This window comes from Camellia sinensis, chromosome 12 (assembly GCF_055761805.1).
Source record: "Camellia sinensis isolate YWXY chromosome 12, ASM5576180v1, whole genome shotgun sequence".
Taxonomy (NCBI): Eukaryota; Viridiplantae; Streptophyta; class Magnoliopsida; order Ericales; family Theaceae; genus Camellia; species Camellia sinensis.
This window is the reverse complement of record NC_138972.1, coordinates 71,603,809-71,747,987: the sequence shown is the minus strand read 5'-3', so window position 1 is coordinate 71,747,987 and position 144,179 is coordinate 71,603,809. Positions and strand designations below refer to the sequence as shown.

Here is a 144,179-nt window from a genome sequence, read left to right as displayed (position 1 = left end):
CCCTAATTTGAGCTTTTTCAAAACCTATAAAAACTATATGTATATCCCTTTTTTTCCCAATACTTTTCTATTAACTGCCTTAATATATGTATTGTTGCCTTGGTTGATTTGCCATGCATAAATTCAAACTGATTCTCTACACCTTAAGCATTGAACACTTACTGTCTCCCATAATCTCATTGTATGATTCATCAACTTAATGGTTCTTTAATTGTTGCAATTTTGGAAGATAAATATATTAAGTACAACTATTGTAAAGCTAAAGCACTGAATGTTATCTCAATTATCTTCTTTAACTTAGTTGAGTGTCGGTTTGATATATAATTTGTTGTTTAAAACTGAAATTATTGTTATCTTGACAATACTGATTGAGATTTTGCTAATGTGTCCCTGTAGAGCAATGCATATAGCCACAGTTTGGGTCCATCCTCTTGTAATTTCAGGCTGGTGAGGCCACATAATTGAACATTGTTTCTTTATCACGATGTATAGATTGCTAACTATTCAAGTCCCTCATTGTAGGTGTGGCTCAACTATGTTAGCTTCCTGTGGGATGTCTTGATGGTGGAAGAGCCATACAGGTATCCTTTTGCTTTTATTGTTTGATAAAGTATTGAGGTTTATGGTAAATCAGGAAGCATGAAGGAGCTTGGACAAGACACATATAATCATTAAAATTTATTTTCATATATTAAGATACGAAAAAATCATTACAAAGACTCAAAAAGATAAAATATGGTCTTCTTGTTTTATAGTTTAGTAATAATCAAGGCATAATCCATTGATATTTGATAATGAAATGATTATTTGATAGCAAGACACAAATTATTGAAAAAAATTAAGGTAAAATTATTCAATTAAATTATGATAAAGAGAGTGCAAACAAAATTAAGGGAAAAAATTAGGGTAAAATTATTCAATTAAAATATGATAAAGAGAGTGGGCAAAAAAATTAAGATAAAATTATTTATTCCATTAAAATCTTGACATGAGACTCTGTTTGGATTCATTATGTAATATATATTTAAATATATTTCAATTTGTTTGGACTAATTATATAAAATTTTAATTGGGCTTAATAATGATTATATATAAATTTTTTCAATTGGGCACTAACAAGATTTTTTAAGGGGAATTTACTGGTAGGTCCCATACACATAGTTTAAAACCCATCTAATATTAAATTAAAATACTTGTACCAATTAGTCGTACATATTTTAATTATTACCAAAAAACTCTTAATTTTTATTTTTTAAATTTAAAGACGCTGCTACATCCACCATTGCTGGACTTCCGTTAGACAGTCACCAGAGACTTGTCAGAATGTTCAATATCATCGGGAAGTTGTCGGAGTATCACTGGAGTGTTCTGAACGTCACCGGAATGTTTAGAACGTTTGCTGAACGTCAAGAATATTACCAGGGACTCACCAAAATATTTGGAATATTACTCAAAAAAAAAGAAGAAGAATAAATTGAGAAATTATAGTGAAAAAACATAACAAAATTTGCTAAATATTAATAAATTGAAAGAAGAAGAAAAAAGAAAAAGAAAAAAAAGAAGAGTAAGAACAACAAATAGCAATAATGAGAAAAAAAAACATGTTATTTTCAATTTTTATAAGGTTTAAGTAAATAATCTCAAATATTGATCAAACTGAAAAACAAGTTTTGAAACTGTAAAATGTTATAGTTTCAAAGCATGATTTTATTAAGTATTTATCTTTTCAGCACCAAAAAAACTAAAATTGTAAAATCTTGTAATTTCATCGTTTGTAACTAAAACTCGAAAATAATTTATTTAGAATTTAAAAATTTTCTCTATTATATCAGGAAAAATAGAAGTATGTAGTATAGAAAAAGTAAAAAAAACTAAAAGATCGAAGGAAAGCGACATATAGTAAGAGAGATTTGTATTCCGTTAACTATTTTTGGTTTAGATCTGGTCAGATCTGACGTAGATCTACTCAGATCTACATCAGATTTGAGTAGATCTACCTATCTTATTTGTCAAAAATTTATTTCCTCCGCCGTCGGTAAGCGCGAAGTAAGGAGTCAGTGGTGGTCGCCGGCCACCGGTGACTGTAGATTAGAAAAAGAAAGAAAACAAGGAAGGTGTGGTCGTGGTCATTGTTGATATCAGAGGAAGAGAGATAAAGAGAAAAAGTGAAGTGTAGGGAAAAAGAAGAAGATAAATGGGTATGGGACTTTTGGGTTTATCTAAAAGATTTTAGGATTAAATAAAACGCACATTTTTCAAAAAGGACTTATGGATAATTTGCCTTTTTTTTTTTTTTGGGACCTGTTACACTAGGCCTCAAATAATTAAAAAAGATTGGACTTTGAACTTATAATATAATATAGATGTAACGCACCAAATTTCTATCCCAAATGATAATGCAACAATTATGACTCTCTTAAAGGAAAACCAAATATAACTTCCCATACTTGCATTACATAATAATAATAGTTCCTCATGCGATATTACATTGATTCAACAAGAAGTGAATAACCAAATAAGCATTCCCAAGGGTTTACAATCTTCTAAGGCTTAAGTTCGGTACACAAAATGGTTATTCAAACCCACACATACATAGCCCTTGGCTTACAAATAGGATCACAGCAAATGAGAACTTTAGTGCTCTCAACACACACATTTTCACGTCCTCAATTAGGCGGATTCATTATGTCTTTTCCTGCACAAAAATCCGGCAGGGTGAGCATAAAGGGTAGTAGGAAATCTTTAACAAAGTATATACATTTTATACAAGTCTCAAGAGATGAATGCCATGCCATGCCTTTTTAAAAATAAAACACATCTTCATCTTTTGAAAACCATCATGCTCAATGATGTTATGCAACTTTAACTGTTCAAAATTTATCAATTTAATTAAAGGGGGCGGTAAATACAACTCTAGTAATTCCTAGATCGGTGTTTGCAAGTAGACTATACGAGTACTACCAATTGTTATTTTTACCGGTATTAACCAGAAGGCTCGACACCTATCCACGCGACTTTCTGGTCTTTCACAAAGGACACTCAGGCCAACTTAAACAATTTCATCTACACCACTTATAAAGACTTACCACAATATTTATTCCAAAACCATTTCATGAAAACCCATTTCTCAATATTCTTTTCTCAATGCAAATTTCCAAAGCTTAACATAGTCCAATGAATTGAAATGCCAATGTATGCTTAATAATGCAATGCAACATTACTTCCGTATTCAATTGTTCCACACAATATACCATTGTGATCAAAATTCTCAATCCTCTTTTCAACACAATTCCACAAGATGAAAATATATATATACTTTTATATCCAATTCATTCAAAAGAATAACGTAATTCCCACATTTCGAGTAATCTCAACAATTTAGTCAATTCAAGACTAAATCAACATTTTGACAACAATCTCCAAAATAAATAACATTTCTTTTTTTTTTTTCCCCACAAAATTTGTCATTTATATATAAATAAATAATTTTCAAAACATCTATTTATTTTGGTACACAAAATAAATATGATAACATCTTCCAAGGATTTTCAACATATTTCACAGAAAAGACCCAATTTCTAGGTTTTCTCACCAAAACCATTCATCTCCAAGATATTTAGAAGAATCTTCCCAAAATCATCCTTCTTCAATTAATATGGTTCAAAACTTTTAATTTCTATTTTAAAAGGAAAAGAAATTAAACCCTCTTTTAAAATCACTCATCTTTTTGAAATCAACAATCAATTTCTCAAAGCTAATCAAAGGATGATTTCGAAAATCATCTAAATTTTGCAAAAACATATATATAATTCTAAAAAAATCTCTACCTCAAGTTTTGAAGAAGAAATGAAATGAAACCTCCAAAATCAACAATGTCGAAACTCGATCTTCACCTCACACAACGAAGCCCTCGAGATGATAACCAACTTTGATGAAGAACTTAGGTCTAAATCCCAATGGATTTGGAGAAATCAAAGAGAGAATATGACTTCTAGAGAGATAAGCTCTCGATCTGGAATTCTGGAGAGTTTTGGAGAGAGAGAGAGGACTGAAAAAGTGATATGAAATATCAGATTCACGAACTGATATAATATGGTCCGCTCGAGCGTGGAATGCCCCGCTCGAGCGTCAAATACACTAACCCAGTATTTTTATAGACAGGTTAAACTTCTGAAACCAAGCATTCTCTGCTCAAGCGCATAAACGGCCGCTCGAGCGGACAAGCAACTTCGAATGCATTTTGCATTTTTGTTTTGGGGGCGTTGCCCTTCAACCTTGCCAGGGCGCTGCCCTAGGACCCGCCAAGGGACGCTGCAACCTGGACTCCCGCGAGCTGACCGGGCAACTCGACCCCCGCTAAGGCGTTGCCCTTGGACTCGCCAAGGGACGCTACCCCCTAGGCTCCGGGAGCTGACCGGGCAGCTCGACCCCCCACTGGCCCAATCGAAGTGGCAAATCATGGAAGAAGGATCGAAACCGGAATCGCTATAATAGAACTAACAAATTTGAGTCTTATTTTGGGCCAAAATTTGGGGGTCTTAGGCACAAGCTTTATTGGCCTTAGCCCAAGGCCAACCCTGCTTAGTTATATACATTGGGTGTTAGTTATGACTCATTATGATGTTAATTATGATATTGTTTTAGTTATATCTAATGTGGTGTGTGAATATGACTATTTTATGGTAATCAACTCCATACATGTCATAATTTGCATATAGTACACACCCTTTAACATGACTATATGTTTTAAATACATATTTTTTTAAAAGTTTAAATCCATAATTAAACCAAACCTTCTCTCTAGACCTAACGTTCCAGCATTATGACAACATCACACCATCATCGTCATCGTCACTGGTATTTCCCAAACAGTATATGACATTGCTTGTATGATGGTTTAAATTAACGTGTAGCAGGAAATCTTACGAAAGAGCTATAGTGACTCACTTTTATTAGGTAAGTAAAAGATAATGGATGATCCATTTAGTGTGAGTTACAATTTCTCATTTGACAGGAACACTACATAGATCACACCATATAGTACTCTGCAACTATATAATAATTTTTCTACTAGCAGCATCAAGTCGCTGTTGTTTTTTATTTGAGAAAGTTACACATGTAATCCTTATAATTTGTCTCTTATATCAATTAAGTTCTTATAGTTTTAATTATATTAATTTTATCTTTAAAATTTTCACATTATATTAATTTAGTCCAATTAATAATATATTTTTTTAGAAATCAGGCAAAATTAAAGTGATTGAGTGGTTCATGCCTAATTTAAAATGGTTCATTCTGTTTTAAATTCACCATTTTACTCTTGATTTTTGTCTTATTTTTTAATTAACGTTATCAATTGGACTGAATTGACATGTTTTAAAAGAATTAAAGAGAAAAACTAATATAATTAAAATTGCAAATACCAAATTTACAAGAGAGAAAAATCACAAAATTTATGGATATAACTAATTAACCCATGGTTGGACTGATGGTTATTCAAGTTTAATTTACATAATTACACACTGTACAGTTTCAATGAGTGTTTAAAGACTGACTGTTTTGTACTTTGAATTTGTAGAAAGCTCCTCAAAAGAAAAAGAAAAAAACAAAGAAAGAAAAGAATGAATAAAATAAAAATTTGTAATGGGGATTGGCAAGGACTTGGTCAATTTTAACATTATTGAAGACTATTAAGTCAATTTTAACATTATTGAAGACTTGAAGTTAAGATTATCAAAGACTTCTAGTCAATTTGTTAGAGTAAATTACTCTTTCTACCCTCAAGTATTATTGGTTCTTAAACTATAGAATTATTTATTTATTTGTATTTTTTAATTATTTAGTTCCTAAATGATTGGATTTTTGTATTTCACTTACTATGGTCCAATTTAGAGAAAATATCATTTCGCCCTCCAAACTTTCACGCATTCTTCAATTTGACCCCCATATTTTGATTAATATCAATTTTACACCCGAACTTTCGAAATTTTGATCAATTTGGCCCATGCCGTTACATTCTGTCAACAATTTGACGGAATGTGCTGACCAAACCAAACCAATCCAAACCAAACCCAACCAAGCCTTAAGTCTCATCAAATGGAGTCGGCTACATGAATCTTTTCTTTTTATGCGGCCCTATCAAAGGCCATTTCGTTAGTCAAATTAAGTAGATCCATATCTCTATTTACAACGTTAACCAATGTTAATCTAGGCCTATCCCATCCCCTAACACTTCCATCTGCCGTTATAGCACCGCATCTCTTCACTATTGCTTCTGTTGGTCTCCGTTGAATATGACCAAACCATCTCAATCGATTCTCTCTCAACTTATCTTCTATCGGTGTTACTCCTACTCATTCTCGAATACACTCATTCCTAATTTTGTCTTGTCAGTCTTGCCACACATCCACCTTAGCATCCTTATCTCAGCCACACTCATCTTATCTATATGTTATTTTTGGGTTGCCCAACACTCCATCCCATACAACATCGCTGGTCTAATAGCGGTTCTATAGAACTTACCTTTTAGTCTAGTGGATATTCGTTTGTCGCACGGTACCCCAGATGCACTTCTCTACTTACACCATTCTGCCTTAATCCTATGGGCTACATCTGCATCAATCTCCCCCGCTGTTGTGATAATCGATCCTAAATAACGAAAATGTTCACTCTTAGACAGTTGTTGATTCTCAATCTTCACTTTTCCTCTGCTTTCATTATTACTGTACTAAATTTACACTCTATGTACTCTGTCTTAGTTCTGCTTATCCAGAATTTTTTAGATTCAAGACTTTTTCTCTAAATCTCCAACTTTGTATTAACTTCTTTTTTAGTCTTATCCACTAGCACGATATCTTCTGCAAAAAGCATACACCATGGCACATCATCCTGAATATTTTTTGTTAACTCATACATAGCTAAAGTAAAAAGATAAGGACTTAAGGTAGATTATTGGTGTAACCTTATAGTGATAGGAAATTCATTTGTCTCTCTAGCAGGCGATCTAATAGTGGTCACCACCTCTTCATATATGTCCCTAATCGCATCAATGTAACCTTTGTCACACATTTCTTTTCTAACACCCACCATATTATATCCTGGGGCACTCTATCATATGCTTTCTCAAGGTCGATAAACATCATATGAATGTCTCTTTTCTTTTCTCTATACTTTTCTATTACTCTCCTCAAAAGATAGGTCGCTTCCATTGTTGACCTGCTAGACATAAACCCAAATTGATTCTCTGACATCTTTGTTGTATCTCGCAACCATCGTTCCATCACTCTCTCACATTTTCATTATATGACACATTAGCGTGATTCCTCTATAGTTGTTGCAATTCTAGACATCTCCTTTATTCTTATAGACTGGCACTAACATACTTTCCCTTCATTCATCTGGCATATTCCTAGTCAACAAAATTTTGCTAAACAACCTAGTCACCCAAGCAATTCCCTTTTTACCCAAACACTTCCAAGCTTCAATAGGGATATCATCGGGTCCTAAAGCCTTATTTGATTTCATCTTCTTAAGTGCAATCTCCACTTCAGAGTTTCTAATCCTACGATAGAACCGATAGTCTTGATTTATCGTATTACTGGCTATTTCTTTCCTTATTGTTGTACCTCCATGTTCCTCATTTAATAGTTTTTTAAAATAGTTCTTCAATCTTTCCTTAATCTCTTCATCCTTCACCAATACCTTAGAATTCTCACTCTTGATGCACTTAACTTGATTAAAATCTCTTGTTTTCCTCTCCCGTATCTTAGCAAGTTTGTGTACTCTCTTCTCTCCCTCCTTACTATTTAGTCTAGTGTATAGGTCATCATATGCTTTCAACTTAGCCTCTCACACTACTTTCTTGACATCCTTATTAGCCAACTCTTAAGGTTTTCTTTAGTTCTATCTTTCCGCCACTTTTTAAAGCACTCTTTTTTTTTGCCTTAACTACCACTTGAATTTCTTCCTTCCACCACCAAGTTTCCCTAGAGTTGGGTCCCGTTCCTTTCAACTCTCCAAGCACTTTCAACTCTCCAAGCACTTCCCTTGAGATTCTTCTCATACAATTGGCCATCGAGTTCCACATAGTGTTAGCATCATATTCCAAGTCTCAAGTGCCTTCCTTATCTGTTTTATTCTTAAATATTTCTAGTTTATCCCCTTTTAGGTCCCACCATCTCGTCTTACGATGCCCACCATCCTTCCTAGCTTGGTATTGCCCTTTAAAATATAAATCTAGTACTAAAATCCTATGCTGAGAGGCCAGACTCTCTCTAGGAATCCCCTTATAATCATTGAATTTTAGGCGGTCCATTTTTCTCATTAAAAAGTAATCTATTTGGCTCTTAACTGACCTACTCTTAAAGGTTATCAAATGCTCATCCCTCTTCTTGTACATAGTATTGGCCACTACTAGGTTAGAAATCAACACAAAATCTAAGATACTCTCTTCAGCCTCATTTCTGTCACCAAAACCGTATCCACCATGTACCCTATGAACTCCATCCCGGATGGTAGTGTAACTTAAAGTCATAGTCCTCTATGAACTCCATCCACCTCTTCTGCCTCAGATTCAAGTCTTTCTGTGTACACAGATATTTTCGACTCTTATGATCAGAAAATACATCAAACTTTTCTCCATACAAATAGTGTCTCCAATTCTTTAAGGCAAAGATCACCGCCGCTAACTCTTAAGTCATGAGTAGGGTAGTTCTTCTCATGTGTTTTCAACTGCAACGAGCCATAAGCTACCACCTTCTCCTCTTGCATCAAGACACAATCCAAATCTTCCCATGAGGCATCACAATACACTGAATAGCCTAAGCCTCTCTCCAGAATAATCAAAACTGGAGCAGTGGTAAGTCTAACGTTAAGTTTTTGAAAAGACTTCTCACAAGTCTCACTCCACACAAATTTGATCCATTTCCTCGTCAATCTAGTTAATGGTGAGGCTAATCTAGAAAAATCCCTCACGAACCGACGGTAGTACCCGGTCAACCCCAAGAAACTACGGATCTTGAAAGCATTTTTAGGTTGTTCCCAATCTTGCACTGTCTCTATCTTGGCTAAATCTACAGTCACCCATTCCCCGAATAATACATGGCTCAAGAACTTAACTTCTCTCATCCAAAATTCACACTTCCCAAACTTATCATACAGGTTGTGGGCTCTAAGTAACTCAACTACCACTCGCAAGTGTTCCTCGTGCTCCTCCTCAGAGGGTACGTAAATCAAGATGTCGTCCAAAGACGACCACAAAACAGTCTAGGAACTCAAGGAAGATTCGGTTCATCAAATCCATAAACATAGCTGGTGCATTCGTTAGCTCAAAGGGCTTCACTAGAAACTCATAATGGCCATATCGCGTACGGAATACCGTCTTCGGGAGATCCTCCTCTCTTATTCTCAACTGGTGATAACCCGATCTCAAGTTTATTTTAGGGAAGCAACAAGACTTCTTCAATTGATCAAATAAGTCATCTATACGAGGCATTGGGTACTTGTTCTTAACAGTTATCCAGTTCAACTTTCAGTAATCTATACAAAGTCGCAACGTACCATCTTTCTTTTTGACAAAAAGAGCCGATGCTCTCTAATGTGAAGTATTAGGGTGAATGAAACCCTTATTTAACAATTCTTGGAGTTGAATTTTCAACTCACTAAACTTAGTGGGTGCAAATCTATACGGTGCGATGGAAATCGGTGCCGTACTAGGCACTAAATCGATAGAGAACTCTATCTCTCGATGAGGTGGTAAACTGGTAAGATTTTCCAGAAAAACATCCAGGTATTCACAAACTACCCTTGGTAACTCAACTCGGATTTCATCACACTCCCTACTCAAGAAACTGGCAAGAAGGCAACTAAGTTTACTCCGCCCACGCGGATCATACACTGGTGATAAGATCCTATCTACCCGGTCTCCCAAGAAACAAAAGTAATCACTACTCAAGGTACATACAGTAACCCTTTGACGGTAGCAGTCTATAATAGCTCGATAGGATGACAACAAGTCCATACCCAATATAACGTCAAAACTAGACATATCAATCAACACAAATGCAAAAGGAAGTTGGTGACCAGCAACCTCTATGTCACAACCCCGACACCTCTGCTTCAAAATAACCTCACCACCAATAGGTGACTTTACAGAGATAGGAGATGCTAAGTGAGCCAATTCTAACCCCAAAATCGATGCAAATGCAGATGAAATAAATGAATGGGATACACCCCATATCAATCAACACATTAGCAAACGAATTACGAAACAAGAAGGTACCTCTCACTACCGAAGGTGTTGGTACAAGATCTAGTGCAGTAACAACATATGCACACCTTGTAGGTCTCTGCTTTAACTTGCTCACCCCTCGAAGCATAATCTAGATACACTGACGGAGCCGAAGAGGCTCCTTGATTGGCCCTCGAGGCCTGTGCTGACTGTGCAGGCTGGTGGCTCTGTGTCTGCTTTGAACCATATGCATCATGTGTGCCACCCAACTGTGGACAAAATCTCTTCACGTGCCCCGCCTACCCACATTGATAACAAATAAGCGGCTGGCCTCTCCCTTGACTCTGGCCTTGAGAACGAGCCGACGACGGTGCAGATTGTTGCCCTCCTCCGGGCAAGTTGGAGACTTGTGACCCAACTAACCACACTTGTAACAAGTAACATCTCCCTAACTACCTCTCCCTGAACCTGAACTCGGTACTAGAAAAATGGACCTCGATTGAGCTCCCTGGGACGGCTGTGGATTGGAACCCCTCTGCCTCTTACTGTACATCCTGACTCCTTCTGGAGCCCCCCATCCTCTCCTCCATCTACATCACGGTCTCAAGATGAGCCGCCACCTCCACAAGGCGTCTGTAGTCTCTAATCATTGACCCGGCTACTTTAAATATGAGTCTGGTCCTCAACCTTTTCTCAAACTCCAAACAATGGCACTCCTCAGTCGCCATTAACTTTGGTGCAAACCTAGAGAGGCTAGTAAAGGCTGCTTCAAACTCGGCCACTGGTGTGTTCAACTGCTTGAGCTGAGAAAACTGATCCATTAACTTCTCCCTAACAGTGGGAGGTAAAAACTTATCTTGGAAATCGTTGACAAAGGCCTCCCAAGTCACTCCAATGCACCTACGCACATACTTCCACCACTGACCCGCATCTCTTTTCAGTTGGAAGGAAGCCAAGGTCAGTCGCAATTGATCGTCCTCGATGCCAAGCATCTCAAACGTTTTCACTATCTGCTCCAACCACTCATCTGCCTTCAGTGGCTCCTTAGGAACACCAACAAACTCATTCGGATTTGACCGGAAAAACTCCCGCTTCAAGAAAGACGGTCTTGCTTCAGCTACTTGGGCTTGGACCTGATTCTCTGCCTTGAGAATGCCCATGGATCTCTGCAATGCTCCAGCCATTTCATGGGCCAAGGCACCCATGGCCTACTGACCGACTGGTTTAGCCACATTGGCCTGACCAATCCCTTCTGCTTACGCCAGAATCTTATCCGGTAAAGGCACTTCATGCCTTCTAAGCCTACCACCACCATGTCCACGTCCTGACATCCTAATGTAGGTAACAAAAGAGATTAGCACATTTACAAATGTATCGAAGCTAACTCACTCGCGTCCTAATGCGATAAACAACAATAATTTATTCCACATAAGCACGTAGTCACTTAAACAAATACGAATTTCATTTCCGGATAATGACCGTTTCGCAGCGTTGCCAGAGTTCTAATTAGAAATAGTAATGATCAAGTGCCTTTCTAATAGGACTCCTACTAAAAACCCGTAGACTCGATCAACATCCTAGAAATTTGATTCCATACCTACATAATCACATAAACATGTTATCACATAGCATTGTAAACATATAAACATCTCTTGTCAAACGAGATAAACCCATTACGGTACTAACCACTTCCCATGTACCCATAGTATTCAAACCTGGTACGCTCTGATACCAAGTTGTCACCCCCCCAAAGTAATACAATAAACAAACCAAGACAATATCTGATATTCCCAAAGTAATACAATAAACTAACCAAGAGAAAATGTGATTGACAGTAAGATGCAGAGTATAAAGTCCTTCTATTACATGAGATCCAATTATACAAGAGAGTGACATATGTAATTATACATTCATAAGTCTGTTCCTGAATCTACAGCATATATCACAGCATGAGATAGAGCTGGAAGCAAAATAAAGAATAAATGCCCTAAAGGCTTATATCTTTTCAAAATAGTTATTGGTTACAACAAAAGTGGACTTTCCATCCAATACATTTAAAGCCCTTTGGCTGTACAAAAGTTAAGTACATAAATAATAAAATTGAGCCTTAAGTTCCACAGTCCTCCTAAGCTAAGTCTTTGGTGGAGGCATATCATCAACACTTGAAAATGGTTTTCCCAAATAGGGTGAGCCCAAGACCAATAGAAACAATTTAACACAATATATGAATCTTAACAAAGATATAAATATGATGCACATACACAATACCGGTGACAAAATCATTTACAACTTGTTTGCAAACCATGCCATGCCAAGTTTTTGTATCACAAGTCATGCTATCATTATCTCCTATTTATCTCAATCATTTTATCTCACTTCATGAGCTATTTCCATTTATCACAAACAACCAAACTAAGGGTACAACTCAAAGGTTCTCAAACGAAATAGTCATCGCATACACAGTTTTATTTGTCATTTTACGGAAATTTCGTCCGCGAGAATCGGCATTCATGTATACACAAGATTTTCAGGACTTTCACCCTGGACACACATGTCAGTTTAATTCAATGGAATTCATCTCTTTTCTCCTCCCAAACAATGGAGTACATCCCATTTCTGTTCCCACACATCATACATAAACAATGTATTAAAACGGGCAGTCATATTTAATGACAACCGATAAGAGATTAGTTTCAATTCCACCTAATCTTCATGTAATTTCTACAACAATCATAGTTATTTTCCACCGATAGCCCAAAGCAAATATTTCTAAATAGATATATAATCCCTTAAACAAATAAAATTATACAAAATTTCATAGGTGGGTGATAATGCAAATCCAGCTCCACTATTAACATAAACCCTCATCCAATTTCATATTCTCAATACTAATTTCATTCGTTTATACACTAACAATTTGAACTATTTTAGGGCAAAACTCCATTTTTGTAACACTCTGTACTTCCTGTTATAATGGAATTATATTTGACTCTTTGATTATCTTGATTGTAAACCTTCTTAGTCGATATTTGAGCCTTGGTTGAGGTGTTACCATAGTGGTTAAGTGAGATTGAATCAAAAACTCCAAATTCAAATAATTGTTATTGAGTAGTCTTCACTCTTTTATCATTTTATCTCTCTACACTTTGAATCTTGATGTGAGGCTAGAACTATTGGAAAGCTTACTTCCGGGGGCTTCAATTTGGACACAAGACTGACCCTAAACGGAGTTCGGGCGAGAGAAATATATCTGTTTGAAATTTGAGAATCTGTGCTGTGAGCATAGTGCACTTGAGCGCAACTTTCAACGCTCGAGCGTACAACGCAAAATCAGATCTTTAAAAGTCACTTTTTAGATCAAATCTCTTCATTTCTCACTTCCCTTTCTCGCTCCTTCCGCCATTTTTGGTTTCTTAAGCTTTGTAGGCTTGATTTCATCTATTTCTATAAATCTTTGACCCCTAGTTCCATATACCAAAACGTAGAGCACGACGAGGGCTTCCATTTGATCTCAACGGATCGTTGTTTTGTCGCGGATGATTTTTTCGACTTGTTTCTTTCTTGCTTCAAGAGGTAGGGTCTATTTCTTAAACTCAATATGAGTTCAGTAATGTATTTGTGGTGTATTTTAGATATATAGATTCCATTGTTCTTGGATTGATTTTTGATGATTTGTTTGTAAGTTAGGGTTTGTTCCAAATGGGATTGTTGAGTAATGGTTTAGCTACAAAAGTTTATTTTCCACTTATAAAGAATGTATATGAGTTTTTAAAAGTGAAAAACCCTAATTTGAAGAAATCCTAAAATGTTGGTCTTGTTGGAAAATTGTTTGATTATCAAATCAAAATGTAAAAGAGAGATTTCTAAATGTTTTCTTGAAAAAGGTTGTGATTATGAAATTGGAGTTGATATTTGTTAAAATGAGTTATTTCTTGCATTGAAATGAATTTTCAAAGAGGAATGGAGTTATGCCCTAAAATATAAATTTTGAGATTGTAAAGAGGAAATGGAATAAATGTTGAGAAATGTGAAATTGAAATAATGATTAAGGATGATGGTAGAGTTAGATAAGAATTGTCACTCCTATTTGAGATTTTGGAAAAGTATATCTTTAATGGAATTTATTTATTTGTTTAGATATATTTGTTTTGGGATATCGGTGAAGGATAGCTATGATTATTGTAGAAATTACATGTTGACTAGGAAAAGTGAACTGTTTATAAATCATGCATGTCATAGAGTATGCAATGAATTTTGAGGATTTAAACTATATGTTTTTTTGAAAGACATTTTGGAAATTCTTGTGTTATGTTTTAAGGGCATTTGTTTCATTTTGAAAATCATATTTTAGATCACATGTATTGTGCTATTTGGAAAGAGTAAATAAAATGATAAATCTAAGAAATGGTTGTTGTAGAACATTGTATGTAGATTAGGTGAATTGAAACTAATCTCTTATCGGTTATCATTGAATATGACTCTGTTTTAATACATTGTATATGCATGATGTTTGGGAGGAGAAATGAGATGTACTCCATGTTTGGGAGGAGAAAATGGATGGACTCCATTGAATTAAGTTAACCTGTGTATCCAAGGTGAAAGTCCCAAAAAACGTGCGTATACATAGGTGCTAATCCTGCGGATGAAATTTTTGTAAAATGGCAATGGTAGTGCTTGTATAGCTTACGTTTACATGGGTTCCGTTTGACGGTTTCCCGCGGACGAAATTTTCGTGAAAGGTTGTATTGGTTTTGGAGATTTACCCATTTTATTTATTATCATCTTGGTTTTGGAAAGAAATGATTTTAAACGGTTTTAGCAATGTATTTGCTGTTGGTTAACGATGTATTCATATTGAAATTGACAATGAAATTGCTAGTTGGTATTGAGATACCTGGATTGACTTGTGGAAATGGATTTTATATCAAAGTAATGTATTGAATTCGGAAAACGTTTTGAATAAACGAAAGGTTTGGAAGATTGGAAGGAAAGGGTTTTTATTCAGAAAGCAAGTGGATTGCAGAATGCTTTGAGCATATTATATATGTACGTATTGCATTCATGATCATTTACACTGGTGGAGCATATTTAGTTTTTGAAATATTTTTTACTGAACTTTATGCTCACACTACGTGGTTGAAATTATTTTTCAGGTATGCTAATGCGGCTGTGGACTGAGATATTAAAGTTGTGTTTGGAACCCGCGTAAGTGGTTCCTTTATTTGTCGGCCAAGGGCCATATATGTATTTGTTGGTCATGTGCCATTCTTGTAAAGGTCACACTTTTTGTATATGATGCAAGCCTTTGGGCATTTTAATTTGATTTATAACATCTTTGTATATTTTGTTACAGAACATCCATTCGACTTAGATGTTGTATCTAAGAATGTATAAAATTGGAATAACACATGTATTGTGTGCTTATATTATATACATCTGCATAAGTGTTGTTAGTGATCGTCTATCGTTGGGTGGTTTACTTACGTGGACTGGACCTCGTAAATTAGGGGTGTGACACTTTTATTCCAAAATTCACCGTAGGTATCAAAATCAACAAATTTACCACAACACAATTTCATAGTTACTCATATAACCATTTTTTTTTTACATATATATTTGAAAACCATTCTTTTGATTTTTAACTAAAACCTTAGGTTTGTTTAAAATCAATTCAAGTTCCAAAGTTCCTTACACATCAACAAATAACTAATGAAAGTGTAGAAAATCCCTACCTGAAAGTGTAAGCAATGTGGAACCTTCAACAACGCAGAAACCAAGTTTCAATTGGATCAAAATGGAGCTCTTGGAATGCTCTAACCTTTTCTCAAAGACACTAGGATAGAAAATCCAATGGATTTAGGTTAAAATGTAAAGAGAGTGAGTTTTAGAGAGAAAGAGTCGATCTAGGGTTTTGAGAGAGAAAGAGGTGAAAAAATGATGAAAAAGAAGGCTACTGCGAACTAATCAGCACAAGAGTTGACGCTTGAGCGTCAGACACAATAGGTTGTTCCGCTCGAGCACAAGAAGTGACGCTTGAGCGCAGAATACACACTCCCAGTAGTGTTGCAGACAACAGATCAATGCTCGAGTGCAAGAAGGGCCGCTTGAGTGCAGAAAGATCCGCTCGAGTGTAGAATACATTCTCCCAGTAGGTTTGCAGACTTACAAAAATACTGAGAGTTCACAAAGCCCGCTCGAGCGGAGGAGCAAAATTTTAGGCAACAAGAGTTTGGAAAGTAGGCAATCAACCTGTCCCAAATGTAACGACAACAATCCAATAGCCAAATTTAAGTAAAAATAAGGGGGAAAAGATATGAACAACATTTAGAAACCATAAAATCCCAAGTTTAGAAAATTAAATGGGTCGAGTCGAAACCGGAATCGCTATAATTTACTTAAACCTTGTAGAAAATATTATGAAATTTATTAATAAAATTAAGCTAGTGACATTGAAGAAAGACCTGCATGCTATATTTTCTAATACTTAAAGATTTATGACAAAAATTCTAATTTGTGAAGCTTCCAATTAAATTCCAATATATTTTTACTAATTTGTGGAGTGAAAGCTAGATCAATAGAAACAATATTGAGAACTAAATCATCCACTAATAGGTGAAGAAATTTCAAAGGACCAAGCATTAGTTGAAAATTACAAGATTAATACAGTGACAAAAGCTTTTAATTTTTCTTTGGATTTCTTTTCAATTATTAATTTACGATCGGTTTGAATTTCTTAGGTTAGTCATCTAACTTGATAGAACAATTTGGGTTTGGGGGATGTATTTTGGGATCGATCTTAATAATTTAAACCATTCACTTTTTAAGATTCATTGAACAAAAAATTCATATAAAATATTAAGGTGATTGCAGATCAATAGTTATATGTTTGAATAGCATTTATATTATAAAACAATAGATGTTATTCTTGAATATATATTTATCATCCATTTTTTTTTAAACAAATGTGATTAAAACATGTAGTTACCAATATCTAACGATTTTAATTTTTTGCATTAATATTTTACTCAACAAGTTATAAAAAAGTGAACAGTTTAGATTACTGAGGTTGACTCCAAAACGAGTTTACTAAGCCCAATTATTCTCTTAAGTTGAATGGCTAACTTGAGAGAATCCAACCCAATTTATTTATTTATTATATTGATTGAGAAGGGAGGGTTTGCACCAATGAAACATCTTATAAGAAACTTCCTTCTTCAATTCTCTCATTACTCATCTGTCCATCCCTTTCTTCAATAATGATGTACAATATTTTGAAAGATTTTCAGAAAGAATAATGCTATATATATATATATATAATTATATAATTTTTGTAGAAAGAATTCATACGAAATGATGATATCATTTTGTAGTCCTTTTGTTTCAAACAAAAACACCTAATGGTAGTTTATAATTGCAAAAGACTTGTAAATAGGTCTAAAGACTCCGATTTGGAAAATAATTTTTTTAGTTTTTCTTTTTTTTCTTTTAAGTCAAAAAAAAATTTTAAAACTTTTTTAGGATAAATTACAAATAAACTTCTTGAAATTTGTTTAAAATATGACTTATTTCCTATAATTTCAAAAATTACAAATATCTTCTTTGTCATAATTCCTCATTGGATAAACTATATTTTGCCTATTTTATATTTGGCCATTTTCTCAATTTGACTCTTAAAGTTTTTCTTTTCTTTTCCTTTTGACCCTTCATATTTCAAGTTTTTTCCAATTTATTCATAAAGCTAACTTCTATTCAAAATTAGACAAAAAATGCCACGATAGCTGTTACATAATATAAAAATATATATTATTATATTAGGATTTAAGTTTGTATTAGGGGTGTGAATTATGTAATAAAATATTTTATACTACGTGACTGTCAATATATTATTTTCTGTCTAATTTTTTACAAAAGTTTGTTTTAGGAATAAACTAGGCAAAATTTGAAACATGAAGGGCCAAAATAGGAAAAAATAAATTTTAAGGGCCAAAGTGAGAAAGTGATCAAACATAAAATGAGCAAAGTGGAATTTATGGTTCGTCATTTAAAAGAGTTAACAAAAAAATAAAATTTTGAACTTTCCTGCTATACAACAATAAAATTATCATAATTGTTAATTAAAATATATTTGTGATATCATTAAAAACTATTAATTTTCTTAATAGTTAATTAATGAGATGTATCGTTTTTTATACAATTAAAAAATTTTAAGAACATGATATAATTTTTATAATCACAAGAGAAAATTTGTATTTCAGCAAATTTTAGAAATGTATTTATAATTTATTCTTTTTTTTTATAAACACCCAAAAAAAAAAACCCTAATAAAAGGCAATTTTTTTTTTTTTTTTTACTTATGAAAACAACTGTTTAGCAAGGGTTTCCCCCCCTAAAAGTCGAACAATAAAAAATAATAATAATAATTACCAAACCTCATCAATTTATCACCATTTAAGACTTGAGTCCGTAATCTCATAGGATTTGAATCCACAATCTCAGGGAATTTATCAACAATAATTTTTTTTTTCATCGACTTAAATTTGCAACCTCATAACATAGTCATGCTACACAACTGTTAGGCCAAAGGGCTTGTTAACTGTTAGTAAAGTTTACCAAAAGTGTAATAAGAGTTCTAGTTAATTTTATCATCATCATATTAGAGAGAGAAAGAGAGGTGAGAGAAATTACCTCTGAAAAAAATGGTGGAGAGAGAGGGGAAGTATAAATCACCAAATAATCCTCTGGAGATGGAGACCTGAGGGGAAGTACACATTTTTTCAATTACCCCTTTCAAATTATGAAAAATATTATTTTAAAAATTATTTTTCCATTTAAATAATATTGATTTTTATCTTCATACTGATATAATTTTGATTGAAGAAAATTAAACTAATAACTTATGAGGTGTACAAGAAATGCCTACTGATTATTCAGTTGAACATCTATACAATAATACATTAATAATTTGTGATATAAAAGCTAGACTAGATCATTATAAACAATATTCGTGGACCAAATCATCCACAAAAGCTCCCACGTGGATCCTTTATTTAAGCTCTATGTGAGGAAATTTTCAAGCACGAAGCATCATTAGTTGAAAATTCTAAGATTAATACATTGACAAGAGCTTCAATTTTTCTTTTGGTTGCTTTTCATTTGGCTAATAGTTATGTAGTGATCTAAGGTTATGGATTTAAATCTTATGGAAAAAAAATTAACATATTTTATTTTTTTCTCATTATAAGGATTGTATTATGTGATTGTTGAGTTAGTGTAGTTACTATGTAGTAATATTGTTGGGTTGAGCTAGTGTTAGTAAACTTTTTTTGTTAGATTTCAATCTGACACAACCTTAATGGAAATTTTACCAACCAAACAATGATCAAGATATGTGTTGACGATTCAATTGCCCCATTAAAATTCTCAAAAAATATTTTTTCATTTACCCATTTGAAATTTTGTTTTTGCTACTAAAAAATTTTCACCATGATTAATATAGTGACAAGTGCTTTCAATTTTCTTTTGGTAACTTTTCATTTGGCTTAATGATTATGTAGCACTATTTTGTAACATGACACTTTTTTTTATTTACGAAAAACCTAGGTTACAGAATAATGTTTATAACTTAAAAAATATATATATAATAATTCCAAATAATTTAAGTAATTATTTGCTAAATAGTAGTTTACTTGAAAAATTATGCTTTTATAAACATTACATTGTGCGTCATTTTTAAAAAATAAATCTTGTAATAAAGATCACAAAAGACTTATCAAATAGTTTTAGTGGAGGGTTAATTATTGATGTTATAGCGACCCTAGTTTTCCTTCCATTGATTAGTGTAATCCAGACTTGATTCCGTTGATGTTGGTTGTTGTTTATATCTTGTTTCCATCCTTCAATACTTTGTATTTGAGTTATAGGATGCTTTGGGCAGGTTTGTTACAGGTTGGGTGTGAATGGGAGCAAATGGTTGCTGCCTAGAATTTTGGTTCTTCGCTCGAGCGAGACCTTTTGTCGCTCGAGCGAGCTCTGTGTTTTAGATCCTTTGCTCGAGCCAGGGTTCCTTCGCTCGAGCGAGAGAGTTGAGTTTTGTTTTTGGTGGCTCGAGCGAGAAGTCCTTCGTTCGAGCTTGCATCTGCGTCTGGTTCTGAACCTGAGAGTTGCAATTCTTCGCTCGAGCAAGCTTTCCTTCGCTCGAGCGAGCGAGGTCTATGTTTTGGGTTTCTTCGCTCGAGCGAGCATTTTTGCGCTCGAGCGTGCTTCTGGGTTGCAGACCTGAAGTTTCGTTTTGTTGGCTCGAACGAGACTTTCTGTGCTCGAGCGAGAGTTCTTTGTGTCTGGTCGAGCGACCACTCCTTCACTCGAGCGAGCTTGTGTTATATCAGTAGGCAGCAGCGGGGAAAACACTTCACTTCCATTTCTTTTGTTTCCAAAACCCTAGATATGAGCTCCTTTTCTCTCTCTATACACCTTCTCTCTAGGAATTGATCTCTTTCTTGTGAGTTTCTAGCCTTGCCTCTTTGTAAGAAAAGTAGAGGGTTGTGCGGGCTTCTTTTTAATCTGAAAATTTGGAGATTTGGAGCACTTTGGTTTTTGGTCATCATCTCCATCTGAGCCATACACTTCGAGGTAGGGATACCCTACTCCATCTTATGAGTTTTGTCTTTAATTTTGGTCATTTTGATTAGTTGGTGATGTTGGGTAATTTTGGGAAAAGTTAGGGCTTGATTTGTAATTTGAGAAAAAAGGGGTTTTTTATATATTAAACTTCATGTGTTTGTAAGATTTGAAATATGGCATTATTAGTGTCAAATTGAAGAAATTGAATCTTAGGGTTAATTTTGATGAAGGGGGGAAATGCCCTAATTATTGTGATAAATTAATTGGTATAATTAATTTGGGATAATATGGAATTGAGTTGAAATCCATGAAATTGAGGAATTACGGAATGGAATGGTGTAGTTGGATTAATTTATCACTCACCTATGAGAATGTTGAGATTATATTTATTTTTATGCATTTATTTTTTGTTTAGAAATAACTGCTTTGGGCTACCCGTGGAGGGTAGTTGTGATTGTTGTAGATACTGCATGTTGATTAGGGAAAACTAAAACTAATCACAGTGAATATGTCATCGAATATGACGGTTAGAATAATACATCAAATCTGTGTATTGATTGAACATGTATATGATAAACGTTTATATACATTGTATTGTGTGGGAGGAGATAGGGGATGTACTCCACGGTTTAGGGGAAGATAGGGGATGGACTCCTAAACCAGTTATTGTTTGGGAGGAGATAGGGGATGAACTCCATTAATACAGCAAATATGTGTATTAAATCGAAGTATTGATACAGCAAATCTGTGTATCATTTGTGAAGTATGGAAGTGTTTTAATATGTTAATGATGCATCAAATATGTGTATCTATTGTGAAATGAGAAAGTGTCGGTATATGAGTGTTAATCTCATTGAATTGTTCGGCCAGGTTCTGAGCCATGTATATGAAATGAATTGGATAAGTAAAGGAAAGTGAAATGTAACATGGACATAATTGTCTTGGAACTGTATTGTGATAAAACTGGTTTATAAGTGTTAACCATCTATCAAATGCTATTGTTTTAGTCATTGCTTATATTTGGTTTAGTATATCTCTACTGGGCTATGGTTCACCCTATATGGGATATCATTTTCAGGTTTAGGTGACATGTCACCTCTAAGGACGTAGCTTGGGAGGCTTAAAGGCTGAAGGATTTTTGGTTGTTATCTTTTGTGTATTACATGTAAATTTGAAGCCAAGGGCTTAACATGTTAGAGTTAGTACTCTTCTTTTTGTAACCAAGTGTTGGCTTGGAAAGTTGTAAGTCCATAGGGCATTTACTTTTGTTGTCAACATGTAATACTGTTGTAAGGAATATTTTGATTAATAGAATCATGCTTCATTCTTTTATGTTTATGCATATCAAGAATATGGGTTTATATGTATTATTTCGAGGGCGTTACAGATGTAGAACAAGTTGTTAGAGAATTTTTGGAACAATTTGACGAGTAAAAAGTAAATAAAAAATTAAATTGAGAGTAAAAATGTAACTTTTGTGATGAGTTTGGAATCCTCTCAAATTTTGTATCTTCTTTATGGATTTAAAGTGTTTTTCGTTACTAAAACGATATCTAGCCTTATGTAATATTTTTCGGTGCGTGCACAATACCTTTGCACTTAGTTCCTTCACTTTAAATTGTAACAAGCAAATTCTTAAACTTTAAGTTAAGTTTCAATGTTACTCTTCCATCCACTGACATTAATAAAATTGACAAAAAATTGACATATGAGCCACACATGATATTTTTCTTGTCAAACGTCTACACTTTCACCAAAAACTTATTTTGAACATTTCACTTTTAATTGTGTCCTAATGTTACATGTAAGTTAATTATAATATGTCTTATTAATATCAATGGATGGAAAAATATATAGAAAATTAATGAGGTTGAATGTCATAAAAAAAAAAAAAAGCATGAAAAACATAATTTGTAATTTTAATTCATCCCCCCTACAATGTAAAAATTGAATTTAAACTACACATTTAAAAAAAAATTATATAAAAATTTAAATGCATAATTTTATTGTCATTGAAAATTTCAAGCCAAAATTAAAGAAGATTTGGTTAAAATTCCTAGTCAATATTTGAAAAGACTTTCTATGCAAACTTTTATGAAAGTTAGAAACAAATCTAAGCATGTGGGGTAGATTGTTTAAATACTGAAAGACACATGTCACAAAAATTCTAATTTTTGATGCTTCCAATTAAATTTCAAAATTTCTATGATTCTAAAAGTCATGCATTTCTTTTTCCACATAATTTAATTTCGTTTACAAAAATCCCTCTAAAGACTTTTCAACAATCCATTTTTTCCACATAAAAAGACTTTTTAGGGTCACAAAATATTCTTATTTGGCCCAATAAAAAAAAAAATAAAAAAAAAAAATAATAATAATAATAATGTCGGTACAACTTATTATAAATTAAAAGTTAATAACTTAAAAATAGAAGTCAAAAGTATCTCCTAGTTTTTAGAAATCTACTTTTTTCAACTTATATAAATTATTTTTATCTAATAAAAAAAAAGCAAAAATTGAACCGAACATAAGTAGAAGCTGTACCAACAATATGTGCCTACAATAGGCTGCACCAAATAGGCAAAAACGAAATTTACCCAAAGCATCTTCAGCGCAAAAAAAAAAAAAAAAAAAGTCAAAAAATTTTTTTTTTTTGAAAAAAACAACAATAATAACAACAAAAATAAAACATTTACCAAACCTCATCAATTTATAACCATTCAAAGCTTATAGTCTAGTTTAATAAAAGTGTAATAAGAGGATTACTAAAGACTTACGTAAGCATTATAGTAAACTTCTAAATTAAGTTTACTGAAAAATCAAACTTATAACAAAAACATAAGGGCAAATTATATTGATAGTCCTTGTATTTTGATCCTTATGTCATTTTAGTCTTCGTAATTTCAATTGATTAGATTTTGATCATAAATTTATGATTTTGTATCAATTTAGTCCAATTGATACAAGTGTTAGCATTTTTTAATAAAAAATAAATATATAAGTGGCATGTGTCATGATTTAAAGGAAAAAATTATAAATTTACTCAACTCAGTGAGTATTATCAATTTGGCCAAATTAATATAAAATCTAAGATTGAGCCAATTAAAATATAAGGACTAAAATGACTCAATTGACAAAATATAAAAACTACCTGTGTAATTTGTCCAAAACATAATTTTATAGTTATCCAATCAGGATTATTAAAGATTTACCTAAAGCTTATAGACAATATTATGAAATTTATTAATAAAATCAAACTAGTGATATTGAGGAAAGACATGCAAGATATATTTTCTATTACTCAAAGATTTATGACAAAAATTCTAATTTGTGAAGCTTCCAATTAAATTTCAATATATTTTCACTAATTTGTGGAGTGAAAGCTAGATCAATGCAAACAATATTCGAGGACCAAATCATCCACTAATATGTGAAGAAATTTCAAAGGACCAAGTGTTAGTTGGAAATTATAAGATTAATACAGTGACAAGAGCTTTCAATTTTTCTTTGGATTTCTTTTCAATTATTAATTTACAGTGAGTTTGAATTTTCTTAGGTTTGTCATCTAACTTGATCGAACAATTTGGGTTTGGGGGGCCCGTTTTTGAATCGATCTTGATAATTCAAACCACTCACTTTTTAGGATTTGTTGAACAGAAAATTCATATAAAATATAAAGGTGATCGTAGATCAATAGTTATATGTTTGAATAACATTTATATTACAAAAAAATAGATGTTATTCTCGAATATATATTTATCCTCCATTTTTTTTAAAACACCGATATCCAATGATCTTGATTTTTTACATTAATATTCTACTCAACTAGTTCTAAAAGAGTGAACAATTTAGATTATTGAGGTTGGCTCCAAAACGAGCTTACTAAGCCCAATTACTTTCTCAAGTTAAATGGCCAACTTGAGAGAATCTAACCCCGTTATTTATTTATTATATTGATTAAGAAGGGAGGGTTTGCACCAATGAAACATCTTATAAGAAACTTCCTTCTTCAATTCTCTCGTTACTCATCTATCCATCCCTTTCTTCAATAATGATGTACAATATTTTAAAAGGTTTTCACAAAGAATGATGTTATATATATATATATATATAATTTTTGTAGAAAGAACTCATACGAAATGATGTCATTTTGTAGTCCTGTTGTTTCAAGCAAAAACACCTAATGGTAGTTTATAATTGCAAAAATATCATATTATATTATTTTTTAGCTTTATTTATAAAATTAAGTTTTTGAATCATTTTTGTTTTTAATAATATAGTTAAAGCTTATATAGTTTATTATTTTTTTGGACGTCCAAAGTACCTGTTTTGGATCACTTATACCCATTTCTTTATCCATCTTCTGTCCCATTTATGATTTGAAGATTGATGACGTGGCAGCCTGAGATGAATAGGACAAAAGATGAGTACAAAAAAATAGGTATAGGAGATTCGAAGCCCATAATACCGGAGAATCAACACCAATTTTTTTATTTAGTCAAGCTTGTTATCCTTTATTCAGGCACTGTTTGGAAAATGGCCAAATCATTTATAATAAGAAAAAATCTTTTTAAATCATATTTGATTATGAATTTAAATAGTGATTTGAAAATGAAAATGAAAATGAAAATATGAGAAAGTGGATAAAAAATTTAGCTTATATTTTATTTATATTTCTCTTATATTTGCCTTTCTTTTTTCAAATTATGTTACCAATTCATGATTCAATCACAATTTTATTCATAATACAATGATGATTACATTTATTAACTAAAAATTATATATCACCTTCAATGTTAGCATTATATTATTAGTAATAAAAATGAGCAAGTGTTGGGACTCATTACTTCAATAATACTGTATTGAATACTAATTACATTTATTTACTAAAAGTAATTTATCATCTTATATATTATCTTTATATTCGAGGACCAAATCATCCACTAAATATGAGATGAAATTTCAAATAACCAAGCGTTAGTTGAAAATTATAAGATTAATATAGTGACAAGAGCTTTCATTTTTTCTTTCGGTTGCTTTTCAATTATTAATTTACGATTTGAATTTCCTCAAGTTAGTTATTTAACTTCATAGAATAATTCAGGTTTGGTGCGTCCATTTTGGTATTGATCTTGATAAAATATTCAAATTGCTCACTTTTTAAGATTCGTTGAATATAAAATTCATTACGGTGATCGCACATCAATAGATATATGTTTGAATAATATTTATATTACAAAAAGATAGATGGTTATTCTTGAAATTATATTTGTTGTCTATTTTTGTAAGACAAATGTGATTCAAATATATAACTATCGATGTTCGATGATTTTAATTTTTTACATTAATAATCTACTTAACAAATCTTAAAAAGTAACAGTTTAGATTAACAAGGTTGACCCCAAAACGAACTTATTAAGCCCAATTATTCTTTTAAGTTGAATGGCTAACTTGAGAGAATCCAACTCCGTTAATTTATTTATAAAATTGATTGAGAGGAGAGGGTTTGCACCAATGAACATCTTGTAAGAAACTTCCTTCTTCAATTCTCCCAGTACACATCTGTCCATTCCTTTCCTCAATAATTATGTACAAAATTTTGAAAGATTTTCACAAAGAATAGCGTTATATATATATATATATATAAAATTTTATTGAAAAAATTCATACGAAATGATATGTCATTTTTAGCCCTTTGTTTCAAGCGAAAAACACCTGATGGTAGTTATAATTGCACAAAATATCATATTATATTATTTATTAGTTTTATTTATAAAAATTATGTTTTTGAATCATTTTTTGTTTTTAATAATATAGTTAAAGCTTATATACTTTATTATTTTTTGTCTGAAGAAGGCCCAATCTGTTAAGAAATCTAATTCAAAATTTCATTTTGTGAATGTGTTGTTGTAGGTAACAATATTAAATCTATTAATTTTAGAAAATCAAAAAACCGTATGAAAATTAAATGGAAAATGAGGAATCACTGATGATGAGTAAGAATGATTTACTAGCACTTGAAATATCTAAAACCCTTAATAGTAGATTAAATTATTAATCATTTATATACATTAGATTATTTCTTCATTTCACAATTTTTCAAAATAAAAATAATTTTATAAGCCTTTTCTTACTACTAATCTAATCCTACCTTTGATCGTTAAAAACAAACAAGACATTATATATGTTAATCAAACAGGGCCTTAGTCATTTCACTCTCTGATGTTAGTAGTGTGTGTATTACTAATATAATTAATAAAAAAAACAAAAGAAACAGAAAAATGTGGGGAGATAAATAGGACAATCTAATAATTCCAAGTCTATAGTACCGGCTTCAGATCTCCTATACCCATTTTCTGTACACATCTTCTGTCCCATTCATGATTTTAAGATTGACGATGTGGCAGCCTGAGATGAACAGGACAGAAGGATGGGTACAAGAGATCCGAAGCCCATAATATTGAAGAATCAACACAATATTTTTTATCTTTTTATTTAGTCAAGCTTGCTATTGACAGAAAGCACCAAATAAGAATACAACAATGATTCATCCACTAAAAATACCACCACTAATAGCACTAATGTATTAAAAAAAAAAAAAAAAAAAAAAAAAATACAACTCCAAGACCAAAACATCACATCACTACTGGCGGGACCCACTGCCACCTAATTAGTGGGAGCACTAATTAGTGCTCCCAAGCATTTTTCATAAGAATATTATTGTGGGTCTTGTATTTAGGCATAGTTTGAAAAATGGCCAAATCATTTATAAAAAATAAAAAAATAAAAAAATCTTTTTAAATCATATTTGATTACGAATTTAAATTGTGATTTAAAAAGAAAATGAAAATGTGGGAAAATGGATAAAAAATTTAGCTTATATTTTACTTATATTTCTCTTATAACCTTTCTTTTTTCAAATTCCTTTACCAATTCATGATTCAAACACAATTTTATTCATAATATAAGGATTATTACATTTATTTACTAAAAATTATATATCACCTCAAATATTAGCATTATATTATTAGTAATAAAAATGAGCCAATGTTGGGACTCATTACTTTTAATAATGCTTTGCCGAATACTAAGTACATTTATTTACTAAAAGTAATTTATCATCTTATGTATTATCTTTATATTAGTAATAAAATTGACTGAGTGATGGAGTCCATTAAATTAATACAATGATAATATGTGAGACTATCGTTCTCAAAATAATAATAATAATAATAATAATAATAATAATATGTGAGACTATACAATGACAATTTTCAGTTTATATTTTTTGATTATTGAATTATTTATTAAGTTATAAATAGGAGAGTGCATATAGAAGAAGCATCATATCCAATTCCCTCTCTACCACCCCACCCAATACTGGTGTAAGAATGGGTTTCTTACTATCCAATTATCAACTCACAATATGTATCCTCCTGTATTCCCTAATTTTCTGCTTCTCTTCTTCTTCTGCACATCTTTGCCATAATGACGAGAGCACTGCTTTGCTCCAATTTAAGCAATCCTTTTCCTTCAATTGCTCTGCTTCCCGTTGCAACAGGGAGCCTTCAGTTCCATATGATATTGATAATTGGAAAGAGGGTACAGATTGTTGTGCATGGGATGGGGTCACATGTGATAACACCACTTCTCATGTCATTGGCCTCGACCTCTTTTGTAAGTGCCTATGTGGTACCATCCATCCAAACAGCAGCCTCTTCAATCTTGTTCACCTTCAACACCTCGACCTTTCTTACAACAACTTCCATCACTCTCAAATTTTACCTTCATTTGGCCGTTTCACAAATTTGACCCATCTTGACCTCTCTTTGTCCTATCTTTCTGGCCCAATACAACCATCGGAAGAAGAAGTCTGGCAAGGGAATAACTTCTCCAATAGCATTTTCCACTTACAGAAATTGCAGGAGCTGTGGTTAGGCGGTAACGGAGAACTCACAGGTAAACTTCCAAGTATTATTAATGCAACTCTCCGGCACCTTAGGCACCTTAGGTCGTTGGATCTCACTGAAATAGATTTCACCGGAGAGCTACCTAATTCCATCGGCCAACTTGAGTACTTGGAGGAGCTAGGCCTCGGTGCCTGCAATTTCTTTGGTACGATTCCGAGATCGCTTACAAACCTCACGCGATTAATTTTGCTTGATCTTTCATACAACAATTTTGAAGGCCCAATTCCTCAACTTTTTTCCAACTTCTCGCAACTTTATTATGTAGATTTCTCAAACAATCAACTAACAGGTCCCATTCCATCATCAATAACTGGCCTTCCAAATCTATGGTATCTATATTTAGGCAGTAACTCAATCAATGGGACAATACCTCCTTCCTTGTTTCATCTTGTGAACCTTACCTCTCTTGATCTTTCGTCAAATAATTTAAGCCACAGTGTTGAGCTGGACACGTTTGCAAAGCTTGAATATTTGGATTCTTTGGATCTTTCAAACAGTGGTCTATCATTGACCACCACCAACTCCACTCCCTCCTCTTTCCGAAACATTAGGACATTACGATTGTCGTCTTGCAACATAAATAAAATTCCTGAATTTCTGAAAACCCGAATGGAATTGTTGGATGCGCTAGACCTTTCGAACAACCACCTAAATGAAGAACTCAATCCACTCTGCAATCTTCATTCTCTTACATATCTCGATCTGTCCAATAACCAATTGGCTGGATTAATTCCTACCTGTTTGGGGAACTTCAATGGAAATTTAACCTTTTTAAATTTGCAAAGAAACAATTTCCATGGTAGCATCCCTCAAACACTTGGATATGCAAGCATGTTACAGGAACTTGACATTAGCCACAATGGATTGCTAGGGGTGCTTCCAAGATCATTGGCGAATTGCACGAACCTAGAAATTTTGAATCTGGGTCATAATTTCATAGAAGATGCTTTTCCATTTTGGTTGGAGAACCTGCCCCAATTGAAGATTATTGTCTTGCGAGATAATAAATTCCATGGTCCCATAGAGCAACCAAGGAAGAGATTAGCCTTCACCAATTTACATATCATTGACATGTCTCACAATGAATTTACAGGCACTTTGCCATCAGAATACTTTGAGAGCATGCCTTCAATGATGATGGATTATGAAGACAAATCCTCCTTAAATTATATGCGCGTTGGTTATGGTTATTATTCGGTAACCATAATGAATAAAGGACTGGAAATGACACTCGTAAGAATCATCACCATCTTCAAAGCTGTTGATTTCTCGCACAACAAGTTCGATGGAAAGATTCCCATATCTATTGGAAGACTCAAAGCCCTCCGTGTCCTAAATTTTTCAAGAAATGATTTCACAGGTCCGATTCCATTGTCCTTGTCGAATCTAACTGAGCTTGAGTCCTTGGATCTATCCCAAAACAAGCTCTCTGGTGAGATACCTCAACAACTAACAAGCTTGACATTCCTTGAAGTTTTTGATGTCTCGCAAAATAATCTAACTGGGATTATACCACGAGGCCAGCAGTTTGAAACATTTTCAAACACTTCATATGAGGGAAATCTAGGCTTGTGCGGGTTTCCATTGTCAAAGAATTGTGGGAATGTCCAGATAGTAGACTCACCAACTTTACCATCCTCATTTAGTCACAATTTTAAGTTCAAATTTGATGGCTTTGGTTGGGAAGCAGTGTTGATGGGATATGGATGTGGAGTAGTATTTGGTTTGGTGATAGGAAGTTGCATCATTCGAAGGAAAGAAGAATGGCTTGCAAGAATTTTTAGAGTGAAAATGCCTCATCAGAAGAACAGATCAAATGAGGTGAGGTACCAACATGGAGCAAGATGACATGTTCAGAACTAAGTGGAGCTTGTTTGAAGTAAAGGTACTACCATGTTTTCCTTTTCATTAAAGCTGTTTGTTTTTAATTTGATGGTGAACCACGATATCCCTTTTCATTTCCTACTTCTATGTTTCAAATTTGACACTCATGATTGACTGCTAGAATATGTAGTTAGTTACATGCATGTATGTAAGTAGAAAGATAATAGATTCCATGAAAAAAAAAAAAAAAAAAAAAAAAACTCTTTTGGAGAAATTGAATTCACAACTTTGTAATTCTAATCGCCTAAAATAACAAATTTAGATCCAAGTCAAGGAGAAGAAAACAAAATGGTAAAATAATTCATGCTGACATTAGAAATTATGAACAACATGTTTTCAATACAAATTTATATACATGTTTTCAAGTCAAGTTAAATTTTCACAAATAGGTGTTCATTTTTTCTTTGTTGATTTTAGTTTTTATTTATTTATTTATATACATGTTTTTTTTTTTCAAAAATTTAAATCTTTCTAGATTGGAAGCACTTGAAAATAAATTTTTTTAAAGATTCACTAAAAATAAAATTTCAAAAAATGTGATTTTTTAGCATTTACCAAATATGGATGGATTTTTTTTTAAATATTTATTGCCAGCTAAATAAGTTGTAACTAAGGTGGGCGTCGTGTAATGTTAGGTCGTAATTGTGTCATGTTATTTCGAGTTTGTGTCAAAATTAACTCAAGACTAACACATTCAACCGGTTTGTTATATCAGTAATTAAAAGTATCGAGTGTATGAAAAAGTTAAAAGTTTTATTTACAACATGAAAATAATCTCTACTTGATGAAAAAATAAATAAAATAAAATATAGATGAAATATTTAATTTTAACTCAATTCTATTTCCCCAATTTACAAAATTAAATCTATGTCATATGTGTTTTACTTGATTACTTCTAAAATAGTTGACAAAAAATACATTATCTGTAATTTTTTTTTTTTTTTTTATAAATATTAGCCTCAAAATTTTAATTTAGGTTGGATGGAGTTGCACAAGGATTCAATAATATCATGATAATCCTTAGGGCCTGTTTGGGAAGGATTATTTGGGCTAAAATAGCCAATAAAAACAAAATAGGATAAAATAACTATTAAGACAAAATGCTAAATTCAACTCATAATCATTTCATTTTTTCTCTCACAGCTATCAAATCAACTACAAAAATAGTCTACTATTTTTTTAAACACAACTTTTTTAGCCACGCTAAAATAGCAAAAAAGTCAAAAAGCCAACTAAAATAGCTAACTTCCTAAATGAGACCTAGTAGAAATAACATTACATAAAAAGAATTTGTACTATACATAAAAATTTTCATTGCAAATGACACGTATTTTTGTATTTTAAAAAAACAAAAAATTGAATAAATTGTCCATGTTATGCATAATATTTTTCATAATAAGAGCTTATTTCTATAAAAATAAAAATAAACATGAGTTATTTTTTAGTATAAAGAATTCAAAAATACCATGATGTGATATATCCATGTGTATACAAACATTACCACATTGATAATAAATTATTAAATATAAATGTGTTTTGAAATTAATAATTATTGAAGCCTGGACAGTTTCTTAAGTGTTTATGAAGACGATACTTAGGTGCTAAGTTGAGTAAGATTTTAGATTCGAATCTATGAAAAGATGCTGACCTATATTATAATCTAACTACTAACATATTAATCGTTATCTTCAAAAAAATAATTAATAACAACTCAAAAGTAAATTTACTTTTCAAATTGTAGAGATATGATAATTATTACATATGAATCAAATAATCAATTATTAATTACATTTGAAATGCAATAAACCAATGATTGAATGACATGTATATTTATGAGTTATAACTCATAATCAATTATTAGTTACAAATTTTGTCGTTCTTAGTTATAGTCATTATGGTGTTGATTATGATTTTGTTATGGCCTATTATTGTTAGTTTAGTTATGTTTGAAGAGGTGTTTAGTTATGTCTGAAATGATATTTGGTGATGACTCATTTTAGTATTGATCATAACTTATTGTGATATCAGTTATGACCTATTATGATTATTATTTTAGTTATGAACAAAAAATTTTCTTATTACACCTTAAGTGATATTTGATTATGATCATTTTTTTAGTTCGGGCATTTGTTACACTGCCATCACAATTATGATAAATTATACTTAATACACACCCCAAATAGTGGTGTGTATGGTAGAGGAACCCATACGAAGCCCATCTTAAGAGTTCTCTTCGAGGCCCAGCATTGCACCCAATCTTATTACCCAAAGCCAATACTTGAGAAAGCCCATATGATCTCTCCTGATAAAAGAAAACTAGAAAAATAACTAACAAATCTAAGTTTTCTTACAGAAAAATCATTAAGACCTATTAAATTTGTATTAAGATAATTCATTCATATTTTAAATAAATTATTTTGAAACAGTAATACTATAATTTTTCTCACTTTTACCTTTTTCCATGGATATTAATTACATTTGTACTTATAATTTAATGGTCAACTTTAGTAAAAATCATAAATAGGGTCTCAAAAATTATAATTAAGATTATTCACTCTATTTGGTTCTGAATTTTTAAAAATAATTTTTTGAGTTTTTAATTCTGTTTTTTTTAGTGAATTTGTTTAATATTTTAGTCAATTTTATTTTTTATTTTTAGATGCACCTAATAGATGTACTTGAAAAGTAAAATATTTGTAAAAAAATCATAAAAATTTCAAAATATACAAAAAAAAAATACAAAAATATACTGAATTTTTGCATTCTTTTTTATTTTTTTAGTATATAGTGAATTTTTCTTGAAAAAAAAAATCAGAAATTTTGTATTTTTTACGTGTATCTAAATTAAATTGATATAAAAAAATTTAAAATGACTAAAATATTACTAAAATTCACAAAAAAATAAAATAAAAAGCGGATGAAAAAATAAAAAAAAAATTTAACAAATAAAATAATGAACATGTCAATTCTAGATCAATACCTAATACATCAAAAATTAATAATTACATGAAAAAAAAAAATCAGCTGAAATTGCATAGAGTTTGGTATTATTCTATAACAATATTTGGCTTTAGCAATCACCTCATTATGGAAAAATTGAAAAGAAAAAAAATCTAACAGGATCAGCAAGAGGAATATTTTTCTAAATATTGACTCTCTTAAATATTGTGAGTATAAGAGGAATATATGATAAATAAGACTTTGTGGAAGTGTTTTATGCAAAATACGACTGAATTCTTCTAATAAAAAATTGATAAAGGTTGAATAATTTTTTTAAAGAAAAGTAAGACTAATTTGTTATTTTTCCAAAAATAAAAATAAAATTGACCGACAAAAATAAAACCATAATCTAGAGTTTGTTTCTTGTTTTGTTTTATTAAAAAAAAAAAAAATTTGTTTGTTGTTATTTTCTTCTTTGATGTTTTCATTTCTAGTTTTTTACTTTTAAAAAATTTCAAAAAAACATTATGAAAATTAAAGGGAAAATAAGAATTAAGTGGTAAATTTTAAAAATAATTTCAGATATTTGATCAAATTTATAAAATTACTTTTTAATGTTGCAAAATTTATCATTCATATGTAAATATCTTTTTAAAATTACACTTAAATGAAATTCTTCCAAAATTAAACTCAATGTTTTCATATTATTTCATGTAAATTACATTATATACCCCTACACTTTACATCAATTTCATTTTGACTTCTCATTTTTCAATTATTTATTCTAAAAAATTTATAGTTTTAAAAGATAGGGATGTTTTTGACATGGTGAATTGTGTATTGAGCAACATATAAAATTTTAAAATCATTTAGTGTAACGCCCCCAAAATAATTGACATAAAGATTGGTCTAATTAATTCATTTAAACATAAAAACTCAACTCAAGTGATCATATCTATAACGATTCTGGTTTCAACCCAACACCTGTATTGCTTTTGGACCCACGAAGCTGTGTATTTAACTATGGTTCAGCTTATTTCCATCTTCTTGTTGTTTTCCTCCTTGTTGTTTGTGGAGTTTGGCTTTTGGGAGTTTTGGTTGTATTTGAAACAAGTTGGAAAGTTAGTTTTTCAAAGTATTGTTGCCCAAATTTTTGCCTATTCGCTCGAGCGATACTTCTTGAGCTCGAGCATTCTTTTACAGTCTGTAAAACTACTGAGAGTTTGATATCTGCACTCGAGAGACGCTTCTTGCACTCGAGCGAACTTTTACATGTTTGAACTACTATGAGAGGGCTATTGTGCGCTCGAACAGTGGTTTTGGTCGCTCAAGTAATGTTTTGGCCGCTCGAGCGATCTGTGCATGTATTAGTTCGAGAGACAGCCTCTTTTAGTCACTTTTCCATCTCTTTCTCTCTCTAAAACATTTCAAACCCTAGATCTACTCTCTCTCTCTCTCTCTCTAGTTCTTGAACTTTTCCACTAAATACTCTCAATCCGTGCATTTCCTCACCCTAGTCCTTTGGAGTAAAAGATAGAACACGTAGAGGGCTTCGTTCTAATCAGAGAAGTTGGTGTTTTTGACTCCATCGAGTTCTACCCGTTGTTATTTGTGTCTTCTTCTTTGAGGTAGAGATTTCTTTGACTCTTTTTATGATTTTTAGCTTGGTTATTTGTCTTTTTAAAAGGGTTATGTGTTTGGAAAATTTTGGTAAAACCTAGGATTTGGTTTGAAATCAAAAAGAGGAGTTTTCCAAATTGATTCTTGAAAATGGTTGTAGGAATATGGTTGTGGATGAGTTGTGATTGAAAAGGTGGAAAGTCTTTCCTCAAATTTGATTTTGGAAAGAAAATGGGGTTTTTGCCATAATTTTTGGATATTTGAAATTGTTAAAATGGAAATGGAAAGTGATGTTGGATATTGTGAAATTTGAATAATGATTATGTTAATGATGATGATGAAGTTGGATATGTATTATCACTCCCATTGAAATTAACGAAAATGTATCTTTTGATTGGAATTTATCAATTGTTTAGAAATATATGTTTTGGGCTATCGGTGGAGGATGGTCTTGATTGCTGTAGACATTGCATGAGGATTAGCTTGAATTGAAACTAATTTCTCATCCATTGTGTATTGAGCATCATTATACATTGAACATTGTAAATGTAATTGTTTTCTGTATAAAAAGGATTATTTTTCATGAATTGATATATAATCTGGCATTGCATAGTTTTGAGATGAAAAATAGGAAACGTTTGGAAAATGACATGCATTGTGCATTCACCTTATAATTTTGCTACGATTCGTATACTGTGTTAGAGTATCTCTATTGAACTTTGGCTCACTCTATATGGGAAACAACTTTCAGATACTGATGATATGCCTCCGCCAAGGACTTAGCTTGGAAGAACTCGGAGCTTAAGGCTTCTCTTTTTGGTTTCGTCTTGATGTAATTATATATTCAAGCCTTAGGCTTTATTTGATTTGAGTTGAAACTTATTTTGTTGTAACCAAGCATTGTCTTGGAATGTTGTAAGCCATTAGGACATTTCTCTATTTGATTTTAATTTCCCTTCTATTCCTGTATCGATGTCATATGCTATAGATTCAAAATCTAGGATTTATGAATGTATATCTCATATGCCACCTTTTGTAATGATCATAGATGATATAAATGTAAGATATTAGTTTATAAATCAATTGATTTACTGTTACGCATTGGGTTTTGTGTCAATTATATCGGGGCGTGACAAAATCTCTATACTTGTATTCTATTCATGTGAGAGATTTACAAAAGGTCCACATGCAATACATATTCAATCCTCTTAAAGTTTGGATCCATAACATGTGAGATAGTTAGAAATGAAGAAAATGACAACAAAAGAAATCCTCATGGGTTACAAGTTCCAAGACTTAGGCTTGGTTACATAGAAGATAGTTATCAAACTCACACAAGTAAAGCCCTTGGCTTGTCAAAAGAACTAAGAAGAGCCTCGTGCTCTCCAAAGACTTCCCACATCCTTAGTTAGGCGAGATCACCACATCTTTTTCTGCACAAATCCACTGGGGGTGAGCATAAAACCAAACAAAGATATCTTCACAAAGCAATCGTATGTACATGAAAGCAATGCCATGTCATGCTTCAAAATCACAAGTCATATTCTTTTGAAATTCATATGCAATGATCTTTTAAAGACACTTCATTATCTCAATAAATTACAAACTTTAAATACGAGGTAGTAAATATGACTCAGGTAATCTCTATGTTGGTGTTTGCAGGTAAGCATAACAAGCACTACCAATCCCCCACTTTACCAGCTCCTAACCAAAAGGCACGTGGTAGCTTCTCCACGTGTGTTTTCAGCCTTTCACCCTAAACACTCAGGACAATTTAGCACTATCATCTACACCCCCTACTGGACTTACCAAACGTATTTACTCCAAAACATTTCAAGATTTTCAATTGTTTTCTCAAAATATTAAATCGATTCCCAAGGCATAGCCGTAATAAATAATATTCAAAGCTATATAAAATGAATGAAATGAGATGCAATTATAAAGGTTCATTATAACATTCTACAATTCTCAACATTTTCTCAAGATAAAATGTAATATTCAATAATTCTTCATTCATTTCCAAATTTCCATACTCACATGACATATGATATTTTTTCATATCCACAATCGTATTTATTTCTTTCTCATAGTCCAAGCATATACATAATCATGCTATCATATAAATTTCTTAACTCAAAATCTCATCCATCCTATGGATATCTCAATCAATACAACAATAAAGAAATTTCATCAATTTTCTATGTTAGGTTTTTGTAATTAACAATCTCGTTTGACAAATTTTGTATTTTTTAAGTGTATCTAAATTAAATTGATATAAATTTTTTTTAAAATGACTAAAATATTACTAAAATTCACAAAAAAATTAAAAAAAAATGCAGATGAAAAAAACAATTTTTTTTTAAATAAATAAAATGATTAACATGTTGACTTCTAGACACTACTAGAAAATTGACTTTTTGTGACTATTTTTTTGCGACTGCTTGTTTGGCCGTCGCAAAAGAAAAAAAAAAAACTCCAATTTATATTTAACATTTATTTCTCTTATTTTCTTTTATTTATTTGCTTTTGCCCTAGCTTGGCTCGCTCAACCTCTCTCTCTTGCTGTCGCTCTCGCTCTCGCTTACTAGTATGACTCTCACTATCCCTCTTGATCTCAATCGATTGATCTCTCAATCTCTCAATCTCTATACCTCTCTCGATCTCTCAATTTCTCTTTGTATCTGCGTACACATTATCTACTCTCTGCAATTTGAGCGATTCGTCGTAGAGAAACCCTAACTCTACCATGGAAAAGTTCTCTTGAAGCACTCAAATGTAGCAGAGTAAGCTCACCTCTCATGCGTTTCATCTATCTCAAAATTCACCTACATTACGTGCACGCGCACACACACAAAGGCTATCTTTGAGCTTCATTGTGTACATAGTGTCCTATCAATGCATAACTACATGAATGCTTATATACGTATGTATATGTATTCAGCATCGCAATGCAGATCTGTCCTCAGTTCTGTTTTTGCTTCTTTTTCTTTTTTTTTTAAACCTCAGTTTTAGTTCTTTGATCCATAAATTGCTCGATTTGTTCTAATTTTTGTTCTTTTTTCGATGTTTTTCGTGTTTTTTGGTTGATTAGTTGGTTTGAGAAAATCATCGTAAAACTTTGTGGCTATTTCTAGTGGTGATGCCTCTGAGGCCTTTGTACTAGCATTACAAGAGAAGGTTTTTTGTTGACATTCTCATCTCATTAGAAGCAATATTCAAGATGTAGCTCTTTAATTTTTATGAGTAATGGGTCTTACAGCTAATCTTTGTCACAGTTTGTTGTTTAAAACCGTCCATGGACCAGAAAATACACAATTGGAATAGGTTGTCTGCCATGGTTGCTGAACAGATTGTAATGACAGAGTGATCCATTCTACAGGTTAGAATTTTTTTTGCTAGACTTTGTTATTATGTTTAGTAATTTTCATGTTTTTTTTTTTTTGGTTCTCTAATGACAGTTATACTTGTTAATGAGCTAAGAAATTTCAAAAATTATGAGGCAGCTCACATTTGTATCTATAAACATAGAAATATTAATTTTTATTGAAACTTTCATATAAACTTACATCTGTTGTCATTCTTTTGAAGGTGTCAGATGAGTGGGGCCAAAACTCATGGTGGAAGCCTTCCATGAACCAAAGAATAGAAAAAAGAGTTCAAGGTTTGTACATTTAGTCCCACATTTCATCTTACCCTTCTGTATACTAAGGTGGCTTGGTTGGATTTTGAACATCTGAGGAACTAATAAGAGCCAGGATGAGAGTAATGGATATGGTGCTTAATACTTAGATGGTATGGAACCAAATAAGTCTCTATCAATCTCAGTCTTATAAATTTTCATGATTATAAATTTTGTCTCCATTTCGAAGATTAACATTAACATGTGTTTCTCGCTTTATATATATACCTCTGTGTGTTTCCCTATGACTTATGCTCATTGATTAACATTATGTTCATTGATTTAGGCTCTAATGTTTTGTTTGTTTGATCACTTAGCAGACACTTGGAATGCATAAAAAAGATTTTTTTTCTTTTTTTTTTTAATACTTTTTTTTGGGTCCATATATGAATTTGGGATTGAGGTTGAGATATACTCATTTATTAATATTATACGAATAGTTTGCGACCGTTGCTTTGCCGTCGCAAAAAGTATTTGCCACCCCCACATTCACGACCCCTATTTGCCGTCGCAAAAGGTTTTTTGCAACTGTTTTTTTATTATTTGCGACGATTTATAGAGGTCGCAAAAAGTGTTTTTTTTTAGTAGTGAGATCAACACCTAATACATCAAAAAATTAATAGTTACTTGAAAAAAAGAATTCAACTGAAATTGCGTAGAGTTTGGTAATATTCCACAGCAATATTGGGCTTTAGCAATCACCTCATTAAGGAAAATTTGAAATAAAAAATTAAGAAAAAAAAACTAACAGTATCAGCAAAAGAAATATTTTTCTAAATATTGACTCTCTTAAATGTCGTGAGTATAAGAGGAATATATGATAAATAAGATTTTGTGAAAGTGTTTTATGCAAAATACGACTGAATTGTTCTAATAGAAAATTGAAAAAGGTTGAATAATTTTTTTTAGGTAAAGTAAGACCAATTTGTTATTTTTCCCAAAAAAAAATAAAAATTGACCGACTAAAATAAAACCATAATCTAGAGTTTTATTATTATTATTATTAAAAAAAAAGGTTTTGTTTGGTATTATTTTCTTCTTTGATTTTTTCATTTCTAGTTTTTTACTTCCAAAATATTTCAAAAAAAATTATGAAAATTAAAGGGAAAATAAAAATTAAGTGGTAAATTTAAAAAATAATTTCAGATATATGATAAAGTTTATAAAATTGCTTTTTAATGTTGGAAAGTTTATCATTAATATGTAAATATCTTTTTAAAATTACATTGAAATGAAATTTTTCCAAAATTAAACTCATTGTTTTCATATTATTTCAAGTAAATTACATTATATACTCCTACACTTTACATCAATTTCATTTTGACTTCCCATTTTTCAATTGTAACAATTTATTCAAAAAAGTTTATAGTTTTAGAAAGATAGGGATGTTTTTGACATGGTGCATTGTGTATTGACCAACGTATCAAATTTTAAATTCATTTAATGTGTTTAATAAGAGTGTGTGTTGAAAGATTTTGATGTGTGCAAATAGAGAAACTCCCAAAATGAGGTCATTCATAATAAGTAAAACTAATATAAAAATGAGATAATTTTCTCAAAAAATTGAAAATTTTTCTTGGCCTCATTTAGAGTAACTTACACCGTTGGTCCCTTTAGTTTGAATGATATTTTACTTTGGTTCTAATAGTTTTAATTTAAATAATTTGATCTCTATAACTTCAATTTTATTATTATTTACCATTAAAATTTTGAATGGAAAAAAATCATGCAAAATTAGAGAAATCAAAGTATTGTCTTTGTAATTTTACATTGCTCTTTCTAGTTTTGCACGTGATCGTTTTTGTTTAAATTGTTAGTGGTGCATAACAAATAGACCACATTACAATAAATAGAAAGTGTAAGATTTAAATTATGCAAATTAAAAATATGGGAACTAAAATGACATTACACTCAAATTATAAATACTAATAATATAATTTATTCCTTTATTTATTATTGAAATTGATTCAACATACCACACAACATAATCAACATATCACATGATCTCATGATGCTTATCACACAATGTGACCTTCCTCTCTGCACTAGAACAATGATTTTACTTATTGTTAGGAGTAAGCAAAGAATCGTAAATTCATCGGTCTGGTTTTTTAATACAAGGTTCGATATTGAATCTTAAAATAAGTGAACTGCATTCTATGATTTTATTTAGGGGTGTTCAAATTATCTAATCAACAAAATAACTAAATAATCAAACCAAATTGACCACTTTGGGCCGAGTTGGATTGATTTTTTAGGGCGTTGGTTTGGTTCTGTTTTTTCAAATCGTCAAACCTATAAGATTGGATTCGTTTTTTGTTTAGGCTTTGCCTAAACCAAACTGGCCCAACAATCTATATATGTATTTTAAAATTTTCTTTATATTGATATGTCTTCATTTAATTGGTCTATTACAATAGATTTGATTGCACATAATAATTTTCTACATACAATTTTATTTTATTTTATTTTTATTTTTATTTTTTTTAGGTGAAAGAAGGTAGTAGTAGATGTAGAAGTTTGAATTGGATTTCGCAGTTCATTTTAGGGTAAATTACCAATAGGTCATAATAGTTTGACTTAATTCCCATCAAGTCCTATTGAAAATAAGTTAATAAAATTGTCACTAAAAATAATTTTTTTGTGACAATTTTTTTTATGTCGCTAAAAATCGACAATTAATGACTTTTTTTGTCATGATTTTTATAAATTATCGCTAAAACTTACAATTAGTAACTTTTTTTATGACAAATTTTTCTCATAGGACTTATTAGACAATAAGTCCACTTATTAGGACCTACACATAAGTACCCCTTGATTTAATTCATATTGATTGTATTAATTGATATGGATTTAATTTGTATAGTTATGTTTAAGTTTGAGTTGAATTTAATTTATATTGGCTTGCATTAAACAAGATTTTGCTCTTCATGTGTGTTATGTTTAAATTTTAAAGATATGTTTATTTAATTATTCATTATTGATTGATTCTCACTTACTTTCAATATGGTAAAACAATGGTTTCAACCGAAGCTACATTAGTGCATATTATTCAATGTTCCTGGAGCACTATTCATTCCATTTACAAGTTGACACCTAATCAGTTGTCTTCTAAAATTCTAACACAAGTAATAGGTCCTATAAGTTAGACCACTAACTACTACTTTGGATCACCAATAAGATTTTCTCTTAAAGCATTGAATAATTTCCTGGGTGCATAGGGGCGATCGCATCCAAAAAAATTTAAAACTCTATATACTATATAAGTAGTTACTAATATAATTTTAAATTAATAAATTTCGTATCTCCAAAATTTTAGTAATTCACACTCTCAAAATTATAAAAATTCACACCCCAAAATTATTTGCGTAACTAAATTTTGAAAATAAATTTTAAGTCAAATTTTATCAAATATTGATCATTTCTATTTGTTATATTTTTGTTTCGTTTAGAATTATTTATATTTTTCTATTTATTCTTATTTGTTACTGATTCTTGAGTTGTTTTTTCATCCCCCCCCCCAAAAAAAAGGCGCATGACAAGCGGACAATATTGCAACAAAAAATGAAAATATGGGATTCAAATGTTCAAATTAAGACTACGGGGATTAAAGTGAAAATTAATTCGCTTAAACTATAGGGATTAATGGTGTAATTTACCTTCTTTCTTTGTCCTTCTAGTTGAATTTTTTGAAATTTTATCAACTGGTACTCTATATATTTAACTCATTCAATTGGATTCTACCCTCATAACACACACTTTAACACATCCATGAGAGCACCAATTTACCCTCTAAATTAATAAGACTTAACACACAAATTTAACATCTATAAGAGAACTCCTGTGGAACACAATAGTAGTAGACATGTTAGTTGTGTCTATTTCGTAGAGTCTATAGACCACAAATTTGACTTAGGCATTCCATAATAGGTACCCAAGAGTTAAACAAGTTAACTTATCCATTTTCCGACACACACAAATATGGCACGATCCAATAATATGAGTATTAAATAGGTTAAGTTGGTATATACTTGTGTAAAACGAAATTGATATAGATAACTTGTTTAATAAATAATTATTTACATATTTTAATATTATTTCTACTAAAAGGTAGCATGACATTTTTGAATTAGTTATGTAACTCCATCTAATTGATTGAAAAGTATGTGAAATAGAAATTTCTAGGCTAATATTTTTTTTCTTAATTGAAGATAATTTTTTTTTCCTACTATTTTAATCTAGTAAAAAATATATAATAATAGATGTAATTTTGTAAATTAAGCAACAACAAAAAAAAAATTTTAAATTGAAAGCAAATATATTATGTGTGATGCTACAAAACATCTACTGCTTCAAAACATCTAGGGGCAAGTTTTAATTATGTGTGATGCAAGTGACAAGTGAACCGCACACAAATTTACCCTGTACATCTTAGCATAAGTAACACTCACCGAACATGTTTCCCAACAATAAGGGGTAGAGGTGTGACGTTGTGATGGAGAAAGGCTAAGAGGTTCAAGTAGTTGCGATGGTTAGGGTTTATAGGAAAGGGTAGTTGTGATGGTGAGGGCTTAGGTGAAAAGGGAAGGAGTTAAGACTGATAGAAGCAACAATGGGGCAATGAGGTGTAACATTGGTAGGGATGATGGGAAATGATGGAAAGGACTAGGGTAGCGAGGATGGGTAGGAGAAGGCTTGGGGGTTACGAGGGAGGGCATGGCAATGGTGGCTAGCAGGAAGTGCCAACCAAAGTTGAAATGGGAGAGCACAGAGAGGAAAGAGCAGAAAAGAAGGATAGGTTGGTCGATTCAAGGGATAAATTCCATCATTTTTTCTTTCTTTCTTCCCACCCCTATTGCAATCGAGATAAATTCCCCACTAAAATATAAAGATAAATTACCCACAAGTCCTAGTAATTAATCGTAATTCCAACTAAATCCTATCAATTCGTCATTGAAAGTTAATCCTATCAACATTGTCACTAAAAACTCATGATTAGTGACTTTCTTGTGAAGATTTTTTAAATCTATTGCTAAAAACTTACAATTAATGACATTTTATGTGACGATTTTCTAAATCTATCGCTAAAAACTAACAATTAGAGATTTTTTGTGATAATTTTTTCAAATTGTTGCTAAAAACTAACAATTAATGATGCTTTTTTTCTTCTTTTTTTTTTCTTTTTTATTTTTTTATAACAAAAACGCCGTAATTATCACATGACCTATAATGGGCAATAAATCTACCTATTAAGACATGCACGTAAATCTCCCAAAATGTAATTACCCCTTAAAATTTTTCTCACACAGAATGGAAACCATTTCCAAAACTAGCTTCATAGATGAGATACCTTTCTAGGCCTACTAGCTATAGCATTATAGATCTGTGATAGAAACAAACATAACATATGCACCCACTTGAACTAAAACAGATAAACAAATGCTAACGGAGGTTGAAACTGCACAAGTGTGTTGCTCTTTTTATGGGTGACTGAATAAGTGGATTAAAACTGAACGAGAGAGTTAAAACACTTGACAATGCTCTTTTTATGCAACCATCAAAAGTTTTTGGTAGGAAGAAGCATAGAAAGAGCAGGCACTATAACATGATTATAAGATTTCAAAAGATTTGCCACAATTGCTTGATGACATAATATGATGTATTAAAAATAAACCTAAAACAAAGAAGAAAAATTAAATGAGCACCATTCCTAGCCTCTACCTCATTGTATTGCTACAAGTAACTAATTTCCTACTCTAAGGTCGCTGCTACCATTTGAACAAACTAAATCGATCACCACTTTCTACAAGACTCATCTGTGGAATCTGAGCCACTTCCAATTGTGTTATCTGAACTATCATCTGGAAGGAGTTGTATCCTGTCAGCAAGCTTAATAATCCAATCAGTGAACTTTGGCGAGGATGCCAACTTAGCCACTACATGTCGGGTTGATTCCTGGGTGAAATTCTCCCACTCTTTTTTTGAAAACTTCTTTCTGTTGGGTGTCCTATGGAATGTTGAATAGTAATCCCGTTGATTTCTTGTCACCCTCCTAGTGGTCGGCGATATCATACCTGCACCAGCCAAAAACAAACTAATGAAGCATGAATTAAAGGTCAATACCAATGCTATATATAGTAAAATTTACACAGAGTACCATTGTACTTTATAGACATTTTTGGAAAGAAAGTCAGCATGAAACATCCTCAACAAGATTAATCCTCCCAACCAAAAACCTACTTTGTTCATTTCATTTTTATTATGATTACAATATCATGGTTAAAACCAAACCATGAAGAATGAACAGTAGATCATAGGAGCTCTGAAACTGACACCACATCAGGCAACACAAGCCAATAAATGTCAAGAACACAAGATATTTTAAAAGAAACTGAACATTTACCTTGCCAAGTCAAGCATGAACCCCACTTCTAATATACCAAAAAGAATACAGTTGTAAAGATAAAGATATAAAGAAAGTAGGAACAATTTTAAAGAAACGCTTACTGTTCGTTAGTTTTTAATTCCCAATTTCTGCAACTACTAATGCACAAATTTAGATAAATTTATTAAAAATGTATACTTCTCCCGCATCAAAATATTTTTTGTTAGATATTGTCATGTCCTAGTGTGTCTACATCCAATTTTGCTAAAAATTTCACATCATACATCTCATTTAACGCTCCATGCTCCATAAAAACCATCATACAAACTTCATTGGGATAGAGAAACATAATTTTGTGGTTATTCATGCAACATACATTGAAAGGGACTGTCGAATTGCATGTTGCATGCCTACATTTAACCATCATGTTGCAGTCCAGACATGTGATGATGTATACTCAACTCAATTATTTAAATCACTTATAATCTCAATTGAAAGTCAAGATAGAACAAAGAATAAACATTTCAAGATTAAAGCTCATAATCTTAAAATCAACACAACAATTACTTAATTAGAGCTAGCACTGACTGAAACTACTAGCCTAACAAACACATCAGCAATAAATGGCATCAGGTTGAACAAAGTTTATAAGCAAGTCAACACCAGGTTACCCACTTTGAAACTAAATGAAATCGGGAATGGTGTGCACTCACCACCAGACCACATCATTATCACCACTACTTATACCTCATCATCTTAGGCATAGATAACCTTATGATCCCTATACAGTTTACTCGAATACATCTTTCTAAGGTAAGGAACACCAAAAATTATCACAAGCAAATCTGAATACAGAATCCCAAACAAAGTTTCATAAGCAGGTCAGCACTAGGTTACTGGCTTTGAACCTAAATGATGTTGGGATGGGTTTGGCCCCACCACCAGACCATTTCAATATCAATATCATTTATACCTCATCATTTTAGGCATAGATAATCATATGATCCCTGTGGAGTTTACTCGAATAGTCTCTCTTAATAGACCAATTTAACCACAATCTCGGAAACCCAACTAAACACTCTCTCTCACCACTCTCTCACTCAACCAGACACTACTGCCACCACCATACATTCTGTAATAAACACAGCTACCACAATCTTTTGCTTTCTCTTGTCCAAAAAACCTCCACAACTTCTTACTTTTTTTGTACACATATTTCTAGTGATAGCAATAATCACATAGAAGGGGAAGGAAAGAAATTAAAGAGGGATAAAGGGAGACTAGGAAATCTCTTGAGAGAGGAAACTTGTTTCCCTGTAAACTCATTTCGGGAAGGGGCACAAAACTCTCATGAAATTTTATGGAAAACCTCTAGAAAACATCTCCAAAACAATCCAAGATTTCAAGTACAATTTACTTATGAAAGGAAAAACTCCATCTCAATTTGAGTAAGCTTGCGAGAAACTCTTTCAAAAAAGTGTTCTAAAAACTCCCTAGAAATGCACTTCTCATAATTTTTACCATCTTTGCATACTCACAAATACTATTTTTCAACAATAATATATGATTGATCTAATAAGTTTCCATAGATATTGGGTGGTGGTAGCAGTAGTATTTTTATTTTTCAACAATAATATATGATTGATCTAATAAGTTTCCATAGATATTGGGTGGTGGTAGTAGTAATATTTTAATTGATCATGAAAATATAAAAATAATTTACATTGCTATTTTTAAGTTTCTTAATAATTTTTTCTTACAAATATCCTATTCAAACTTTACTCTTTTTTATTCAACCTATTCAATCTTTACATCACCTAATGTTTCACATTTTCCATAATATTTTTGGATGAAATTTCAGTTTATGAAAAAACGCTTCCAAACCAATTCAATCTAAGCATTGTTTCCCAATCTACGTCAATCTTTTTTGCCATTTTGCTCTATTGATTACATTCATATCTTTTTTTACAACTATATCCCATGTTAGTTGAAGTCCTCCCCTTCCCCCAACATTTTATTTATAGAAATCATATCACTCTTCCTTGTCGTTGCATCCACATTTCTTCATTGTAAATGACCAAACCATCTTAACCTATTCTCTCTCAACTTCTCTTTCAATCGGTGTTACTACTACGGTACCAATTCAAGAATACATTTATTTTTGATTCTATCTTTCTTAGTCTTACCACACATCCATCTAAGCATCTTCAACTCAACTACACTCATTTTATGGACATGTAATTTAGTTGCCCAATATTTTGTCCCATAAAGCATCATTAGCCTTATAGTTGTTCTACAAAATTCTTCTTTCAATTTTGTTAGAATTCGTCAATCACATAATATGTCAAATGCCGACCTACTTTAATCCTACGAATCACGTCATTTTCAACCTCACCATCCTTATTAATAATCAAACCTAGGTAATGAAAAAGTTCACTTTGTTATTTCTGATTTTCAATCTTCACTTCTCTATCACTTCTACTTCTATTGTTGCCAAGTCACACTTTGTATATTTAGTTTTATTTTTACTAATTTAAAACCTTTTAACTTGAGTGCTTCTCTCCATATTTGTAGTTCAGTGTTAATTTGCGAATTATCATCCTAAATGTGTTTAGTTAATTCATCCATGATCATGACAAATAGGTAAGGACTTAGAGTTGGCCCATGATGCAATACAACAATGATTGAGAATTTACTAGTTCTCCTACAAGTGATCTAATTGTGGTTGATACCCCATTATACATGCATTTTATTGCATGCATATACCTTTTGGTCACACCTTTTTTCACCAACGCTCACCATATTATATCCTATGAAGCACATATACTTCAAAAGTAAAGACGTATCCATTTTATATACGTATTGGATACCGATACTCTTTGTTTGACATTTTGTTCCAGGTGCCCGCTAGAGCCAAGGAAGTTGCTCTCGAGCGGAGAATTGCAGCTCTCAGAATCTCTCGAGTTTGCAGGCAGGTCGCTCGAGCATAGGAAGTTGCGCTCGAGCAGAGAATGTTGGCTCCCAGTTGTTTCACTGTAACTCTGTAAAATTCTGGGACTTGTCATTTTACGCTCGAACGAGCCTTCCGAGTTTGTGTCTTACGCTCGAGCGTCGGAATTTACGCTCGAGTGGACTGCGTGATATCAACAAATTAAAAAGTACGATTCTAGATCATTCTCTCTACTTTTCTTTCCTCTCCTCCTCCTCCTTCTCCTCCTCATTGTCTCAAGCCCGAAAAATCCTAAGTTGCCACTTCAAAATACTCCTCGATCTCTTAAGATCCGATCTAAAGCTCTTGCAAAGGGTGAAGAACACTTGGAGATCATCATCCTTACCAATTGAAATTTGGTTTGGGGAAGATTTCAACTAGGAGCTTGATTCTTGGACTCATAACTCGAGGTAGGGTTACTTTTAACCTTGTATTTCTTTGTTTTGAAGAAGATATTGGCCCTGTTTGGTAGGACTTATTTCTAACTTATTTCAGCTTTTAGCTTAATTGAAGCTATTTTGATGTGTTTGGTTCAGCTTAATAATACAACTTATAGCTTTTTGTAAGTCAAAAATCAACTTATTCTTTGAGTGGGGGAGGAGAAGCTTAATTTATTAGTCAAAAATCAGCTTATGTTCACAGCTATAAGCTATAAGCTGCTAGGCTATAAGTTATAATCACTTTCCCACAACTCTACCAAATGGGGCCATTGTGGTATTGTTGTGGCTTAAGAGGAAATATTGTTGTTTGGGGTGAAATAAACTCTTGATTTACATAAAATAGACTTTTCCCTCACTTTGATTGAAATTTCCCAAACTCTTTTTATCAAATATGTATAATGATGGTAATGGAAATCCGTATAAGTAAAGAAATGGAGAAAGCCCCAACTATAGTAAAACCCTAATTTCAAATTAGAGTAGAGAATGCAATTTTGATTGAGGATTTCCTTAAAGTGTTGGGATATTATGAATAATAAGGAAATGAGCTATGTAGGTATTATTGTGGAGATGGAATTGTGATTTGGGTAATGATTCCCTTTTTTGCATGCTATGTGATGTTGTGTGCTCGATAATGTAGAATGTTTGATGATTGAATGGGAATAATTGATGAATTGTTTGTTGAGCATGAGTCCGAGTAAGAGTCGGTTTTGGAAATTGTGTGAGTTGTGTTGGTACCTGCACAGGGAAAGTTAAAAGTGCCCAATTGCCCTGTCTAGGCTTATTGCTGGACGAATGTGGGAAAATGTTTTTGGGTGTCCACTGGTCTTGCCGTATTATAGTCTGCAAAAGTGAAAAAACGGATAATTTTGGGTGCCCACTCCTTGTCGTATCATAGTCAGCAAATGTGGAGGCGGTTTTTAAACAAAAGAAACTTGTGTTTGGACTTGGACTCTTACATGGGACTTATAGCGATCTCGGGTTTACCCTTGTTGTATAGTGATCCGGACATGTGTCCGTGGATGTTGGTAGTTGTTTATTATCTTGTTTGCATCCTTTCTTACTTTGTATTTGAGTTATAGGATGTGTTGAGCGGGTTTGTTACAGGTTGGTTGAGTTTAGAAATCAAAACTAGTTGCCCAGATTTTTGGCCTGTACGCTCGAGCGTAGGTGTTGGCGCTCGAGCGTAGATTACATCCATCCAGTATCTTGTTGTGCAGTGTTGTGAGCTCGAGCATAGGGTTGGGAGCTCGAGCGTAGGTCTGGTTCTGCAAAAGTGCTGAGCGAGTGCATTCTGCGCTCGAGCGGGAGGTTGGCCGCTCGAGCGTACGCCTGTGAGTGGCCGCTCGAGCGGGGTGTTTTACGCTCGAGCGGAGACCTGGGTTAAAGTTCCGAAATTGTGACTTTTCAAATCACTTTTCACTTTCTCTTCTCTCTCTTACTTTTCCAAAAAGCCATTTTCAGAGCTTCTCACTCTAAATCGGCCCTTCTCTCTTAGTTTTGATCTAGTAAGGATCGTTTACTCACCTTTTGCCTTCACAAAAGTTGTGTTGATCGTCGAGAGCTTCCTTTTGATCTGAAAATTTTGAGGTTTGGAGCATTTTGGTTTTGGTCTTCATCTCCTTTGGGACTCCGAATTTGAGGTAGGGATAACCTACTCCTCTCTATGGGTTTTGTCTTTAAATTTTGGTATTTTGAGATGTTGGGCTTGGTTTGGTAATCTTGTAAAGGTTTGGGGCTTTTGTGTAATTTTTACAAAGGTTGGGGTTTTATTCATAATAAACCTAGATGCATGTTTGGCATAGAAAAATGGAATGATTGTTGAATCATTGATGAAAATGGGACCTAAGGGTTGAAATGTTAATTATGGGAATTGACCTAATTACATTGTTTAATTAATTGGGATAATTAATTGGTGAGAAAAGAGGAAATGAAATGTTGATTGAATATCCATTTGTGCATTTATTTTCTGTTTTAGAAATAACTGCTTTGGGCTATCGGTGGAGGATAGTCGAGATTGTTGTAGACAATGCATGATGATTAGGTAAACGGAAACTAATCAATGGAATGTGTCATGGAACTTGACGGTTGATAGAATACATTAATTGTATGTATTGTGTGATTGTATATAGAACCAATGTGTTTATATACGTTATGTGTAGAGGAGGAGATAGGGGATGTACTCCGCGGTTTAGGGGAAGATAGGGGATGTACCTCTAAACCGGATAGGTATTGGGAGGAGATAGGGGATGAACTCCGTAGACAGAGCTCATATGCTTGTCTAGAGAAGTGAAGATAGAGCTCATATGCTTATCTTTGTGAAGTGTGGATACAGCTTGTATGCTTATCTGTGGATATTGTTGATATACATATCTGTTGTGAAGTGTGGATACAGCTTGTATGCTTATCTGTGGATACTGTTGATATACATATCTGTTGAGAATGTGGATATAGCTTTTATGCTTATCTGAATGTGAGATATTGTTTTTATACATATCTGTGGAAATGATAATAGAGCTAGCATGCTTATTTGTTGAAAAAGGGAAAATGAAAAGTAATTGGGACTTGTAAGTCGTGACATAAATATGTAATTTATGTGATTGTATCAGTGTTGACCAACTATCAATTGCTAACGTTTTAGTCATTGTCCATGGTTGGTTTAGTGTATTTCTACTGGGCTGTGGCTCACCCTATATGGGAATATCATTTTCAGGTACAGGAAGCATGCCACCTCCAAGGACATAGCTGGGAGGCTTGTGGCGGGCATAGTTTTGTCGTTTTACTTTGATGTATTACATGTAATTTCAAGCCAAGGGCTTAATGTGTAAACGAGTTAGAACTCTTTGTTGTAACCAAGTGTTAACTTGGAAAGCTGTAAGCCCGTAGGGCATTTTGTTATGAGATTAAACATGTAATACTTATGTCTTGGAATTCTAATGAATGAAAGGAATGCGGATAGTTTAAATGTAAATTCATGTCTTATCTGATGGGTTTATTGATATTATTTTGAGGGCGTTACAACTTGGTATCAGAGCGTACCGGGTTCGAATACTTTGGGTACGTGGGAAGTGATTAGGATCACAATGGGTTTGTCTCGCTTGATAGAGGCGTAGATGTAATACCATATGCTATGTGTTTATTTGATAACATGCTTATGTGACTATGTGGGTATGGGATTTAATTTCTAGGATATTGATTGGATCCTTGAGTTTCTGGGAGTCTTGTTGGAAAAGCACTTGATCAACGCTGTTTCTAACCGGAACTCTAGTAACGCCTCGGGACTATCATTATCCGGAAATGAAGTTCGTAAGTGCTTATGTGTTTATGTGCTTATGTGGAGTGAATTACAGTTGTCCATGCATTAGGACGTGAGTGTTTAGTTTCGGCACATTTATGAATGTGCTAACGTTCTGTGTTGCCTTTATTAGGATGTCAGGACGAGGAAGAGGTGCTAGGCGTGGTAGACCTGCGAGGCAGGAAGTACCATTACCGGGTGAGATTCCGGCAGTGCAGGAGGGAGTTGGGCAGGCCAATGTGGCCGAGCCAGTAGGTCAACAGGCTATGGGTGCCTTGGCCAGAGAGATAGCAGGAGCTTTAGGTTTTTTTAGAGCTGGGAATCAGGCAGCTGAGGCAGGGCCTTCCTTCTTGAAGAGGGAGTTCTTTCGGTGTAATCCGGACGAGTTTATCGGGGATCCTAAAGAGCCGCTTAAAGCAGATGAATGGCTCGAACAGACAACGAAGACGTTTGAGATGCTTGGCATCGAGGACGGAGCACTGAAGTGACCTTGGCATCCTTCCAACTGAAGGGAGATGCGGGTCAATGGTGGAAGTACGAGAAAGCTCGTGTTGGTGGTACTTGGGAGGCGTTTGTGAATGCTTTTCAGGAGAGGTTTTTATCAGCAGCAGCTAGGGAGAAGCTGAGGGATCAGTTTAGCCGGCTTAATCAGCAGGGCTTGTCAGTGGCCGAGTTTGAGGCTACTTTTACCAGTCTGTCTAGGTTTGCACCTGAACTGGTGGCGTCTGAGGAACGCCGTTGCTATGAGTTTGAGCGGAAGTTGAGGCGGGGCCTCAAGTTGAGAATTGGTGGGTCTTATATTCGAGAGTATAGACACCTAGTGGATGCTGCAGCTCATATGGAGCTTATGATGCAGGAGGAGGATGAGAGTCAGAGAGGCTCCAAGAGGAGCCAGGATAGTCAGAGTGATGGCAGGAGGCAGAGGGGTTCTAACCCTCAGCAGTCGCAGGGTGGTGTTGCTAGATCGACCTTCCCTGTGCCAAGTGCAGGCTCCGGGAGAGGTGGTCAGGGGGATTTCACCTGTTACAAGTGTGGCCAGCTGGGTCACAAGGTATCTGTTTGCCCGCAGAAGGGTGGGGGTCAGAAAGCTGCTTCTTCTTCAGCTAGACCGCAGAGTCAGAGTTTGGGCAGGGGGCAGCTCTTGACTTGTTATCAGTGTGGACAACCTGGGCACATGAAGAGGTTTTGCCCACAGTTGAGTGCCACTTCGGGAGCGTCTGGTTCTAGGCAGACGCAGGGTTTTCAGCCAGCTCAGTCTGTGCAGGCCTCGAGGGCCAATCCGGGAGTTTCGTCATCCCAGTCTGTGCAGCAATCTTTTGCTCCGAGAGGTGAGCAGGTAGACCAGGGGCCTACGGGGCGCGTGTATGCTGTTACCGCGCAGGACTTAGTACCGGCTCCATCAGTAGTGAGAGGTACTTTTCTGTTTTGCAACTCAGTTGCTAATGTGTTGATAGACACGGGTGCATCTCATTCTTTTGTATCTGCTGCATTTGTATCTGTTTTGGAATTGGAGTTAGCACAGTTAGCATCTCCTATTTGTGTGGTATCGCCTTTGGGTGGTGAGTTAATTCTGAAACAGGGTGTTAGAGGATGTGATATAAAGGTCGCCGACTATAGGCTTCCTTTTCCGTTTGTTGTCATGCCCATGAAGGGTTTTGATGTTATTTTGGGTATGGACTGGTTATCGTCATACCGGGCTGTTATTGATTGCTACCGCCAGAGGGTTACATTATGTACCTTGAGCGGGGAGTGGTTCCATTTCTTGGGAGACCGGGTTGGTAGTGTTTTGCCACCGGGGTATGATTCGCGAGGGCGAAGTGAGCTTAGTAGTCTACTTGCCAGCTTTGGGAGTGGTGAGAGTGGTGAGACCCAGGTTGTATTGCCAAGGGTGGTTTGTGAGTATTCGGATGTCTTTCCCGAAGATCTTGTTAGTTTGCCACCTCACCGAGAGATAGAGTTCTCTATTGATTTAGTGCCTGGTACGGCGCCGATTTCTATGGCACCTTACCGTTTTGCTCCAGCAGAGTTGGTTGAGTTGAAAGTTCAGCTCCAGGAATTGCTAGATAAGGGCTTTGTTCGCCCTAGTGTTTCACCGTGGGGAGCACCGGCACTCTTTGTTAAAAAGAAAGATGGTGCCTTGAGATTGTGTATAGACTACCGGAAGTTGAATCGGGCTACGGTTAAGAATAAGTACCCTATGCCCCGTATAGATGATTTGTTTGACCAGTTGAAGGGTTCCCGTTGTTTCTCTAAGATAGACTTGAGATCGGGTTACCATCAGTTGAGGGTCAGGGAGGAAGATGTTCCTAAGACGGCATTCCGTACGCGGTATGGCCATTACGAGTTTCTGGTGATGCCATTCGGGCTTACCAATGCACCGGCAGTCTTTATGGACTTGATGAACCGGATTTTCCGGGAGTTCTTAGACCGATTTGTGGTTGTTTTCGTAGACGATATTCTTATCTATTCGTCTTCTGAGGAGGAGCACGAGGCACACTTGAGAGTGGTGCTTGAGTTATTTAGAGCCCATAGACTGTATGCCAAGTTTGGGAAGTGTGAGTTCTGGCTGAGGGAAGTCAAATTCTTAGGCCACGTGGTATCCGGGGAGGGGGTGTCTGTTGATACATCCAAGGTTGAGGCAGTGCAAGATTGGGCACAGCCTAAGAGTGTGTTTGAGATCCGCAGTTTTCTGGGATTGGCTGGGTATTACCGTCGGTTTGTGAAAGATTTCTCCAGGTTAGCGTCACCGTTGACTAGGCTGACTCAGAAAGGAGTCAAGTTTGTGTGGAGTGAGACTTGTGAAAAGTCGTTCCAAGAGTTGAAAGTTAGATTGACCACCGCTCCGGTGTTGATTATTCCGGAGAGAGGGTTGGGTTATGCGGTTTATTGTGATGCTTCACGAGAGGGTTTGGGTTGTGTGTTGATGCAAGAGGGAAAAGTGGTAGCTTATGGCTCACGTCAGTTGAAAATACACGAGAAGAATTACCCCACACACGACCTAGAGTTAGCAGCTGTGATCTTTGCCTTGAAAATCTGGAGGCACTACCTTTATGGTGAGAGGTTCGAGGTATTCTCGGATCATAAGAGTTTGAAGTATCTGTTTACACAGAGAGACTTGAATCTGAGGCAAAGGAGATGGATGGAGTTCATCGAGGATTATGATTTTGAGTTGCATTATCATCCGGGAAAGGCCAATGTTGTGGCCGATGCCCTTAGTAGGAAAACCATTAGTGATGTAGCTTGTATAGCCATCCGGGAATGGGAGATGTTGGGAGCACTTGGCGAGTTTGATTTGCTACTGGGCGAATCTGTTGAGGCTGCGGCCTTGTTTTCTGTCGTTGTGCAGCCTACACTTGTGATTAAAGTGTTAGAGGCACAGAGAGGTGACCTTGAGGTAGAATCCCTCCGAGAGAAGATCTTCAGTGGGAAAGTTGAGAAGGGTTTGACGGTGTATCCCGACCTGAGTTTGAGATACCGAGACCGTTTGTTTGTACCGGAGTCTTGCCGAGAGGAAGTACTCCGAGAGTTTCACCATTCGCGCCTTGCGGTGCATCCGGGAGGTACTAAGATGTATCAGGATTTGGGTCGCCAGTTTTGGTGGCGGGGTATGAAAAGAGATGTGGCTGTTTTCGTATCGAAGTGCCTTACTTGCCAGCAGGTGAAGGCCGAGCATCAGAGGCCAGCGGGTTTGTTGCAACCCTTGCCTATTGCCGAGTGGAAGTGGGAACATGTCACTATGGACTTCGTTGTAGGTCTTCCGAGGACTCAGCGGGGTAGTGATGCTATTTGGGTGGTTGTAGACCGGTTGACTAAGTCGGCGCACTTTATTCCTATGCGCGTGAGAGATTCGGTAGATCATCTTGCCGATGCGTATGTTCGGGACGTAGTGCGATTGCATGGGGTCCCAGTGACGATCGTCTCAGATAGAGATCCTCGTTTTACTGCTAGGTTGTGGCAGAGTTTGCAGAGTGCGTTGGGCACTAAGTTGACCTTTAGTACGGCTTATCATCCTCAGACTGACGGGCAGTCCGAGCGTACTATTCAGATCCTCGAGGATATGCTTCGGGGTTGTGTCCTGGATTTCAGTGGGACGTGGGAGAGGCACTTGCCATTGGTAGAGTTTGCCTACAACAACAGTTTTCAGTCTAGCATCGGTATGGCACCGTTTGAGGCCTTGTATGGCCGACCGTGTAGGTCTCCAGTTTGTTGGGCCGAGGTGGGTGATGCACCTTTGTTGGGTCCAGAGTTAGTTAGGGAGACGACGGAGAAAGTTGAGCTTATCCGTAAGAGGCTTGTTACAGCCCAGAGTCGACAAAAGAGTTATGCCGACCGTAGGAGGAGACCTTTGGCGTTTGAGGTAGGTGATCATGTCTTTCTGAAGATATCACCTAGACGAGGCCTGATGAGGTTTGGGAAGAGTGGGAAGTTATCCCCTCGGTTTATTGGTCCTTTTGAGATCCTTGAAAGGATAGGTGAGGTTGCTTATCGGTTAGCCTTACCGCCGCAGTTGTCCGGAGTGCATGACGTGTTTCATGTGAGTATGCTTCGGAAGTATGAGCCAGATCCATCACATGTGCTGGATTGGAGCGATTTAGAGGTAGATGAGGATGCCTCGTATGAGGAGAGACCGGTTCGGGTCTTGGATAGGCGGGATCAAGTCCTGCGTGGCAAGACCATTCCTTTGGTGAAAGTCTTGTGGAAACATCACGGAGTGGAAGAAGCCACTTGGGAACGTGAGTTAGGAGTCCGTGAGAAATATCCGGACTTGTTTATTGATATGTAATTTTGTATTTGAATTTTACATTTTGTTGAACTTAAGAGCTTTTATATATGTCTTAAGTTGTGAAACATTGAGAATGTTTTGATTATTGGTAGTATGTTTTGGAACTTGCCTCATATGGAAGTTGAATGTAACATTATATCTGTTGAATATATTGTTGAAATTGGAAGGATAGTGCATAATATTGATGCATGTTGAAAGTACATATGTTGTTTACATATTGTGATATGTCTCTTGTTTAAGGGATGGGATGACCGGTAATGGGTCGAATTGTTGAATGTTAAAATGTAACATTGTTTAAAATGGAGGAGAACTTGTTTTTGAAAACTTGTGTTTAATTTCGGGGACGAAATTCTTTAAGGGGGGGAGGTTATAGCGATCTCGGGTTTACCCTTGTTGTATAGTGATCCGGACATGTGTCCGTGGATGTTGGTAGTTGTTTATTATCTTGTTTGCATCCTTCTTACTTTGTATTTGAGTTATAGGATGTGTTGAGCGGGTTTGTTACAGGTTGGTTGAGTTTAGAAATCAAAACTAGTTGCCCAGATTTTTGGCCTGTACGCTCGAGCGTAGGTGTTGGCGCTCGAGCGTAGATTACATCCATCCAGTATCTTGTTGTGCAGTGTTGTGAGCTCGAGCATAGGGTTGGGAGCTCGAGCGTAGGTCTGGTTCTGCAAAAGTGCTGAGCGAGTGCATTCTGCGCTCGAGCGGGAGGTTGGCCGCTCGAGCGTACGCCTGTGAGTGGCCGCTCGAGCGGGGTGTTTTACGCTCGAGCGGAGACCTGGGTTAAAGTTCCGAAATTGTGACTTTTCAAATCACTTTTCACTTTCTCTTCTCTCTCTTACTTTTCCAAAAAGCCATTTTCAGAGCTTCTCACTCTAAATCGGCCCTTCTCTCTTAGTTTTGATCTAGTAAGGATCGTTTACTCACCTTTTGCCTTCACAAAAGTTGTGTTGATCGTCGAGAGCTTCCTTTTGATCTGAAAATTTTGAGGTTTGGAGCATTTTGGTTTTGGTCTTCATCTCCTTTGGGACTCCGAATTTGAGGTAGGGATAACCTACTCCTCTCTATGGGTTTTGTCTTTAAATTTTGGTATTTTGAGATGTTGGGCTTGGTTTGGTAATCTTGTAAAGGTTTGGGGCTTTTGTGTAATTTTTACAAAGGTTGGGGTTTTATTCATAATAAACCTAGATGCATGTTTGGCATAGAAAAATGGAATGATTGTTGAATCATTGATGAAAATGGGACCTAAGGGTTGAAATGTTAATTATGGGAATTGACCTAATTACATTGTTTAATTAATTGGGATAATTAATTGGTGAGAAAAGAGGAAATGAAATGTTGATTGAATATCCATTTGTGCATTTATTTTCTGTTTTAGAAATAACTGCTTTGGGCTATCGGTGGAGGATAGTCGAGATTGTTGTAGATAATGCATGATGATTAGGTAAACGGAAACTAATCAATGGAATGTGTCATGGAACTTGACGGTTGATAGAATACATTAATTGTATGTATTGTGTGATTGTATATAGAACCAATGTGTTTATATACGTTATGTGTAGAGGAGGAGATAGGGGATGTACTCCGCGGTTTAGGGGAAGATAGGGGATGTACCTCTAAACCGGATAGGTATTGGGAGGAGATAGGGGATGAACTCCGTAGACAGAGCTCATATGCTTGTCTAGAGAAGTGAAGATAGAGCTCATATGCTTATCTTTGTGAAGTGTGGATACAGCTTGTATGCTTATCTGTGGATATTGTTGATATACATATCTGTTGTGAAGTGTGGATACAGCTTGTATGCTTATCTGTGGATACTGTTGATATACATATCTGTTGAGAATGTGGATATAGCTTTTATGCTTATCTGAATGTGAGATATTGTTTTTATACATATCTGTGGAAATGATAATAGAGCTAGCATGCTTATTTGTTGAAAAAGGGAAAATGAAAAGTAATTGGGACTTGTAAGTCGTGACATAAATATGTAATTTATGTGATTGTATCAGTGTTGACCAACTATCAATTGCTAACGTTTTAGTCATTGTCCATGGTTGGTTTAGTGTATTTCTACTGGGCTGTGGCTCACCCTATATGGGAATATCATTTTCAGGTACAGGAAGCATGCCACCTCCAAGGACATAGCTGGGAGGCTTGTGGCGGGCATAGTTTTGTCGTTTTACTTTGATGTATTACATGTAATTTCAAGCCAAGGGCTTAATGTGTAAACGAGTTAGAACTCTTTGTTGTAACCAAGTGTTAACTTGGAAAGCTGTAAGCCCGTAGGGCATTTTGTTATGAGATTAAACATGTAATACTTATGTCTTGGAATTCTAATGAATGAAAGGAATGCGGATAGTTTAAATGTAAATTCATGTCTTATCTGATGGGTTTATTGATATTATTTTGAGGGCGTTACAGGACTCATGGGTTATTCTCTTTGATGTGATGATGAGTGTTGTGGAATGTAAATGGGGTTGTTCAATTGTTAGTGTTTACATGATTGGCAATAATTACCTGTGCACTTAAACCCCTTAATGTGTTTTGTCTCAATGATGTCACATGTTTATTTGAATAATTAAATACTTAGCTAAATGTATTCCTACTGGGCATATGGCTCAACCCTATTTTATTTTTCAGGAATTGGTGATACACCACATCGTTGATGGGTTGGAGAAGACAAGCAGTAGTTTATTTTGGGAAAGTTTAGTTCAAGAATATTATGTTGTTGATGTAGAAGACATTGTACCTAGACTTTTGAATTGTTTCGTCATTTTTTATGCCGTTGAGGCTTATTATTTTTGTAAGGCCATCTAGATTATTGAACTAGAAAGTGAAACCAAGATGTTTTGTAAATGTTGAATTGTAATATCTTAAATCCTAGTTCAATGAGAAAGATGACCTTTGGTTTATATTATGGTGTTCATCTTGGTATGTTCATGTATGTTTTTAGCAGGGCGTTACACTTTGGATACTCGCGGATACGTATTGGATACTTATTAAAAGTATTGGATATTTCTTAATTATTTTTTCATTAATTTTGGAGCATCGGATACTTAATTTTGAAGTATTGAATACTCCAAGTCACATATTACTCCTAATACTTTATTTAGTTATTTAAAAAGAACATAGTGAGAGTTACAATAATAAAATTTGTCAAATTGAAATATCCTTTATAGCGATCCCGGATTTACCCTTGTTGTATAGTGATCCGGACATGTGTCCGTGGATGTTGGTAGTTGTTTATTATCTTGTTTACATCCTTTCTTTACTTTGTATTTTGAGTTATGGGATGTGTTGAGCGGGTTTGTTACAGGTTGGTTGAGTTTAGAAACCAAAACTAGTTGCCCAGATTTTTGGCCTGTACGCTCGAGCGGAGGTGTTGGCGCTCGAGCGTAGATTACATCCTTCCAGTATCTTGTTGTGCAGTGTTGTGAGCTCGAGCGTAGGGTTGGGAGCTCGAGCGGAGGCCTGGTTCTGCAAAAGTGCTGGGCGAGTGCATTCTGCGCTCGAGCGGGAGGTTGGCCGCTCGAGCGGAAGTCTGTGAGTGGCCGCTCGAGCGGGGTGTTTTAAGCTCGAGCGGAAGACTGGGTTTAAGTCCCGAAATTGTGACTTTTCAAATCACTTTTTCACTTTCTCTTCTCTCTCTTACTTTTCCAAAATCACCATTGTTGAGCCTCTCACTCTAGACTCTACCTTCTCTCTAGGTTTTGATCTAGTAGGAGTGATTTACTCACATTTGGCCTTTACAAAAAAGTTGTTGATCGTCGAGGGCTTCATTTTAATCTGAAAATCTCGGGTTTTGGAGCACGTTGGGTTTTGTCGTCTTCTCCTTTGGAACTCCGAATTTGAGGTAGGGATATCCTACTCCTCTCTATGGGTTTTGTCTTTAAATTTTGGTATTTTGAGATGTTGGGCTTGGTTTGGTAATTTTGTGAAAGTTTGGGGCTTTTGTGTAATTTTACAAAAGTTGGGGTTTTATTCATAATAAACCTAGATGCATGTTTGGCATAGAAAAATGGAATGATTGTTGAATCATTGATGAAAATGGGACCTAAGGGTTGAAATGGTAATTATGGAAAATGACCTAATTACATTGTTTAATTAATTGGGATAATTAATTGGTGAGAAATGAGGAAATGAAATGTTGATTGAATATCCATTTGTGCATTTATTTTCTGTTTTAGAAATAACTGCTTTGAGCTATCGGTGGAGGATAGTCGTGATTGTTGTAGACAATGTATGTTGATTAGGCAAACTGAAACTAATCAATGGAATGTGTTATGGAACTTGACAGTTGCTAGAATACATTAATTGTTTGTATTGTGTGATTGTATATAGAACCAATGTGTTTATATACGTTATGTGTAGAGGAGGAGATAGGGGATGTACTCCGCGGTTTAGGGGAAGATAGGGGATGGACCTCTAAACCGGATAGGTATTTGGAGGAGATAGGGGATGTACTCCGTGGACAGAGCTCATATGCTTGTCTGAGAAGTGAAGATAGAGCTCATATGCTTATCTTTGTGAAGTGAAGTGTGGATACAGCTTGTATGCTTATCTGTGGATATTGTTGATATACATATCTGTTGTGAAGTGTGGATACAGCTTGTATGCTTATCTGTGGATATTGTTGATATACATATCTGTTGTAGAGTGTGGATACAGCTTGTATGCTTATCTGTGGATATTGTTGATATACATATCTGTTGAGAATGTGGATATAGCTTTTATGCTTATCTGAATGTGAGATATAGTTTTTATACATATCTGTGGAAATGATGATAGAGCTAGCATGCTTATCTGTTGAAAAAGGGAAAATGAAAATTAATTGGGACTTGTAAGTCGTTGACATAAATATGTAATTTATGTGATTGAATCAGTGGTGACCAACTATCAATTGCTAATGTTTTAGTCATTGTCCATGGTTGGTTTAGTGTATTTCTACTGGGCTGTGGCTCACCCTATATGGGAATATCATTTTCAGGTACAGGAAGCATGCCACCTCCAAGGACATAGCTGGGAGGCTTGTGGCGGGCATAGTTTTGTCGCTTTACTTTGATGTATTACATGTGATTTCAAGCCAAGGGCTTAATGTGTAAACGAGTTAGAACCCTTTGTTGTAACCAAGTGTTAACTTGGAAAGCTGTAAGCCCGTAGGGCATTTTGTTATGAGGTTAAACATGTAATACTTATGTCTTGGAATTCTAATGAATGAAAGGAATGCATGTCTTATCTGATGGGTTTGTTGTTATTATTTTGAGGGCGTTACAACTTGGTATCAGAGCGTACCGGGTTCGAATACTTTGGGTACGTGGGAAGTGATTAGTATCACAATGGGTTTGTCTCGCTTGGTAGAGACTTAGATGTAGTATCATATGCTATGTGCTTAATTGATAACATGTTTATGTGACTATGTGGGTATGGGATTTAATTTCTAGGATATTGATTGGATCCTTGAGTTTCTGGGAGTCTTGTTGGAAAAGCACTTGATCAACGCTGTTTCTAACCGGAACTCTAGTAACGTCTTGGGACTATCATTATCCGGAAATGAAGTTCGTAAGTGCTTATGTGTTTATGTGCTTATGTGGAGTGAATTACACTTGTCCATGCATTAGGACGTGAGTGTTTAGTTTCGGCACACCTATGAATGTGCTAACGTTCTGTGTTGCCTTTATTAGGATGTCAGGACGAGGAAGAGGTGCTAGGCGTGGTAGACCTGCGAGGCAGGAAGAACCGTTACAGGGTGAGATCCCGGTAGTGCAGGAGGGAGTTGGGCAGGCCAATGTGGCCGAGCCAGTGGGTCAGCAGGCTATGGGTGCCTTGGCCAGAGAGATAGCAGGAGCTTTAGGTATTCTTAGAGCTGGGAATCAGGCAGCTGAGACAGGGCCTTCCTTCTTGAAGAGGGAGTTCTTTCGGTGTAATCCGGATGAGTTTATCGGGGATCCTAAAGAGCCGCTTAAGGCAGATGAATGGCTCGAACAGACAACGAAGACGTTTGAGATGCTTGGCATCGAGGACGGAGCACTGAAAGTGACCTTGGCATCCTTTCAACTGAAGGGAGATGCTGGTCAATGGTGGAAGTACGAGAAAGCTCGTGTTGGTGGTACTTGGGAGGCGTTCATAAATGCTTTTCAGGAGAGGTTTTTGTCTGCAGTAGCTAGGGAGAAGCTGAGGGATCAGTTTAGCCGGCTTAATCAGCAGGGCTTGTCAGTGGCCGAGTTTGAGGCTACTTTTACCAGTCTGTCTAGGTTTGCACCTGAACTGGTGGCGTCTGAGGAACGCCGTTGCTATGAGTTTGAGCGGAAGTTGAGGCGGGGCCTCAAGTTGAGAGTTGGTGGGTCTTATATTCGAGACTATAGACACCTAGTGGATGCTGCAGCTCATATGGAGCTTATGATGCAGGAGGAGGATGAGGGTCAGAGAGGCTCCAAGAGGAGCCAGGATAGTCAGAGTGATGGCAGGAGGCAGAGGGGTTCTAACCCTCAGCAGTCTCAGGGTGCAGTCTCTAGATCGACCTTTCCAGTGCCTAGTGTAGGCTCGGGGAGAGGCAGTCAGGGAGAATTCACTTGTTACAAGTGTGGCCAGCTGGGTCACAAGGTTTCTGTTTGCCCGCAGAAGGGTGGGGGTCAGAAAGCTGCTTCTTCTTCAGCTAGACCGCAGAGTCAGAGTTTGGGCAGGGGGCAGCTCTTGATTTGTTATCAGTGTGGACAACCTGGGCACATGAAGAGGTTTTGCCCACAGTTGAGTGCCACTTCGGGAGCGTCTGGTTCTAGGCAGACGCAGGGTTTTCAGCCAGCTCAGTCTGTGCAGGCCTCGAGGGCCAATCCGGGAGCTTCGTCATCCCAGTCTGTGCAGCAGTCTTTTGCTCCGAGAGGTGAGCAGGTAGACCAGGGGCCTACGGGGCGCGTGTATGCTGTTACCGCGCAGGATTTAGTACCAGCTCCATCAGTAGTGAGAGGTACTTTTCTGTTTTGCAACTCGGTTGCTAATGTGTTGATAGACACGGGTGCATCTCATTCTTTTGTATCTGCTGCATTTGCATCTGTTTTGGAATTGGAGTTAGCACAGTTAGCATCTCCTATTTGTGTGGTATCGCCTTTGGGCGGTGAGTTGATTCTGAAACAGGGTGTTAGAGGATGTGATATAGAGGTCGCCGACTATAGGCTTCCTTTTCCGTTTGTTGTCATGCCCATGAAGGGTTTTGATGTTATTTTGGGTATGGACTGGTTATCGTCATACCGGGCTGTTATTGATTGCTACCGCCAGAGGGTTACATTATGTACCTTGAGCGGGGAGTGGTTCCATTTCTTGGGGGACCGGGTTGGTAGTGTTTTGCCACCGGGGTATGACTCGCGAGGGCGAAGTGAGCTTAATAGTCTACTTGCCAGCTTTGAGAGTGGTGAGAGTGGTGAGACCCAGGTTGTATTACCGAGGGTGGTTTGTGAGTATTCGGATGTCTTTCCCGAAGATCTTGTTAGTTTGCCACCTCACCGAGAGATAGAGTTCTCTATTGATTTAGTGCCTGGTACGGCGCCGATTTCTATGGCACCTTACCGTTTTGCTCCAGCAGAGTTGGTTGAGTTGAAAGTTCAGCTCCAGGAATTGCTAGATAAGGGCTTTGTTCGCCCTAGTGTTTCACCGTGGGGAGCACCGGCACTCTTTGTTAAAAAGAAAGATGGTGCCTTGAGATTGTGTATAGACTACCGGAAGTTGAATCGGGCTACGGTTAAGAATAAGTACCCTATGCCCCGTATAGATGATTTGTTTGACCAGTTGAAGGGTTCCCGTTGTTTCTCTAAGATAGACTTGAGATCGGGTTACCATCAGTTGAGGGTCAGGGAGGAAGATATTCCGAAGACGGCATTCCGTACGCGGTATGGCCATTATGAGTTTCTGGTGATGCCATTTGGGCTTACCAATGCACCGGCAGTCTTTATGGACTTGATGAACCGGATTTTCCGGGAGTTCTTAGACCGCTTTGTGGTTGTTTTTGTGGACGATATCCTTATATATTCGTCTTCTGAGGAGGAGCATGAGGCACACTTGAGAGTGGTGCTTGAGTTGCTTAGAGCTCATAGGCTGTATGCCAAGTTCGGGAAGTGTGAGTTCTGGCTGGGGGAAGTCAAATTCTTAGGCCACGTGGTATCCGGGGAAGGGGTGTCTGTTGATACATCCAAGGTTGAGGCAGTGCAAGATTGGGCACAGCCTAAGAGTGTGTTTGAGATCCGCAGTTTTCTGGGATTAGCTGGGTATTACCGTCGGTTTGTGAAAGATTTCTCCAGGTTAGCGTCACCGTTGACTAGACTGACTCGGAAAGGAGTCAAGTTTGTGTGGAGTGAGACTTGTGAAAAGTCGTTTCAAGAACTGAAAGTTAGATTGACCACCGCTCCGGTGTTGATTATTCCGGAGAGAGGGTTGGGTTATGCGGTTTATTGTGATGCCTCACGAGAGGGTTTGGGTTGTGTGTTGATGCAAGAGGGGAAAGTGGTAGCTTATGGCTCACGTCAGTTGAAAATACACGAGAAGAATTACCCCACACATGACCTAGAGTTAGCAGCTGTAATCTTTGCCTTGAAAATCTGGAGGCACTACCTTTATGGTGAGAGGTTCGAGGTATTCTCGGATCATAAGAGTTTGAAGTATCTGTTTACACAGAGAGACTTGAATCTGAGGCAGAGGAGATGGATGGAGTTCATCGAGGATTATGATTTTGAGTTACATTATCATCCGGGAAAGGCCAATGTTGTGGCCGATGCCCTTAGTAGGAAGACCATTAGTGATGTTGCTAGTATAGCCATCCGGGAATGGGTGATGTTGGGAGCACTTGGCGAGTTTGATTTGCTACTGGGCGAATCTGTCGAGGCTGCGGCCTTGTTATCTGTTGTTGCGCAGCCTACGCTTGTGATTAGAGTGTTAGAGGCACAGAGAGGTGACCTTGAGGTAGAATCCCTCCGAGAGAAGATCTCAAGTGGGAAAGTTGAGAAGGGTTTGACGGTGTATCCCGACCTGAGTGTGAGATACCGAGACCGTTTGTTTGTACCGGAGTCTTGCCGAGAGGAAGTACTTCGAGAGTTTCATCATTCGCGCCTTGCGGTGCATCCGGGAGGTACTAAGATGTATCAGGATTTGGGTCGCCAGTTTTGGTGGCGGGGAATGAAAAGAGATGTGGCTGTTTTCGTATCGAAGTGCCTTACTTGCCAGCAAGTGAAGGCCGAGCATCAGAGGCCAGCGGGTTTGTTGCAACCCTTGCCTATTGCCGAGTGGAAGTGGGAGCATGTCACTATGGACTTCGTTGTAGGTCTTCCGAGGACTCAGCGGGGTAGTGATGCTATTTGGGTGGTTGTAGACCGGTTGACTAAGTCGGCGCACTTTATTCCTATGCGCGTGAGAGATTCGGTAGATCATCTTGCCGACTTGTATATTCGGGACGTAGTGAGATTGCACGGGGTCCCAGTGACGATCGTCTCAGATAGAGATCCTCGTTTTACTGCCAGGTTGTGGCAGAGTTTGCAGAGTGCCTTGGGCACTAAGTTGACCTTTAGTACGGCTTATCATCCTCAAACTGACGGGCAGTCCGAGCGTACTATTCAGATCCTCGAGGATATGCTTCGGGGTTGTGTCCTGGATTTCAGTGGGACGTGGGAGAGGCACTTGCCATTGGTAGAGTTTGCCTACAACAACAGTTTTCAGTCTAGCATCGGTATGGCACCGTTTGAGGCCTTGTATGGCCGACCGTGTAGGTCTCCAGTTTGTTGGGCCGAGGTGGGTGATGCACCTTTGTTGGGTCCGGAGTTGGTTAGGGAGACGACGGAGAAAGTTGAGCTTATCCGTAAGAGGCTTGTTACAGCCCAGAGTCGACAAAAGAGTTATGCCGACCGTAGGAGGAGGCCTTTGGCGTTTGAGGTAGGTGATCATGTCTTTCTGAAGATATCACCTAGGCGAGGCCTGATGAGGTTTGGGAAGAGTGGGAAGTTATCCCCTCGGTTTATTGGTCCTTTTGAGATCCTTGAGAGGATTGGTGAGGTTGCTTATCGATTGGCCTTACCACCGCAGTTGTCCGGAGTGCATGACGTGTTTCATGTGAGTATGCTTCGGAAGTATGAGCCAGATCCATCACATGTGTTGGATTGGACTGATTTAGAGGTAGATGAGGATGCCTCGTATGAGGAGAGACCGGTTCGGGTCTTGGATAGGCGGGATCAGGTCCTGCGTGGCAAGACCATTCCTTTGGTGAAAGTCTTGTGGAAACATCACGGAGTGGAAGAAGCCACTTGGGAACGTGAGTTAGGAGTCCGTGAGAAATATCCGGACTTGTTTATTGATATGTAATTTTGTATTTGAATTTTACATTTTGTTGAACTTAAGAGCTTTTATATATGTCTTAAGTTGTGAAACATTGAGAATGTTTTGGTTAGTGGAAGTATGTTTTGGAACTTGCCTCATATGGAAGTTGAAAGTGACATTATATGTGTTAAATATATTGTTGAAATTGGAAGGATAGTGCATAATGTTGATGCATGTTGAAAGTACATATGTTGTTTACATATTGTGATATGTCTCTTGTTAAAGGGATGGGATGACCGGTAATGGGTCGAATTGTTGAATGTTAAAATGTAACATTGTTTAAAATGGAGGAAAACTTATTTTGAAAACTTGTGCTTAATTTCGGGGACGAAATTCTTTAAGGGGGGGAAGGTTATAGCGATCCCGGATTTACCCTTGTTGTATAGTGATCCGGACATGTGTCCGTGGATGTTGGTAGTTGTTTATTATCTTGTTTACATCCTTTCTTTACTTTGTATTTTGAGTTATGGGATGTGTTGAGCGGGTTTGTTACAGGTTGGTTGAGTTTAGAAACCAAAACTAGTTGCCCAGATTTTTGGCCTGTACGCTCGAGCGGAGGTGTTGGCGCTCGAGCGTAGATTACATCCTTCCAGTATCTTGTTGTGCAGTGTTGTGAGCTCGAGCGTAGGGTTGGGAGCTCGAGCGGAGGCCTGGTTCTGCAAAAGTGCTGGGCGAGTGCATTCTGCGCTCGAGCGGGAGGTTGGCCGCTCGAGCGGAAGTCTGTGAGTGGCCGCTCGAGCGGGGTGTTTTAAGCTCGAGCGGAAGACTGGGTTTAAGTCCCGAAATTGTGACTTTTCAAATCACTTTTTCACTTTCTCTTCTCTCTCTTACTTTTCCAAAATCACCATTGTTGAGCCTCTCACTCTAGACTCTACCTTCTCTCTAGGTTTTGATCTAGTAGGAGTGATTTACTCACATTTGGCCTTTACAAAAAAGTTGTTGATCGTCGAGGGCTTCATTTTAATCTGAAAATCTCGGGTTTTGGAGCACGTTGGGTTTTGTCGTCTTCTCCTTTGGAACTCCGAATTTGAGGTAGGGATATCCTACTCCTCTCTATGGGTTTTGTCTTTAAATTTTGGTATTTTGAGATGTTGGGCTTGGTTTGGTAATTTTGTGAAAGTTTGGGGCTTTTGTGTAATTTTACAAAAGTTGGGGTTTTATTCATAATAAACCTAGATGCATGTTTGGCATAGAAAAATGGAATGATTGTTGAATCATTGATGAAAATGGGACCTAAGGGTTGAAATGGTAATTATGGAAAATGACCTAATTACATTGTTTAATTAATTGGGATAATTAATTGGTGAGAAATGAGGAAATGAAATGTTGATTGAATATCCATTTGTGCATTTATTTTCTGTTTTAGAAATAACTGCTTTGAGCTATCGGTGGAGGATAGTCGTGATTGTTGTAGACAATGTATGTTGATTAGGCAAACTGAAACTAATCAATGGAATGTGTTATGGAACTTGACAGTTGCTAGAATACATTAATTGTTTGTATTGTGTGATTGTATATAGAACCAATGTGTTTATATACGTTATGTGTAGAGGAGGAGATAGGGGATGTACTCCGCGGTTTAGGGGAAGATAGGGGATGGACCTCTAAACCGGATAGGTATTTGGAGGAGATAGGGGATGTACTCCGTGGACAGAGCTCATATGCTTGTCTGAGAAGTGAAGATAGAGCTCATATGCTTATCTTTGTGAAGTGAAGTGTGGATACAGCTTGTATGCTTATCTGTGGATATTGTTGATATACATATCTGTTGTGAAGTGTGGATACAGCTTGTATGCTTATCTGTGGATATTGTTGATATACATATCTGTTGTAGAGTGTGGATACAGCTTGTATGCTTATCTGTGGATATTGTTGATATACATATCTGTTGAGAATGTGGATATAGCTTTTATGCTTATCTGAATGTGAGATATAGTTTTTATACATATCTGTGGAAATGATGATAGAGCTAGCATGCTTATCTGTTGAAAAAGGGAAAATGAAAATTAATTGGGACTTGTAAGTCGTTGACATAAATATGTAATTTATGTGATTGAATCAGTGGTGACCAACTATCAATTGCTAATGTTTTAGTCATTGTCCATGGTTGGTTTAGTGTATTTCTACTGGGCTGTGGCTCACCCTATATGGGAATATCATTTTCAGGTACAGGAAGCATGCCACCTCCAAGGACATAGCTGGGAGGCTTGTGGCGGGCATAGTTTTGTCGCTTTACTTTGATGTATTACATGTGATTTCAAGCCAAGGGCTTAATGTGTAAACGAGTTAGAACCCTTTGTTGTAACCAAGTGTTAACTTGGAAAGCTGTAAGCCCGTAGGGCATTTTGTTATGAGGTTAAACATGTAATACTTATGTCTTGGAATTCTAATGAATGAAAGGAATGCATGTCTTATCTGATGGGTTTGTTGTTATTATTTTGAGGGCGTTACATCCTTATTGTTTCATGCATGTCCTCTACAACTACATAGAAAGTAAAGATTAACAAGAGAATATAACAATAGTAAGATTAATAAATTAACAAATAAATAAGAAAGTAAGCTTGAATACAATGTTTTTACTAGTGCCAAGGGGAAAGCACAGAAACAAGCTGTGAATTGCTCTATTATTGTAATATAAATATATTAAACTTGATATTAAAATGAAATATTTGCAAGACTTATTGAAAATTTATAAAGTAAACAAGCTACTGTCTTAAATTAATACCTAATTTTTAAAGATTAGTATTTTGCATTATAAAATTACAATGTCATCTCTCAACATTCTTGAGATTATGTATAACTCCTACTAATAGTTTTTTTTTTTAAATATATTTTTTACAATGTATTCTAGCCGTACCAATATCCTGCTTTTTAGGTTTGTCGTATCGCTATATCCGTATGTCGTATGCATATACGTGCTTCCTAGATTATATCTCTAGGCACCCTATCGCAAGTTTTTTTTTGTTTTTTTTTTTTTTTTTTTGCAAATCTATAAAAATCATATTTAGGTCCTTCATCTTCTCTTTGTACTTCTCTGTTAATCTTCTTAATAAAAATAGTGTTTCCATATTTGATCTACCAAGCATAAATCCAAACAAATTCTCTAACACTATTGTTATAACTCTCAAGTGATGCTCAATCATTCTCACCAACAATTTTCATTGTAATGACTTATCAACTTAATGTCTTCATAATTGTTGCAATTTTGGATATCTCGTTTATTTCTATATATAGGTATTAAAATACTCTCTCTACTCATCAGCCATTTTCCTATGCATTAGAATCTTATTAAAGAATTTTGTTAACCAGACAACTACTTACCTAAGTATTTCCAAGCCTCAATAGGGATACAATCTAATCCTCATGCCTTGTCTTTTTCTTTTTCTTTTTTAATTTTTTAATTTTTTTATAATGCAAATTCCACCTTAAACTCTCTTAGTTCAATAATAAAACTTGTATTCTCTAGTTCCATCAAGGCTATCATATTCCACTCCTTCCAAGTTTTTAAAATGATTTTCACTTAACAATTTCTCAAAATATCATTCACTTTTTCTTAATCTCCTCACCCAACCTCCTTATTGGTCAACTTATGTCTTCAAATTATTCCCATTTTTATCCTCTTTTACTATGGCTTATATCTCACTATTCGACCACCAAAAATATTTAGATATAGGAGCTTTTCCCTCTGACTCTCCATGCCACTGCTTCCGATATTCTTTCAAAGCATTATGCTATTGTATTCCACATGTTATTAGTAACACCTTTCAAACCACGCGTTACTTCTTTAAACACTTTATCCTCTATTTCTCACCTTTTGGATTTCACATCTAGTTCATGAGTTTTTAATATATTTCCCACTTTGATTTTGCTCTTTATTATTGTATATAATACTATATATTGAATATTGTTAGCCTACTTTGTGCCATTAACTTCCTTTGGAAATAACCTTGAAACCTTCACATATTCAGCAGTCTATTTTTCTTACAAGAAAATGATGTATCCAACTCTTATTTGACCCATTTTTAAAAGTTATGTGTTTAACCCTCCTTTTTTAAAAAGTCGTTGGTTACTACATGATCAAATGCTACTGCAAAATCTAAGATGTTCTCTCCGCCCTCATTTCGATCACCAAAACCATATCCACCATGTATCCTCTTGTGCATTTGCTTATAATTTCAGACATGACCATTGAAATCTCCACCTATAATTATTCTCTCCTCTACAAATATTTGTTGTATTAACCCATCGTTGATTCCAAAATTTCCTTTTAATATATTTCTCCAATCCTATTTGGGGTGCATAGGCGCTAATTATACTCTCCAATTACAATTTTAATTAATATTATTATGTAACTTATTCTCATAACTATTACTACCTTATTTTTCAGATGCTTAGCTACACCATTTCCACATCTTCTTTTTTTTTTTTTTTTTAATAAATAAATTTTATTGAAGAAGAGCATCAAGGTCCCCATAAAAAGGAGCACTAGCCAATTACATCATCAAGGAAATCAAAAAAGGTAAACAAATCAGGATCCACACACCTTGACACCCAACCACACAAGACTCGCAAAAATCTATCTACTAATCACTATGTCTAACATACAAAATATTGTACTGAGTTTTTCTGTTTCGTTTACTTTCTCTGCTACTCACTTTCTTTTAAGCATGTTATACTTTCCTTCTAATCATAGAATCTACTAATTCCATAGTTTTATCTGTTAGTGTTCCCTTTTCCAAGTTGCTAATGTAAACCAACAATCCTGGGCTAATTTCTTTACAGGTGCTCATCCAAGAAAACATAAGGACCTTTTCCTCTTTTTCACTGCACTAAGGCGCCGATGTAGTGATTTTTTGCCTATTTTTCAAAACATGTTTACAGAAAACATCCTAGCCCTTGCATGTTCATGTTCATAAGAGATCTGATGGGGAGTTTTATGTGGTAACCATGATGTCAAACGAAAATAAGAGGGAAATAAAATGCTCTGCAGAAGCTAGAAATCTTTTTAGAAAAAATGTTTCAACAGATAAAACAAATATTAGGGAGAGAAAATGCAGAGTTTAACAAAAGTGAGTAACTTTAACAGGAGTCAAACCGACCAGAAGATCTCCTTGGGCTGTTCCAGTGTTCCCCGTGAAGCCACCATCCCTGACCTGCTGAGAAATTGAGCACGATTTTGTCTTACATTTGCTCGTCCTCTACTCTGCTGAGGATTCCCATTTGCAGAATAAATTGAATTCCCAAAAGTAATGGTAGAACTACATACAAATAATTAGTTAAGTTCTTGTTAAACCAAGCAAACAAAAGATTTTTTAAATCTGTTCTATCAACTGAGCAGACCTCTCTTCAATCAATATTCATGACCATTCATATATTAAATCAAGCATACCACCCATTTTTTTGACTAATCCAAAATGGATTTCAACATCCCAACAGATAAACTCAAAAAGCTAATAAGATCTATATGTTTTGGATTTAATAAGTTGAATAAATTGAGTTAAGCATCAATTATATGAACATTTATTTGGTACAATAATTACCAGTCCGCCAGCATGATGCAAGGAGAAAGTAGGGAAAAAATGGTACTAGTAACTTACTCTGGACCATTCCACTTGAAGGAAGTGATAAGAAAGCAGATTGACAAACAAGAAGCCAATGCCCCCATTGCCAGAGGAGTATCAAGAGTACTCTTGACAGAAAATAAGAATAAAAAATTCAGAAACAATACAATTCTGGGAGTAGGAAGAAATTGCAGAAATGCAAAGCAAATTGCACACTGATTTCCGTTTGGTCCAGAGATACACTAGTGGAGCATTATCACACTATTTATTAACATGAACACAATAGCCACCTAGAAGATAAATGTGGCTGCAATGATGCGCATGGCCCATTTCACAAATTGAGCTATGCCAACATCCACACTTCCATCTTCTAAAATAACAAATTCCCGCACCAATTAATACCCTAGGGCAACTCTTGCAACAACAATCCCAAGTAGTACAAAAATAGAAACCTGTAACCAAACAAGGTGAATAGTTTAAACAAATAAAGGAGGACATAGTTGAAAACTGAATCTGTAATAAAAAAAATTAAAAAAATAAAACGCTAATTCTATGGTCTTCCAGTTATGAAGCCATTTGGTCTTGATTATGAATCATGTAATTACCTGTGAGGCTTTGTGGTGGTCAAACTTGGGGTGATTGGTTATGAACTTGGTTATGAGGCTTTGTGGCTATGAATAGAAGTGGCCTAGGTTAAGAGGCTTTGTGGTGTTTTTGGTTATGACCCAAATTGGTTATGAATCCTTGTGACTAACATTTTCAGCGCATGCATATGCACCACTTTTCCTTTTCAAAAAACAATAAAAATGAGATTCGAGTCATAGTAGAAGAAAATAAATAAATGCTTTAAAAAGTGACCAAAAAAAATTACGAAATTTTTAATAGATGCAAGTAGGCTAACACAGAGATAATAAGGACAGTTAAAGGTACTAGATGATGCTCTTTATACAAGATTAGACATAATCAATTTCTCTATTATTGATTTTTATTAGATAAAAGAAATGCACTAAATTGAAAGAAGCGATGAAGGTTTCAGCAAGGAGAGTCACTCCTTAGTTAGGTTACATGGACTTGGGTACAAGTGTTGGGTGTGGATATGCATCTAGGGGTCGGACTAGGCAAACCTCTAAATGAGGGATATGCGGATACGTCTAAAAAGTACCCAAAAATTAGACACGGATACGTGGATACGGCCACACATGGATGTGTTAAAAAAACATCAAGTATTTCTCTAATAAAGTTACAGTCTAAAAAGCACGGACACTTCTAAGAAGGTGACGTATCCGTGTCATGTCCGTGTCGGACACCGACACTCTTTGGACACTCTTAGGACACGTGTCCGATACTCTTCAAAACGTGTCCTATTTTTTAAATATTTTTAAAGACCCGGACACTCTTTGGACACTTGGAGGACACACGTGTCAATTGTTTAAACACATGTGTCTATTGATTATACATATGTGAAACTAATTATAAGTTTGAACAAAACAACTTAAGATACAATAATAAAACAAAAACCATATAAATTGATAGGAATTAGTGCTATATTGCATTTTTTATTATCTTTGAATGATATATTCATATATATAACATATAATAAATATATAAAATTATATATTTCATGCGTGTCCTCTACATGTCGTGTCCTGCATTTTTTTAAAATTAACGTGTCGGCGTGTCCGTGTCGTATTCATGTCGTGTCACGTGTCCGTGTCCATGCTTCTTAGGTTACAGTAATTTATGGTTCAGAATGATTACATATTTTTATGATGATGCTACACATTTGTAGTTAAAAAATATTGCATAAAAATATATATAACATTATTTAAAAAATGAATAATTGATTTTCCAAGGATATAAGTTAAATTCCAACTTAATTAGTATTAGGCCCAAACATGAGAAGCTCGTGTAAAAGCCAGCCAGCCAGCCTAATAACCTTATAATTTTTATTATAAGGCCCATTTTATTAACAAACCAAAGTGTATCCTAAATAAGCCCAAATGCACCAAACCCTTTAATGTAACCCTAGCAACCATCAACGAAGATGAATACAGAAGACGAAGATGACGAACGATGACGACGATGAGGTCGCGAGCCATGTTTCTCTCCTTTGTTGCTGCCGTGAAAAATAGAATAGAAATCGACCATATTCATTTGTATTTAGCCATATCACCACCTGTACTCGTGTCATGTCGTGTCGACATGGGTGCCTCTCAAAATACAAAGAGTCCGTGTAACGTAGCTCTTTAGTTGGGATGGTCTAAGATTGTCCTTGAAGAGGAAGATGATAGAGATGGAGACGGTCACTTCCCGATGCTCAAAGAGAGAAGGCGAAACTTGAATCACTAAGTCAGAATAAAGCATGAGAAGTTAGATTGGTTGTGTGAAGTCCTTAACCAACAGATGGGTAGTGAAGGTGAGAAGGATTTTTACAAAAGGATTTTGTGACAAGGTAGTCATATGGATGTTAGTTCCTTCATGCTGAAGGAGGAGGTTCCTTTGCAATTTGGTTGGTAAAGGTAGGAAATAGTGGTCTTCTTGCCAAAGAATAAAGGGCGTCCTCTTTGAGGGATATGCCTAAGAAGTTGTCAAAACTCAAGGTGCAAAAGGAACTAGCCAAGGTGAAAGAGGTTGATCCTTTATGCAGGTGCCCGAAATGGTGTATAGGCCACCAAATCAAAGCCCTTCTAGACTAAGGTTACAAGAGGAAAAGAGAGTAGTGAATTCTATTGATGCCAAGAAAATTGTACATTTCTTGGAAAGAGGTTTGATGGGGAGGGTAGTGGACTAGTATAGGGGCATCCCCTCTACAACGAATATGATAATCACCCTTGGAAGGTCTCGACCAAAGTTGGGTTTGATGTTAAAGATTTTTTTCTCTTTTGTTGCCATCAAAAGAGGAGGCAAAAAGGGGTTTTGAATGAAAAAAGTTGAGTTCTTCTGACTGGTGGTCTTTGGTGGGAGAGTGTTATTGTCATGGAAATGGTGGTCCAAAGGCCATTTGGTTTCGCTTCCTAGGCTGTCACTACACCTATAGAATGAGGAGGTTGTTAAGGTGTTTGTGGTAGTGTTCTAAAGGTTGACAAAGACGCAAGCAAAGATGTCAATAATATCGTTGGGCTAGGCTTCTTGTCGAAGATTACACGAGACAGTTTCTGACGATTCTAATAGTGGAGGTAAATCTTTGGCTTTTGAGATCCCTCTTTGGATGGAAGTGGGGTCTTCAAGTGCATGCTAGTCAAAGGTCTGCGTACCATACAATGATTGGAGGATGTTGCATTGACTGAAACAGGAGGATAATGGAGGGTCACACGCATGGGTTTGCTTGGCAAAAAGGCGTGCATTGTTAGTGCCTAACAATTGTCATCTAGTTCAAATATGAATAGACAAAAGGACAAGAAAGTGCTATAGGTAAGGGTGTTCACGGGTTGAGTCGGCCTGGGTTTGTCCATAACCCGTCACCTGAACCAATTGTAAGCCCAAAAAAGTTTAGCCAATTAAAAATTCCCACGTACTACAAAGGCCTACAAAATATGGTACAATTATTGGCAAATTAAATCTTGCCACATGGCTAATTGGTTTCAAATCAAGATTACATTGTGGTCAAATTAAATATTGCCATGTGTTAAAATGATGTAGCTAGTCCTTGACTAATCAAATTATGTCATAGTGATGCAACAAATAAGTTTTTGACTAATCGAATTAAGTCATTTGTCACATTGAGGTGGTCAAGACAATAAAATTATGGCACACCATTAAAGTGATATTTTGGTATTTATCTCTAAATAAATCAAAGATAATTATCAAAGAAGTTGAAATCTATTAAGACTCTCCTCCATCCATTCCTACAAATAGGGGTGACCTCCACCAGAATTTTTCATACAAATTCTACGTACATTAATCAAGTTGTAGAGACAAAAATTTACATCAAGCAAGAGAAAGATCCATTGGATTCAAGCCTAAAGGCCTGAGGTTTCTTCACCAAAGCCAATCATTCTCCATAAAACATAAAGTTAGGAGATTCAAATCAAAGTTCATCATTAAACTCTACAAATCTATAGTCGTCTTCTACTAAATTGGAGGGGATTCTACAAATCTGATTTGGGAAAAAGCTATCAAGCCCTCAAATCAAAGTTCTACAAATTAGCTACCTTCTTTGCGTTACTTGGAGGAGATTTTGCCGCTCAATTCGGGAATAAGCTATCAAACCCTCAAATCAACTTATTGAAGAGATAAAAATTTCATCAGAGATTGTACTCGTTTTATTTTAAATCAATAAATTTATATTTGTTGCGCTATTTTTCTGTCTTTATTTTTGCAGACAAGAAATTTGTGTATACACCGACCATTTCGAATTCCAAAACTGTGACACCCCAAAGAAAGCCACATACTATAATTACATCATTATCCATCCTTGAATACCTTGGGTCAAGATAATTATCCCATTGACTATTTCATAGCAAAGGATACCTTGATTTAATTACCTCATAATGTTCTGGAAATAAATATATGAATTGTTAGGATAACAAATTGGGAAATGAATACATTATCTAGAAAAATTATGTATATCGGTACTTGATAGAGACCCTAAGTAGCTAGGAAGAATTTGAACAAGGAACCTTAAAGTAGGAAATTTAGTAAGTGGAAGAGTTAGGGAATTCCTTTGGACTTGAGAATTGAATGCCTAGATGGTTTAGAAAACCTTAAATGAGCAGCTTAATGATCTTAGTTTAATAAGTAGAGTTTAATGAGTACTTAGATAAAAATTAAATGGGATTAGTAAGAGTTAAGAGAGATTAATTAAGCCTAAGAAAAATTAATTAAGTTATCAAGATTAGGATTTAAACATGATTAATTAGAACAAAGCTTAATTAACTAGGCTAATGAGGTAATTAGTAAACTAATCTAATTAAATCCTACAAAAAGGAGAAAGATGGAGAAGGTTGGAGGATGTTGTGTTCTTGAGAGCTAAGGGAGGAGAACAAGGAGAAAAAGAGAGAAACCAAGGAGAAAATTCAAAGAAAGCTTGAATTCAAGCCTAGAAATCTGAGAAAAATCATAAAAAAGATAAGAAACTCAATCCTCTACCTAGTATTGCTACTCTAATCTAGCTAGAAATTCATTTTAACTAAGATTTGGGAGGATTAAAATGAAGGAAAAATGAGAGAGTTTGGAAGTTAGAAAGGGTTTGAAGGATTTGCAAAGAAAACTATGTTTTGATTTGTTAAAGCCTTGAATTCATTGCATATGAATATTTTTCTATCAAGCCCCTATCATTTATTCATGTTTTAAAACATCAAACATCATGTTTTGAAGAATGGAAATGAAGAAAATGAGAAAAGGTTTGAAAAGAAATCAAGTTATGAAGTTCTTGAATTAAAACATGTTTAAGAATGGTTTAACCTTAGATTCATGAATTCCAATAAGTTTTCATGAACCTTGCATCATATTTTCATGCCTTAGTAAATCAAATATCAAGTTTTGAGGTTTTAGGATGAAGAAAATGGAATTAGAACACCAAGAACATGCACCTAACTTGAATTCTGCTTGTTGGGCGCTCGAGCGGCCATCATCGAGCTCACGAGCGCACTGAATGCAATCTGCCCCACCTTGACCAACCGCTCGAGTGGCCTAGGCCACTGCTCGAGCGGCCAAGCCACCACACAAGCGGCTAGGATGGACGCAGCCCTGTTTCAGCTCATACCTTGCAACTTCAAATAACATATCTCTTTCATCCGAACTCGGTTTTAGGTGATTCTTGAATCTAAATTCAAGGTCCGGAAATCTAGTTTCCAATGGTGGTGGTCTCACATCCAAATTCTAAGTATACATAAAGATATGTTTAAATTAGTGAAGGCTGCTCACTTTCTTCGTAACAATTTCATGCTAATTCCTCTCCTAACTTAGTTTCCTTTCATTTCTTGCTTCTTCCTTAAACCTTAAATATGTAAAAATGATATTTTTCTAATGCTTAGTATATGAAATTGATGTAGAATACTTAGGACCCCTTAGCGTACATCTTTGACACTCTTGAACATTCTTCAGGCCTTAATCACCTAGGATGCTTCTAGGCATGCATTTGACACTTGTTTGACACTTGATATAGACTTGGAATAAGCCTAGAAATACTTTGAACAATCTAAGAAAATAAATAAGAAATATTAAAGTTAAGTTTAGGCACTTGAATTGAAGTAGGAGCTTGTAAGTTGAATTGTGTTCAATGTCTTGTTTGTGTTCTATGTAGGTCAAGCACTCGGAGGAGGAAACCCTTCGTTCAATGAGCCATTTGCGAGTAGTAGTGTAGTAAAGTTACGTTTCTTAAAATTATGATTTGAAATGCAAACGTATGGTGTGTTTAAGAAAGGTATGATATTGTTTTGCTATGAATGAATATCATATATTTTTGTATCATGTATTATGATGACATCTTCAAACAAGTTTGTTATTGGGAATCATGCCAAAAACTTTTAGGTAACTGAGCTCCTCTAGCCACCTGTGGTGGATTCTTGACTAGAAATACCTTGGAATGTTCATCGATATGTATATGTTTGCAAGATAAGCATGTTTTGCCTTGACAAGTTATATGAGCTTGTGATTGGTTTTAATAGAGTTTATCAGTGTTCATTCATCTACCACTTTACTGTATTACTATCCACTGGGCAATGGCTCACCCCTCTCCCTTATATATATATGTAGGTGACAGAGTTCAAGTATAAAGAGAAGTTGGTTAGAAGCCAATCTTATATGCTTGTGCTGGATTTGTAAAGTTATGTTATAAGTGTTGTTTTTTATTTTATCGGTTAACTCAGGTAACAATGTAGATAATATTTCAAGGAAAATGTATGCTTTCATTTCATTTAGTTATGCACTGCTTTGAATGGATGTTTCAAATGGACTCAATATAAACAAATAATGGCTTCCGCGCTCTGAAATAGAACTTTTGCCCCAGTTATTTTAAGAGCCTAACTTGCTTTGGTCTAGTTAGGCCCTTCAAGGACTATTGGACGATCACTACACCATCCTCTTTGGGGCGGGTTGAACTAATATTCTTTCTCCAATTTAAATGTCGGTTTCGATCAGCTTCAAGGCCCGCATACTCTCTCTGCACATACGTAGATCTAAGAAAAACAAAAGAATTGAGCAGTAGCACTGTTTGATCTGACCCAAATTAACGTCAACCATTTGATGAATATATAAAAATCACAAATTAGAGAGGGAGAGCAGTGATGGAGATCTGAGTGTAGGGAATTTCAAAGGGAGGATTTAAAAATAATTCAAAGAACACCAAGTCAATATGCTTCAATACCTTAGTTTCTACAAGTACAACATTTAGGTTCTTCCTTATGATTGCATCGTTGATAGAGAGAGAGAGAGAGAGAGAGATGAGATGCAGGTTATAGAGAGATTGTGTATGTGTTAGATATAGAAAGAGAATGAAAAAGAAAGAGAAAAGATAGCATAATCTCAATTTCCAAGGACACAATGGCACGTGTAATGAATATCCTATATACATAAACATAAATCGAACGGTTCAGGTGCAACAGTTATTTTTCCACATTCCGAGAGCCAACCAAAAATATAAAAAATCTACACTTCCAACCCACTACCGACCGTGCAACTTCACGAAACCGTCCATAGCATGTCGGGTCAAGTCGGGTTGGATCAGTTTGGTCGGGTACATTGGGTGAGTCCCTTAGCTATAGGACAGGTGCATGCAGAGAAATGTGCCACATTGCCTAGGCAGAAGGCAGTGGGTGTGGGAAATCCCAACCATTTTGACTCTTGAGTAACTATTGGGTTAAAGCATGAGTAGGTGTGTTTAGGAGTTGGATTGGTTCAGGTTTGCCATAGGCTCGTCACACGAACTGGTCCTTTCAGGTGGGAAGCATAAGCATCCGCCTTCATCAAACACTAGGAAACAAACTGGACCAAATGTGTCATTTGGATTGCAATCAGTTTCGGGCGGGTCTATTAGGTGGTTCATTTTGTCTATTTTTTTCTTGCAATCAACCACAACCCTAAGAAAAAAAACAATTGTATAGGCAAGGAAGATCGAAGAGGGAAACGGGGTGAGAGATGAGACTGCAAAGATTGGCTAGTGGAGACTAGAGCTCCATCGAAGAGTGATAGACGGGATGACGGTAAGGCAGATCAGCGAAAAAGAGTGAATACCGTCTCCGCCTCCATCTTATCACAGCTTGCCGCTACCTCCATCTTGCACCAACTTGGCCTACAGTTGTTTGGTATTCATGATGCAACAAGACGGAGAGAAGAGAAACCGTTAGAAATTGCATATTGTTAGAAGATTTTGAGAGACTAAAAGCGATGATCTTCATTCATCAGATCATGGCTTCCGAAGGAGAGAATGAAAGACACAGACACAGAAAAAAGTGACTCTGAGTGATATGATGGGAGAGAGAGAGAGAGAGAAGACTCAGATATGATAGGTCTAGTCTTTAGAGATAAGATATTATGATAAGGAAAATGACTCAAGAGCCAATACCAACGTAACACATGTAGATGCAATATGCTAAGTAAATGCATGAGTCGGTTCGGGTGGCGGATTTCTGGACAGTTGACCCGACATCTGACCGGTTGATTGAAAAAATTAAGAACTTCACCCACCACAAACCGTAACTGATTTCAAAACCATCCGATGATGCTCTAGTCGGGTCATTCGGGTTGAACGATTTGGATAATTTTTTGAACATTCTACACAAGAGGATAGACTTTGTACTAGGCTAGTTCCTAATGGGATGAGAAAAAGTGGTTTGTTTTATTGAAGCTAGGAATAGAAAGGCCGCAACCGTTATGTAAACGTAATGGTTGTGGTGGTTACCGCCACCCGTTACGGCCGCTATAGCTGTGTGACAAAAATTCACATGTGTACCGGCCGTTTTAGTGTTATGTAACGGCCGTAACGGTCTGTTAGACACCGTTACACCCTTTTACAATATTCTGAACAGCTTCCTTTTTCCAAAAAAAAAGTTTACAAAAAAGAACAAATACTCAACTGATCCCAGCCCCCAAAAAAAATCTTATATGAATTTTTTTTCTTTATATATATTTTTTTAAATTTATGGCACAAATTTTATTTTATAATCCTTTCATTTAATAATTGTGAATATTTTTTATTTAGTTAGTTCAAGTATTGGTAAAAAATAATTTGTAGACATTTAAAATCAATTATTCTTAAAATCATTAGCTATTGAAATAAAATGTAAAAAGCTTATTTTATAATAATTTGAAAATATGAAATATATTGGATCATACTTAAAAATTAACAAAAATTGGTCAAAATTTATTTTAAACCCCAATAAATATGATTCTGAAAAGAAAAAAAAAATATGCGTATTGGTAAGTTTTCTTCAAATTGTGCGAAAAATAAAAATAAAAAATCACGGTTTAGGTTTCCGCAACCGTTACGCTACGGCCTAAACACCCTGCAACCGCTACCGCATCACCGTAACTGTTACGGCGATCGCAACCGCTTTTTAAAACCTTGGTTACACACTATCCCAACAATCAAGCCCTACTCATGGTTGAAGACATAGAGTTGCATTTTGTCAAAATGGTCCTCAGTGCCATCAAGCTCCGATGTGTTTGCTTTCAGGGGCTTATTCTTTTGAACCCAATAGACCTAGTATATATCGAAGCCATACTGAAGTCATTGGAGTTTTTCATGTGTTGATTTTAAAATTAAGCTTTGGTTTGTCAGTTATTTAATATAACTGACATTTAATTTTGCTTTACACCTTACTTTTGGTATTGAATGTAAATTGTAGGTTGTATCTTAACTAACTAACCCATTTAACTAATTTTTGCATGACTCTAGTTAAAAATAAATCTTTTTTTACTAACGGACCTAGCTATACATGTGCTTTACTTTTTTAAAATTTTATTGTATCAACGTACCCGTACACATGCTTCATAGGGTGGAAGACACAAGGTAAGATACCTCAAGGTATAGTATCAAGGCTACAGTCTCAAGTCTCTAATCCTTCTGTCTTTTGTCCAGTGTAATGTGAGAGAACAAGGATGTTGTGGTAATTTTTTATTGGACTTTAGTGGCTATTAGGGGGGATTATTTTTGTCCAAGAAGCACGGGTGGAGTGTGTTCAAGGGGCTAAATTAGTTCTTGCAAACAAATGTAATACAACGCATGCAAATGTATTTTTCTTTAATTAGGAATGTTTTCCTATTGTTTCTTTTCATACAACACATGTACTTCCATTTCTTTTTTTTCTAATATCAAGGAAACTGTATTCTTCTTCGATTATTTTCCACTCTTTTACTGACGATGAGTATAATGGCAGGCAAAAAAGTTGCTATGACAACATAAAACTTTAAGGATCATGCTTAAGGACAGGAAGAGTTGCTTGTCAACAATTTATCATGGTACTAAAGCAGGTAATAGATCATGTCTTTGAACCTCAACACCTACCCAATAATTATAATACTTGCACCTCTTTGGCCTGGTTTCGGAGGAGAGTTTGGCCACATGTGAGGGGCTTGTTGAGGATACAATTTATAAATAGTGAAGTCATCACTTTCTCCAACAGTTTAAGCTTTTAGATGAGTTAACATTTATCAAATCATTTTGTTGGGTTTAAGTTAAAGGGTTGCACAATAGAAATTTGTCATACTTCAAAAGAGAGGTATGGTTTAGAATATATATAATCTATATGATGTAGTATAATAAATAGGCTTAAGTGTGTTAAATAGCTTGTTAGTTTTAGTATATAAATAGGTGATATAATACCCATTGTACTTGGGATAAAGAATATACATTGTGATTGGAGTAGAGCTTAGTTTCTCTCTCTAGCCCTTGGGAGTTTTACCCCTAATTGGGCATTTATCAAATTGAGAGAGAAGACAAATGCCCCAATTAGGGGTAAAACCCCTAAGGGCTAGAGAGAGAAACTATACTCTACTCCAATCACAATGTATATTCTTTATTCCAAAACTAAATACAATGGGTATTACATCACCTATTTATATACTACAACTAATAAGCTATTTAACAAACACTTAGTCTATTTATTATACTACATTATACTCTCCCTCTTTACGAAACTTGTCCTCAAGTTTAAGTAGCAACTAAGTAAATTCAATGTAATACTACTCATGTAACGATATGTAAGGAATAGGTGCTGCATTTCCTTGCTCAAGAACAAACGTGATTCTCTCAACTTAGCTGTCTGCAAATACATTGAACTTCATCCTTGCATCCTTGGCTCAACAACTATAGGTGTGTGATAATTGCCAAAATGTATACATTTAGGCCCCTAAGGTATACTTGTTGGGTCCTTTAATCATTGTTACTTGATGATTTTAATATGCATGTATATGTGCAGGTCATTCAAGTTTATGAGTAGAAATTGGACTTAATTTCATATTTCAAATCCAAGACCAAGCTCCAACTCAGCTATGAAGGCCTAGAAGAATCTAAATAATTTTAATCAAGCAATAAAAGCCCAACCCATGAAATTTGAAGAAAGAAAAGTTAAAATTGTTACAATCCCACTGCAGAAGTCACTCTACACAGCCTTCAGTACTTTGGGTGTATCTCTCTCGTCCGATAGCAGATTTAAGTGATTCAAGTGGCTTTGGAAAGATAAGGGCTACGATTTTGTGTGAAATACAGATTTTCAAATTCTGACTTTTAATAGGTCCAAACAGTCCAACAAGATGAGCCTAAAAAGCTGGGAATAATTACATCCGAATTTTCCTTTTATTTAGGGAAATTCTAACCTCTTGGGTTAGAAGGCTCCTAATGTCCATAAATATAAAACCCTATTCATTATTAGGGTTGTTCTTGATTTTAGAGAGAGAAGGCAGAGGCTACGAAGACATGTGCGGCTAAGGAGCTCTCCTCTTAGGGTTTGGATGAAACTCTAGTCAAGTAACAATGTTTTGTATTTAGTCTGGGGTTATTATTATTATTATTATTATTATTATTATTATTATTATTATTATTATTATTATTATTTTGATAAATAAGTAAGCTTTATTAAAAGAGCATCAAGAAGATGCAAATAATACAAAACTGTCAAATAGGACCTACCCCCTCCTAACCAATAATATTATCTAAAAAATCTAACAAGATAAACAAATCCGGATCAAACTTCCTTTCCAGCCAACTATACAAAACTATAAGAAGGCGACTCTTGAACCACGAAACACTGTGACGAACATCGTAAAAAGTGCGGCTATTACGCTCGAACCAAACTAGCCACATCAAACAAAGAGACACCATAGACCACACATGGCGCCGCCGTTGACCAACCTTAGCTCCACGCCAAGTCTACAACATATCAACCACTTGCCACGGCTGAACCTAGACAATCCCAAAAAGAGAGCACATAAGACCCCACAAATGGCTAGCCACAGAACAGTGCAAAAACAAATGATCAACAAACTCTGCATCTGCACAACACATGCAACACCGATTCACTAGAAAATGATTGCGCCGCACCAAATTATCAATCGTAAGATTCCATCCTAAAGCCGCTGTCCACATAAAGAAAGCCACCTTAAGAGGGAACTCCCGGCACCCAAATACTCTTCCAAGGGAAAACTGCATTGACGTCCCCCGCCAAACACCGGTAGAAGAAGGAAACAGAGAAATGCCCCTTTGCCCCCACCACATTCCACCTCAAAACATCTGCCCCCACCCAATTGACACCCAACCCATACAAATAATCCCAAAGCTACAACAATTGGTCGTACACCCAGTTGTGGACCAGCCGCCGCAACTGAATGTCCCAAACCACCACACCCTCCCCCCCCAAATAAGATGCAACCACAGCGTCTTGGTCTCCTGCAACTCCATAAATTAATGGAAAACGAACCACTAGAACGTCGCCACACCACCTATCCTTCCAAAAGCGCACCCTCCTCCCATCACCCACCTGAAACTCCACCCTCGCCCAAAACTGCCCTCTCCCCAACTCAATACCTTTCCATAAGCCACACCCATAAGAACCAACCACAGCCCTTGCCCCCCAGTCCCCCCTCGCCAATCCGAACTTACTAACCACCACCTGCCTCCATACCCTCTCCGGTTCCAACGCAAAGCGCCACAACCACTTACCCAACAAAGCTTGTTGAAAGTCACCAATCGCTGAACCCCTAACCCCCCTTCCTCTTTTGGTTGACAAATCTGCCCCCAGTCCACCAAATGATAACGAAAATCATCCCTCCCACCACCCCACAAAAAATCTCACTAAAGCCTCTCCAACCGTCGAGCTACCGAAACCAGAATGACATGCAAAGACATAAAATACGTCGGAATGCTACTCAACACACTCTTGATCAAAGTCAACTTTCCCCCTTTTGAAAGATATTGCCTCTTCCAACACGCCAACTGGCGCTGAATACGCTCCACCACTCCTTCCCACACCCGTTGAGCTTTAAACGTTGCCCCCAACGGCAAGCCCAAAAAAGTAGTCGGCAAAGCCGACTCCTTACAACCCAACACCGCCGCTAATATTGGCAAATTTTCCACCTTCCCCACCGAAATCATTTCCGACTTCCTGAGATTCACCCGAAGGCCCGAAACTGCCTCAAAACACAAGACACATCGTAAATAACCCACCTGCTCTGCCACAACCTCACAAAAAATCAAAGCATTATCAACATACAACAAATGAGAGACACAAATAGGCGCCCTTGTGAGAGGACCTACTAAAAAGCCCTCCAATAAACCCCCAAGAACAGCCCTATCCACCAATTTACTCAATGCCTCCATCACTAAGATGAACAATAATGGAGACAGAGGATCCCCTTGACGAAGGCGTCTGTAGGTCAGGAAAAAACCCGCCAGCGTCCCATTCACCAGAACAAACATCCGCATAGTAGAAATGCAAAACTGAATCCACTTCCTCCAAGTGTCTCCAAAACTCATATGCTTCAAAACATACAGAAGAAACTCCCATCGACCATTATCATACACCTTCTCAATGTCCAATTTACAAATCAAACCTAGTTGTCCTTGTCTAATCCGGGAATCCACACACTCATTTGCCACCAACACTGCATCTAGAATCTGACGACCCCCCACAAAAGCATTTTGGGACTCTGAAACCACTGCCTGCAAAACCCCTCGAAGTCTATTTGCCAAGACTTTAGCTAAAAGCTTATATACACTTCCAAGCAAACTAATAGGCCTAAAATCCCGAATATCCTCTGCCCCCCCTTTCTTAGGAATCAAAGCCAAGAAAGTCGCATTAAGACTTTTTTCAAACTGGCCCGACACAAAGAAAGCCTCCAAAGTGGCCATCACATCTGTCTTAACCACACTCCAACAATGCTGAAAAAATGCCATAGTAAAGCCATCCGAACCCGGCACCTTATCCCCACACATTGCCCGTAAAGCCCCAAACACCTCTTCCTCTGTAACAGGGCGCTCCAAAGCCACCTTATCCTCCTCCGAAATCATATCAAAATGAACCCCGTCCAACCCTGGCTGCAACTCCCCTATTTGCTGCCGAAACAAATGCTGATAAAAATCCATAATCCCATCCCCAATCTCCTCGGCCGTATCTGAATCACGACCCTCCACCGCAACCTGCGAATCTGATTCACCCAACGATGGGCATTCGCCATCCGATGGAAGAACTTAGTATTTTGATCTCTATCCTTGAGCCACAAACACCGGGATTTCTACCTGAAACACACCTCCTCCATATGAGAGATGCGTACATACTCCTGTCTGGCTATCCCTTTCTAGAAACGTCATCAGCTGACAAACCCCCATTAACCTCTAACTCATCCAAGGATTGGAGTAAAGACACCACCACCGCTTTCTGGAATTCTAAACGACCAAACACCTCCTTATTCCATCCTTCTAGGCCCCTTTTAAGTAATTTTAAATTCTGAGCCAACATACAACTAGGTGAGCCGATAACCACAAAACTATTCCACCATTCTCGGACCCTCTCCAAGAAACCATCCGGATGCAGCCACATATTCTCTAAAACGGAAAGGAGTGGGGCCCCTACGAAGCCCACCACTATCAAGTAAAATGGGCCAATGATCCGACACTGGACGAGGTAGGCGAATCTGAGCAACATCTGAAAAATGCTCCTCCCAACCCCCAGAAATGAGAAATTGATCAATTCGCGACAGATTCTGCCCATTCGACCAAGTGAAACTCTCCCCTTGAAGAGGCATCTATCTCACAGTGGTGCCGAGTTGGGGAGAAATGGGGTACCATCGGCTGAGGCTGTTTCGAAGTGGGTGTTGGAACGAATCAGTAAGGTTAGTCAGTTACTAGGCTTGTCTTTTGAAGGGCATGAGGAGGAAGCGTTGCGTTTATTCTCAGCGGCGGAGGAATCATGGCAAAAAGGGACTCCTAGTACGAAGGGGGTCAAATCAGCGGACACCAGTCGGAAAGGGAACCGGGAGCTTAAGAATCTTGCATGTTCCATTAATTATGACCATGGAGGGTTAAAGGTGGGTAGTGCTTCTCGGAGACCTTGTGGGGGACCACTTATGTTGAAATGAGATTAAAAATTCTTTCTTGGAATGTGCAGGGTTTGAATGATAGGGACAAAAGGTTGGCAGTAAAAACAGCTTTGCGTAGTGCGCAAGCTGATGTGGTGTGCTTACAGGAGACAAAGATGGATGTGTTAGGGGAGGCAGTGGTACACGATATTTGGGAAGGACGGTTTGTGGAATGGTTCCATCTGCTAGCTATCGGTACTGTAGGAGGGATACTTTTCTGTTGGGATTCTAGGGCCATTATGAAGGAGGAGGAGGAGGAGGTGAGCAATTTTTCTTTGTCTTGTTTGTTTCGGTGTGTGGAGGATCAGTTTCGATGGGTGTTTACTGGGGTGTATGGTCTAGTGCGGAATGCAGACGAAGGCGAGTTCTTGGTTAAGTTAGAAAATGTGGTTTTCCGTTGGTCAGAGCCTTGGTGCATAGGGGGTGATTTTAATATGGCGCAGTGGCCAGGTGAAAGGGTGGGGAGCAATAAGGGGTTGCAATGGATGCGGTCTTTCCGTTCCTTTGTTGATGAGATGCACTTGATTGATTTTCCTCTTCAAAGGGAGAGTTTCACTTGGTCGAATGGGCAATGTCTATCGCGGATTGATCGATTTCTCATTTCTGGGGGTTGGGAGGAGCATTTTTCAGATGTTGCTTAGATTTGCCTACCTCGTCCACTGTCGGATCATTGGTCCATTTTACTTGATAGTGGTGGGCTTCATAGGGGCCCCACTCCTTTTCGTTTTGAGAATATGTGGCTGCATTCGGATGGTTTCTTGGAGAGAGTCCAAGAATGGTGGAATAGTTATGTGGTTATCGGCTCACCTAGTTGTATGTTGGCTCAGAAATTGAAACTGCTTAAAAGGGACATGAAAGGATGGAATAAGGAAGTGTTTGGTCGTTTAGAGGGCGAGAAGGCGGCGGCGGTGTCTTTACTCCAGTCCTTGGATGAGCTAGAGGTTAATGGGGGTTTGTCAGCTAATGACGTTTCTAGAAAGGAGATAGCACACTTGTAACCACCACATCATCATGCTCATTGGATAGACAGTCGACCAGCCGCTCACGGGGCACTTCCTTTGGTACCACCGCACGCTTCAACACCTTTTTAGCCTTAGCCCACCCATCCCCAAAGGCAAAGCCCTCAATAACCAGGGCAAGCCCCTCCCAACCATCCCCAAAACTGGAATCTGGAATGAAAATCTGCTCTCGCTTGCTCCCTGTCGTGGCCACAATTTGCACCGATGAACCACCATTCTCCTTCCCTTGTGTAGACACAAATTTTAAAACATGAAGTGTTTCAACACATTTCAAAATTTATGTTACAAATGTCCACAGTTTAGTTTTTGGACTAAACAGTGTTGATTATTTGAATAGCAGGTTCTTATTTCCGATCTGTATTTCAGATCGTTAATTACACATTTTATACAAATGAAACCTCCAATTAATGAAGAACAAAATAAACAACAAAAGACAATTTTAAAAAAAGAAATATTTTATTGAGATTGTTATGGGTTTTGAACCCTCGAATACAAAATACAGTTTGGGTTTGGAACCCTTTACCTATTCATCGCCATTAGCGTAGGCTCTTGAGTTCTCTAGGCTTCTCTTCTTCTTTCTTGTAACGATTTGTTTAGCTCTCAATTTCTTTCTCTCTCTCTCTTCTTTTCCACTTATGATTTTTCTGCTCCCCTCGTCTTCTGTGATGGTCCTCATATTTATGGAGGGCCATCAGGTGATAGGAACGCTTCATCTTCATTTTGAATTTCAAATTGAATGATAGCGCCTATTTGAATTTTGAATAATAGCGCTATCTGATTAATCATATATCTGATTAACCGGATTGATCTTTGGGATTTCATCCTGTGTGGTGTCCTTGCTGTAGGCTCTACAGGTGTCATCTTTCGTAGGCTCCACGTGTCATTTGAGCATCTTGAATAACGTCGTTAAGAGACGACGTTGTTTTATTTATACACTTCAACCGAGCAAGTTAATCATTTTGGGAAGTGATTGCCTACAACAATCTTATTGTAGGCTCTATGTGTGTCATTGACTGTATTTGAAATTTAAACATAAATTTGGTTTAAAATTTATGTGCCAACAAATGCCCCTCGTGACTTGCACAAGTGAATTTTCTTAACTGTGCGAGTCACGACAATTTGGCACTTTTATCTGGATGATCTTTAGGTCTTGGATGAGATTATTTCTTTGCTTTGGTCTCTAGCCTTTTTTTTTTTTTTTGGGGGGGGGGGGTTGACGGCTTTTTCATGAGCCCTTTTACTTTTGTTGCATGGGTCCTTTTTATGGACTTGATTTTTCTTTTTTCTTTTTTTTTTTTTAAATAAAGGGTTAATTGCCCTTTATAGTCCATGGACCATTTACTTCTGTTGCATGGGTCCTTTTTGTGAACTTGATTTATTTATTTTTTATTTTTTTAAATTTTTTAAGGGTCATGAGTAAGGTCCAAGATTTAATTGGACGTTTCCTTTTGTAAACCTCCAACTTGTCACCATTTCTTTTTTTTTTTTTTTAAGGCTATAATGGACCTTTCCTTTTCTAGGCCACCATTTTAATTGGGCCTTTTCTTTTGTGGGCCTCCAACTTGCCACTATTTTTTTTTTTTGCAGTAAATTGTTTTCTAGGCCATCATGGATTTTTCTAAACCATCATGGACCTTTTCTTTTCTAGGCCACCATTTTTTTTAAATTGGGCCTTTTCTTTTGTGGACCTCCAACTTGCCACCATTTTTTTTACAGCAGATTTTTTTTTCTAGGCCATCATGGATTTTATTAGACCATTATGGACTTTTCCTTTTCTAGGCCACCATTTTTTAATGGGCCCTTTTCTTTTGTGGGCCTCCAACTTGCCACTTATTATTTTTAGGATTTTTTACAGCAGATATATATATATATCTATATATATTTTAGGAGTTTGTCTAAATGAAATAGGATGGATTGGTATTGGTAGGATTTCTAATCCAACACAAACTCTTACTTAGTATTTCAAATCCTATATAAACTCTTGCTTCTTTGATGTATTTTAGGAGACCACTACCTCTTTCCTTAAGCAAGACTTTTCCTTTATATTACACCTATTCATATATTTTTTTCCCTGCAGATTTTTTCCAGCAGATTTTTTTTTTTAGTTTTCCAGAAAATTTGCAGCAACTTTCCAGCCATTATTTTTTTCTTTCCAACAAAAGCTGTACTTTAAAGAAGACACAAAAGAATTCCTTCAAATTCCTTTTAATCAGGTACGCTTCTCTTCTTGTTCATCTTTCTTATACGTTGCTTCTAGAATGAACAATTTTTTTGTACAGCAGAAAAAACCTATTTGTTGCTGTGTTGTTTAGCAGCATATATATATGTGTGTGTATACTATATTTTCTTGCTGCCAGCTTTTAAAATCATGAGACCAAACAAAGGCTCTTTATATATATATATATATATATATGATGGCTAAGCAAAAAGAAAAATTCTCTTTCTTTTAAGACCAAATAACTTCTTTTCCTTGTGCTTTAACTTCCACAAGATGTTCTTCTTCTTCTTTTTTATTTTATAGCATCAATCTGTTTGTTGCTATGCTATTTGGCAAACTCTATTATGTATATATTTTAAAATGGTCTAAAGAACCTGAGACCAACATGACCATACTGGTTTTGGTGGAGCTAAAACCTGTAGGTTTACGAATATATATATATATATATATGTTTTATATATAATTGTTGGCTCAAATAGAACTGCTCTTTCTTTGTCTTGTGCACTTGGGTTGTTTGGCAGACATCAAAATATGTTTTCCAGGTAGATTTCCAACCATGGGTCCAGCAAAGATTTTGTGATGGTATAGGCTTCTGTGATAGTTTGGCTGGTAGTTAGTGCTAACATAGCAGTCCACCATATCCATATGGGGGAGAAGGAAGAGTAAGAGCTGTCACTTCTGCCTTCCAAATCCTTCTGGCCAAAAGTCAACCGGAAATATCCAGTCCTATGAGAAAAGAGAACAAGTGAATCCCATAGTTGTTGATTGGGGAGAGGAAAATTATCCTAATAAAGAGGAATATATATATATATATATATATCTGTTTTAGCTGCATAATTTATATATATATAATTTTTTTACAGCAGCTTACAGCAGCAACCTCTTTATTTTTTTATTTTATTTTATTTTATTTTTTTACATGGGCCCTTTTTTATGGGTTCCTTATAATCTATGGACTTTTTTTGATGGGTAAGACCCAAGAGTTTAACTGGGCTTTTCTTTTGTGGGCTTCTTCCCTCTTGGATTTATTTCATATAAAGCCAAACCTGCCACCACTTCTTTTGCAAGAGTCTTTTATTTATGAGACTCCTCATCTTTCTGCTTACATGGGCCCTTTTTTATGGGTTCCTTATAATCCATGGACTTTTTTTTGATGGGTAAGACCCAAGAGTTTAACTGGGCTTTTCTTTTGTGGGCTTCTTCCCTCTTGGATTTATTTCATATAAAGCCAAACCTGCCACCACTTCTTTTGCAAGAGTCTTTTATTTATGAGACTCCTCATCTTTCTGCTTCTTTTTTTTTTTTTTAATGAAGCTAAGACCTTTTTTTTTACTTAGTCCCACAGCAAAATTTCTTTCTACATGAGCCTTTTTATAACTCATATGAACCTTTTTTAAGTCAAACAAAGACCCTTTTTTTTGAAGTCAAGACAAGCATATAAAGACTGAAACTGCACCTCTTTTTTTGCAGCAGCAAACTGTTTGTTGCTGTGTTATTTAGAAGATTTTTTTAACAGCCTGTATACAAAGTCCTTTCCTTTGGATATGACCAAAGAATCTGCTGCTTGTATCCTTTGACAAATGACAGCAAAATCCTAAGCTACAAAAATCTGCCTTGCCCTTTGGCTTCTTTGGCTAAGACAGCAAAATCCCAAGCTACAAAAATCTGCTTTGCCCTTTGGCTTCTTTGGCTAAGATTAAAAATTTTTTCTAATCTAATCAAGGCATGCCCCCTCGTGATTCGTGCAAGTGAATTGTAACTGTACGAATTACGATTCTTTTTTTTATTTTTTTATTTTATTTTATTTTATTTTTTAGCAATTATTTCATGGCTTTTTCCCTCTTTTACAGGCAACCCGCAAGGCGTCAGAGTTTGTTTGAAGGTATCATTGCCCCTTCTAGCCTAATGGCAATGAATGGCTTGAATCCTTGGCAGTGACTGTGTCCTTTCACCCCAATGGCTTGAATCCTTGGCAGTGATTGTGTCCTTCACCCCAATGGCTTGAATCCTTGGCAGTGATTGTGTCCTTCACCCCACCGGCTTGAATCCTTGGCAGTGATTGTGTCCTTCACCCCACCGGCTTCAAACCTTGGCAGTGAATGCGTCCGTCACCCCAACGGCTTGAAACCTTGGCAGTGAATGCGTCCGTCACCCCAACAGCTTGAATCCTTGGCAGTGAATGTGTCCGTCACCCCAACGGCTTGAGTCCTTGGCAGTGATTGTGTCCGTCACCCCAACGGCTTGAAACCTTGGCAGTGAATGTGTCCGTCACCCCAACGGCTTGAAACCTTGGCAGTGATTGTGTCCGTCACCCCAACGGCTTGAGTCCTTGGCAGTGATTGTCTCGGTCACCCCAACGGCTTGAAACCTTGGCAGTGATTGTGTCCGTCACCTCAACGGCTTGAAACCTTGGCAGTGGACTGTGTCCGTCACCCCAACGGCTTGAGTCCTTGGCAGTGATTGTGTCCGTCACCCCAACGGCTTGAAACCTTGGCAGTGATTGTGTCCGTCACCCCAACGGCTTGAGTCCTTGGCAGTGATTGTGTCCGTCACCCCAATAGCTTGAAACCTTGGCAGTGATTGTGTCCGTCACCCCAACGGCTTAAGTCCTTGGCAGTGATTGTGTCCGTCACCCCAACGGCTTGAAACCTTGGCAGTGATTGTGTCCGTCACCCCAACGGCTTGAGTCCTTGGCAGTGATTGTGTTCGTCACCCCAACGGCTTGAAACCTTGGCAGTGATTGTGTCCGTCACCCCCAACGGCTTGAGTCCTTGGCAGTGATTGTGTCCGTCACCCCAATGGCTTGAAACCTTGGCAGTGATTGTGTCCGTCACCCCAACGGCTTGAAACCTTGGCAGTGATTGTGTCCGTCACCCCCAACGGCTTGAGTCCTTGGCAGTGATTGTGTCCGTCACCCCAACGGCTTGAAACCTTGGCAGTGATTATGTCCGTCACCCCAACGGCTTGAAACCTTGGTAGTGATTGTGTCCGTCACCCCAACGGCTTGAGTCCTTGGCAAGGGGCTTTCGTCACTTTCTTTATATTAGGACATTTTGCCTCAACTAACCTCTTTGAGGCCCAATACCATGAGAAGAAGCTTCATTTCGACAAGGTTTCTAGCGAACATGAACAGTTGTTTGCTTCAATTATCAAATCGGATATGCACATTGCAGGTCTTAATCAAAGGTTTATTCAAACCAAAGAGTTACTCAAACAACTTGAAGAGGAATTGTCATCCACCCAAGCGGAACATGCATCCTTTATGTGTGATTTTGCACAAGCTTCCGAGAGTGTTTCTAGAAGAAGACGTGCAAACTGCTCTGAATGTTTTGAGCCAACACAAGAAGAAGAATGGACAACATAGTGAACGTGCCTTTAAAAGGGCTAAGGCTTCTCTTAATGAATGAATGCACTTTTTATTTTGTTATTCATCCGAACATAATGTATTTATGAAACTTCGCTCAGTGATGGATTTATTTGGTATTCGAAATTTCTAAATACAATACATTGATTTGTCTTATTTTAGCCGTACACAATAGATTTATTTGTTTATATGAAATTTCTCAATACAATACATTGATTTATCTTATTTGGCCGTACACAGTTTATACTCTTGCGGGCTAGGAGTATCCAATGTTTTATCACCTTAGATTTCGGCGAGGTATTTTAGCAGTTTAATCACATACAATACCGTTGGTGGTTTTTTTTTACTTTTGTTTGGCCGTACACGGTTTATACTCTTGCAGGCCAGGAGTATCTAATGTTTTACCACCTTAGATTTCGGTGGGATATTTTAGCAGTTTAACCACATACAATACCGTTGGTGGTTTTTTTTACTTTTGTTTGGCCGTACACAGTTTATACTCTTGCGGGCCAGGAGTATCTAATGTTTTATCACCTTAGATTTCGGTGAGGTATTTTAGCAGTTTAACCACATACAATACCGTTGGTGGTGTTTGACTTTTGTTTGGCCGTACACAGTTTATACTCTTGCGGGCCAGGAGTATCTAATGTTTTATCACCTTAGATTTCGGTGAGGTATTTTAGCAGTTTAACCACATACAATACCGTTGGTGAGGTTTGACTTTTGTTTGGCCGTACACAGTTTATACTCTTGCGGGCCAGGAGTATCTAATGTTTTATCACCTTAGATTTCGGTGAGGTATTTTAGCAGTTTAACCACATACAATACCGTTGGTGGGTTTTTTTTTTTTTTTTTGCCCTAACTTTTGCATAGGCTGCCCTTTCGGGTTCTCAACCTAGCAGGCTTTCTTAAGGGTAATATCTCTTCAAGAACCTTGCATTGGTTGGGGGAATGATTCTGTCACCATCAATCGTTATCAACAAATAGGCCCCATTAGAATAAACCTTCTCAATCACATAAGGTCCTTCCCATTTGGGCTCAAGCTTTCCTTTGGTTCTTCGTGAGACTACTATGGGTGTTCTAACCATTAGTACCAAGTCTCCATTTTTAAAGGAACGGAGCCTCACTCTTTTATTGAATGCATTTGCCATCCTTTGTTGGTAGATTTCCAAGTTCTGTTGAGCATACAACCTTCTTTCATCCAGGGTCTCCAACTCAGCCAACCTCACTCTTGCACTTTCATCTTCTGTTAAGGACTCTTGTATTGCCACTCGTAATGATGGTATTTGAACCTCAAGTGGTAACACTGCTTCTCCTCCAAAAACCAACGAATAAGGGGTTGCTTGAGTAGGAGTTCTGTGCGAAGTTCGATAAGCCCACAAAGCTTCTTGTAACTTTTCGTGCCAAGCTTTTTTGTTCTTATCCACCATCTTCTTAAGAATTTTGCACAATGTCTTGTTGAAAGCTTCTGCCAAACCATTGGCAGGTGCATGATATCTTGATGAATGGTTGTTTTTGATTTTGTACTCGGCAAATAACTTGTTCAAAGCATCACTCCTGAATGGCTGTCCATTATCCATGATGATACTTTCTGAAATCCCAAACCTGTAAATGATATGGGTTCGGATGAACTCGGAGACAACTGTGCTTTTTATATCCTTTAAAGCCACAGCCTCTGCCCATTTTGAAAAATAGTCAGTTGCAGCTAGGATGTATCGATATCCTGCTGAAGATGGAGGTACAAAAGGACCAATAATGTCCATGCCCCATGCTGCAAATGGCCAAGAACAAGTTGTTAAATGTAAAGGCTCTGGGGGTTGGTGGAGAAAGTTCCCATGGAATTGGCAGACTTGGCATCTTCGAGCATAATTTATGCAATCTGCAATCATAGTCGGCCAATAGTATCCCAACCGTTTTAGCTGCATGTGTAATTTAGGACCACTTTGGTGTGCCCCACATACACCTGCATGTATTTCTGCCATTACCTCTTGAATACGCTCCTTGGCTATACACCGCATGAACATTCCATCCAAAGACCTTTTGTATAACGTTCCATCTTTCCACAGGACGAATTTGGTAGCCCTGCGCCTCACTTCAATTCTTTTTACTTTATCTTCAGGTAGCCTACCATGTTGGAGGTAAGCTATGAATGGTTCCCGCCAATCCTCCTCGTTTTCTCCTTTCGTGGTGACAACCAAGATTGGAACCAAGTCGGAAACCTCTTTTAAAGGTTGTAACACCCTTCTTTCACCTACCGTGATAGTAATTGTTTTGCTATCTGGTAGGGTGAGTGATGCAGCCAAACTTGCAAGTGAATCAGCTCGAGCATTTGTTTTTCTCTTCACATGAAAAATATGTGTTTTTCTAAATTGCGAAAGCAATTGATCAACCCTTTCATGATACGGGATGAGACTTGTTTTCTTAACAATGTATTCTCCACGGAGTTGCTTTACCACCAGTTCCGAATCTCCATAAATTGAGAGTTCTTCAATAGGAATTTGTAATGCGAATTCTAATCCAGCAATTACAGCTTCATATTCTGCCTCATTATTGGAGCATCCTTCACTTAAGGCGAAAGAATTGGTGATTATAGCATTGTCTGGAGTCACAAACACAATTCCAATTCCAGCTTTATTGTTTTTAGAATTTTCTTGCTTTTTGCCATCTGGACTCCTTGAAGCTCCATCAAAATACATCTCCCATCCTTTCTGAATTTCTACTTGCATAACCTCTTCATCTGGTAAATCAGTTACTAGAGGTGAGTCATCAGGTATAGGATGTACTGCCAAAAAATCTGCTAGAGCCTGCCCCTTTACAGCTCTTTGGGGAACATATTCAATTGCGAATTGTTGGAGAATTACAGCCCACTTTGCAATTTTCCCTGAAAGTATGGGCCGTGAAAGTATATATTTCAAGGGATCTGCTCTTGATATCAACTTGACTTCGTGTTCCAAGACATAGTGCTTTAGTTTTTGCAAGGCGAACACCAAGGCAAGACATGTCTTTTCGATAGGGGAGTAATTGACCTCTGCCCCAACCAAAGTACGACTCAAGTAATACAAGGCATTTTCTTTCCCATGCTCATTATGTTGTACCAACAATGCCCCTAATGAACCATCTAAGGCTGTTATGTACAACAAAAGTGGTTTTCCTTTTATTGGGCTCATAAGTACTGGAGGCTTCAAAAGATACTCCTTAATACTGTTAAAAGCATTTTGGCACTGCTGATCCCATTCAAATGGAACACCCTTTTTCATCAATCTTGAGAATGGCAAACATCGACCAACCAAGTTAGAAATAAATCTTCTGATATAGGCCAATCTCCCTTGTAGCCCCTTCAATTCCCTTAAATTTCGTGGAGGAGGCATTTCGGCAATGGCTTTAATCTTGGTAGGGTCAATTTCAATCCCTTTGTTTCGAACCACAAACCCAAGAAATTTTCCTGATGAAACTCCAAATGCACATTTTAGTGGGTTCATCTTGAGTTTGTACCTCCTCAAACGTTCGAAGATTTTTCTCAAATCTTCCACATGGTTTTCCTTTTCCTTTGTCTTGACGACAAGATCATCAACATAGCATTCGATGGTGTCATGGAGCATATCACCAAAAATTACAGTCATCGCCCTTTGATACGTGGCCCCAGCATTTTTCAGGCCAAAAGGCATTACCTTATAGCAAAAGACTACTCTCGGAGTCCTGAATGCAGTCATTTCTTCATCTTTAGGTGCCATTCGGATTTGATTGTATCCTGAGTATCCATCCATAAAAGACAAGGTTTCATATCCAGTAGTTGCATCTACAAGAAGTTCAGTGATGGGCAAAGGAAAGTCATCTTTAGGACAAGCCTCATTGAGATCACGGAAATCAATGCAAACCCTGATTTGACCGTTCTTTTTCTTGACTGGCACTATGTTTGCTAGCCAGGTTGGATATTTGACTTCTCTGATGAATCTTGCATTGATAAGCTTGTCGACTTCGGCTTCAATTTGGGCTGTAAGCTTTGGTCGAGTTCGCCTTTGAGGCTGTTTAACTGGCCGTTTCTCAGGGTGAATTGCAAGCTTATGGACCGTAATCTCTGGATTAAGACCAGGCATCTCACTGTAGTTTCATGCAAATATGTCACGATACTCCCTTAAAAAGGAAATATATTGCCGAGCTTCTTCTTCCTTTAAATTTGCACTAATGAAGGTTGGTTTGTTTTCTCCTTCATCACCCAGATTTATTTCACGAAGGTCATCCACGGTGGCTTGGCCTCCTGCTTCAAATTCTGTTGGTGCAGGTTGAGCTTCATCTTGGTCAACATCTTCCAACACATCTTGAGTGATAGTCATGTTTACTGGAAATTTTTCCTCATTCCCCTGATAGCCTAACCCCTCTGTCCTGGCGGTGATAATACCGCCTTGCTGGATAGCCTGCCTCTGTGAAGGTGTTAATGCAAAGTCAAAGGGTGTCATTGTTCCTGGTATTTTTTCAGGATCTAAACCAACTTTTACCAACATCTGTGTGATTTCTGCACTGAAGGTAGGCTTCTCAAAACTCGAGATGTTTTCTTCTGGCATTTGTTCAACTTTCACTTTCTGTTCAACATCTCCAAGCGAGTGGAATATGATGGGTTTCGACCCTTTTCCTTTAGAAGGGACCACAATCTTATTATATTTTTCCACATAGGTGCATTCTGTCCTCCTTAATGGCAACGTGAACTCACCCTTGAGATCCAAAATTGGATTTATTGGGGCTAAAGCCTTTGCCCCCAGTTTCCTTTCAGACTTTGGCACATATCGAAAAGTTCTTTTTGTTGAAACTGGAGTAGACTCTAGAGCGTCTTTAACATTCGGAGTATCTTCAGACTTTTTCACATCTTTTCCCTTTCTTTGTGAAGTCTTTGTATAGAAGCGAGCATCAGCATAGTAGGCCTCTATTTCTCCAAATGGATCATTGTCAGCCACAATTGTCCCCTCTTTTTTGGGTGAAGGCAACGGGTACTTAATACATTGGTGATAAGTTGATGGCACTGCATGATGATTATGCATCCATGGTCTCCCAAGCAAAGCATTGTAAGAGGTGTCTACATCAATAACCAAGAACTCAGTGCTTTCTTCAATATCCCCAAACTTGGTTTGTAATTCAATTTTCCCCATTGGGCGTTGCTCATTCTGATTAAATCCTTGAATGACCAAACGACTTGGGTGAAGTTGTGAAATTCGAACCCCTAATAAATTTAAGGCCCTCCGAGGCAGAAGGTTCACCGCAGATCCTCCATCAACAAGAATTCGAGAAATTTTCACATCATGGATAAGCCCAGTGATAAACAAAGGCCGATTATGGTCTGTCATTTCAGCACACGTCTTTGTCACCAAAAGTTACCATAGCCATGCATGTAGTTGCCTTCTCTTGATTTCTACCCTCAATTTCTTTGTGGAAATCCTCTGGCTTGGACAGGGCATATATTAAAGACTTTCGAAGCTCTATAGACATTTTTAGTGCATCATATACGCTCAACAATGCTGGAATTTTCTTTAGATGAGCTAGTACATCATATTTCACTTGCTCTTCCTCCAGCAAAACTTGTGGAACTTCCAACGTTTGAGGGTCCTGAGGATTTCGTAATTTCCTCCGGTAGGTCAAATAAGTCTGGCATACTTCAGCAACCGCCTTTTCGTTGACCTCAACTTCTTTTATTCCCTCACTTATTTGGACCATGTTAACTGGTCCAGCTGCAGGGTGATCATCATCATCAGTCACTTCTCCATCTTCTTGGAGCTGCACTCTTCTCCCATTTCTTAGGTACCGGGAGTCACACCTATAAAAGCATTGAGATTCTTCAAAACCATTCTTCATGGCCTCCCAACTAGGCACCATGACTCCATCGAGGGAGCAATACCAGTCAAAGGCGATCCCCTCTAAGGAAAGGGGGAATTGTTTTAGGCAAAGTGCTTCATTTTGAGCTGTTTCCCCACACTGTTTCAAAAAACGCCTAATATGTTTTTGAGGATCTCCATACCCCTCATATAGGACAAAATTTGGAAGTTCATATCCTTCAGGAAATGGTGTTTGCTCTACCCATACAGGGAACAAATCCCTTAGGCGATAAGTGCCCATCTCTCGAAGGTCAAGGGCAGTTTCAATCTTCTCAATTGTGCCTTCTATGAAATCATATGTTTGAGAAGATGTACCTTCGTCATCCAAATGTTCTGACATCTCAATTTCTATTGGGCATGGTTTATAAAATGTCCTATAGAATCGATCAGCCATGGTGTCCCAATCTGGGATTGAATTAGGTGGCAGGCTGAAGTACCAATCCGCTGCCCATCCTTCCAAAGAAAGAACGAACTGCCGTAGAAGTAATGCCTGGCTTTTTACTGTGTTTCCACATTGTGCAAGGCAACGAACCAAATGGCGCCTTGGACAACCTGTCCCATTATATAAAGGAAAACGAGGTACTGCATATCCTCGTGGAAACTGAACCCATTCGACCCAATTAGGGAAAGGGTGTCCAGAAATTTGATTTCTTTCAATACTCAAATTTTGATGGGCTTCAAAACCCTCATCTTTCAAAGAGACAGTTACTTTCGCCTGATGTTCCGTTTCCCTTCTAGCTTCAATTTTTGCTTTCTCATTATCACCTGGATTGCGAATGATATGTATTTCTCGCTCTTCAAAATTTACGTCCACAGTGATGACATTACAAGGAAAGTCAAAGTGGTCACTTGATACACTTTCTCCATCGTATGTCTTAGCTGGGGATGTGTATGGTGAATCATCAGGGGAAAAGTAAAGTTCTCAATCTTCATTAGGATCCTCAACTTGAGATGACTTTGCTTGTTTATTTGAATGCTTCCATACTTCATCATCCGACTTACACCTGCCATTCACCTCATCATCCTTGAAGTGTAGTCGTTTTTTCGCCTTTTTTACAAGCTCAGAGTCGGACCTACACCCAGTGTCTCTTTGTTCTGTTCCCCTTACATATTCTAGAGTGCTTTGATAGTACATTGGTGGTACTGGCGAATACTCTGGAGAAAAGGCTTCTGGTGTATACTCTGGAGAAGTTGGTGTATATTCTGGAGAGGCTGGTGTGTATTCTGGAGAAGTTGGTGTATACTCTGGTGAGTCAGGTATACAGATAGGAGATGTAATGCAATCTCCTTCCCTAACTTTTGAACCAACTTCACCCTCATCTTCCTCGTCATCACTCAAAACAATGATGGTTAGGCAAGGGGCCAAAATAAACTTTTCTTCCCTTCTTTTATCAAAGTATGTCTGCAACTCCACTGATTGAAATTTTGAAGGTAGAAATTCCTCCAATGTGACTGGGACAAGGGGACCTTGCTCTAACTGCTCATCAGGGACCAATTTCTCCCCTTTTTCCTTCTTTGGGTTCTTCTTTCCTTGTCTCTTACTTACTTTGGCTTTTTTCTGTTTCCTAGAAACTTTTGGTTTTTGCTTTTTGGAAACTTTTGGCCCTTGTATTGTTGAATCAACCACACTTCTAGCTTTCACTGTGGCATTTTGTTTTTTCTTCATGCTTTTTGACTGATAAACAACCCATTCACCTTCATTATCATTGTTAATAGTGATTGGGTTAGCAGATGCTTTCTCTTGAGGAGGGAGTTCGATAATTTTAGAGTCCAAAAGTTCTTGAATTTTATCTTTCAAAACAAAGCACTCTTTTATCGGATGGCTAATCAAACGATGGTAGGGGCAATACTTTGGATCATTGGTCTTTCCTACCTCATGTAGTCTTTTCACCTCAGGGAGAGCAATCAACTTTTGCTCCAACAGATCTTCAAATAGGTCTTCGACCAGATCATCCATGAAAGAATACTTCTTCTCCAACCTCTCTTTCATAGTTACCTTTTTAAATTCCTTAGGCTTTTTAGCCCCTACTACAACGGGACCCTTCTTTCTGGTTTCGATTGTAGCTGCAGTCAAGGACTCAACCCTTTCAACGGCCCTAGGCCTCCTTCGTTTAGCTAGATGCAGCTCCATATCATGAGCTTTAGTGCATAGATCATTGAATCCTTCAAAAGTTTGAGCCATAAGAGCCATAGAGAGCTCATGTCGGAAGTTGTTAAGGCACATCCGAATTAACTCTAATTGTGTAAACTTTTGAGGACAAGCAAATGTCAAAGCGCGCCATCTTGCAATGAAATCTGTAACAGACTCATTGTCATGTTGCTTGGTCTCAATCAATTCTGGTACTCCAACTCACCTTTGTGTGTTGCAGAACTGTTTAAGGAACTCCTTCACCATGGAATCCCAATTTAGGATTGATCCCTCAGGAAGGTTAGCATACCAAGTAAACGCAGAACTTTCAAGTGATTGAACAAATAGCTGCAGACACAGGGCCTCATTCTGGGCTATTGGCCCGGACCTTGAAAGAAAATGAGCCACATGTTGTCTTGGATCTCCTGTTCCATCAAACATTTTGAAATCTGGTTGGGAAAAACCAGAAGGGAATGGAACAGCATCTACCCATGCTGGGTAAGGTTTTGTAATTATTCGAAAGTTCTCATCATCTTTTTCTTTGACTTTCTTTACTTGTCTCCTCACCATATCATCAATCATGGCCATGAGCAATGGATTCATACCACCACTGGTTAGATCAGAGTAACAAGGACCATTGCCCCCTGGGGCTAGTGTACTTTGTATGCCTACAGATGTCCCCACAACAGGTTGTGCCATTTGTTTGGATGCACTTCCTGGTCCTATCATTTGGGCCTGCAGCTGTTGCATTTGCTCCAACATAGCAGCCATTTCCCGTTCTTTTCTCTCGAGTTGTTCTTGTAGGGCCACCACTTTTTCCTTGAGACCTTGGTCTTGTTGGGCCTGCGAATTTTCATCTTCTTTCTCAACCTCAGTCATCATAACTGCTACTTTGTTGATATTTTTCAATTCATTGTTTCCAATATTCGTTGAAACAAACGAGATAGAATCATCTTGTTCGTATAAAGGATTATCAATCCCCACAACATTATTCATATTTGAAGCATCTGACTGCGATGCTTTGTTTTGAGCCTGACGGGTTATGGACCTTGTCACAGGCCCTTTTCTTATTCCCTCCATAGATAGTTCAACCAAAGTAGAAATATTTCCCAAGGGTTGCTTACCCTCCTCCACCTTAGATTTTCCAACAAAGACAGGACTTTCAATTTGTTTTTGGGGTTCATCTTTCGAGAGAGCCCTTTCAACAGCTCCTATAACATTTGTTGCCACTATTCTTAGTTCCAGTTTCTTTAAGGCCTTATTTCTTCTTCGCCTTTGTCTTTTCGAAACTGGACTGGCTAACATATCAAGTCGAGCCCCTAGGGGCATAGAAGGAACCGTTTGCGTTTTTGCAAATTCCTCATGAATTTTCAAAACAGTCCCTACATTTTTAGAGCGGACTAATTGATGTTGATTCAAATCCCGTTGGGCCAACAGATGTTCCTTGTTCTGTCGGGCCAACGGGTGTTCTTTATTCTGTCGGGCCAACGGGTGTTTCTTATTCGAACCCTGTCGAGCCAACGAGTGTTCCTTATTCTGTTGGGCCAACGGGTGTTCCTTATTTGAACCCTGTCGAGCCAACGGGTGTTCCTTATTCAAACCTTGTCGAGCCAACGAGTGTTCCTTTGGCTCCTGAGAGTTGACTGAGATTTGGTTTGACAGATTTTGTGCTCTGAACAGAACTATCGGTTCGTAGGCAACAACTGTTTTTTCAACAACAGGGGCCTTTTTTCCATCAACAGGAGTTTGGGTCATTACCCTCCTCCCAATGGCCCTAATGATGGCCATGTTTTCAACAGAAGCTTTCTTCTGGGCAGACTCCACCATTTTAATGAAGTCTTCTACCCTTTTGAGTAGTTGGGCCACAACATTTTTTGTTGCCCCCGTTGAAGCTGCAACAAAAGTCGTAGTTGCAAACTGATTAGCCTCCTTTGCCTGAATTAGAAAGTTCTTCGTTCGGGCTGTGGCCCTCACAATTGCGTACTGCTTTGACGCTTTCACATAATCTTCAGTAATCTTTCTCAAACTTTCAGCTTTCTGGAGAAGTGTGACTTTCTTCTTCACACCAGTTACCTTCGGGACAGCCAAGAGCTTTCACTCCGGAGCCCCTTGGGTGGCAGGGGAAAGAAGTGCATCTTTCTAGGATTTCGTTGGCTCTACCTTTGGGACAGCCAAGAGCATTCGCTCCGGAGCCCCTTGGGTGATGGGTGTTATCTCCAACCTTGGTGATTTCAGAACCACTGGAGTGTAGGTTTGTCTCCTAACAGTTGCTTCAGCATTCCTACAACAAAAGAATACGTCAGTAAGTTTCAACTATATATATATATTATTTTTTTTTTTTTTTGTTCTTCAAAAGATGGGAGGAGAAATAAGTCCCACTGGGCGTGCCAGAATTTGTAGACACAAATTTTAAAACATTAAGTGTTTCAACACATTTCAAAATTTATGTTACAAATGTCCACAGTTTAGTTTTTGGACTAAACAGTGTTGATTATTTGAATAGCTGGTTCTTATTTCCGATCTGTATTTCAGATCGTTAATTACACATTTTATACAAATGAAACCTCCGATTAATGAAGAACAAAATAAACAACAAAAGACAATTTTAAAAAAAGAAATATTTTATTGAGATTGTTATGGGTTTTGAACCCTCGAATACAAAATACAGTTTGGGTTTGGAACCATTTACCTATTCATCGCCATTAGCGTAGGCTCTTGAGTTCTCTAGGCTGCTCTTCTTCTTTCTTGTAACGATTTGTTTAGCTCTCAATTTCTTTCTCTCTCTCTCTTTTTTTCCACTAGTGATTTTTCTGCTCCCCCCCGTCTTGTGTGATGGTCCTCATATTTATGGAGAGCCATCAGGTGATAGGAACGTTTCATCTTCATTTTGAATTTCAAATTGAATGATAGCGCCTATTTGAATTTTGAATAATAGCGCTATCTGATTAATCATATATCTGATTAACCGGATTGATCTTTGGGATTTCATCCTGTGTGGTGTCCTTGCTGTAGGCTCTACAGGTGTCATCTTTCGTAGGCTCCACGTGTTATTTGAGCATCTTGAATAACGTCGTTAAGAGACGACGTTGTTTTATTTATACACTTCAACGGAGCAAGTTAATCATTTTGGGAAGTGATTGCCTACAACAATCTTATTGTAGGCTCTATGTGTGTCATTGACTGTATTTGAAATTTCAACATAAATTTGGTTTAAAATTTATGTGCCAACACCTTGAACCCAAACTGCCACTGTCCTATATCCCCCAATAAGTCTTCCTAGATAGGCCAAACGGCCAACATCGGGGACGCCTTACAGAGCTTCGTGTCGTGACAAACCAAACCACTTCAAAACCCACCAGGATGAGTAGCCTCCGAAGACCTTGCCCGCGCTCCACAATGAACAACCGGCGCCGTCCAATCCGATCCTCCTCAATCTCTTCGAGTTCAAAAGAATGACCCCCTAAGAATAGAATTCTCCGGCGAGGGCCACCACCCTGCTCTCCGGCGAGGGCCACCATCTATAAAACTAATCCTAACATTTCAATGTCAAACATGTCTAGGGTTTTTATTATTGATTCAATAGTCGTATAAGATTAAGGCTTTTCTAAATTATTACTTTGTTTTTGAATCTTATTATCTAGCACATGTGCTTAATCTCTGTGACTCTAATTGCATACTTATACAACTGTTTTCATTGATTTGCTTTTATTCAGTTAAGATAGTCTATGCTAGGAGAGACGATTCATGCTAGTACTAGATTGTCTATGCTAATTGTTAAACTGCCAATTATCCTCTAGACAATACTGTTGGGACTTCTTGTCATTAACGAATCATAGTTGAGTTGAATAATAAATCTGTAAACTGTTACGGTTCATTGATTACAGGGTTCTGGTGGATTCGAAACCCTGAGTCTCTTCTATTTGATTGATACTAGTTTAATTATATTTATTTGTTTAATTTAATTAAGCTCATACAAAATTCTTCTTTTTTACTTTTGAATTGATTTAAGAATTAATTTGAAATTTAAACAACTTAGCCTTTTAGTCTCTGTGGATCGATACCCGAACTAACCACTATTCTATTGAATTAAGGTCTTAGTAAGGATTTATTTTTGGTGTGCAAAACGACCTACCAGTGTGTTCATATCCTCTCGCTAAAAAACTCGGATAGACCCCCATTTCCAAACCCCTTCACCTCTAACCTGCATACTCGTGCAGAAGAGTACTCATTTTGTCAGAATGAGACCAATGGTTGGCAAATGACATCTTCCAAAGCAAAATTGAGAAGATTGACACAATGATAGGATGGACGATATATCCACTAGGCAAAACCATGAGAGTAGTTGATCACGAGCTGGAATTCGGCATCACACGACTTCTTTCTTTCCTCCCTTGGCACAAATGTGAACTGAGCACACAAGAAGCAGCCTACTCAACTTAAAACAACTAGGTAAAGAGGTATGAAAGAGTCCTAATGATAAACTTCAAATAATTTCTTTTAAGCTGTCAAAAATTTCAATGGAAGCTTGCGTTGTGACAAGTCGTCCACTCATTGCTTCAACTCATCTTTTTGATAATGAATTTTGATTTGGATTAGCATCAGTGTCCCTTCCCATTGAGAACTTCATCTCGGTTTCTTTACCCAAAGTCAGAACATAAGCTCTAACACGGCCATTTCGATGACCTCGATCCCGATTAGCCATAACCAAACAACCCAATATGACCCACAAACAGTCTAGATATGCCGATTACAGAGATCACAGTTTCAAACCCAATTTCACAATTGAGGACAACTCAATACAATATCCATTCACAGCAATATGTAGCATCAAATAATCAAGATCCAATCCAAGAACAGGAATCAAGAATAAGATAGCCACATCGCGAATTGATTTAGGACAGTTCCAATTAAGAAGAAAACTAAGTCAAACATACCAAAATTGAATTGAGTCATGTCGATCAACTCGAAAAACAGAACTAGGTCAGATTTTGAATCACTTCTGAACTATGAGATCAAATCTTTAAGTTGATTTTTTTGGTTATCTGCCGTCGCAACTTCAAAAGAAGACAAGTTCACTACTCCTAACATCAACTCGTTGTAGAGGGTTGAATAGCAACTTGCAATTGATTGTCGAAATCGACTCACAACTTCGAACCCAAGACGTATAATCGAAGTGGTATAGGGAGTCTAAGGGAGTTGGTTCACGAAGACTTGTGATACCTTATTCAACGACGAACTAGAGTCGAAGGACCAAACCCAGATCAAATCTCGTCTTGAAATCAGGTAGCAAGGCCAAACTGAAATCGCAAGACCATGTCGAATTCGAAGTTTGAAAACTTGACTCAATAAGAGGTTTCAAGAACTCCAATGAACACAAACTCGAATCAAAGAGCTAGGTTGCAATCGCGATGAACAATAGCAACTTCGAGTTTGCAATGGGTCTTCAAATCGCGATGGGTCTTCAACTTCGACTTTAGAGAGATTCTAGGTTTGAACTTCGAACCAGATGCGACCCAGAACAGCTGAACAAAAAAAAAATCCCTCTTTCATCCAATGGAGTCGACAAAGCAATCTGGTCAGATGGCAATTTCCACTTCGACTTCAGTTATTCCCTGGTTTCCTAACATATTCAAACAAATGAAGGGCTTCAAACTGAGATCTGAACTTGAACGAAGGCTTCGAAATCTTGCTGCAACGTTGAATCACCAGCGCGAATGGTCCAAACGCAAGTCACAACTACCAAATCTCGGGTCAACTCTTGATTGTGATGTCAATTCTATGGCTTCGGATCAAATCGATCACACTTGTGATAGCAACTTCTAGTGAGATAATCTGGGGTTCACACCCAAGAATTAGGCTTTAGATCCAGAGTCAAGTATGTTGCTCCTTTCTAATTGATGAGCTCCTTTCCAATTGACGAGTTGTATGTACAATTAGAAACAATGAAGTACAAGAACTTATGCTCTAATACAAAATAATGAAATCCAAATGCCAAATCAAGATCAAATTGAGAAAGAGAAGACAAATGCCCCAATTAGGGGTAAAACCCCAAGGGCTAGTGATAGAAAATAAGCTCTGCGCCAATCACAATATATATTTTTTATTTCAAAACTAAGTACAATGGGTATTATATCACCTATTTATATACTAAAACTACTAAGTTATTTAACAAACAGTTAATCTATTTATTATACTACTAACTAACAAGAATTGAATTGACCAACATTGAAAAGTGATGTAACAAGAAGGAACCAGTTCCGAGCTAACATCAACGCAAGTCAATTCCATAAGATATTAAACAACCAAAAAAAAAAAAAAAAAAAAAAAAAAAAAACAAAGATCCTTAAAGCAAAAAAGCACTTACCACCAATCCATATAAAGTGAGGTAGAAGACATTTTTCCTCCCAGTTGGTAATAATTTCATCCCCTAAACCAATTTCAGCAGCAGACCAATGAGATATTTCATCCATAAATTCAGAAGCAGCATACGAAACTAGGAAGTAAAATGTTTTATAAAATTATAGCACTTGCATACAAAATGATAGTAAACCCATGCTCCAACAGATGTAGCACTAGAAGAACGACAAAGGAGGAGAAAGAGGAAGAGAAGAGAAGTAAGAAGAGTATGAAGAGAGGAGAGAAAATGGAAACAGTTCCAAAGCAAAATCAAATTTATTCAATAATCAATATCCAAATCAAATCCGGAAATTCATTACACCAAATCAAACTAATAAGAAGAATCAAATATATTCCCCATCACCAACAATTCAGCCAGCAATAAAAACTCAATTGAAGAATAATGAATCTAACACAAGTCATAATGCTAAGTTTTCCTCTCATAAGAAGGGTAACTAGGCCTTTATGTAGGAGGATTATTCAGCGTTGAATGATAATTGAAAATTGAGAGTTGTATTTGAGTATTTTAAGGTTTGTTTTGTTTTCTGTGTGGTTTATTCTCTGTCTTCGCTATTACTATTCTTCTTTTCCGGTTGTTCTACATCACTTAGCCCCAAATAACTGGCTTCAGGTACATGAATTTGTTTTCTCCCATCCACTCTATTCCAATCCATATTCTTAATTAAGTCTGAAGCAATCATGTAATTTGTTTTTGATAATTCCCATCCTATGCCACTATTGACCTTCCTCTCTTCTTTTTGGCACCACGGACCCAGATGAGATCCCTCCTTACAGGAATATTAATTGGTCAAAGTTAAACAACTATTACTCATTGTATCTTCAAGAAGTGCCGCTCTAAATTATGCAATAAAAAGACAAGAAGACTTTTCCATCCTCTTCATCATTTAATTCTAAAGCTGGAGAAGGACAAAAATCTAAGCCCTATTTTTATTTCTTATCAGTTCTTCTCCTTTGGAGAGACCATGAAAATATAAAATCCACAGAGGTTATAACGTTTTTTGGTTGTTATGGATGATATCGCCAATATTACCAGTGAATGCCTGTATTTTCTACAACCAGATTTTTGTCAAAGGTTGCAAAGGTTTCATGTTGAAAACATTTCAAGATTTCTGTACAACTAAACAGGCCAACAACATTGATTTTTGTTATGTGATAGAAGTTGAAACCTTACAAAGAATAGTAGGCACCACATGAGAATACAGAGCAACATAAAAGGCAACAGATTTTTTTTTTCTTTAAAAAAAAAAAGAGACGACTATATAATGCACATCAAATCCAAATACCTGAAAAAGAAGGATAATAATGACAAGAAAAACTCCAATAGCCATTGAACTGCTGCTGGCCACTGGTGCCAACAGCAATAAAACAAAACCAAAAGCAAGACAAAAGAGACGCCATCTTTGAAACTCTGAACAAACCACAAAAATAGATAAATTAAACCCAATCACCAGGAGACCTCATCATCGTCGCCGTTCGTCATCTCCGTCTTCTGTAATCATCTTCGTTTGATGGCTGATTAAAGCGTTTGCTGCATTTGGGCTTATTTAGGATCCACTTTGCTCTGTTAATAAAATGGGCCTTGTAATAAATAATGCTATTGGGCTGGCTGGCTTTTACATGAGCTTCACATGTTTTGGCCTAATACTAATTAAGGAGATGGAATTTAACTAATATCCATGAAAAATAAATTACTCATTTTTTTAAGAGAGTTTTTTTTTTTTTGATAAATCTTCTTTCTAAGAGTTTTATTCCATTTAACTCATATTGTTTTTGACTATTCTATTAGGTCCTATTTAAGGTAAGAAGACCAAAACACCCTCAATCTCTCCTACCACTATTTAATGTTGATTGTCATTATGTTTTGGTAGTTCTCATGCATTAAGATGTTGACTATCATTATATACATATTAATTTGAAATGAATTTTTGTCATTGTGTTGTCAAGTACATGATGTGAATATTCACATCATGTAATTGAAATGAATATTCACATCGTTATATTCACATTAATTTGAAATGAATTTTTGTCATTGTGCTGTTAATTATATGATGTGAATATTCATATTAAAACATACGAATGTGAACGTTCACATCACTATGTTAGATGAAAGAGAATGTTCACATGTTGTGAATATTTATATCACTACATGTTGTGATTAAGAATGTGTTGTTAATTAAAAATATAATGAACGTTATTTTAATGTGTTGTCAATTAAAAATAAGAAGGTTCACATGTTGTGAATGTTCACATCACTACATTAGATAAGAGAATTTTTCGGAAAGGTGTTGTGAACGTTCACATTAGATGAGAGAGAATGTTCACATCATTTTTAATGTGTTGTTAATTAAAAATATATTCACATTAGATGAGAGAGAATGTTCACATTATTTTTAATGTATTTTTGATGTGTTGTCAATTAAAAATATATTCACATTATATAATAATATAAAATAATAACATCAATATTATTAATTTGTATATGAAATTTTTTATACCTTGATCAATTTCCTTCTCTCTCCTCCCCCAACATTAAATATCAACATTAAATATCAATATTAAATATAAGGGTATAAGAGTCTAAGAAAATAATATAAATCAAGAAAAAGGACTTTATGGAATAAAAGTATAAATACATGGGATTAAGTGGGTTAAAAAATTTCTTCATGAACTTCTTGGGTTAGAACACTTCTAAATAAGATTTATCAATAAAATGACCTTTTTTTTAATAATGTTAAATATTTTTTTTATTCAATATTTTTTAACTACAAATGTGTAGCATTATCATAAAAATATGTAATCATTTTAAGCCATAAATTATTGTAACTTTATTAGAAAAATATATAATATTTTTTTTGACATATCTATATTCAGCCGTATACACATGGTCGTTTCCTCATTTAGAGATTTGCCGAATTTAACCTTTAGATACATACCGGCAACTGACACTCGTACCTAAGTCCATGTAATGTAAAGTATCAGAAAGAGTAGGGCTAAGTAAGGAATTTGTAATAGCCGTAATCCGATCTGATTCGGTCCAATCTGATAGGTTTAGATTGGCTTTTTGAATTCGTGGTTCAATTCTAGATTGAAAAATCAAAATTTCGTAGTCCACGGATTGGTTCAGGATTGAACCTCACAGTTTCAAATTGGAACCGATCCGAACTATATACAAATAGCCTATATTTATATTATACACTCTCCCACATAGTATCTTTTCTTATTCCATATAAAACCTAAACCCAAACCTAAACCCGCATAATATCTTTTTTTTATTGCTTTTGTTTGTTAGTTTTTAGTTTTAATTTGTAATGACCTAAATACTTATAATGGAACCAGTTTTCTTATGGTTGTTTAAATTCTAAAATAATATGTCACTATTGACGAAAGATATGTTGTATTATGGAACCAATATGATGCTATGTTTATGTTTTTATGAAATTAAAATGTTTCTTTCTTTTTTTTTTGTTATTTAATTATGTGAATCTGTAGTCCTAAACCGATCCAATCCGTATTTAAATGGATTAGTTCGGATTGATTCCACAATTTAAACGGATTAGATTAGTTCTAATTTTTCAAAAAACGTGACTAACGAATTGGACTTGGTTTTACCCTAATCTGGCCCAATTCAGACCATGCTCATCCCTAAAAGAGAGAAAGAGGGAGGGAACTAAAGAGTCAAAATTCAACGACATTTCACTTACTGGTGAAAACAAATCTAAATTTTGTTATGCAGTCTATCAAGAATTACTGCAGATGGGACCAATTTAACCTAGCATTCCAATCTTAAGTAACCAGTAACTAGAACGCATTCACACAATAAAACATCTTTGGAACCATGAGAAGATGATGTATAACCAATGAGGGGAAATGGGAGTGATGACATCAATAACTGGATTTTCTAAATTAATGCTTGTATTATTAACATTTAGAGATAATTAATTATCAAAAAGAAATATATTACCAACAAGAAAAAAGGAAACATTCGAAGTAAGTAGCAAAAATTGAGACAGAAAATAAATGACGTATTCTAAGATTTCCACAATAGACATCATGTAACACATTCCTTAAATTAGTATTTCCCGCACCACATTACTCGAATGAACCACAAATTCAGCCTTTGAAGTGACATATTCTGAAAATGTCATTCTAGTTGGACAAGTCCAACGATCGAGATTTGTTCATGATCATTTTCATGAAGCATTTTTCATGATGCCTAGCATTTTCTGTTAACAAGTGTGAAATTTTCAAGAGTTGATGTTGGATAAACAATTTATAATAAATAAAACATTGTTGAATTTATAAAAGACGAACACCATAGTATAATAATTAAAAGAAAACATTAGAAAAGAAAATATATCACAAACAGAATACAGAAAGAGACAAGAAGTACTGCTTTTACATATGAGGCCGAATTATATTTTAGAAATAAAGTCATTTTGATATCTATAATCAAGAATAACAACGAATATATTCTAAACCATCATAAGCAAACTTCATCAATTCTCCTAAACATACAAATTAATGATTTTCCTAAAGAACAACTACAAACAGTGCATATCATGGATTGTTTGGATTTAACCACCAAGGACTAACTTAGTTGGGCCACCATGACTTTTTTAAGGGCTTAGTCTTAAGAGAGAAGTCATGGATTCAATTCTCCCTAAGGGGAAGTTGAATAAGGAGGAAATCACTTGGTTGCAAGGGTAGGAAGGTTAACTTTTATAGATGTTAATCTAATAACTAACAACTGACTTTTGTCGATAAAAAAAAAATATCCACAGTTTGTGCTTATTTATTGTGATTTCATTTTTTGTTTTCATTTTTCTAAAGACAAATAAATTTATTTTCCGATTTTTTTTTTTTAAATTTTGATTTAGAGAAAATTTTCTAAAAATAACCAACTTATTAGAAAACATCAAAATGTAATTTTTAAATTTGTAAAAATTATTTTCATGGAAATCACAAACTACATGAATGTCGTTTTGCAATGTTTACAACTTATTATTTTTTATTTCCAAAAAATATTAAATATATTTATATTTATTTTTAGTATTAAAAAATTCGAAAGTATATTTGGTACACATTTATTAAAGATTTTCCTAAAGAACAATTAAAAGAAGTGAATGGTCTGGATTGTTTGAATCTAACTAAATCTACTGTTTGTGCCTATTTAGTTGTGATTTCATTTTTTATTTTTAGTTTTAGTTTTAGTTTTTATTTGAATACAAAAATGTATTTGCTGAATCAAATATATAATAGATTTTTTCTAAAAATAACCAACTTATTAGAACACATCAAAATGTGATTTTTGAATTTGTAAAAATTATTTTCACGGAAAACGCAAACTACATGAATGCAATTTGCAATGTTTACAATTTATTATTTTTGATTGATAGAGAATATTATATATATTTATATTTATTTTTAGCATGAAAAAATTCAAAAATATATTTGGTATGCGTATTTATTAAAGATTTTCCTAAAAAACAATTAAAAGAAGTGAATGGTCTGGATTATTTGGATCTAACTAACTCTCCTGTTTGTGCCTATTTAGTTGTGATTTCATTTTTTATTTAAACACAAAAATGTATTTGGTGAATCGAATATATACTAGATTTTTTAATTTTTTAAACTTTTTCCCTTTTTTTTTTTTTTTGGCTTTCCAACTTTGAGAGTTTATTTGTATTTATTATATGTTGTATTTGATTTTCATTACCGTTGTAATTACTTCGGCATCATTGTAATAACATATAAATAAATAAATAAAATTTAAAATTTGTTTATGTTTCTAACCCATTAAAATCAATTAAGTCTATTTAATAATTATAACTCTTATCATTTAATATTTTAATTGAATCATAAAATCTTGGTTAAAAAAATTTAAACTAGCAACATTCTTATTTAATATTCACTAAATTTATAGTTACTTATGTACTACTGCCAAAGTGTACCATTATGACATAACCACACCCGCCACAACCACCACCACTATTATTAAGCCAACCATTATCTCCACCACCAATGCCATTGTCACCAAAGATACGGGTGATTATTCAGTACTCCCGGAGTATGGACACGTGGTGCTCCATAAGGTTTTGATTGGTGGAGAGACACAAGGGCCCACGATTTATGTTGGAAATAGGGGGACAACATGGGGCTAACTAATTGGTGATTGGTTTGGAGTATGGACACGTGGTGCTCCGGGAGTATTGAATAATTTCCCCCAAAGGTACTATCACTATTTCATTACCACCACCATGTTTGCTTTGGCACTGCCACCACATTTCCACCACTGCCAAATAACCACCAATAATTATTTTTTCTTAAAAATTCAAAATATATAAATATAAAATACAATATAATGTGATGCTAAACTTTTATTCATGTTCATTTAAACATGGTTTTTTTTTTTAATTTCTATATAAAAATATAAATTACAAATATAATCATTTACAATTTATAAAAAAAATAAAAATAAAACTTTAAATTTGCTGTTGAAGTTTCAAATCAAACGTTATTTGATTAACAGACACTATTTTAAATTGAATATGTGTCTATTTAAATTTAAATTTAAAAAGTTTTGAATTCAAACCGAACCAATGGATCAATTACAAAAGCATAAAGAGTCTTATCCTATAAAAACAAACTCTCTCTACAATTTGAAGACACAGAAGCGATAGTTCTTTTTCTTCTTAATTTTCTCTCTTTCCACAGTGTTGTATACATATTATATTACTATTTTCTTTAAATTATGGGCATCCAATAAAACTTGACATTCGGTCTGCTGTAATTATTCATTGTGAATTCAACCATTATGAATATTCTGAGTTGAATCTTAGAGTTGTATGAATTCATTCAAACTTGTATGAAATGAGGCATGAAATTTTAAGATAGTCATGGTGCCTCTCCAAATTTCATAGGCTACTTTCATGCTCTCTATCTCTTTGTTTTGATTTTTTGTATGTCAATATTGTATTATTTTGATTTTTTTTGTTTCATATCCAAAAGAAAAATCTATTATATATAGAAATTTTACACTTAAAAGTCAATATGAAATTATAAAATTCATCGAGATGAAAAAATGGTGCAATGCATGTGCACCACAACTAGTACCCTATGAAGCACCAACACTCCAAAATATGTGTCATAGCGATGTTAGAGATGGGGACACAGAGGGGACTCGTGTCCCTTTATTTAGTTACTTTTTTTCAAGGAACATCCCAACTAGTTTTTTTATCTCCTTTTCTTAGTTATTTTTATACATGTTGGATGTTGAATGATTATTACGGGGTGTGCAGAGTAAGGGAGGAAGTCTTGGTGTGTGTGGGGAGTGGGGAGGTGTCAGGAGCAAAGGTGTTTTCTCTATTTCGTTGTTCTACTGGACTTTGTCTAGTGGTGTGAATGGGGAGTTTCCTTGGCATCGTGTTTGGGTTATAGATGTTTCATCTAAGGTGGCGTTTTTCGTATGGACGGCAGCTTTTGATCAAATTATAACTATTGATAATTTTGTTCGCCATCGTCATATTCTAGTAAGCTGGTGTTATATATGTTATGGTAATGCGAAGTCTGTGAATCACTTACTTATCCATTGCCATGTGGCTTATTATTTGTGGGTGCTTATCTTCTCTACTTCTAGAGTCACTTGTGCTTACCAAAGGGGGGTGAAAGCGGTCCTCTGTAGTTGGGGAGAGGGTCAGATTGGGAGGCAGCGAAAGGCTTGAGCCATGGCCCCATTGTGTTTAATGCGGTTGGTTTGGTTAGAATATAATCACCGTATTTTTCAGGGGGTGGCTCAATCTGTCTTGTGGTCAGAGAATAGGTTTTTTGTAGTTTTGTATAGCTGGGTTATAGAGAGGGTGGATTTGGATTTTATTTATTTATTTATTTTTTGGATTTCCTGGATGATTTGATTGGTTAGGTAGTCTTTCTCATTTTCGGGGCTCTTTTAGTTTTTTTTTTTTTTTTGCATCATCTTGATGCTATAAGCAATAACCTTTATTGTAACGATGAGGAAAAATATGAACTTTAATTTAATATAATTGAGTTCTAATTAAGTTTAATTAATTGTAATTAAGTCCATGAGCTTCCCTAATCATTTTAGTTTAGAACTTGTTTATTAATTTTCTGCGCATTTATGTGCCTCATTTTGCGTGCACTCAAGCACGAGATTCGAGACATGGACCCACTAAATCTGGTGTTAGATGTCCTCATGCTTGTGCAATATTACTAATTAATTTAGAGATATCTTAGTGAATGGGGAATCCCAATGCATCAATGGCCTCGTTTTGCGCGCACGTGAGCCTAATCCAATTTGAAATTTGATAAATGGCTCTCCAGTCGTAGAAAATTTTATTTATGTGTTAAATATGTGTGTCTTATTATTATTAGCTGACCCCATGAATTTCATGAAAAATCTGATTTTGAATCTAGGGTGAGGATTTGAGGGGTTTTCAAGATTCAATCTTAGCCATTAGTTATAACTTTGGTTAGGGGTTAACCTATGGTTAGTTTAGGGTTGTTGGGGGTTGAGTTAGAGAGGGAGACGCCCTCATTTCAGCCACTTCATCCCCAAAAACGTGGCTTTCTCTCACTCTCTCTTGTCTCTCTAAATTTCACTCCCTTTTCTCTCTAGAATTCTCATACAAAACCCTTGGCTTGATCCTTGTTTGTCAATGTGAGTGTGTTTGTGCTTTTAGCCTTAGAACCTTACTTTAAGGAGTGATTAGAAGACTTGGAAGTGGTTTTTAGTGTGTTTTGAAGGTCAAAGTTAAAACACAAAGCTTGTTCTTGGAACATCTCTCCCTTTCCTACTTCATTTCCTCAACAACAACAACAACACACACAAAAAAAAAAAAAAAAAAAAAATTGTTTGAAAGCTTCAAGTAAAGGTAGATGTTTTCTCATCTCTTACTTAGAAAGCATGCTTATAGCGATTCTGGTTTAGACCGGACTCATTTGATAATCTGAATTCGGGTTTCATTGTCTTATATAGTTGTTCATGTCTTATTTCTCTTTATTTCTCATTGAGTTTAGTTATTGGAGTGTCTTAGTTGCATTTGGAACAGGTTGGTAGCTTGTTTGCAGAACTATCATTGCCAGATTTTGGCTTCTTTGGAAACTCTCAATACTTTTGCAGGCTTGCAGAGATATTGGGAGGTAGCATTCTTCGCTCAAACGATCTTTTTTGCGCTCGAGCCGTGTAGGCACCTCATGCCTCCTAGGTCTACCACCACTATGTCCTGACATCCTAATAAAGGTAACAAAGAGATTAACACATTTACAAATGTGCCGAAGCTAACTCACTCACGTCCTAATATGGTGGACAACAGTAATTCACTCCACGTAAGCACGTATTCACATAAATACATACGAATTTCTTTCCTAGATAATGACCGTCCTGCGGCATAGCCAGCGTTCCAATTAGAAACAGCAGTGATCAAAGCTAACTCACTCACGTCCTAATACAGTGAACAATCGTAATTCACTCCACGTAAGCACGTATTCACATAAATACATACGAATTTCTTTCTTAGATAATGACTGTCCTGCTGCATAGCCAGAGTTCCAATTAGAAATAACAGTGATCTAGTGCTCTTCTAATAGGATTTCTAGAAACCCATAGACCCAATCAATATCTTAGAAACTAAATCTCATACCCATATAATCATATAATCATATAAGCATGTTATCACATAGCATACCATACATTCTAATGTCTCTATCAAGCGAGGGAAACCCATTGTGGTAATAACCACTTCCCACTTCCCACATACCCAAAGTATTCAAACCCGGTACACTCTGATACCAATTTGTCACGCCCCCCCTCCAAAAAAAAAAAAAAGCAATAAACTAATCAAGACAATATGTAATTAACAACATAAATCAGAGCCCAATGTCCTTTCATTACATGAAAGTTGGTAGTACAAATGGTAGACACATGCGTTATACATTCATAAATAGTACATCCTGAATCTACAGTATGTGTCACCAAGCAGTAAGAAGAAAAGGAAATTAAACAGATAATTATATGCCCTGAAGGCTTACATCTTTCCAAGTCAAGGCTTGGGTACCACAAAAGTGAGTCAAAGCTCAATACAAGTAAAGCCCTCAGCTTGTGCAAAACGAATACAAAAAATAAATAAAACTGAGCCTTCAGCTCCACAGTTATCCCAAGCTACGTCCTTGGCAGAAGCATATCACCAGCACCTGAAAATGGTTTTCCCAAATAGGGTGAGCCAAAGCCTAGTAGGAATAATCTAACACAATGTATGAATCTTAATAAAGATATGAGTATAACATGCATATCCAATACCCATAATAACCAGTTGTAACTCTTTTACCAAACCATACTATGCCAAGCTTTATATCTCAATCAATTTTATCTCAATTCGTGAGTCACTTCCATCTCATTCAGATAACCAAACTGAGGATATAACTCAGTGGGTCTCTAATAAACACAGCCATTATACAAACACTTATATTTGCCATTTTACAAAAAATTTGTCCGCGGGAATCGGCACCCATATATACGCACGGTTTTCGGGATTTTTACCCTGGATACATAGGCCAACTTAATTTAATGGAGTCTATCCCCTTCCTTCTCCCAAACATAGAGTGCATCCCCTTTCTTCTCCCAAACATCATACATTTACAATGTATGAAAGACATAGCCATATTCAATGACAACAGATAAGAGATTAGTTTCAATGCACTTAATCCTCATGCAATTTCTTCAACAATAATAGCTATCCTCCACCGATAGCCTAAAACAGATATTTCTAAACAGATATACAATCTCTTTGATTGATAAATTATCAAAATTCCCATAGGTAAGAGGTAATACACATCCAACTTCACCATTTATGTAAACACCCATCCAATTTCACATTTCCAATACCAATTTCATTTATTTATACAAAATAACTATTTGAGACATTTTAGGGCAAAACTCTCATTTTCTTCCAAAATTTACCCCAAGTATCAAAATCAACAAATTTACCACAATATACAACCTCACACTTACTTCTATAACCTTTTTTACCGCATACATTTGAAAACCCCTGTTTTCATTTTAAATCAAAACCCTAGGTTTGTTCAAAATCATCCCAAATTCCAACATTTCTTACACATCAATAAATAACTAAGTTAAGAACCATAAAAGAGTATAGAAAGTCCCTACCTCAAGCTTAGGAGACCAAGGAAGAAATGAAGGAACTTCAAAGATACCGAAACCAAGCTTTATTCGGATCAAAAGAGAGCCCCCAGAGTGCTCTATCTTTTTATCAAAGACAGTAGGGTAGAGAAATCCTTAGATCTAGGTGTATTTGTAGAGAGAAATTGGGTTTTAGAGAGAGAGAAGGTCGATCTAGGGTTTTGAGAGAAAAAGATATGAAAAAATGATGTAAAAAGGTGCTACTGCGAACTAATATACGTACAGCTCGCTCGAGCGCAAGAGTTCTCACTCGAGCAACCAGACATAATAAGTTGTTTCCCTCAAGTGCAAGAAGCTTCACTTGAGCGCTGAATGCACACTCCCAGAAGTTTTACAGACAGAAGACTGTAGCTTGAGTGCAAGAAGTCTCGCTCGACCGAAGAACACTACCTCCCCAATATCTTTACAGGCCTGCAAAAATACTGGGAGCTCACAAAGCTCGCTTGAGCGAAGAGGTCAAATTCTGGACAACAACAGTTTGAACCAACTAGCAACCAACCTGTTCCAAACACATCCAAGACACCCCAAAACTCAAACTCGATGGGAAAATGAGGAAAAAAGACATGAACAACAATACAAAACCACGAAACCCGAGTCCAAAATATAAAAAGGGTCGGGTCAAAATCGGAATCACTATATGTTATGACTATGTTTCGTTCTTCCCATCGAACCTGGTCACATAATCTTTGTTTTCTAGATTGAGTATCCTCATACATGGTTCTTCTATTTGTACGGGCTTAGTCTTCTTCCCCTCGATGAAATATATCCAGACAATCTTTTAAAATAGATTTGGAAGATGGTCACACACTTGAATATCATCCAAAACAATACCTAAGAGCTCAATTATATAAATATGGATTTACTATTATAAAAATAATCACCTCTACCAAAAATTTAGGTCCTCTCACAATTATTCACAAATGTGAAATGATTTCTCAAAAATTAAATTTCGTCAAATTTTTTAACCATTCACCTTCTCGATTCCTACAACTAGCAATAGTTAAATTTAACACCATCTCATACATATGCAATTAGCAGTAGATAAAAATCACATTGACAAAATACACCAATACGGTATTACAATTTTAAAGTATAGCAAAATAATTTCATAAAAAACAAATGGTCATTCTTTATAATTCAATCCAAATAAAAATTTCATGCCACTTCAAGATATTTCAAAAATCATAATTCAGCTTAATCCTGCAAAATACTTAATACTTTATAACAAATGTTAGATTAAAAAAATATATTTGTAGAGCAAAAGCTATAACAAAAACTTGAACACCCTCACTAATCCAAAAATCATATAGCATTTTAAAATTTTGATAGCCCATAAGTCATTGAATTCCATATAATATTCACAAACTGAATAATCGAATACTTTAACCGAATAACCCACAAATATGTGTGACGACCGGGCCTTTCTTTTCTTCTCTTTCCTTTCTTTCTTCTCTTCGTCCTTCTTTTATTTTCGATTGGGCTTGAAACGTTCAGAAATTGTTCTCAAAATTTAAGTCCTTGTTCTTGTTTTGCTCGGTGATGAATCTCACTTGTTCCGAAGGGTGTGCGGTTGAGTCCGGAGTGCCCGGGGACCAAAGCAAAAAATTCTGGGTTGCTGGGCCAGGGCTACACGTGCGAGGTGAGGAGCCCCACGTGCGGGGAGTGAGGCCGCACGTGTGGGAGGGTTCAACTTGAGAGTTTTGCACACTACCTAAAAGACATGTGCATGCTGAGGTGCGGCATAGCTCACTGCACGTGCGGGGGTGAGGGCCGCACGTGCGGGGATGGGCGCCGCACATGCCGCACTCTGGCAGTCCGAACCTCTGTTTTTTTTATGTCTTTGGCCGAATTTGTAACACATTTGGGGCCTCTCCTTCTCACTCTAAACCTCATATTTCCTCCTCCTTCTCTCTAAAAACCCTCATCTAGCATTCCAAACCCTTGATTTCTTGTGATTTCTTGGGCTTAAGATTATAATCATCCTCTACTCTTGGTGATCAAAGCTAGGGCTTTCCTTGGTGTAGGAGAGGTGGAGGATCTTCCATCTTGAATCTAGGGTTTTCTCTCTTCTCTTCATCAAAGCTTGAGGTAGGGATTTCTTGAGTCATATATACATGTTTTGCTATATGAATGTTGATTTTAAAGTTTCCATGAGGTTGTTGTGTTGATTTTAATTTTTCACTAAATGAAGAGAGAGAGGGAGTTTTGAAAGATGGGTTTAAATCTCAACTTTTTATTTCCATGAGGATTTCCTACTATAAAACTCAAGAAAGATGATTTTGGTAGGATTACTTCAAGAGAATGGGGAATGGGTTGCCTTTGATGAAAAACCCTAAAATTTTGGGGATTTTGGAAAATAAGAAAAAATGTCTATAAAATCCTTTATTTGTCATGTGTCAAGAGAAGGAATGAGAGTAATTTCATTACATGTTTAACAAAATGACAATCTAATTGATGTATGAAAAAATGGGATGTTATTTTTACATATTTGTTAAACACTTGGACATGTATTGATGGGAAGTAGAGAATGGTTGTGTACCATAGAATGTGAGAATTGTAAAATAAGTCTTTGGGTTTAATGTTGAAAACATTACATGTAGTCTTGACAAGGCTACCTTGTTATTAATTGTGCTTGATGAGAAATTGATGTTGCCATGGGTTTATGGCAAGTAGTTATTTTGTGAAATAACATTAAAGAGAGGAAATGAGAAATGTGTTGATTTCATATCGTATCAAGTTACTTGAATTGGAGAATGTTGTGGGGCATGGAGATTCACTGCATTTGCATGCTCATTAAAGGTATTAATTTGCATTGTGAATTTATTTTTGAAAAACATTCACTTCATAAAAGAAAAGGATATTGTAATAAGAACAACGGAAATATGTGCGGGGTAAATACGTTTGGTAAGTCCGGTTATGAGGTGTAAGATGAATTGATAAGTTGGCCTGAGTGTCCAGGGTGAAAGACCGAAAACACGCGCGAATGAGGTACCACTTCCCTTCCGGTTAGCAACCGGTAAAGTGGGGTATTGGTAGTGCTTGTTGAGCCTACTTGCAAACACCAACCTAGGGATTGCCTGAGTCGTATTTACCGCCCCTATTGATTAAAATTGGAAGTTTTGAAATGTGTTGAGATTGCAAGCTTTTATTGAAAAATGGAAATCTTCAAGAAGAGCATGAAATGACATTTCTTTAAAGGAGCATGGCATGGCATGGCATTGACATTTACATTTTTATTGAGTTTGCAAAACTGTATATACTTTGTAAGAATTCTCTACTGGGCTTTGTGCTCACCCCTATGGGATTTGGTGCAGGTAAAGATGTGGTGATTCTGCCAAACTGAGGGCGTGAATGTGTTTTTGGTGAAGAGTAGATTGCCCTTTTATTTGTGTTAATTTTTGTAAAGCCAAGGGCTAAATTGTATGGGTCCGAGAGACCATTTTGTGTAACCGGACTATTGCCTTGGAACTTGTAAGCCCTTGAGGGCCTTATTCGTTTTGATTAAAAGATTTTACATGCTATAAATTCATGTACTAGTTTGTCAATGAATGTATAATCACATGTGAGATTACTCTTGTATAACTTTTGGAACTATATAAAGGAAACATAGTGAATGTATCTTTCCGGCATCCCTTGAGCCATGGTTAATTATTTGATTTGGAAATGAGTTGATGTATTTTCTATGTTGGATTATTTCGGGGTGTTACATATGAATTTCAAAAGTAACAGTTTCGTTATTCGAAAAACTCATAAGAAATTCATGACTTCAAATTGATTTCCACGTGGCTAGATAATTATGAATCAGTGTTGAAAATATTTTTTGTTCGGGAGAAAAATAGTTTTAAATTTAAAAATAATAATTTAATTTCCCCTACTATTTTTAAATTTAAAAATGATTTTTTCAAAACATCATCTAATTTAAAAATTAAAAAAAAAATTTGTCACATTATGTAGCACTCTGTGCTCCCTGTTATAATGAAACTATAATTTGACTCTTTGATTATCTTGATTGAGAACCTTCATAGTTGATATTTGAGCCTTGGTTGAGGTGTTACCATAGCGGTTGGGTGAGATTGAATCAGAAACTTCAAATTTGAATAATTGTTATTGAGTAGTTTTCACTCTTTCATCATTTTCTCTCTCCATACTTTGAATCTTGATGTGAGGCTAAAACCATTGGAAAGCTTACTTCCAGAGCTTCAATTTGGACACAAGAATGACCCTAAACGGAGTCCAAACAAGAGAGTTATACCTGTTTGAATTTTGTGTTTCTATGCTGGAAGCATGCTCGCTCGAACGAGCTTTTATTCGCTCGAGCGAACTGTGCAAGTTTCAGAAATTTTGAGAGCTTATTTTGTACTCTTGAGCCAAGCTTCCTTCGCTCGAGCGACCACGTCGCTAACAGGCATTATAAAGTGAATTTTTGGCTCTAAAACTCTACTTTTTCTCCCTCTCTTCTCCCCTCATCTTCCAAACCCGAAACCCCAACCTTCCAAACTCTTGATTTCTCTTCTTTTTAACCAAGATTCACCCTAAATCTTTCAAGAAGGTTGAACAGCAAGCATAGATCAAGACTTCTATTGATTGTTTTGCAATTTCATTAGAGTTTCAAGTTGGGTCTTCATCTTTAGCTTCAAATCTTGAGGTAGGGATTTCTTTTCTCCTTTACAATACCTCATCTATAGATAGATATGTAGTAGATTTTATTACATAAAAATCATATCCATTATGGATTTCTTTGAAAATCATCAAAGGGGATCTAGGGTTTGTCATTTGGGAATGAGATTGTTAAATTGATTGTTGTTTGGGTTAATTGGGGAGTAATCTGGCATGTTTATGTTGAGAGAAGAAAAAGCCCTAATTTAATATTTTGACTTGGCGAATTAAAAGGAATAAAGTTGAATAATATTTGTAAATTGTTATTATGGTTTGTGTGAATGGGATAATAGTTAAAAGGGAGAATTAACTATAACTTTGGAATTATTTTGGATTGATTATATTAAGTTGAGTTAGGTTGTGGCTTTGATATCCATGGATTTAATTTTGAGAAATAAAAAGAATGGATTGGGATAAAGGGTGGAGTATGTTAACTTGGAAAATAAAAAAATTGATTTTTGAAAAGAAAGAATGAAATCATATGCGAATTTCATAAATTAGCTTGAGGTTGGATTATGAATATTTTATTTTACTATTGTTGTTGTTGGATTTAAAATCTCATAAGAGTTGAATTATTATAATATGTGTGTTGAATACATACATTTAGAGGTTTTGTCCTTGGTCATCGGTGGGGGATGACATTGTTGTGTTAAATCGTTGTATGTATACATTACACTTGTGTTGGTTGTTCTTTGTTGAATAGTTTGTGTGTATGCATTATAATTGTATTGGTTGTACTTTGTCATGTTGTGATGACTAGTAATGTATACTGCGCTGAGAATGAGAGGTACCATTACCTTCTAGCTAGCGCTTGGGGAATTGGCTGCGCTTAGAATGAGAGGTACCAAAACTTTCCAGCTAGCGCCTGGAGAACTTGACAGAGATACCATTACCTTCTAGCCGGTGTCTGGTAAATTGGCATTTCATTGTGAAAAGGTGTATCCTTGGCTTACCATGCTTAAGGCAAGTGGAACATAATTAATTTATCATTATTGTCTCAGTGTATCTGGGTATATCATGGGTTATGATGGTTATTGTTCTGGAAGGTCGTGTTGTCTCAATTGTTGAAGCAGATAGTTATTGATTGTTTGTTGTTTTCCTTTTGTATTAAAGGCGTACTTGTATAGTTGTAAATGTGTTGGAAACAGACGTAAGTATTGTATTGAGATTGTGAAAAATGTGAAAGACTTTAAATACATTGTGAACATGTTTTGAAAAGGCAAATCAGGTATAAGTCTGGAAAGTGAGAGAAAACGTAATGGGCTTGGTGAAATTGTTTTTCTTCAGAAATTTGTTATAGTTATATGAATTTTGAAAAAAGGTAACAAGAGGAAAGAAAATGAATTGCTTATGTTATGAATGAAATGAATGACTTTGAAAAAAGTTCTTATATACGTATATTTCTATATAAATCGTCACATTATTTATACAGTATGAGACTAAGCATTCGTGATCATAGCTATCAGTAAGTTGCTATTGTTTATGATCATGTTGAGATCTTACTGGACTTTATGTTCATCTCACGTTGCTAATCCTTTTTCAAGTGAACATCGAGAAGTGTATTAAGGTCATGGATCTTCTTTACTTGTTGGCCATGGGGCCTATTATTTGTGGGCGGAATGCCATTGATGAAAAAGGGCTCAACCCTTTCTTTTACTTTTAAAGATGTAAGCCTACGGGCAAGTTATTTAGTTATACTCATGTTGCATTTAATTTGCATTCGGATGAGAGAATCTTTATTTATTCTTACTCATTGATGTAAAGAGTTTTCCGCATGTTATCTCTGAAATTGAATTAAATTAATGAATCTGGTAATAGTTCCGAGTAATAAAAAGTGGGGCGTTACACATTCCATCACGTAAACATCTCATACCCACAATTCTATTTGAAGCTAATTTTTGTTGAGTAAAAAGTCTAACTCAAATAAATTCTCCTAGATAGAGCTTGAAGATTTTTGAAAAAAACATCCATCAAGAACTTCATATCAATTTAACCTCACAACACTCAATGAATCTTGATAACATCAAAAGTCATCAAGTATAAAAATGTTTTCAAATTTTATGATGGAAGGGTAGTACGTATGAATTGATGTTTCTAAACACATTTGCTATTAAAATTGGTTTTAGTATTATACTCCACCAAGATGAAAAAGTTAAAATATTAAATCTTAATGACCTTATCTCTTTGAAAATATATTCAAGAGTTGGTAGTGCCGGTAGTAGAAAAGGACATAAGAGAGGTTCGTAGAGGTAGAAACAACTTCAACGACGGATTGAGAATGGATTAAGAGAAATTCTATTATACACATTCTCTAAGAAAGTATATCATATGTATCTTTAGTTATTTTATTTTATTTTTAGTTATAATTAATTTTCTTTTCTAATTATAACATTATTCTAGTTATAATTTATGATATATTTGATTTATACCTCCTATGATGTTTGGTTATAAATTTTTTTTTTTTTTTAAATTACAACAATGACTTAGACCACTAAAAAATACACCACTAATAGCACTAATGCATTGGGAATGGCAAAAAAAAAAAAAAACGAGGCATAGAAAGTGGGCGGGGTCCACTGCCACATCATTAGTGCTTCCTCTAGTGCTCCCAAGCATTTTTCTTTAAATTATAACATTAAAAGTATGAAATTATGTTATGTTTTTTGAGTTATAAGGTATATATGGATTAATTGTGGCAATGTAGGCATTTGTTGTGAGGGCCGGTGAGATGTGATTGGGAGTGGAAGAATTTGTATGGGAAAAAAGAAAAGAGAGAGAGACAATCAGATGAAAATGATAAAATGATATGGGTTTGGCTTTGGTCCAGTTTGAGATCGAATTGGACGGTGTTGTTGGGCCTGTGGGGGCTCATCATGGGTCCCGTTTTGATAATCTAAACCGTCAATGCGTAGAACTCGTCGAGTACTATATTCCTGTAAAAAATCACATTGATCAGATATCGATAGCTATGTGATCAAATCAGTTTTTTGGCAATTGTTAATTTGTTCACCGTCCATTTTTTTATATATAAAAAAACTGATTTGATCACATAGCTATCGATATCCAATCAATATAATTTTTTATGGTCATATAATACTCAATGAGTTCTACACATTGAACGGTTTGGATTATTAAAATGGGATCTGTGGTGAGCCTCCAAGGGCCCAATAATACCGTCAAATCCGATCTCGGACTGGACCAAACCCAAATCCAAATGATATCCCTGAAGTAGATTCAAGGCCTTCAAATTTTCCCACCCAAAGAGGTGGAAAGAAGAGAGAAAGATGATCGTGTAGAGGTCAGAAAGAGAAAGAAAGCGAGATTGGAATTAAGGTTTTGGATTTGAGTCTAAATTTGTATAACAATGTAGTATTATGAGCACATTTTAACTCATTTTAGGTCACATCACCTTTCACATTTTTTATCTACAAAAAGATAAAAAAAAAAGTCAAAAAGTCAACTTTTAACCAACTTTTCAAAACACCCCTATGTCATGGTGTCACGTGCCATTTTTCATCTAATTTTAGATGGATATTAGCTAATGAAGTAAATTAGAAAAAATAAAAAAATGTTAAGAACCATAGTCCAAAATACTTAAAAGGTTAAATGAAGAAATGTTAAAATGTAAAAAGGAACCGAGCATAAATTTATCAAAATCTATATAATAATGTTTTATTGTAAATTTATCAAAATTTATATGACTTGATTGTCAACATCGTTAAAGTGAAAGTAAAATAAATAACAATAATAAAAAAAAACTTTAAAGATCAAATAAAAAAACAATGAAACTTAGAAGAAAATTTGTAATTTACCCCTACAATTTGTACTATAAAAATTTATCAATATTTTTAAAATATTGAGGAAGTCCCTCATTATATATACTTACAGAGATATACAAGCAAAGTAAACGTTAATAACAATATGACAGTTGTATTAAATTACCAAACACAAATTAAAAAAAATAAAAATAAAGAGGGAAAATTACATCGGTAATCTCTAAATTTTGCAGTTTGTGTCATTTTAGTTCTTAATATTTTAATTGACTCAATTTTTACCTATAATTTTAGATTTTGTGTTGATTTGATTCAATTGATAATATCGGTAAGGCTATTGACATAAAGTTTTCATTGAATCCATTGCGGTTAAGTCACTAAATTGAGTAAGTTTATAATTTTATTCCTAAAAGTATGCACATGTTGCTCATGTGCACACCTATCATAAAAAATGCTAAAATTGGAAATAATTTGACCAATTTGACACAAAAGAAAAAATTTACAGTAAAAAAGTATAGGAACTAACAGTTTAATTTTTTTAAATGAAAAATAAAAAATATTATAATAATAATAAAAATAATGATGAAAAGAGAAATTTATAGGGAAATACTACATAGTGGAACCAAAAAAAAAATACACAAACATGGATTCACGGGCACTCTATTAAAGAATAACTTGCACTTCTCATATTTTTATAATTTTTTTTATTTGTCTCTTTATGCTATGATTCTCCTAAATTTATATAGACAGCACATCTATACTATCTATACTATATTATTATAAATATAATAGAATGTAGTGTTGTTTTAAAAGGCTTCAAAATGCCATTCTAAAATTTTCATAAATTTGAAAAATACGTGGCACCTCTCTTTTGAGTTTATAGCTCTTTTCCTTCCCTCCCAAAGACTTTCATAACAATAAAAACTCCTAAGTGTTGTTTTAAAAGGCTTCAAAATGCCATTCTAAAATTTTCATAAATTTGAAAAATACGTGGCACCTCTCTTTTGAGTTTATAGCTCTTTTCCTTCCCTCCCAAAGACTTTCATAACAATAAAAACTCCTATCCTTCCACCTTTCTCTCCTACCCTACGTTTGTCCCTCACCCTCAAAGACTTTCACTCCCACTCTTCCACTATCCACAACTCCGATCCATAAAAAGTTGTGAACAAAAAAAAAAAAAAAAACAAAACCTATCCAAACAAATCTGTTACTCTCCTACCTCAAACAAATCTCTCCTACCCTCAAACACTTTCAATCCCACTCTCTCACTATCCTACAACAGATTGATATATATAAAAAAAACAACACATCTATCCATATCCCCTTAAACCATTACTTCTAACAATCCACTACTGCAAATACATATACTTCATCAACTTCCTTCATCAGCAGTGAATGACAGCAGTCCGCAATCCGCCATCGAATGCAAGTCTCGGTTTTTCTTTTTCTTTTTCTTTAATAATTTATTTTTTGTTCCAAGCATTTGAGATTTTGTATTTTGACTACAAAGATTGCAGAAAATTGTAATCTCCAAATTTAATCTTTCATGTTTTATTTTGTTTTACAAAATCCAAAATATATATGTACATACTTGGCTTGAAAATCGGAAATATTATGTTTTGAAATGAAAATTCTATCATATTAAACATGATTTCAATTCTTTTGTTTTTCCTTATAGTTTTTAATTTAAGATTAAAATTTAATTATTTTCATTACTTCTTTAATTTCTTAGATTGCAAGAATCTATTAAATTTAATACTATATTTTGTTTATAATTTTAGTGGATAAATAATTCAATAAAAAATAAAGTTTACGATGGTTAAAAGTATATTTTGATAGGTATTTGTAGTGTTCCACCAATAAGATAATGCGAGTTTACCATTATATTAACGATACATGTTAGTTTTATTTTTATTTTATGTTATGAAAAATAAAATCAATAATTTTACACATAATACAACTAAATTTATTTTGGGTGGAGTAAGGGGAAATTAAATAATTTTATGTATATTATAAAATCATAACAAGTATTAAGTTATTTGTGCATTAAACGCATAATTTTTTTAATTTTTTTTTTATAATTTTACACAACTTTTAAATTTACAAATAACACTCTATTTGGTTTGGAATTTTCAAAAACAGTTTTTTGAGTTTTCAATTCGTATTTTTATATTTTTAGATCCACTTAATTTTGATATACTTAAAAGGTATAAAATTTGTACAAAAATCTTTAAAAGATTTATTGAATACAACAAAATACGAAAATGTATTGAATTTTCTTATTTTTTATTTATTTATTTATTTATTTTGGTGAATATTTTTTAAAAAAAATTATATAAATATTATATTTTTTTAGTGTATCTAGATTAGGTATATCTAAAAAAATTTAAAAAACTATGTAAAATATTAAAAACATTTCTAAAAAATAAAAACTTGATTTTCTAAAAAGTGAGTTAAATCAAAAGTTTTATATAAGAGAAACAAAATAATTAAAAAATATATATGTAATATATATGTACAAAAAATATTTATCCCATGCATAGCACGGGTGAATGCTAGTGTGCAATAATAAAAGGATGGTGGTGTAAGATGATTGGATAGTCCAACAGTTTGAGTTTGGTTTGGTTTGGCTAGTAGACTCTCTTCGTCACAGTATCCTTCTGATCTGATTGGATTCGTATCAGTTTTTATTTTTATTTTTAAATTTTGCCTCCCATACTTTTTTTTCTCAGTATGGGCAGCAGATTGTTCAAACCCCACACTATGTGACTTCACATGCCATTCTTGTATTATTTTCTCTCATGTGACTTCACATTGCGAAAAACAAGGAAAAGGCTAACTTACACTGATTTTTAATGAAATTTAGAAAAAAATATAATTAATTTTATAATTTTGATATAATTATATATATATATATATATTTTGTAAAAATAAATAGACTAAAACTAATACAAATGCTCTAAAGACGCACAGATCCACAAATAAAACATATATTTCAATGTAAAAGAGATGACAATATTATTTTTCATTTATACGACTGACTAATATTGATAAAAAAGGAGGCCAATTATTATATGAAATAAAATCTTAAAGGAGTTAAGTGTAATTTGACCAAATTTGTGGGACTTGTTATATTTTCTTCAAATATCAAGGGATGTTAATGCAATTTATCCAAAAAAAAAAAAAATAGTAAATCCATTTATAAATAGAATTAACAATTTTTAAAGGTGCACTTACCAATATATATTTTTGTATATTTTTTCATCTATATTTATTTTTTATTCATATATACATAATTACCTTTTTATTTTAAAAATCATTTGACTCGTAATATTTTTTTATTTAAATTTCTTTTTAATTGTTCATATATAAATAGTTAACTTTTTTATTTTTATAATTAATTGACTCGTAATATTTTTTGTTTATTTATTTATTTTATCTTTTATTTGACTCTTTATATTATTTTGTAGTTGAAATTTGAATAGTTATCTTTTTATTTTATTTATTTTATATTTTTATCTCTACCTCTTTGTTGCTCATATTTAAATATTTATCATTTTATTTAAATATATATAATCCTTTTAGCTTTTGAGATTTAGATAATTGACAAATAATTAAAAATTAAGAAAAGTGAGAGGGGAGACTTGAAAAGTGACACATAGGAGAGAGAATTCATATTTTCAAGTCTCTCCTCCCACTTTTCTTAATTTTTAATCATTTGTCAATTATCTAAATCTCAAAAGCCAAAAGGATTATATATATTTAAATAAAATGATAAATATTTAAATATGAGCAACAAAGAGGTAGAGATAAAAATATAAAATAAAAAGATGACTATTCAAATTTCAACTACAAAATAATATAAAGAGTCAAATAAAAGATAAAATAAATAAATAAAAAAAAAATATTACGAGTCAATTAATTATAAAAATAAATTGTGTTATCTAAAAAAATATTTAAAAAAATCAAATAATATCTTTCATTGGAGTTGTGGATATACATATGTATATAGAACCCCTCATGGTTATCACCGTATCACATAAATTTAAATAATAATAATAATAAAAAAGAACTCACAACTCTCACAACTCTTATTCCCACTTATTTTATATATATATATATATATATAAATAAAATAAAATGTTAGCATTTATCTGATTCACGTTTTCTTTTAAAAAATAAAATAATTTCATAGCCTATAGATAAGATCAATATTTCAAAGTTGAAATTTTATTTAATTTATTCTATTTTCTCATGTTTATATTATTTTATCTTTAAATTTGAACTTAAATTTTTACTTTTTTCAGAGGAGTTGTGGATATACATATGTATATAGAACCCCACATGTTTATCACCATATCACATAAATTTAAATAATAATAATAAAAAAAGAACTCACAACTCTCACAACTCTTATTTCCACTTATTATATATATATAAATAAAATAAAATGTTAGCATTTATCGGATTCACGTTTGCTTTTAAAAAATAAAATAATTTCATAGCCTATAGATAAAATTAATCTTTCATATATTTCTTAACATTTTTATTTGGTTTGTGTATATAAATCTTACTTCACATCATTAAAAATATTTAATATTTCACATTATTGAAAATTTTAAAAAACTATCATACATTAGTAAATCATCACATATATAATAGTTAATTTATCTAAGAATTATTTCAGACAACCAAAAATAGAGTAATAAAGGCATATTATAATTAATCAAAATGACTAATATATTAAATTTAAGTAACACTAATTTTGCTTAATCAATAGTAGATATTACATTAATCATCTCATATAATATAATAAATTAAAATAAAATTAATTTTAATTCCCACTATATTTAGTTAGTAGTTAAAATTTTTTACATGCTATTTGTTTTTTTCGTTATATTGATTCATTAAACACAAATAGGTTTGGAATGATTATAAAAAAAAAAATTAAAAAATGTTTGAAAATGCATTATACTTGAATTGACAAACATAAAGAATATAAATATTTAAATTATTCAAAAAAAAAATTAACATTTTAAATATGAGATATCTTCCACCGTCAAATTTCCTTTAGATGATCACTGGAAACTCGTCAAAATGTTCAACATCACCGGGAAGTCACCGAAGTATCATCGAAAGTTCACTATAATGTTCTAAATGTCACTAGAAGTCGCCAAAATGTCTAGAATATTCGCTAAACGTCAAGAATATCGTCAGAGACTTACAAAAATGTCCAGAATATTACCTGAAAAAAAAATAAATGTAGAAATTAGAGTGAAAAAACATAACAAAATGTGTTAAATATTGATAAATTGAAAGAAAAAAAAAAAAAAAAACAAACAACAACAACGAAAAAAAAAACATATATTATTTTTCAATTATTGTAGGATTTAAGCAAATAATCTCCAATATTTGATCAAACTAAAAAGCAAGTTTTGAAATAGTAAAATGTTATAGTTTCAAAGTATGATTCTATTAAGCATTTATCTTTATTAATCAAACTGGAAAACATGTTAGGAAACTACAAAATTTAAAGTATGATTCATTTCAGCACCAAAAAAATTAAAATTGTAAAATTTTACAGTTTTTACCCCTTGTAATTAAAACTCGAAAATAATTGTTTAGAAATTGAAAATTTTCTCCATTAAAACATAAAAATAGAAGTGTGTAGTAGAGAAAAGGTAGAAAAATTAAGAGATCGAATGAGAGAAACAAAAATATAGAGAAAATTGTACTCTAGCAACTATTTTTGGTGTAGATCTACTTGGACCTGAGGTATTCACCAAAAACTTTTCTCCTTCGTCGTCAATGAGGGTGAAGTAAGGAGTTGGGGATCGGTGGTTGCCGGTGAACCCCAATCAATGGTGGTTGTCGATTGCCGGTGACTATATATCAGAAAGAGAAAGAGAAGAAATAAGGCGTGGTCGCTAGTCGCCAGTCGCCAGAAATCAAGAAGAGAAAGATTCGGAGAAGAACGAATGTGTGGAGAAGTACAAAGAAGAAAAATACATAGTGGACTTTTGAGAGTATTCAAATAGGACTTCCAAGTAATTTGTCCATTTTTAAAACAAATTATTTTGTAATTGCAAAATAAATTCTTGAATCAAAATAAGTGCCTACTGATTTGTTTGATTAAGGGGTTGTTTGGAAAGACCTACCGTAATAAACTTTTTTATCTTTTTATTTTTTTTGGGTCACATCACCTCTCTATTTTTTTGTACATCTTTTTTATAAAAAATCAAAAAGTATACTTATTTAATACTTACCAAACGACCTCTAAGTTTTTAGAAACAGTTTTTGAAAAAAAATTCAAAAATTAGTTGGGTGAAAAAATAAATTAAAAAAACTCATTATTTTCATATAGTTTTTTCTTTTTTGGGATGAAAATAATTATGAAAAATTCACAAATAAATTTTTTAGTATTTATATTTGTTAAACTAGTGTAAAATTTTTAAAATAGTTTCAGAAGAAAATTTTTAAAACTCAACAAAACATTTAAATTTGGATTGCTTTTTAGAGAATTTTCGTTTGTATCAATTGTCTTGCCTTTGAAAATAAGAAACAATTGGAAATACTTGCATGTGGCACCTGAAAACTGAACCTTTTTTATTTATTTATTTTATTTATTTTTTATTTTTTTATGGAGGAAAAGAAACTTAAACTTGAAAGTTGGAAAATTTGGAGGAAAAATAAAGCAAAATTTCACTTAATTTTTTTATGACTTATTTTATATGCGGTTTGTCTATAACTTTTTATGATTCGTATACTAAAATGTATTGTTAGATATTCTGTTAAGTTAATTGTAAGTGTGAATTATGTGTTTGAATAGGAAGGGAGTTATGTGAAAAAAAAGGGTAAAATATATTTGAATCTCAAGAAAATGATAAAAATGGTTATAAATTAGGCAATAAGATTATTTATACACAAAACTATTTTAATCTTGTTGTTTAAGTGGTTAAAGATATTAGGACTGTTTAAAAATCCGTTCAAACCGGTAATCTAGACCGAATCTGATCGAATCGTACGGTTTGGTTTGGTTCGGTTCTATTAAGAACTGGTTCGGTTTCGGTTTAAGAAATATGAAAACCGTAAAAATGGTTCAGTTAATGGATTTTATGAAAAAATCATGGTTCGAACCAAAGCGAACCGAACCGAATTTTAAAAGATATATATAATATCAAGTTTTATTTTTATTAATTGATTTTTTGTAATTTTAATGATATTAGGATGATATAGATATGTAATGTTGAGTAATGTCTTAACATTATTAGTTTTTATCATGAGTTAAATGTAATTAGTTTGAGTAATTATTTTGCTAATATTAACAATTTATTCTTGTAAATAGAAATGTTTGAAACCGTGAACCAAATCGAAACCAAACCGTTATTTCGGTTTGGTTCTGGTCCGCTTTTACAAGTGGAATGGTCTGGTCTGATTTTCAAAATCACAGAACTGTTAGGATCAGTTCGGTTATTGAATTTTCTTAGAACCAAACCAATCCGGACCCTAAAAGATATAGATGGTGCACCTTACACTACAATATATAAGAGTTTTAGAGACCAAATATTTTGGACTCTAAAACTGAAAATTTTGTTGCGAAAGACATTTAGGGACCAATTTCAATTGTCATGAGAATAATCGCTAAAAGGTCATTCCAAAAAGTCAAAAACAAGGCTTTTAGCGACAAAATTTTGAAAATGTCACTAATAAATAGGTTTTTAGGAGCAAAATAATTTAGTTTCAAAATGGTTTATTTTTTGAGACAAAAAATTTGGTCCCAAAAGGACAATAATTCATCACTAATGTCTAATTTTCGTTACTAAAAATATAATAACGATACTTTTCACAATAAAAATATTTGGTTCTTAAAAAATAACTTTGTCCCTAAATTTTGGTCTCTAAAACCTTAATTTTTTGTAGTGTTAATTCACATGAAATTATGAGATTATTTTCAAATTTTAAAAAGGAAAATGTCTCGTAGCTCAAATTTTGTGGCTCAAAAGTGGCTCAAATGGCCAAAACGACGTCGTTTTGGCCATTTTTATGTTGTTCTGTACTCAAAACGACGTCGTTTTGGCCATTTGAGCCACTTTTGAGCCACAAAATTTGAGCTACGTAGCATTGCCGTTTTAAAAATAAACCACACAAAGTAAGCGACATGGATGTGAAGTAAAATTTACCCAAAAAAGTATAATTTTAAAAAGTGTAGATGAAATTTTTTATTTTGGAGATTACCCAACTTATTAAAGGTTATAAATATGTTTATCTATAATATTTGTGAATCTTAATAATATTGCCATGAATATTTTATAATTTTATTTATGGCAAGCAACATTTTAAAGGCAAGGTCACTTTCTTTTGTAGGAAAAATCTAAAATATACAACTAGTCAAACACGAAATGGTCAGACCTTGAATAGTTGGGCTACCCTAATCAATTAATACTTTCTAATTTCAGCTAATTCACGTGCATATTCTTTTCTTGAAAACATTTGAGAAATGACAATTAATGTATTGGTATAACAAAACTGTTCAAGTGTTGCATCTCTAGATTTCTGAACGGAGGTTTTGTGTTCGAATTTATTCAGAAATATCGAACTTTGGATTGTGTTAGTTTAATGTATTAACTTGCTAATATCATATATTGTGTAAAAAATAAAAAGAGTTAATTATTGTTAGTACCATATATTTGTAATTTTATTATTTATAATTTATATAATTACAGGACATGTGGCACTTTCCTACTCATTTGGAGGTTATGAGAAGTTATGAAATGTAAAAAGATGATGAAGAACAAAGTGAAGAACATGAAGCATGACGTGGATGTTGAAGGAAGTTATGGAAGATCATAGAGTATGAAATGGAGGAGGTGGAAGAGTGGATAGTTTTAGGAAGTGGATAGTTTTAGGTTGTTTTTTCCTACAAATGTTTGTCTATAAATAGCCATTTATGGCTACATTGTAAAAGGCCTCATCAAATTCAAACCAAAGACAATTAATTTCTATTTTTCTTATCATTTATATTTTATGCACTTAATTTTCTATACTTTATTTTATGCACTTTATTTTCGAAACATAGGAGTAAAGGTAAATTTTATGTAGTTCATTTGCGAACCTTACGAGTAAAGGTAAATCAACGGTTAGTTTGATTATTAACTCGATCATCTTTCTCTGTCTCCTTCTTTTTTTAAATTTTTTTTTTCTCTACACTTGACAATTTTGAAGTCCTCTTCATTCAGGTAAAAAAACCGTCAACACAATTGCTTGATAATTGACTTGAATTTAATCTATAAGAATTTTTCAATCCTTACTGACACGCTAGCATTTATGATATTTTTCTTTATAGAACATTGTCCTCTTTTGGATTAAAGTTGGATATGAATAAAGCCTACGATAGAGTGAGTTGGGCTTTCCTTGAAGCGGTTATGGCTAAAATGGGTTTCTCACCTAAGTGGATTCAATTAATATCTCAATGTGTATTTACTGTTCAATTTGCTGTCTTGGTTAATGGCACCCCGTCGGATTTTTTTGAACCTGCTGCGGGTCTGCGGCAAGGCGACCCCCTTTCGCCGTATTTGTTTTTATTGGTCATGCATGTCTTTTCGGAAGGATTTGCGCATTTGGCGTCTCTTAACATCTGCCGTGGTATTGCTATTAGTCGGCAGTCGCCCCCCATTTCCCATTTGCTCTTTGCTGATGATTGTTTTATATTCCTCAACTATAAGATAGATGAAATTTGGTGCTTCCATTGGGTTTTAAATGCTTTTTGTCACTACTCTGGGCTGCGTATAAATTTTCATAAATCGGAGCTTTATCTTAGTCCCAATTTTTCACATTTGGCTAGGGACTGGCTGGTTTCTCTTTTTGGAGTTAAAGTTGTCCCAAATCCCGGCATCTATTTGGGGGCTAACTTGGGTTTCTCCAGGTGCTCAAAGTCGGACATATTTACTTCAATTTTGAGTAAAGTTAGCCACAAGTTACAAGGCTGGAAGTGTGATTTTTTAAATTTTGCAGGCCGGGATATTTTGGTCAAACATGTCCTTCAATCCATTCCGGTGTACCTTATGACTGTGTTTCGCATGCCTGAATCAATTCAGCATAAGCTTACGTCTCTTATTCGTCAGTTTCTTTGGGCTTCTCCCCGGGGTAAAGGGATATCTTGGAAAAAATGGACATATCTGTGTCTCCCAAAAGACTTGGGCGGATTGGGTTTTCGAAATCTTATGTGTTTTAACCAAGCTTTGCTAGCTAAACAAGCATGGCGGATTCTTTCATGCCCCAATTTATTACTTTCGCGAGTGTTGCTTGGTAAATATTGTCAACGACATTCTTTTCTTGACATTCGCCAATCTTCGTCCTCCTCATGGGGATGGCGGAGTATTTTATGGGGCCGTTCGTTACTCGCCTCAGGGCTTCAATGGGTAGTGGGGAACGGACAACGTATTAACCCATTTGAGGATCAATGGATTCCGATTGTTTCAAATCCTTGTAGAGGTCGAGGTTGGACTGCTATTTGTCCTGGGTTGAGGGTTGCACATTTCATAGATCCCTTGCTACGGTCTTGGCGTCTTGAATTATTGAAATTGTTTTTCCCTGCATATGTTCTCTCTTATATTGTATCCATGCACATTTCTCAAGTTGATGTCGAGGACAAAATGGTGTGGGGACCGACCAAAAGTGGCGAGTATTTAGTCAAATCAGGTTATAGGCAAGCATTGGCCCGACAGTTTCCCGACCATTCAAGGCCTGATCCGGATTGGCAAGTTTGGAAACGCTTATGGCAGATCAAGACCCCCCCTAAATGGATCTTGTTTGTGTGGAAATGTCTACATAATATTCTTCCGGTTAAAACTGAATTAAAGAAAAGGGGGATGCCAATTGATATTATTTGTTCCAGGTGTTTTCAGCTTGAGGAATCCCTTGAACATCTATTTTTTGATTGCCCCATTTCACAACGGATTTGGCGTGGGTCGACTTTGGGTTTAGATTTTGGGGTGGGACGACCTCTATCCTTTTTCTCATGGTTTCAAGGCTGGGTGCAACAAATACATGACTCGGAGATTGTAATACACTCCATTGCCTTATTATGGGCCATTTGGATGCAACGTAACTCTGTAGAATTTCATAGAGTTGAGGTGTCCATAGAACGATCGATCATGTTTGCTTCCGAGTTACTAACATTATTTCTTTCACCCCTGCACAATGTCCCCTATGAGATTTCTCACTCTAGTTCTTCTCCTCAACCCAGTTTTGTTAAGCAGGTTATTTTGCAGACTGCCATGCTATGCATTGCTGATGGTCCGCATATGCGTATTGTTGTGGATGGCTCTTGGGTTGCTGTAGGTGAGTGCACTGGTCTGGCGTGGGTTTGCTTTGATTCTGATGATCACCAAGTCTATGAGGAAGCTATTTTGGGACCTTCAATGTTATCTCCTCAACAAGTCGAAGCAGCTGCTGTTCTCCATGCTCTGCGTTGGGCAGTCCATTCCGGCATCAATCATCTGCTTCTTCAAACAGATTGCTTAGTCCTTCTTCTGCTACGCCACCACCATGCTCAAGAATCCGATTGGAGTCTCCAATCCATTCTAGCTGACATTTTGTCTTTGTGTAAATCTTTTAATCATGTTGTCTTACAAAAAGTGGACCGTGATGTGGTTCACGCTGCTCACCAATTTGCTACTGATGTAAGACTTTTTGCTTAGTTAATGTTTATATTGCTGTGTTATCCTCAAAAAATAAAAAATAAAAAATAAAAAAATAAACCAATAGTTTTTTTTTTTCCATTAAGGCCTTTTCGATGCCTACCTAAATTGACTTTTCTTTAGTTTTTAGTTCAATATGAACCTTATCCCATTGGGAGTGCCAAAAAACTGTTGAATAAATTAGCCAAAATAATCTTAAATCAAACGAGAGATAAGAAACAAAAAGCATGTCAAATTGTATTGTTCTTCTCTTCTACTCTAAAACCTGCATAGATAAATTAGTCAGTCAAACGATTGCCACCAATGTTTAACCTTACAATTCAATGATGTTTGTATTTGGTTCATAAATTTGGGAAGGAAAAGTAAAATATAAGTGAAATGTGAATGAAATATAAAATAAGTTTTACCTATGTTTCACACACATTTTTCTTTTTTTCCAAATCATTCCTTAAATATATGAACCAACCACAACCTAAGAAAATAAAACAAATAAAAGAAAATAAGCTTCTGAACAAAAAAATAAAAAGTAAAAAAAGTAAAAGAGCTAGTCAACAAATTTTTAAAGAAGAAAAAAAGTACTCCAAAGTTTGATCTTAATGACAAACTAGATCTTAAAATTTTAATTTCTTTCGGTTTATAACAACTCTCCCTCTAAAAAGTGGTTGAATTCACAATTAATTTTTTTTTTTTTTTGTTGATTTGGAAATTTTAAAAACAGTTTTTTTGAGTTTTCAATCAATATTTTTTTAAAAAATTTCGTGACTTTTTTTTAGTATTTTAATATATATATTTTTTGGTTTTAAATTAGGAAATTTATTAGAAAGTTCTATTTTGGGAATTTTTGTGCCATTTGGTTCCACGTTTTAAATGGTTGATTGAAGAGCCCTTATTAAGTGTGGTGTGTGACTAGCAAGTCATTTTCAAACGTGAATGAGTATTGGATAGACAGATATACTCTCACTAGTTAATTGGGGAATTTTTTTTTTTTTTTTCGAAATGTGTGACAAGTATGGTGTGATACTCCGATGTAGCAGGTATTAATGTGACACTTTAACGATGAGACACTCCAAAAAAATTAAAAACTTTTTAGTATACTTTTTTCAAATGTGACAACGTGACAAGTATGATGTAACACTTCAAAATTTTTACTCATCCTTAATGTAGTTTTTTCAAATGTGACAACGTGGTAGGTATGATGTGACACTCCAAAAAAAAAAAAAAACTCCTTAGTATATTTTTTTCAAACGTAACAACATGACGAGTATGTTGTGACACTCTAAAAAAATTAAAAACTCCTTAATATACTTTTCCTAAACGTGACATATTGTAATGCCTTCAAAATATAACCATAGATATAATCTCGTAAGTACATATAAATGACAGCATAAATCAAAATATAAAGTTTTTTAATTACATGAAGTTAATAATACAAAGAGTTTAACATAAATAAATGCCCTTCGAGCTTACATCTTTCCAAGTCTTAGCTTGGTTACAATAAAAGGAGACTAACTCATACAAATTTAGCCCTAGACTAAACAAAAATAAAACAAAACAAGAAGCTCTTGCTTCCCAAAGATCCCTCCAATGCTATTGCCTTGGTGGATGCATATCATCATTACCTGAAAATGTTTTTCCTAAATAGGGTGAACCACAACCCAATAGGAATAATCTTACACAATATATGAGATTTAACAAAAGTATAAGTGCATGTGCATATACAATGCCCAAGATAAAACATCCACAAATTATATAGTCATAAGATACCAGATTCAATTCTTAATCCATTCCCATTCGATTCATTTCATTACATAAGCCAATTTCAGCACTCCTCAATAACCCAAATGAGACTACAACTCATTAGTTCTCTGATCACATCATCAACATATAAACACTTCAAACTTTCCTTTCACGAATATTTCGTCTGCGGGAAACCGTCAAACGAGACCCATGTAAACGTAGGTTATACAAGCACTACAATTGCCATTTGATGGATATTTCGTTCGCGGGATCGGCACCCATATATAATTTCGAGACTTTCACCCAAGACACTCCGGCCAACTTAATTATAATTGAGTCCATCCCATTTCTCCTCCCAAACAATCATTCATACAAATGCAATGTATTTAAACACATAAATACATATGGAGTACATCACATTTCTTCTCCCAAATAATCATACATATGCAATGTATATAAACATAGTCATATTCAATGACAACTCACAAGAGATTAGTTTTAATTCACCTAATCCATATGAAATTTCTACAACAATCAAAGCTATCCTTCACCGATAGCCCAATACAAATATTTCTAGACAGATATACAATCTCAAAACAGATAATTTAATCAACATTTCCAAGGATGTGAAGCATTTCATATTCAATTCCACCATCCATTCCAATATTCGCTCAATTCCATGTTTACAACATCAATTTCAACTATTTATACAAAATAGAAATGATAGTCATTTTTGGGTAAAAATCCCCCATTTTCAAAATATCAACCCAAATACCAAAATCACCCATTTTGACACAACAAGGCTCCATTTTCAAACCCCATGTTCATTTATTTCATTTCCACTAAAAACCTCTCTTTTACATATTATACCCAAATCCTAAGTTTGTTCACATTATCCCCAAATTCCACCATTGTTACACAATCGAAAAAAAACTAAGTTAAAAACTATAACAAAATGTAGAAAATCCGTACTTCAAAGAGAAAAGACGAGCCAAGTAAGAGTGAAACTCCGAGAATACTGAAACCCACTTCTAATCAGATCAAAATGAAGATCTTGACGCACTCTACCTTTTTCCCAAAGGCACTAGGGTGAAGAGATCAACAGATCTAGATAATATCTAAGAGAGAATGTGAGTTTTAGAGAGAGAATGTCAAGATCTAGGGTTTTGGAGAGTTTTAGAGAAAGAGAGAGATATGAAAAAGTGATTTAAAATGTCATTTTCACGGACTGATATACACGCAGTCTGCTCGAGCGTGGAAAGCCTCGCTCGAGCGTCAGACACAAAGTTTCGCTCATGTGTGAAAAGTGGCACTCGAGCACGGGATACGCATTTCTAGAATTTTTGTAGACGAAGGGCCCCGCTCAAGCGTGAGACTGGACACTCGAGCGTCCAATGCACTCTTCCAGTATTTGAAGGTTTGTAAAAATACTGAGAGTTAACAAATCTCGCTCGAGCACAAGAATGACCGCTCGAGCGAAGGAGCAAAATTTGTGAAGCCCACTCGAGCGCAAGAATTCTCGCTTGAGTGGAAGAGCCAAAATCTGGGCATCACAGGTTTTGAAAAACAAGTAACCAACCTGTTCCAAACACACAATTTCAACTCGATAACCAAAAATAGAGGGGAGATAAAGGAAACAAGATATGAAACACCAGTCAAAACCATACAACCCGAGTCCGGAATACAGCAAGAGACGGGTCAAAACCGGAATCGCTATACATGCGACACTCTAACATGGCGAACCTAATTTGATTGAATTAGTGCATGTCTTCACGTCACGCGCCAAAAAACAATTAGTAAGGAATTCACGTCTCACACTACGCGTATTAAAAACAACCAAACTTTAAAAA

At 35.4% G+C, this 144,179-nt stretch overlaps 3 protein-coding genes and 1 pseudogene across 10 annotated transcripts in view; 3 read left to right on the top strand and 1 right to left on the bottom strand.

The window, feature by feature from the left end:
* Nucleotides 1–833, top strand: part of LOC145804560 (putative zinc metalloprotease EGY1, chloroplastic) — a 5,951-nt pseudogene extending 5,118 nt beyond the window's left edge. Inside the window, exons 6-7 of the transcript XR_014346550.1 lie at nucleotides 397–447; nucleotides 523–833. The product of XR_014346550.1 is annotated as a putative zinc metalloprotease EGY1, chloroplastic (transcript). The remainder of the gene's footprint in view (nucleotides 1–396; nucleotides 448–522) is intronic.
* A 27,342-nt stretch (nucleotides 834–28,175) lies between these two features.
* LOC145804558 (receptor-like protein 6) lies at nucleotides 28,176–36,221 on the top strand. The gene is made up of 2 exons (XM_082898906.1): nucleotides 28,176–30,703; nucleotides 36,014–36,221. Exon 1 carries the CDS (start codon nucleotides 28,240–28,242, stop codon nucleotides 30,664–30,666), a length of 2,427 nt encoding a protein of 808 aa, XP_082755032.1. The 5' UTR covers nucleotides 28,176–28,239; the 3' UTR covers nucleotides 30,667–30,703; nucleotides 36,014–36,221.
* An 8,197-nt stretch (nucleotides 36,222–44,418) lies between these two features.
* Nucleotides 44,419–110,841, bottom strand: LOC145804563 (uncharacterized). 7 transcript variants are annotated; one of them, XM_082898918.1, is made up of 5 exons: nucleotides 110,709–110,841; nucleotides 109,200–109,262; nucleotides 72,775–72,866; nucleotides 72,277–72,435; nucleotides 44,419–45,015 (listed from the first exon to the last, which is right to left on the bottom strand). In XM_082898918.1, exons 1-5 carry the CDS (start codon nucleotides 110,730–110,732, stop codon nucleotides 44,994–44,996), a joined length of 360 nt encoding a protein of 119 aa, XP_082755044.1. In that variant the 5' UTR covers nucleotides 110,733–110,841; the 3' UTR covers nucleotides 44,419–44,993. The 7 variants fall into 7 exon arrangements, 3 of the variants coding, with proteins under 3 accessions (XP_082755044.1, XP_082755043.1, XP_082755042.1); XM_082898917.1 differs by lacking the exon at nucleotides 110,709–110,841 and adding an exon at nucleotides 110,536–110,599; XR_014346552.1 differs by lacking the exon at nucleotides 72,775–72,866 and having other exon boundaries at nucleotides 110,709–110,829.
* A 27,474-nt stretch (nucleotides 110,842–138,315) lies between these two features.
* Nucleotides 138,316–140,592, top strand: LOC114280357 (uncharacterized). The gene has a single exon (XM_028222716.2). The coding sequence runs from the start codon at nucleotides 138,316–138,318 to the stop codon at nucleotides 140,590–140,592; it is 2,277 nt and encodes a 758-aa protein (XP_028078517.2).
* The last annotated feature ends 3,587 nt before the right edge of the window (nucleotides 140,593–144,179 follow it).

Excerpts from the sequence above, each read along its gene's own strand:
- LOC145804563 (XM_082898916.1), bottom strand. The coding sequence starts at position 110,650 with ATGGCGTCTCTTTTGTCTTGCTTTTGGTTTTGTTTTATTGCTGTTGGC. Across the intron at positions 109,263-110,535 it reads TTATTATCCTTCTTTTTCAG|GGGATGAAATTATTACCAAC; the intron begins GTATTTGGATTT and ends AAATTGGTTTAG. Across the intron at positions 45,016-109,199 it reads TCACTTTATATGGATTGGTG|GTATGATATCGCCGACCACT; the intron begins GTAAGTGCTTTT and ends TGGCTGGTGCAG.
- LOC145804558 (XM_082898906.1), top strand. The coding sequence starts at position 28,240 with ATGGGTTTCTTACTATCCAATTATCAACTCACAATATGTATCCTCCTG.
- LOC114280357 (XM_028222716.2), top strand. The coding sequence starts at position 138,316 with ATGGCTAAAATGGGTTTCTCACCTAAGTGGATTCAATTAATATCTCAA.